General features: G+C 43.4%; 2 protein-coding genes across 2 annotated transcripts; one reads left to right on the forward strand and one right to left on the reverse strand.

The window, feature by feature from the left end:
• Positions 1–17,891: 17,891 nt before the first annotated feature.
• dph1 (diphthamide biosynthesis 1) lies at positions 17,892–97,698 on the reverse strand. Its single transcript, XM_030108490.1, has 12 exons — positions 97,636–97,698; positions 91,404–91,553; positions 81,374–81,437; positions 51,976–52,097; positions 47,273–47,427; positions 42,115–42,236; positions 38,964–39,032; positions 38,083–38,239; positions 34,006–34,106; positions 23,489–23,567; positions 19,647–19,781; positions 17,892–19,277 (listed from the first exon to the last, which is right to left on the reverse strand). Exons 1-12 carry the CDS (start codon positions 97,685–97,687, stop codon positions 19,197–19,199), a joined length of 1,287 nt encoding a protein of 428 aa, XP_029964350.1. The 5' UTR covers positions 97,688–97,698; the 3' UTR covers positions 17,892–19,196.
• LOC115400539 (zinc finger BED domain-containing protein 4-like) lies at positions 28,914–31,438 on the forward strand. The gene is made up of 2 exons (XM_030108489.1): positions 28,914–30,237; positions 30,552–31,438. Exons 1-2 carry the CDS (start codon positions 29,057–29,059, stop codon positions 31,036–31,038), a joined length of 1,668 nt encoding a protein of 555 aa, XP_029964349.1. The 5' UTR covers positions 28,914–29,056; the 3' UTR covers positions 31,039–31,438.
• Positions 97,699–144,179: the final 46,481 nt, after the last annotated feature.

Consider the following 144,179-nt stretch of genomic DNA (forward strand, 5'->3'; position numbering starts at 1 on the left):
CAGGAGGGTGAGGAACCCGTGTGTGTGTGTGTGTGTGTGTGTGTGTGTGTGTGTGTGTTCTTGTATTTCTATCCTTGTTGGGGCCAAATGTCCCCACAAGGATAGCAAAACGTGGAACGACGTGCCTTGTGGGGACCTTTTTCCGGTCCTAAGTAGGAGAAACAGTGTTTTCTTGACCATGTTGTTGTTACTGAAAAAAGTAAAAGTGCAAAAACATTTCTTTAGGGTTAGGCTTTGTTGTGGTGTGGGTTAGGGTTAGGGTAAGGGTCAGGGTTAGGGGCTAGACATGAATGGGAGTCAATGGACGGTCCCCACAAGGATAGAAATACAAGACTGTGTGTGTGTGTGTGTGTGTGTGTGTGTGTGTGTGTGTGTGTGTGTGTGTGTGTGTGTTCATATTACAGTATGCCATACTTTGATGGATGGAAGTTACTTCATGTGTGAATAAAAATAATTACAATTTCCTTGGTAGTGTGAGAGCAATGTGTGAAGTCAAAACTTGAAGGTTTTCCTAAAAATGTTTTTTTCTTCTTCAGTTCCATAAACAAAATTTTCTGTTAGAAGAAATAGTAATAGTAGTTTTGACTCCTGAGTGAACTGAAGGAAGAGGAAGAGATCTGATCTTTTCAGGTGAACCGTGGTCCTGAGCTGAAAACAGGTGGCTTTTGACAAAAGGACCCGAGAGTGTTGAGAACGTCTGGTCTGTTTGGAGAAATGAGCCAAAGCTGTTGAGAAGGATCCTTGCATTTTGGTGGCACTGACTATTTATGTTTATGGAAAAGAAAATCAGATTTGAAACATGAGTGACCAGTTTTGAGAGAGATATGAGCTTTTGTGAGAGAACTATGGTGTTGTGCTGAACTGTAAGTGTAACTGTACGATTTAGAATTTTGAAAATGTAATTTCTGTTTGAAGAAATGAGCCAAACCAATGGAGGAAAACTGTAACAGTAATAGAATATCAACACCTGATCGAATACATGATTACAATATAAAATAGATTAATAACACAACTTAGTTTTAAGAAAAAAGATGTTTATAAAGTGGTGGTATCTTTTTCATACATGCAGGTTAAAAGTACCGAAATTATCTTTGAGATAAAATGCGACTATTGAACAGAGATGCGAATAGACTACACCAGCAGGCAATGAACCAGTGAACCGATCACCATTTGGAACAACTGACACCCGGTAATGACTCTTAATTCTACTCTGTTGCAGTGATTGCAGTTTGAGCAAAAAAACACAGCTATTAAAGGTCTGAATCATTTTACTGAAAGGTTAGATTTTCGAGGAATCATTTCGATAATGAGGACTTTAATGCACGCAAGCACGCACGCACACACGCACGCAGTGCTATCTTTGTGAAACCCACCCGTTGCAGTTCTGTATTTCCTCACCAAGTCTTCCGGCATAGCAACACTGAATGCCTAAAACTAACCTCAACATAAGTGTCACTTAAGCCACAAATACACTGAAACCATTGTAGGACCACACACACACACACACACACACACATACACACACACACACACACATCCATCTTCCACACCACTTGATTCAACTCAGGGTCGCTCGGGCCTGAAGCCAATCAAATCTGACATCTGGGGGAAGGCAGGGTGCATCCTGGACAGGGTGTCTCTTCATCACAGGTCAAGCACAGACTGACAGACGGCCACACACTCAAACTAGCTTCTATGTTATTGTGAATTTGGAAACACCAGTTCACATAATATACATGGCAATGGACCCCAATCCCCCACGAAAAGACCTCCAAATCTCAAGGATCAAGAGGGAACCGATCACTACGCTACACCAATATGAGATAGATAGATAGATAGATAGATAGATAGATAGATAGATAGATAGATAGATAGCCTTGAGTCAGAATCTGTCAACATATTGCCTTAATAGAATGATTCACACACTGTCTTATGGTCGCAAAGTATATTTGACGGTATAAGTTATTTTTGAGAGGGTGAGCCTTGCAAATACATTTATAAAAATGCTAATATTTTTGGGCCTGGTCCACAGGGCACTTATGTAAAACACGGAGGTGGCATAAAGCTGCAGATCTCAGATACGTCTCACAATACCAGTACCTTTCTGTGCTCTTCTGTCAAGGTTAGCTAGGGGAGATAATACAAAGATATGTGAGCATGTGCATGTGGGGGAGGGGGGGTGGGGGGGTGAGTCATCCGGATGAGTCATGTGCAGTGTGTGTGGACAGCTCAGGGAGAGGGATGGATTGAGAGCGGAGGACTGGGGTGTGGAGGCCAGAGCAGGATAGCTAAGGTGTCACGGTGCTTCATGTGACTAAAGTGAAGCGGTTAAAGTGCAGATGTTTCCCTGTCTGACGCCGCTCCATCACGACAAATGAGCACGCTGTATGTGTAAAACCGGCTGCTACTGTACGCTCCGTCTCATGCATTTTTCATGTATTCCTGAGAGACAGCATGACAAACACAGTTTAATATCATTCATATGAGCTCACGCTTGCGGTATGTGTTCACAGCCAGCAGGGGGCTTCTCAATATGCAGATTCAGGGCAACATCTCAAAGGAAGCTATAAGGTACTGAACTGTGGGGGAGCAGATGGAGTATGGGGGCTGTGGGAAAGTTTCACAAGAAATGACAGCCATTCAAGAAAAAACAAGGTTTGATCTTCAGCACATGGGAATTTTTTGTGGGGGCATTTCATTGAGCTCCATCATCTAGGGTTTCAACATTTCATTCAGAGCTCATCCTCATGCTCTCGTCTTTTCTCACCTCCTTTCTTTCCCATAGAGGATAGCTTCACATCAAACGCAGCTCTGCCGTCGCTCCTGTCACATCATTTTATCCTTCCAACCTTCAGTGTGAAATGTCACTCTGTCACCATTTCACAGAAAACATAAAACATGTACATTAATGGAAGAGGGAAGTGGGATGACGGGTGTGAAAGTAAGGAAGGCAAAATGTCAATTGTTCGCCAGTGTGTTGCGGCGGGCTCGTCTCTTTGGCGGGAGGAATCGTGATAAGCTGAGTCAGACTGATGATTTCGTCCAAATTTGTCGAATTTATCCTGAGTGAGTCAGTGTAAGACTCCAGGTCTATACCTCAAGCAGACAGCCCTCTGCCTTAAAACAGCCTGTGACGAACATACTGTATCCATGCGCACCAGGCAGGACGGCGTCAACTTTACACGATTCATCTGACTTGAAAGAGAAATGACTGGAGGGATGGCGCAGTGGGACGAGCTACAAGGATGATTTCTCTCTCTTCCTCAGAGCCCACACCTGCGAACGACCAGTCACGTCTGGTGAAATCAAACTACCTTCGGGTGATCTTGTTTAATTAATTCTCTCCTACTAACACGAGCTTTCCAATGAGGGGAGGTGAGGGAGAGCTGTGGAGGAGGGAGAAAAGGTTGTGGGGGTGATGAAAGATTCATGAGTCGTGGTGGTGTTCGAATAAAGATAGGGGTTTTATATCAATCTAAGTGTAAAGGATGCTGTAACCAAGTGAGCCCACCAAATAAATATGCATGAGGACCAAACGCATGTGCAACAGAATGCATATAGCATAACTCAGAAGAATGAATCTGTGAACAGACAGGCGGGAAGAATACCCTTGTTGGTTTTTCTTTATTGTTGCTCTGAGCTGAGGGTGATTCCAGATTTTAACAATGCGCTGTAGCACCACTGTTGACATGACTCCAGGCCCTCAGTTCTAACAAGCTGCAGATTGGAAACCAGGCTGAATCATTGTCAGCGTTGCGCCTCGGTGCATGTAAAACTATGCAGCTGGGTTAGAATGACGGACTCAGATGAGGCAAGAACGAGAGAAGAGAGAGAGAGAGAGAGAGAGAGACTGGGCGGGAAAGACAGGAAGAAAAAGACAGAGATGGTGGTGGTGGATGGTTGTGGGGGGTGTTGAGCAGGGGGGGGGTGAGCAGGAAGAGGAAGAGTGGTAAAGCAGAATACTGATTAGTGGTGTGTGAGAGGGAGGGAGGGGTGTCAGAGGGGAGGTGTGGCAGGAGCAGCACTCTGCAGGTGAATTCTGAGCCCAGTGGGGTCTTTCTCCCTCCTTTCCTCTCTGGTCGTGATACACAGAACAAGGAAAGCACATGCTGAGATTCAAAACATAAAACCCAAAAAAGAGTGCAAAGGACACAGAAGTAATGAAGCAGGGGGTCGTTTGCCCAGTTGAAAATGGCGCTCTGATTCAGAATGTGGGAAGACAGGTTCTCCCCAAAAGCATCAAAGTGGAATTCCACAACCCCTCCCTCCTGCAAGCATGGCCAGCTCTCACTCTTTATCTTTTCTCTTTCAGAGATATGCAATTACTGCAATGGACAGCTGACTTTTTTCTTTTTTTTTTTTTTTTTTTTTGTCTTAGGAAGAATTTGAGGCAGCTGGGTCGAGGTAGGAGAGCCAGAGAAGATGCTCCTGTACAACACCGCCAGAGAAGAGCGAAAAGAGGGAAAGGGTTGTGAAATACAGCCTGAGGGTGAAAATGGAAGTGAAATAAGCATAAGAAAATAAGGTGCACTGAGAGTTTTCACTCCCAGTGACGTATTACTCTTTCATACTTAATTCATGACACCCTAGTGAGAAAACTGATGGCTGGTTCTGGCATTTGTGTGAGTAAGAGCACTGACCAAAGCTACCTTTGATTCTGTATGACTTATTAATGTTTGCCTCATTAGTTTGTATAACTCATCCTCTCTTAAGGTCTCTTCTGGACACGATTTTCTGTACCTAGAGAGAGCTGGGATTTAATGAATACACAGAGAGGGGGGTGAAGGTGAAGCAATGGATTACACAAAGCTACAACTTAATTATTAATACCATTAAATAATTAGTACGATCTTTAAAATCACGACACAACACTAGTTTGAAGTAAACTGTATATATGCTGTGATGCGTCTGTATCTTCTTGAAATATTGATTTAAAGTAAGAAACCGTAAAGCAGCCAGACATGTCTCTGGTGGATAACTGCATCTGTACCAGGACAGGTATTTATTGATTAATGAGGAGTCACAGAACGCACATCCGCTACAAACATGACTTTTTAATCAGAGACATAAGTTAATTGAAGTAACAAGTTGAACAGGACAAAACGTGTAATCAGTATCTTGTTCAATATTTTCGTCTGTGAAATACCTGCTTTGTCGGCATTCCAAAATATGATTTTGTATTTTGTTTTGATTTTATATACATATGCCATTTTGTAAGACAGTGTGTTTTAAATGCATTTTTCTGTTGTATAATCTAAATATGCAAAGTGTGCTGCATATCCAGTACGATATGTTTGAGTCTGTTACAGTTTCTTCCAAAGTGGTAATTTACTTGTGTGGAAACACGCACTGACAGTAAAGGCATTTAACAGAATTTAATTTACAAGAGTTGATAATGTGTACCTGAGTCATTAAGAAATAAATTAACAAATCTTGTGCTTGTGGAGCAGCAGCATTCACAGACATTCCTTTGTCTCTAATAGAAATCATGTTTGTGCTGAATACTGGCACTCGTAAAGAAGTTGCTCCCAACTTTTTTTCTTAAAATTGTTCCAGATTGTCTCTGAAAAGAAGCGGGCCCTCCATCTGATCTTTGATTTTCCAAAACATGACAGAGAAGCCAAACGCTGGCAGACGCTCACAAAACCAGGAGCCTTTAAGCTAAAATCAATGTGCAGTTGCCCACGTCAGAGCTACATTCTGCAAATGGTTTCATGATGGTTTTCTTTCTCACAAGTAAATCTAATTTGAAGGACCTCGCACCAGGCAAAGCAATGGGCCCCCCATGATTTCAGCTACAGGTTGGCAGACTTGTTGTTTCTCGTCCTTTGACAGCCTGAACGCAGAGCAGTGCATTCCAGTCGGGTTATCTGCCAGTCAGCCTGAAAACACCCAATTAACTGCATGTTTATGATCACCTCCTGAGCCACAGCCGCTCGCCTGGCGAGCTGAGCGCCCTGTGTCATTTCTCTCCCCGTTGCCTCTTCATCAGCCCATTCTATGAAAGTCTTGTTCTAAAATTTTGCAGATGTTTACCTCCCCCTTGTCGCTTTCGTGCTTACACTTAACCAGTGAATCATCGCTTGTCGCTCCCCCCCCCCTCCTCTTTTAACTGCAGTTGTCTGGCTTGTACACGCGCACATGCAAAATTAGCCATCAGACACCGATGGGAGAAGTAGATAGATGTGAGAGGCGAGGAAAAGGGACGCTGTGGCACAGACAAACATATTTTCCAGAGATCATTATGTAATTGCATACTGTTAACACCTTTTTCTCCTTTAAAGATTTTTTTTATGGAGATGGATGCTTACCTTGCCGCTCCTAATACCTCCTGTTCACCTCCTACACACATCTGCAGTGAAGCATGTTGGTCTGGTGAAGGTGTGATAAGGCGCTGGTAATAATGAGATGAAAAACGTCTTACCACTGCTCTAATATGAGCTGGTTGGAGTTAATGGCTTGGAAAAGTAATCGGTGACCCAACAGTGAGGATTTTATTGGAGGTGGTAATAGTTGCTAACGAGTTCAAATTGGAAAACCAAAGCTGAGAGAGTCAAATCAATGGAATATTGACAAAAATGTCAATGGACTTTTACTTGCATAGCCATTTTACATATTCAGCAGTCTCACTGTGCCTTCTACTGTTCAGAGTCAGTCACATTCACCCACATAATCATTCACACATACAGCAGTGGCAGCAGCTGTGAAGAAAAGTGCTTTCAGGCCACTGGGAGCAACCTGAGGCTCAGTGTCGTACCCAAAGAAACTTGGCCGTATGGATAGAGAGAGGCAGGGACGCTGAACCTTCAGCAATAGAATTGGGAGAAGACTTTCTGCTCCCAGAGTTAAGCAGGGTTACATGTGACAAAGGGATAATTTATGTGTTTTAATTTTGCTGAATAATTTATAAAAGCTGAAGCTGGAGGCGGAAAACGAGCGAACTACTACTACTACTACTGTGTTCTGACTTAACCGTGTGATTCCCTCAAACAAATCTGTATCATCCAAAAGAGAGACATGAACTTTGGGTGACTGTGGAGCAGTTAAGCATGAAGAAAGAAATCACGTTATATTAGCATTCATTGCTGTAACTTTTTGAAATATGAACAATGTGCACAGTGTGGATATATGCTCTGCATTGTGTGAATGTGATAGATAGATCGATAGATCAATAGATCGATCGATAGATCGATAGATCGATAGATAGATAGATATTACAGCTGACAAACTCAAGTTGCAGATTTATGCATCCATCCAGTCATCCAAAGCCAAAACAAAGAGATGGTCACACTAAACCAAATCATGGACAACAAGGAGAACATACCAGGTCCGTAGAGAAAGCCCCCCAGGAGGGATTCAAACAGGAAACATTCTCATGCTAACCACTTCACCATCATGCAGCCTAGAAAAGACATGATAAATATGAATAATAAATCAGTGAAAGCATATTCACTTTGAAAATTTTATTTGAATATCTAAGACAAGAGCGATTAGTTTATTCAAATATAAGCATGGCTGATTTGGAACAGAAAAGATTCATTTTAGATAAAACAGAAATTAGGTTAAATAATGAAGATGGACATGTAGAACACACATGGTCTAATGCATGGCAGTAAAGTTTTGAAATAGTTTAATCATCCAGGTGACTAATCTCTCCAACTTTTTGTTGTTGTGTCCTCCTCTGAGATTTCTTAATCATCCGTCTCTCTTGTTACACCCCCAAGTCAATTTACCGGGGGGGATTAATCCGCCAGTCTAACATGTGTTTGACAAGGGTGTAGAATTACAGGACCCAGTAAAAAAGCAAATGTAATGTTGCCCACTCCCTTCGCCTTCCTTTCCTTCTTTCTTTCTTCTTCCCTCCCAAACTCCCTTCCATCCTTCCATCCTTCCATCCTTCCTTCCTTCCTCGCGGAACCCTGCGCGTCCTCCTGTTGACTAAATTTCCTCGATGACGTCAGAGTCCACGTACATGGTCCATGTAGGTGATGCTTGTGAATGAATGAGTGTCCCCTCCCATCTCCATTACTAGTACTACGGGATGTCTATAAGAGCAGATCACCGGGACAGCCCGCTGAATTTCATGAGATACCGAGGTGCGGGAGCGAGACGCCAGATCGAAAAGAAATCCAGTGGGGCTTTTTTTCTTTTTTTTTTTTTAAATCTGAAAATTACTCAGCACTACAGAAGACGGGGTAGATTAGACACATCTGTCACTTCAGAATATATCAGTAAGAATTAAGTTACATTTGCGAGGGGGGAAAGGTACAATCTGTGCTCTCTTTACAGTTTGATGAAGTCCTAAGCTGAAGAATTCTCTGCTGAAGACCAGAAAGGTAAGTTTTTCTTTATACTATTCCCCTTATTTCCTCTAAAAACGTTCTGTCATTCCAGTCTGTGTCTTGATTCGCGTGTAGAAATACATTTTCTCCGCTAATGAGCTTGTTAAATCAGTGTAAACTCACTCTGTTTTTCATCTGCGTGTCATTTCGTGAGTGTACGGTATATTACAGAGGCTGGAAGTTACTGCAGTGTGAGTCACTTTGGCGCACATGGGCAGTGACAACTGTGAAAAAAGAGGAGAATGTCTTGGAGGGTGTAGAAAGGGTGTAGGCTACGCCGATTGCATGTTAACCAGGCTGCATCCCCGCATCACGACACGCGGAGGATTTCTTTCTCCTCCGCGGTTTTAAAGGTTATCCGTCTCGTGTGAGAGCTGTCCGAACCGGCTCCAACCGAACGCGAAACGCAGCCAGCACCGGCATATAAAGCCGGGATGCTCTGGGACAGCATGTAGGCTCGTGTGCGCGCACGGAAAGACGTGCCAAATTATAAGGAACATTAAGGTTTAAAGGTTGTACTCATCTGCATCGTAGCGACACTTGTTTTTTTTTATCAGTTATTATTATTATTATTATTATTATTATTATTATTATTATTATTATTATTATTGTAACGTGACTTATTGTTAAAGAAGAGATCCTCTCCACTGTCCGTTTTTTCCTTTTTTTAAATGTTGAAATGACATCGTGACGCGCTCTTGAGATGAAGTCAATTTTGCGTCATTCCTGCGCACATGCAGACGACTTCCAATCATCCAGCACAGGGCTTTAAAGGCACAGAGCAGGCGCCTATAGACAGCCCCAGCCTGCAATGCGAATGTGTCTCCGTATACGAGGTGGAAGGGAAGAGGAGGGAGATGAGGGGGAGGGAAGGCCCGGGGGTCTGATGAAAACTCCCCAAGGTAACTCCTGAAAGGGGCAAGGACTGGAATGACAATGAGTTGCGTTCAAGAGCCTCTCCCACTGCTTTTAGCTCAGATGTCCTGCTGCTTCAGGCATCCATGCTGACTTTTAATCCGGCAGGATGCTGGAAACACCGTGACCCATAAAGGAAAGCAGGACTCTTCCCGCTGAGTGCTCATACAGTAGAACCTGCGGCTGTGATCCGTGTCGCTGTCCGTGGTGCTGAAGCTGCTTATAGTCTCACACGAAACCCGGCGAGGCACTGCGAAGCCGCATCTCTCTCATAAACAGGTCAAACTCGGGCGATCTGTATCCTGCGAGTCAATGATCAATCAGAGATGTGATATTAAAGGCAATACTACGACTTCTTAAAACGTGTTGTTGAACATGTCCTCTGCGTGGCTTTGCCCGCCTTTTTTTTTTCTTCACTCCCAGTGTGTATGGATAGTAAACTCTCTGACCTCTTCGCTCAGTTTTGGGGCTCCTCTTTTGAGATATTTACGGCTTCACGTAGCTGCAGAAAGTCGGCCAGTGGTGTCTGCCTGTGAGAGACTGAGTTTCAGCACCATGGACAGAGACAAACACTCACGCTCTCTAAACAGATCGGACCTTTTTTCTCTCTATTTTTTTTTTTTAATTAGGGTCCATAACTATAACTGGAGTACCTGTTAATATTAGTGTTGCTAATGATGAACTCACAGTAGATACAATTAAACTTGACATAGAAAGAAGAGGCTACTTCAGACAACCCTCACTCTCACAGCACTCCTTCCGTCTGCTTCTTCAGCTGTATAGATTCCTTTAAAGAATAATTTTTTGGGGGGGAAATACACAAACAGACACAACCGGGCACTTTACACAGCTCCAAAGAGCCTGTATATAAACATCAGATGAGTGCTTGAGTGGACTCAAATTTCCGGACCGCTGACGTCAGTTCCAGAGTTACTCAGTTGAGCTTGCATAAGCCAACCAATTCACCCTGTGCTCCTGTCCATTTCTATCTGGTGGCTGACTCATAGACAATCGGCATGGAAATCAATACAACAAACACAACAACTTTGCTATGTAACCACCTCTCAGTCGGAGGCCTGTGACAGGAAGAGGCCATGCTGTGGGTGACTGTGAGGGCGAGCTGTCATACATGAGCTGATTTGAGCACGTCTTATTCTCAGCAGCTCCTTTTATTGTTTTGCACCTCACATGACGATTTGTTTATGTAATACAATCATGGATGACATTTCTCTCCGAACAAAGGGCAGCGTCATGGTGTCTTTCTCTCACTCTGAACCCCCCCCCCCCCCCCACTCCGCATGTTGTTGCCTGCTCGTGTTCTCTCGCTGCAGCCGGATTTAGGTCTGTGCTGCAGCTCAGCTCTGTCAGTCAGCGCATCAATACCTTGGCTCTAGACTGCTTACTGCTAAAACTCCTCCAAAGTACAGTAACAGTCTACAGTCATGGCTACTGATGTCTGGCAAACCTCTGCCGTGTGTGACGAAGTTCATCTCTGTGACTGTAAAAGGTTGGATGAGTGGGACGAGGCTGCCGTACTGTATGAAGTTCCTTGTGGAGCCCAGCACTACTGAAGCCTGCATCACCGACATCATAAAACCACTGAGGACGTCAGCGCTTACCACAGCCAATCGTATTTCTCCTGCTGTCTCCATGGTGACCGTGGCATTAGATTGTTACTGTAGCAACAGCACCACTGGTAACAGTCTACAGCCATGGTCGCTAGGGGGCAAACACGCACATCTGATCCAGAGTGGTGCAGAAGAGCAAGTGGGTGACGGGAACGTCAAGACATCCAGCAGAAAAATTTCCAAGTATCTAAAGTTTTGTTCACAGAAACAGCATGCCTGACCACAGTGCCTTCATTAGTGGATATATGAACTCTATAAGTTAAGACAAAATATTAAAATAAAAATGTTGTGTTTAGAAATTGCATCAAGAGGACAGAAGCTCTGTGACAAGTCCAGAAGAAACATACTGAAATGTCTGTGAATCCTGATAATTACTGGTTTAAGCTGTTGTAATCGTCTGTCTGCTGTGTGAACTGTTAATTTCTTAGCACAATGTGACAGCTTTAATGCTTCATGTTTTCCATTTCAAAGGCATGCGTGTATGAATTATGCCCATTTTATGTCTGATTTGTGATGATTAAATCAATTAAACCTGAACACACAAGACTTTTTATCTTTGTCAGTTGGAATGATGTAAACAATCAAGTGGACACAACGTGACATGAATGCGGTTCCTTAAGACTTCTGGTCAATTTTTAAGATGCATCAGAATATTAAGTTTCAGGTATGATATGACTGGTATATCTCACCACACTGTCGAGTTCACATGCAGAGATGCGCTCCTGCAGCATAGTAAATTCCTGCTGATCTGACTTTAATGTCTGCAACACAGTGAAAAAAGTTCCAGATGAGAAGAGGCTGACTGTTGAAACATCTTGGAAGAAGTTTACCTTGAGTCATGATGAGTATTTTTGTACAGTTTGTTTTTCAGTTCCTTGTACAAAACCTATTGCTTTATTTTTCAACCACTTTGTTTTCCTGCTTAATATTCTTTAATTCAACCAAGTTAATGTCATGCTTATAACATTGCTTTTGCTATTTTTATTTCACAAATTCTTCATCTTATTTTTATTATCATCATCATTATTATTCAAAAGACAAACAAAGCAACAAGACTTAAATGTTACTCTAACGAAGTCGCCTAAAGCTGAAGCGCCACACAGAAAACTGAACTATGTTCTGTGAAGCCGCAGGCTGAGGAGACTCCAGCTCGAGTACATCAACGCATCATGAATATGGTTCAACTAGTTCAAAGCTGTTGGCTTTTTTTTTTAATGCCAAAGGAACGTTGTACATGAACACTTATGCACAGCTATATTGTGTATAAGCACTGCATGAACTCTACTTTAATAAAAGATTAAAAATAAAATGATAAATGGCACCTATAAGGTCTGTCGTCTCTCTTTTACCTGAGAACACATTAAGAACACTAATGATCACGCTGGATCACACTGCTTCAAAACCATGGTGTAACTGGACCTGTTTGTTATTTACTAATCATTTTTTTGGCAGAATTTCTATGGGAGTTGTTGATATGTTTGAATTACCAGATCTATGGATAAGTCAATAAGCACACACCGTCTGTTAGATTGAGTGAATGAAAGCAGCATTAGGTTTATTGCAGTACTGAGTTCCACTCGGTTCTTTTGTTTTAAACATTTGCTTCTGCTCATTTCCAATATTGAAAAGCACACAAAAATAAAAGAATTGAACATTTATTACTACCCCAGTACTGAATAAAATGGTGGTACTTTATTTGAGTGAGTCATCACTGCGTTGCACATCTTCTCTTTGATTAAATCTTAATCAGATGGAGATGTTGCGTTACAGAAGAAGTTTTTAATCAGGAAATTATCAACAGCTTAAGAACGATACCAGAAATCATATAGTGATGGCTGTGTCTGAAAAATTAAGTTTAAACCAATGATGTTCAATAAGTGAAACGCATTTGAAGAGTCGTGCAAATATGTGTGGTCAGCGATGAGTCTATCACAGACAGATGACTCACTTCCTTCCTTTTACCAGTTTCTAACAGGTTTTCATCGCAGGCGGCTGCTCCCTATTTATCACAGCGGTGCTATTAAATGTAGCCATTTAGAAAGAGATCAACAGATCACCAGGAGCTCGTCGGCAGATATGGGCATGTTACTATGGCAAAGGCTGTGACAAGACACTTGTTTCTTTGTAGTCGCTCGCATTAATTACAAACTTCAATTTTTAAATGAAACTGAGAACAAAACACATTGGAAAGCTCGAATAGGTTAGAGTGCCTGGTCTGCGGAGAAATCTGAGTCACCAAGCAGACTGCTCCTGCTCATTAGAAAACTTGCTTTGCCACAATGGAATTATGCTCAAATTCTAACAGTACTGCTAATCAGAAAAAATATAATTATACATCGACAAAATTGACTTTTCAATAGTATTTTAATGGCGTGAACCACGCAACTTTAGAAAGACAAACAGACATTCGGTTTTTCAGCCTTCCCACTTCGCTCTCTCCCAACAGAATGGCTGAGATAAGAGTAAATTAATTACTTCGTTTAATTGAAATAAAAAAGGGGAGAGCAGAGAATGAAAACAGTGCGACTCGGCGGCAGGACGTGGTGTGTTGACGAAGAAGGTGACACAGTGACAGCCCTGTGCCGGGGTGGCTCTTGGCCGGATGATCAGGGACAGGCTGACCTCCCACGCAGAATTAGTCATCGCTTTACACCACTTATTTTTCTTCCACTAAAGACTCTTATTCAACCTTCCAGCAACCTTCCTTCACATTGCTGTTTGGCCGCCCAGGCTTCTTCTCTCCCACACACGCACGCACGCACACGCACAGTGTCAGCAGCCCCGAGACATAATCATTTATTGTTCAAATTTCCACTGGGATGGTGATAAAGGGATTTCACATACATAGAGATTAATTTACATCAATATTAAAATGAATCAAAAGCTGCTCAACCACAGCCGTTGGAACAAGCGCACACGCAGCATCGCGCCAAATTTCACTTTCACACAAACTGCTAAGGAAAAAATCAACCTTGTTTTGTGATAATGCTGTCGAAGAATTTGATTTCTTCAGCATAGGAAAAAAGGCAAAGTCTGAGAGATGGGTGTTAATAGTATCAGTCTTGTGAACTCGGCAACATGCTACCTTTTGTTTCAGGCTGTGAAGGAACAGAAAAGAAAGGCTGCTAATCATTTCCAAGCGGCCGCCTTCAGAGGACATCCACTGAAATGTCCATTATCAGTCCTCTTCTACACTCGCAGCAAGCAAATCCTCATCCCTACATGTGAAGCAGCACACGCTCTGTCATATCAGGCTTCCATTATTATTGCGGAAGCACACCGAAAGAAATCCATCAAACAGTATTCCTCTGCAGCCAACTTCTTATTTCTCTCTTTCAACAGTTTCTCACCCACCTACAGAGTTTCTTGACAGATGTGAATATAGGCGAGTTAAGTAAAACCAGCCATCTACCTGCTGTTGTCATTTCTCTTACGATATCATGTAATCCAGAAGGAATAGAGCAATCGGGAAAGAAGGAGAGAAGATGAAACATCAGATTTGAGAAGGGCTGAGTTTGGATCTTATATACATGTCTTGTGATGCCACACCTTCCCCTGCATCACTCCAGGAGCAAGAAACAGTCTGAAGCCACAGCGTCTCGCAGCAAAAGACCAAATAATGTGCAAACAAACACTTGTAAAACAGACCATCTAGTGTTTTTACTCATCTACCGTCATGACTCATTCTCCTCTGCCTGCTCTCTGTTCGTCCCTGATTTCTCCTGAGGACATAAAAGTTAGCCGTGATAAGAAACACGGGGTAACAAAAGGCTGGGCTAATGCATTTCATTACTCAAAGAGCAAATAGAAACTTTCCTGTCACGAAGGGACGCTCGGCGTGAAATGCTAGAGATTGCCGTGACTCAGCTTCTCCCAGACTACATCACAGGCGCAGACATTTTCTTCTTCTTCTCTCATCAGGTAAACCAGAGGAAACCACATAACAGCATGAACCCAGCCATACAGTTCATACAGGGACTGAAGATGTGTTATTTTAATCAAACTCTCTCCCTCCGAGTAGCTCTTCAGTGTACATTAATGGACGACTTCTGACTCATATTGCGGCTCACTGCTGTTGGCTGCACAAACATTTGCAGCCATGCAACCCGAGGGCATCAATATTACAGCGCACAGTGTCCAAACTGACCTGAACCTGGTCAATCAGAAAGACTAAATCTGATGGCTATTGTTAAACTGAAATATTTCTCAAGAGGGATTTCTCAGAACGGACTTATTACATAGCATAGACATGACTTGCAAATGACAATCTAATATAAAAAAGAAACGGTTGTGATTCATTTTTACTTATTTTAATAATTAAAAAAAACAAACTTTTATTCAACTCAGAGCTGAAGTCACATTTCAGCTCAAGAAAAACCACACACGCTATTTAAAGACACTAAATCACCTCAAATGGCTGTTTTGTAGACAGTGACAGATGTTTTCCTGTGAAGGCTGAGGGAGAACATGCAAACTGTGCATAGAATGGGCTCTCCAAGCTTGGATCCGAACGACGGATCTATTTACTGTGAAGCAAGAGCGCTTCCCACTACACCAGCGTCTGTCTCAACTTCTCTGAATCAAAATAAGTGAAAATACTACGAGGAAATTCTCCAGGTCATAATAATAATATTTACGGAAATAAATAAAATACAACAGACAGTCCAGAAGAAAGGGAGAACAACAGTAAATGAAAATGGTATCCACTCTGACAGTCAACAGATATTGATTTTAAGTTGCACGAAAAGAAATGAAGGCTTCCATAGAGATGCTGTACAGTTTTTAAAATACATCACTTAATGTGTATGATTAACTCTCATGTCTTTTGATTTTTAGAGTATACACTTAAAATAGTCTTTTAAAGAGATAAACTGATGCAATAATGTGTTTTTCGGATACACACGGACTGCAGACCTTCGTCCACCCTGTGATTGCCACATCTCATCTGCAAAACCGTTACATATATAAGAATGTCAGAGATCATCTTTATGAAGCTTTGGCCTTGATGGAAAACCCGGGTTTTGATGGAAAACAAGTACGTTGAGGGGTGAAGTACACAGGGTACCAGGACTCTGCTCAGCCTCTCCACACTGGAAGGTGTGACTGGAATGCCTCACCAGGCTGCAGATGAGCTGAACAGACACTGCCACCCAGTGGTGCATCGCAGGAAGGTCAGCCTGCTGAATTTTCCACCTCTAAGGTCAACAGTCCGCATGAGGGAGAATTAAAAGAGACCGTGGACAGCGGCTCGTCAAACATTAAGCACCTTTTTCCTCACAAAATCAAGAGAATCATTTAACTTCAACAAGTTTTTCTCAAGATCACCTAATTTCTTTGGGCAATATCAGGTTCAAGGGTAATAAAAACATTACTGTAATCATCTGTTTGCAAAAACTATAATAAATTAGTATTGTTTGGAATGAGCAAGTTTTTTTTAAAACTTGGAAATTACTTTATCTGACGCGATGGACACCTCTCACCTCCACTTAGGCTTTAAATTATTTTACAGAACATTCACCTTTTTTCACCAACTGCACCTTAAGATCAGAGCGCCAACCTTTTTGTGTTGGATGTGAAGACTGGATGTCATATTTTGATCAAAGTAGCATTTGTTGATTTCATTTAAACGTTTTCAAATGAATGGGAGAGAAAGACACACAGTAGTGTAAAGTAAGCATCTTGTGGGTCATTGTGGGAAAGTTGTTGGTTTGAGTCCGGACCGGCCCTTTCTGTGAGGAGCCTCCATGTTCTGGTCGGGACTGGTCGTTATTGAGACAAACAATCCATCAAATTCAAGCATTCACACATTTGTAATGACATCCCAGAAGAGAAAAATAAATAAAATAGATGTTACAGATAAATCCTGCATTATTTTCTTTCCACTGATCTAGCTACACTGGGTTTACCAGCAGGTCTAACTGTGACTGGACAGTTTTTTAAAAGGTACTGACCACCCAACATTTTCACAGGCGACAACTTTTTTGCTGAGAAATATAATTACCTTGATAAAGTTGATAACCATATTAGCTTTCCGCACAAAAACAAGATTTACAACCCATTTAAATGTAGCCTGAAATCAGCCGACAAGAGGCTCCAATCCAGTCCAGGAACTAAACAAGCAAATAGAAAAAAAAGGCCGAGCATTGAATTGAAAAACAGGTTTCTTAAGAGGGGTGGATCCCAGGAAACACTGAGACCAGAGCTAAGAGTCTGTGATGGGAAAGCGAGCTACTGTACCTTCCTGCTGACAGACCAGCGTTAACCTCAAAGCCATGCTGCCAGGGTGGGTTTGTAGCATTTTGCAGCTTTTTGCAAGTATATTTTGGAAATATTCCTGCAAAAAGCTGCAAAATGTAAAAGTCATAGATGCTTTTTTACATTTCACTGTTTTTTGCATCATTAAAATTGGTTTAAAGTTGAGATTGCAGTAATTTTTTGGTGCTAATTGTTGAGGTTTGGAATATAGACTTTTTTTAAACCGCATATTCTGAACCACAACTCTGAAGTGAAATGAGTTTGACATCTCTGAATCTTTCCCAGATCCAACTTCCCATCGGTCCACAGAGCCTGGAGTCTGGAGGCGGGGCCAAAGTTCATCAACAAGGCCAATGAGCAGCCATGTGTGCTGCTTGTGCTCACGGTTACTGCTGCACTGGGTCGAGGCTGTGCAGGGCTGTTACTGTGCAAAAAAAAAAAAAAAAAAAAAAAAAAAACCTAAGCAAGAGTGAGAGAAGTGTATCGATGCCGAGTCCTGCCTGCCAGCACTCGCTGTTGTTCTGGTGTAAAGTTGCACTGAGATCACCAGATCCATGATCCATGCAGTTTCTCAGCAAGGAACTGAATGTTTGATCTAATAAGCAGAATGTCAAGATAATTCGGAATGAGCTGCGCAGATCAATACGATGATCATGTGCGTTAACGAATTCAGGCATGCATTGGAGAAAAAAGTCACATAAAGAAAAAAAACCCACCAAGGTGAACCTCATCACAACGCTGATTACTGGCTTTCTGCTAAACTCACACAAGACAGGAAGATGTGCTGATCGTCACCTGTTCCAAGAAGGGTTCAGAAAAAAATCAGACTGATGAGAAACGTGAAGGCCTTCAGTATGAAATAATGATTTATTAAATATTTCCTCTACTGAGAGGGAGAAAGAGGGAGGGGGAGAGAGCGAGCTCTGCTGGCCACAGATCGATTCCTGACCACCTTGCATCACACACTGCGCCGTTTCAAACACCGAGCTCCACAATAACAGCTGCTAGTGAGAAAAATGAATATCTGGCAGGACGGGCTGCATCACACTGGCCTGTTACCAGGGAGATGCCACCGAGGAAAACACCTGACTGGAGGAGCCTGGTAGTTGTAGGCGAATAACGAAACTCACAAAAGATCATGAGACTCCGTGCGTCCGCCTGGGAAGAGCTGTGAGGATCAGCCGAGGCCGCAGCGAGCGTCTGTCAATCAGGGTTTTCTGTAGCAGCCGAACTGCAATGGTGTGCTTATTTATTTATTTATTGACAGACTCCAGCATCAATAAATAATGAGGATGGAGAGCAGTCGTGACTAGCACTCAGCACTGCTCAGATTTAAAAAAAAAAAAAAAAATAGCAGGCTCGTCTCTTCAGCATGGCGCCGCGTTTAAGCCAAACACTCACACGAGGTCCCATTTTATTACATTTACTGCTCAGAGTTTAACTAAAGAAGCAAGAAAACGACAGAGAGTCAGGTTACGTCGCATCACATCATGTCAGAATTCACACACTGCTGTGTCTGTCTGGCTAACATGGAATAAAGGGAAGCTCGTTTGAAGTGTCAGAATATTTACAGTGCTTTATCCAAGGACGGCAGGGCGGCGTTCGACAGAGGCCACCCACTTTACCACACTCTTAATTCCATACAGCACGCTCAAGGTCATCTCGCTCGCTTCCTCAAAGAATCACGAAGCTGTGTCTGCAGGAGAGAAAGGCCGCCATACTACCTCTGCACAGTGGAAAGCCACTCACAGGAGCATTTGTGAATTTTGAAAACACAACCTCTTCGCTGGGTTCTGTGCATTGTGGGCTTAAAAATCCATGCAAAAAAAAAAAAAAAGTGAATAGAGCATTGAATTTGGTTTGATCTGCTGTGCTGTAAGATGAGGGATTTTACACGGCTGGTAATCCGTTTGAGGGGCTGAAAACTCCTCAGGCTTTAGCTGGGCTCGCTGACAGACGCTCTTGGAGAGGAGGACCCGCTCCTCTCCTCCGGTCTGACCTCCCTGCAGCTGGTGGAGGCAGGGGAAGGGTCAGGGACACAGCCGGCCGCCGTGCGTCATTCGCCTTGACATCCACAGGGGGCGCACTGCTTCTGCTCGCACGCCTTGGTGGGAGGGGCTGGCTCTGAGCCTTGTTTCTGCAGGGGAGGCAGTAGGACAGAGTTACACACCTGGAATAGTGACAAAAATACCGCCTCACACAGCCTGCTGGGTAACGCTGGGCAACATGGCGGCTGGAGCGCGTCCTCAAAGAGCAGCAATTAATTCAATAGACCAGTCAATCAATGAATTAAATGGGAACATTCAAGAGGCAAGGTCAAGGTCACAGCCACGCCTTTGAGGAAGCTGCTCAGCAAGCTGCTCTGCTGTGCCTCGGCCACTGGGTGTCAGCGTGGTGCCACGCTGCGGCTGAACACGGCGGGATTTCACTCTGCAGCAGCAGCAGCAGCAGCTCTTCCGCCGCTCCTCTCTGTCAGTCGGCCATTTATCTCCCCTCGCCCGTTCACCTGAGTCTGCCTGCGAGCGGGCCGCGCGGGCTGGTTGTCGGGGTGGTTGGGCGCCCACGGGCCCAGGCTCTGATTGGAGTAGAAGTCCATGGGGTAGACTTCCTTCCAGCCGACCTCCTGCAGAGCTACAGCCGCCTGAGGCGCACAAAGAAAGAGAAATAAAGATGGACAGACAGTCACAAATCAAATGGCGGTAAATAAAACAGCACAGACAAGCTGAAAGTGCAATAAAAGCAACCTCCGGAGCTCCCCGGCACATTATTCCCCCCACTGTCTCCCACTGTGTTCACAGTTTCCAGTTTTTGGGTAGACGAGCCGCGGGGAACCACGAAGTGATGAGACGACACAACAACAGCAACACGCTGCAGACGACACAGACCAGACAGGTGTCACAACATTAAGCTTGAATAACCGGCAGGGTTGTCATGTTATCCCCATGCAGCTGCACCGCGTGACACAGCAGCTGTTTGAGCAGAGCAGCGGCGCTGGCATGACGGAGCCGTGACACCGGCTCGGCCCGCTCCATATGGGCGAGGCGCGCTGCTGAATATTGATCGTGAATGAAAGAGCAGAGGAAAGATTGAACAGATGAATAAACAAGCGCCTTGAATGAAAGAACAAATCTCTACATTGTTCATTTATTAATCTTTCAAATGGTTTACGTGTCAAAACCAAACTAACGTTCAATAAACTGAGATGAATGATGGACGTATGACAAAAAAAAGAGAGTCCAGTTCTGTGTTAGCTTGCGGTGTTACAGAACTAGTTAACATAAAAAAATAAAAACATTTTCACTAGAACAAGGCTTTTAGCTGTTAAGGAGAACAGAGGGACTTCCTGAAGTACGCCATCTGTCTCTTGTGGCTACTATTGTGTACAGACTATTACCAACATCAGTTTCCTCACTTTTTTGTAAATACAGAGTAAAAAGTCTGAGGTGTGAAAAATGCTGCTTCGCCGAGTGGCTCTGAATTCATTGAACAACAAAAGCAAACGATGCCAAACATGCCGTCACTGCTGAGGAGGATTGTCTTCTGCGTGAGGAGAACATGACGTGCAGGATGTGAGGGCCTGACCGCCACGGAGGCTGGATCTCAACGCCACGCAGTCCAGAGGCGTCACTATAGTTTGAACTCATACTTGATTCATAACTCAAGTATTTATCACACTTTTTTCAAAATCTATGCTTCTAGTTTCTTTTCAGATGTTTGCACTCTGCAACATAGATGTTTCTGCAAAGTCAACCTCTTTGGTAGGATGTATGGAGACGCATTACCGATACTCAGCTGCCATCTGCTGCCTCGACTGAAACACTTAGATCCTGAAGACGGGAATTAGGAACAGCAGCCACTCCTTGAAAAACTGCATGACTGTTTCATGGTTATTACTACAGATCGAACCCTCTTGTGGGCCACTTAAGGCCTGCGGGCTGCATGTTGGACACCTTTGATGTCGCCAGTTTTCGATTACACGGAGAGACAGAAGGATTTAAGCCAGCCGCCACTGATATAAGACGAAGCTTAGGTCTTCAAGATGTTCGCAAATACCTCCCAGCACAGTTCCTTAAAAATCTGTGTGCTGAGGCTGTTTTCGATGCAAATGCAGTTTGATAGATTCCTTTTCTTTCTATAAGATTTCACTGTGGTGCTGTTGCTTTTACACATGCCATCTATATATTATCACTCTTTGCCTTTTATTGAGAAGTTTCAACCTCCTGTTCTGGGTACAGACCCCAGCACGTGGTCGAGTGGATCGCACTCCCTCCTCTCGCTGAGGTGGAGCCCTCTGCGCCCACAGGTGTGAACGTGAGTGCGAGTTCCAGTCAGCTGGGATCGGTTCCAGCACCGAGTGACCCCGAAATGGACAGAGCAGTGTAGAAGACGGACGGTCTGCACACTGCTCCGTGCGTGTCAATGACAGCTTTTGTTCATGAGTGTTTTTCTGAGTGTACTTTCATGCATCTGCACATATACATATTGATGCTGAGCGCTGAAAAGATTTTTCTCTTCTGTGTTTGTGAAAAGCGCCTCGAAAGTGACAAAATCTGTAACACAACACTTCATGTTTATCAGCTTTTCATTCCATGCCTACAGAGCCATCAGGAACACATAAGATGTATGGTAACACATATAATACGAGATAGCTCAAATTCACCTTCATGTAAGCTTTGTTCGTAGCAGAGAAGCTTAAAATAATGACTGCTTATCTGTTTATCAACCAACGGCACGATTCTCAAAGTGGTCGTCTTCCATAGGAATCATCGTTTTTCAGTGTCCTTCATCTCCTCCATCCTCCCTCCTCACACGTCCTCCGTGACCCTCCTCACTGACCCTCCTCTTCTCCTCCTGCATCACAGTTTCACTATAAATCTATCGTCTCTCCTGCGCTTGTGACCAAACTGCCAAACTGTCCAACATGAGGTGTTCCATTAATGTACTCATTCCTCCACCCACAGGTCTGCCCCCTTCACGAAAATGAATGTTTGCTTTTGTCTTTCCTTTATCCAGCATCCCATTAGGCCTCCTTGTTCTCCTCCCCTGTCCTCTGTCCATCCTCCTCTCATTTCTCCGGCGTCTTGCTCTCTTCCTCTCACACCAGCTGCCTCCCTCTGTGGAAGCTAGCTTCTCTTGCTAATCCCTGCTCTGACAGGAGAGCCAAGTGTGTCTTATTGACTATAAATATAACATGAGACGCACTGAAAATAAATGCTGCTGCTGCTGCTGCCGCTGCCCGCCCTTCTTGCTCGCTGCACCCTCCCATCTCCTTCTTCTTCATCTTCTGCCTAAACGCCACAGTAAAAGAAGCACAGAGCACTAAGTCGTAGAAGCATCCGTAGGTATGAGACGGAGGTGAATTAAGACTTCTCCCGGCCGTGCGCAGCTGAAAATTATTTGAATGCACACACACTGTTCCCAAATAGCTGGAGGGGGAGAGCAAAGCGAGCTGCAACACAAAAGACTTGAAGAAAACAGATAGCTGCTTTTCTCATTACAGCGGGGCAAAACCCAGACTTCATGAGCACTTATAGAACTCAGCCAAAAAACAATATAAAATAATCATCACTCTTTCCTTACAGGTGAAAGCTATTATTACTCCTAATGGCCTCGTTCTCAAAGTGCTCCATGAGCTGAGCACACAGGATTTGCATCCAGAGCAAGACAGCACCCATTTCAAACAGCAGGCCGATGCTGAAGGCAGGAATTCCCCTCGCAGCCATTTCGCAAGGAATCAAATCAGAGAAGAATCATTAAAGGAATTAACAGCTGACATCAATTACTAAGCCGGCGAGGTCACCAAACAGCCTGACCAGGCGCAAAGCGAGCTTGCTGGTTTTCTTGTCTAACGACAGCTGCGGCGGCGGCGGCACACAGACACACACTCGCTCTGAAAAGGATCTTTATGGGCTGCTGCACGACCGCTCTCTCTCTCTCCCGCTAGAAAAACAAGACAGCTGCAGGGGGTGGAGACTGTGTGGTCCTGCAGCCAGCAGGGGGGGCTGGCCTGCAGCGGATGGTGCTTCTTTATGTGTGCTGTGGGGGGGTGGAGGGGGCGGTGTGTGTGTGTGTGTGTGTGTGTGTGTGTGTGTGTGTGTGTGTGTGTGTGTGTGTGTGTGGGGGGGGGGGGGGGGTCACGATGCTGCGGGCCTGGATCGGTCCTACACAAAACCACGATTCTATCATATAGATCTAACGTACCGTCTGTACTATAATGAAGGGTTCAGTGAGACATACGTCAAGGGGTCGATACTCAGGCAGTAAGGCGTGTGTGTGTGTGTGTGTGTGTGTGTGTGTGTCAGAAAATTGAGTGGCAGCTTGTTGAGAGACTGTCAGGCGAGTGTTTACCTCGTACGGAGACAGCAGGGGTCTGGAGAAGGCCGTGCCCCAGTCGATGGAGAGGCGTGGACACGCGATCTGCACCCACCTGCGATAAACACAAAGGTACACATTTGGGAGCTCGGACGCACGCCTCTGAGCGAGAGTAAATATGTGCGAGTGCAGCCGAGAAGCAGCGAGAGAAGGCGAGGGGCTGGGATCTTATTAGGCAGGCAGGGCACATCTGCGGCTGCACGCTGCATGTGGATCCGCGATGCAGAGGGCTGAGCGGGGGGAGCCTCCCTCCACCTGATCTCCAGCATCTGCTCCAGAGATATGTCCTGATCTGCAACATTTCTAAAGACTGTCATGCGGTCTGAATGCACAGCCGGGCGGCTTGAAAGAAGGATGCCGCGGAGAGAGGGAGCGCGGGGTCCGGCGGGGTGGACTGATTGCAGGAGGCAGAAACAACAACAACAACAACAACATCAACAAAAACAGGAGAAGTGAGCAGAGGTGAAAGGAGAGAAGGAAAAAAAAAACAGAGAAAGAAAAGAAGGAGAGGTTAGGTGAGTGTGGAAAAAAAAAATAAAAAAGCTGCACCAGCCGGTCTCCACGGAGGTAGCCTACATAGCTCGCAGACAGGGTGGTGGAGAGACGGGGTGGGAGAGGCTGAAGTGGTGGTGGTGGGGGGGGGGGGGGGGGGTATTAGCAAGCTGGGGGTGGGAAAAAAAAAGAGAGGGGACACAGATATTAGGAGAAAGAGTGATGAAGATGAGAAGAGGAGAGGAGGGCTGAAGAGGTACAAGAAAGAAGAGAAGAAGACGGAGGAGACTGGCAGGGAGAAAAGTGTTTGCTCTGGAAAACGCGTGCGAGAGGGATGAGGACGTAAACAGCTGCAGGGAAGAATGAACAATGGGAAAATGGAGACAGAGTGCGGCTGGGGCGACGGGGGTTAGCTTTCACAGATCAATGCTATCCACAACTCCATCTGCTCCGAGGAAGCGTGCCCTCCCGCGTCCCTAATCCTAATGATGCAGCTCCATCAGAAATATTGACCAATATCAATTGAGCTGCAGTGCAGACGAGGACTAATGCCAAGTGTCAATACGAACGCGCAGGTGGAGTTTATTCAGGGGAACACAGGGAAGACCCCATGCATGAGTGGAAAACACACACAAAACGGGGGGAAATGTTCACTGTAATTGGTTTAATACTTTCAAGAGCCAAATTCTACTTCTGTCTATTCTTCATTTTCCAACTTTTACAGTTTCTCAGCTGCAGAAGTGATTACACTGCTGACTCTCACTCCACTCTGCTTTCTGTCACAGAAATATTCCTCCCCCTCTGGGCAAGCGCATGGCGTTTTCTCATTTTCAAATAACACTTTTTTTCTTTTTTTTTTTTTTAACGTCTCTTCGCAAGGAGTGAATTCTTATTCATCCTGCTAATTTGAGAGGCGGCTGAGTCACACACACACACACACACACGGGCACAGAGCGCCGACCTCCCCAGACCCCAGTTCACCCAGTCTGGATGGAAGCAGAGGCTCAAACGTGACTTTTAAGTCTATCAACCGAGAGGCATAAACAGAGTTCTCTATAGAGCAGCGCACTTCACATGCATCACAACAACCTTGGCTCCTGCTCTCGGGAGGGAGGAACTCTAAACGCGCCTGAATGTGACGGTCCGTGCACATGTATGTAAATCAACCTGCAGTCCGTGTCTTCACATCTCTGCACGTGTAATGTCAGATGTAGGAAAAAAAGAACACTGGGAGTGGTTAAAAGAAGGAGCGCGATTAATAAGCAAAGGCGCCTTCCGAGTAAATCCTGGGGGATAACTCTCCAGAGCGGAGTCTGAGAGAAAAATAAGACAAAAAGCATGAAAGGAAAGTCAGAGAGGACCGCTTCTGGGGAGCGCACGGCTGATTGGCGCATCCAGGAAGAAGGGACTTAATAAGGAGATTGACTGAAGAGTGGAGGTCAGGAGGGGCACGACGGTGCAGTGTTTAGCACTCCTGCCTCACTGTGGGAGGAACCCTGGTTTGAATCTGGGGAGGTTTATCTATTCCAATGATAATGGTTGAGAAAAAAAGTCGAAATGTTAAAGAACAAGCTACTGAGGGGTACTGGAAAGAGGAGCGCATCACTTGGTGAATATCTGGATTGTGAATAATTAAGAGAATTAGAAATGTCGCTTGCAAGAATCGAGAATATGGTATGTTAGTTAACGCTTTTCAAATATCAAACGTATAAAAGACAAAAATTATTTCTTTATCAACCAAGAAAAAAAAAATAACAATGAAACAAAGACATACAGTGACTGCATGTCTAAAGAAGTGCAAAGAAGTACAGCGTTTCCAAACCTAATCGAATCAGTATTTATCTTCCACACTGCAACAATAAAGGGTCAAATATAAGATTTGCACAAAAAAAGAAGGTGACGAAATTGGCTGGAAGACAGTAAGACTGACCTCCACTTAGCAAATGTTGCTTCTCGTAATTAATTAATTCAATCATATTCTTTCCAGGATACCATCAAGTCAGCGAGATAGAACAATAAAACAAATAAACTTATAATTATGCTCATCATACTTTGTTAATCCCCTTGGGAAGAATCCTGAGGTGGATTAAAGAGATGGAGGGGAATCAGGAGACTTTTGTTTCAGCCTTTCTTCATAACAAATGGAGATCAATAAATATATTACAGAGTATTTATGCGCCATTTCTGTCTTACATTTGTACAACATTACGTCTTCAGTGCTCCTCTAAAGGATCTATTTATTTCGACCTTTCAACACAAGAATAAAGAGGAGCAGGATGAAGGTCTAAAGCGTATGCTGTGATATATAAAGGTAAAAACGGCATGACATTTAGTGCTGCCATGCAACGTGCGCTCCAGTCTGGCCTCAGCGCATTACCTGCTGTGGACCATTACACCCTGACACCGTTCGCAGGGCCGCCGCCTGCTTGGCTCCGCTTCAGCTACACGCCGAGTCCCGACCCGCCAGAAGCAACCACAATTAACCTTTCTGAAGTGTGGCAGAAACAATGTCTTCACCTTTAATGGCTGACTTAATTGAATTAAAACCAACAATTCCATTTCAATGGAGCTCAAAAAAAAAAAAAAAAAAAAAAAAAAATTTAAATTCAAACTGAAAGATAAAAGGCTGAAATTCAGCGGCTGGCATTTGCTGTCTCGCTGAGATAAGTGTGTGTGTGGTGCGCAGATATCCGTACAATAGTTTAAAACCTGCTTGGGGACAGCCTAATTACACACTTAAGAGCGTATGCTAATGGTGCCTCTCTCTTTATATGAGTGAGTGAGTGAGCGTGTGTGTGTGTGTGTGTGTGTGTGTGTGAGTCTAATGACACAGAGAGCCCCGGGGTGGACTTGGTACAGTGTGCTGTGTCGGCTGGAGCTGAGCAGCGGCGTGCGTCCTCCATCTCCCCACTGACTATCGCTCAATCTTCCTCTCTCCCCGCTTCCTTCGCTTCCTGCTTCAGCGCAGCCGGAGCGGTCCGCATCGAACACCCGGCGGTTCGTCCTGCCTGCTGAAGCCCGGGCGAAGCGCGCCTGCGTTCTTACAAACTATCCTGAGCAGCCAAGGGAGGAAAAATACCAGAGAAACTACAAAACAGGGTTTGATCAGTAAAACAACAAAGTACTGGCAGAGGAGATGGACTTGATGCTTTTCCAGCGTTAATCCACAATAAAGATTTCAGGTTGAGAGGTGAACAGTGCTGGAAGCGATTTCCAGGAATCCCGAAACTTTTTCAAGCAATACATTTTAAATACTGTGCTTAATTTTTCATCTCATTCTTTAAAACTTGATATACTTTAAAAGTGTGATAGATTCTAACTTGGCAATGCACACAGCACATTTTACACCCATAAAATCTAAAGAGATGCAAGACTTCCACACCAAAAAGGTGCCTGAAATAGTTCTCAGTTAATTATTTGGCAAACTGTAGAATTAGAGTTCTAAGAACATATAAAAATGAAAGAAAAAAAAAAATTATTCAAATCAATGAATGCATTCGTGGTGAATTCTCTCACGGAGGCAGCAGGAAGTGCATCTGGTGGAAAGTGGGAAGTTTAGGGAGAGAGCTGCTGTGGCGACCTGCTGTTAAAAGAGGAGAGCCATCAATCATCATCACTGGAAAACCGAGTTTATTTATGCTGCACCGTTCAGGAAGGCAGCAATTCAAAGTTCTTTCAGTTATCATTACCGTGAGGAACCTGTTCTTATAAAAGGAAAAGGGAGGAACCTTAAAATCTGCCCAGCATCGCTGCTTCTAATGAAAACACATTTTAGAGCAGCGAGAAAAGAAAATATTGTGATGAGACGATCTGATTTACACCAAAAGAGCTCTTTGAATAAACTGTCAGTGGGCAAAAACTGGCATTAAATGAATAGAAAATGTTTGATTAAATCATAATTTTGCCTTAAGATCATTCGATCCCACACTTGAGCTTAGGTCGGTGTTGCATCTGTCTACCATACTCTTCCTGTATAAAGCTTATTTATCAGTATCTTGACAGATTGTGGAACAATGACAGATGCTACAATTATACCGGATTATTACTTCTTTTTCCAAACAAGACAAATTATAAGTATAAAGTGTAAAGAGCCTTGTAGACTGGTCAGTAATAGTAAAAGACATTATACATGCATTATATACAAAATAATCTGTGGAGAAACCAAAGAGCGTATGCTCCTTTTAAAAAGAAATCATGAAAGAAGTGTAATAAAAAGAACCTGGATGTAATGTAAAAGTGAAGAACGCCAATTAAAAATTATACTAGTATCTATTAGCACTTGAGACAATGGCAGGCCAACAGGTAACAGGGAAGGTTATACCCAGCTGACTGAATGTACTGTTAAGATCGGCTAATTGTGAAACGTCTGACAGCCGTGCTCGAAACCCAACCTTTCAGCATGAATTTTCTTCCAAAATCAACAAAAATCTGCTCGTCTGCATGAGATTATAGGTGCTCTGTGTGATGTTAGACTTTATAGCATTCGCTGTGCTCTTGATGTACAAGAGCTGTCAGCACAGCTTTACTCGGATTTGAAAAGATTCTCATTGAAGTGTCAACCAGAGGGGAGGAAGAGCCTTTCCATTCCCCTTATACTAGGCTTTACACCGATCATATCGGCTATATCGGATCGGCCGATATTTGGCATTTTTTGTAATGATCAGAATCAGGCGTCATGTCATAAATCACCGATCGATTAATGACGTCATGGTCGTGTTGAATTTTTTTTAATCTGTCTCATTTACCCCTAACTAGTTCACAGCATCGACTTTTTAATTTGCTTGTATCCGAGAACTAATCATTCATGATTTAAAAAAAATCATTTTCGTCTTCGTGCCTCTTCCTGTTTTGAGAGCTGTCGCTATGTGACGGACAATAAAGTTTCTTTCAATCTTCAGCAACATCAAGATGTCGGAGGTGTGGAAGTTTTTCACAGTGAGGGAAACAGACATAGCACAAGCTATCTGCAATATTTGCAACGCTACAGTACCTCGCGGGGGAACATCGGCAAAAAATTTCAACACGACAAATTTAATCAGGCACTTGGAAAAGATGCATCCGGAGGAGCACGTCGAGTTCAAGAAACGCAGCGCGGAGAAAGAAAAAGAAAAGCAAACTCCGAAGCGGATGCTAAAGCAAACAACTTTGGACAGTGCTGCTCGTCCGTACAGTCGGGACAGTGAGAAGGCAAGGGGTGGCACAAGGAGGGTGCTGGAGTTTATTGTGATGTCTGACCTGCCGTTTAACATTGTGGAGAACCCTGCATTTCAACGGCTGCTAACTTACTTTGATCCACGCTACCGCCTCCCAGGGCACACATATTGCGGTGAGACAGGTCTGAGTGAGCTACACCGGGATGTTCGTTCACGTGTAGAGAGCCTTCTGATGGAAAGCAGTTCTTCTATCAGTTTAACTACAGACATTTGGTCCTCAGACGTCAGCCCAATGTCACTACTGAGTTTAACGGCCCAGTGGATTGACCCAAACTTTAAACTCCGAGCTGCGGTCCTACACGCACAGGAATTTCGCGAGTCACATTCTGCTGCAGCGTTGGTGACAAAATACGAGAACATGCTCCAGACATGGCAGATTCCCAGAGAGAGAGTCCACGTCGTACTACGGGATAATGCTGCAAACATGGCAAAAGCCATGCGTGAAGGAGGATTGCCGACTTTGCCATGCATGGCGCACACGCTTCAACTAGCGATCCACGACGGATTATTGGCACAACGCATGATAACGGACATCCTTGCGACGGGGAGACGCATCATCGGGCACTTTAAACGCTCTCCTCAAGCATATTGTGCATTTCATGATGTGCAACAACAGCTGGGCCAGAATGTTAAAAAGTTCCAGCAAGACGTCACCACCCGGTGGAACAGCAGCTTTTATATGCTCCAAAGCCTGCTGGAGCAAAAACGCGCATTGGCTGCTTATGGAGCTGAGCATGAAGTTCCTGCTTCCTTCAGTGCCAACCAGTGGGGTCTGATCGAACACATCATAACAATTCTGGAACCATTCGAGGAGCTCACAAGAGCAATAAGCTCATCCACTGCATCAGCTGCAGACGTGATTCCATCAGTGTTGGCGTTAAAACGGTTCCTGAGCAGAGATGCCCCTTCAGATCGTGGTGTGATGACTGCGAAAGCTGAGCTACTGAGAGCTGTAACCAGGAGATTCGATGGGATTGAAGATGAACCCCTCTACAGTTTGGCAACTCTGTTAGACCCAAGGTGAGGAAAAAAACATTAAAAACTAAGATAATCTGCAAAATATAATTAAAATTAATATGCAGTAATAAAATTGTCATTGAGAATAGCCTTACAACCTGATTCAGAATATCAAACGTTCTGTTAATTGGATAAAATTTATTTTATCTAGCTTATATATTTGCTTTTACACAAATGCCTCAGTGTCAACTTAACTGAAGTGTACAAGTGAAATCAAACAGACCTTTTAGTTACAGTCAGTCTGATTCAAAGTTGCTCTAAAAGAACAAATGCTAAGTTAAATTAATGCAATGTCTTTTTGTTATGTTTTACCAAAGGTACAAGGATCGATGCTATTCTGCAGAGCTCAAGGCACACACACGGGAGCAGCTTTTGGAGCTGCTGGATGCACAGAGTGTCGCCGATGAAGTACAAAGACCTGAAGCCAGCAACGCAGATGAGCCAGCTGAGAAGAAAGCACGACTCGGTTCCTTGTCATCGATGTTGGGTGAGATCATGCAAGAAGAACGGCCACAGAAAGCCACTACAGCAATGTCACAGCTGAATCTCTACCTGTCAGAGCCTGTCATCCTTCAGGATGCTGACCCCCTGGCTTACTGGAGAGCCAATCAGGATCGCTTTTCTGCCCTCACCACTGCTGCAAGAGCTTACCTGTCTGCACCCTGCACTAGTGTGGACAGTGAGCGCCTATTCAGCACTGCATCCAACATCCTGGATGCTCAAAGAAGCAGGCTTTCGGCCAGGAAAGTTGAGATGCTCCTCTTTGTTAGGAAGAATCTGCCATTGATGCTTGAAAAGGCATAAGCATTTGGCCTAAGTAATGGCAAGTTTACAATCCCCCATCCCCTTTTGAATTTTATTTTACTTGTACTGTGAATTTAATTTTACTTGTACTACCTGGCTGCTATTTATTTTATTTATTGGAAATACAGGTGGCCTGGGTGCCATATTTTCTGTTGACCTGGGTGTCATTATTTATTATTTATTTTTTAGTTAAAATGGGAGCCAGTAGCCAGTGTTCTGGGGCAGCATTACTAATACTGCCCTTGTGCCCTTTATTTGCACAAGTGTGACTGTTAATGTTTTGAGAAATCATTACTGCCTTTTATTTGCACAAGTGTGTAAGTGTTAATTTCGTGGATGTATGTGAATATTTTGAGGCAGCCTTCGTTCCATTTGCACCAGAGTTACAGTCTGTGACTGTTAATTTCATTAATATGCTGCAGTAAGTTTGAGGCAGGATTACTGTCCTTAATTTGCAGCATTTACTTGTTACAGGAAAGTAATTAATTACAATAAAGTAATTTAATGACAATGAGTTGTGCTGATTATTTTGTCTTGGGTTATATTATTGATTGTTCAGACTGAACTTAACTGAACTTGTCAATCCTTTAATGCCCCCTAGAGGTCATTGATGTTTAACCCTTGTATCTCAGTCAGATTGGGGCATGGCAAGATTGATACTCAGGAAACAGCACATACGGTAAGTATGTAAGTACATAAACAAGTAGTTTAACTATTGCTCCTCACATGATCGGATCGGTGATCGGTTATCGGTTTATTTAAACTCACTGATCGGTGATCGGCGATCGGCCCAAAAATCGTGATCGTGTAAAGCCTACCTTATACACACATGTACGCAGCGAGCCAGACTTCTCCGTTCAAACACTTTGTTTTTGACACGGACACCATGACGGCTCCTGGAACAGACCTTTCTGAAAAGCGTTTTGTCTGTAATGAGGACTTGTTTTGCGTTGAGTGAATCGTGGCTGAATTACATAATTTCAGAGTTGCGCTCATACGTCAGTCTTAAGAGGAGAGCCAAAAAAAACAAACGGGAAAAAAAAAAAGAAAAAAAAAAAAGATCAGTTTCACCATCATCGCTCGCTTTCCAAACACAGCCCCCTCATCTACCTCTGCACCTCTCTCTCTCTCTCTCTCTCTCTCGGACCTTCTGTGCCTCTCTCTCCCACTTCCTCCCTCACACATCACACCTCTCATTACTCCACAGTGAGAAGCCAATCTGAGGGAGTGTGAGCGCCTGTGCCAGTGCGACTCGAGCTGCTGCACATCAGTATCTCACCAACCGCCCTGTCCGTCTTCGACTCCCATTTTTGTGCCTGAAAGTCGGGCAGATAAATCAGAAAAATTGAACCTTGAAGCCCGAGCACTTAATATTTCAATGGAGAAACTTGAGGATGTAATTTGTAACGGCAGCGGCGGATGTTGCCGGGCTGGATACCGGCGCTAAGCAGCAGAGAATATTCCTGCACACACAAGTCTGTGATTATCAGAGGCATGCATTAATGATAACATACATGTTTACATTAAACATCACACTTAGGCAATAAATTAGCATGTGAGAAGAGAGGAAATGAGCGCATTATATGTTTTCACCTTAACTTTGGCTTCAGGTTAGCCAGCATATTTAAGATGATTATGCAGAAAAGCCTAAAGGTAGAAAAAAAGAGGATAAAAAAAAAGTCGTGCTGAGCAAGGGCAAGGCTAATGTATTTTTATATTTTTAATATAGTCTGACCTTATTGCAAAAGCAGTGTGAAAAGCAAAGCAGCTTAATAGACTATTCATGGACAAACTCCTCTTACTCCATGCTCGGATTTAAAGGTGAAGAAACTGTGTGAAGCACACTCGAGTGGAGGGAACAGACTTCACTCCAGTCACGCCAGTCACATTCACCCATTAATGCACACATTCACACACAGTGGAGGAAAAGAGGTGAGAAGAGCGAGCAGCTTCCTATCCCCAAACCAGGAAGAGACTCAAGTGAGATTTAAGTTAAATCAAGGCCCTTAAACCCTCAACTCGTCCTCCATCGCTGCACTGTGGCAGAACTCTGCCCCTGATGTCTGTTAACGAGGAAAAGCAAGGGTTCAAAGTGGAGGATCAATCACGTCAGTCAAACTGAACACTGGTTGCGATTGAGCTGCTTGTCACAGATGGGAGGAACTCTTGAGCAGGCGGAAGTGGGAATCAAACGAGCAACCTTGAACAACCTGACGTACAAATGCATTCAAGCTCATGACAGCAGACGGCTTGGAAGCTCACCAAGGCCCGCATGCCAGTTTTGTTTATGAAGCTATAAACTTCTGTTTGTCAGCGCTCTGGAATATTGTGCACTTTCAAATTATGCTGACGCTCCCATTATGTGTGCAATGATGCTTACAGAATACATTTCAGATGTTGTTGATTGCAACTTTTGGCGAGTACAAACTGATAATAATAGCTTTCCCAGACTACATGATATGAAAGATGAATTAATTTTTTTGAATCAAAATTACATAAGAGAGCTTCAGTGAAGACGGAAGGATGAATCACAAACTAATCACCAGCTGCATTGTTTGGTAGGTCTATACACTGAATAAAATAAAATGGAAACCCTTCCACTGAGCAGGAAAGGATTTCATCCGTGCACAAAATGGTTTCTTGCATTGTAATACGTGTCAAAAAGCATCGGGGGGTTATTTGAGGAAATACAGAAGAATTATTTTTCAAACGACAGCATCAGCCTCAAAGCAGCTGCAGCCCCAGCCCAAAAAAAGGAAATAAATAAAAAAAAGCACTCAATTTGTTTTCAACAGTCACGTTCTGCAGCAAAAAAAGGGAGTGTAAAATATGGAATGCTTGTGGAGGGATAAAAAATAGAGTGGATGGTAACTTATTCTGCTTTCGCTAAGCAGTTCTGACTTAATGAATCGCTTGTCCTAATTTGGGGGATCATTAGTGTATGAGTGTGTGCGTCCTCATACTCACGCGTCTACATCTGGCATCAGATCCAGCTTACTGGGGAAAATCTCAGAGAGCAACACTCGCGTGAAGGTCTTTCCCAGCGACTGCAGCCTGGACTCCAGGTGCTAGAGAGAGGCGGAAAAAGGCACAGGAAATGACTGAGGTGAAGACGAGCAGTACACACATTTCACTTCTCTCCCGAGAAACTCCAATTCATAAGTTTCACATCAAACTCAGCATGAGATTTTATCCACGCTGCAAACCTGGAATCTCTCCAGTCAGGAGTTGTTCAGAAGCTTTGCTTTATTGCCAGAAATCTCAAAAAAAAAGACTATTTTATTCAGATCTCTGTCTTTAAAGCCTTATTTATCCATCCATTCATTTTCAACTGCTTGCCAGAGTCAAAAGAATGAAAGAAAGTTGAGCAAGATTACAGTAAAATTGCTCCTAAGCCATGTGCGGGTTGTTTTCAGTCCAAGAGCGAAAGCAACACCAACTTTCATATAAACGTTAACTCCCTTTACCCTGTCATTCACAATAACCATGTCTGAAGCCATCCATCTGTCAATCTGATCTCCATCCTGAAAAGGTTCAGGCACTAAACCATCACCAACCCGCTGTTTTCGTACCCTCACACGCTGACGAGTCGACTGCCACAACTCCTTTACACTCAGGAGTAAACTGCAAGAAATCACAACCTGGTGCAGTATGACATTATGACATTATGACATTATGAGAAAATGACAAAACTGAGCTTTCAAAGCTGTGAGTGGAATTTGCATGATCTATGAATGTGCTTTCTCTGGAAACTCCAGCTTGATTCTGAAATGGTTGGAGATCTGCACGAGTGTAGCTGGTTATGTGATCTCGTGTCAAACCAGCAGGCAGTGCAGGGAGCACCCTGTCTGGTGCCCAGCGCTGGGAAGGACATCCTCCATCGAACCCGCCACCCTCGTCTGAATTACTTGGACGGTTACAGAACAGATGCTTTCGAAGACAACTCTGTGGCAGAATTTGGTGCACTCTGTAGAATGGAGCCCAATTAAATTAGATCTGATTAGTACCTTTTCACAAGCTGTTACCACAACAGAAACCTGCAGCAGAGCATGAACAGCCGAGGTTTTGGAGCAGGATCTGAAGGCACTGCGCCCCTCGGTGTTAGTTCTTGTTTCAAGATCATCAAACCACCCTGAAGGGCGGTGGGCCCACATGGAGCTGGCCTCACTTCACTTCCTCAGCTTCAGATGAGCTGGATCGGGTCCTTTGGGCGAAGGCCCAGAGTCCAGAACACATCTAATGTATCAATAAACCAAACTAGTCAGTTTAAAGAACTGTGTTTTCTTCCAGCCTTTGATCTTATGGGCAGTGGACTGAGGTGTTATTCAGGGATGCAGGAGGCAGCAGAGAATCCCACAAACGATCCTTTTAGTGAGATAAAGGTGAGAGCGCCGCTGATATCCACTGTCCTTGGAAGTACCGTGTGACATTTCTATGGCTGTGTTCTTATCAGAGGTAGTTCTGTCCCTTCGCTGGAGAGGTTATCTGACAGTACACTTCTGAATCTTGACAGATCACTAAGGGGGAGCTGGTGAGTTTTTATTCAGATCCCCCCGTTTAAAGCCTCCGTCTCCCGAATCACTAGAACCGAGCTTTTGGTCTCTCAGTGACATTTTTTCATCAAAGCCTGGCAAATCTTTCAAGTGGATATTTACAAATAAAAGTGCACCGATACAAGCCCAGGAGTGCACGCTGGCTGACGAAACCTCGGTGTGCTGCGGCTTGTTACGTTTTACATCAGACATCAAGTGGCGGCTTCAGCCTTCCAACGTGTGCACAGCACAGTGAAGTAAGAAAAAATAAGAAAGCAGCACCGCAGAAAGCAAAGAAAGGAATAAACACAGCCGGGCAGGGAATGCAAAAAGAGCACAAGTAGCAGTAGGTGAGGAGTGAACAGAGCGACGTGGGTCGTAGATCAACTGGTATCAGCAGACACACCAATGCACACGCTAACACATAACACTGGGGACATGCAGAGACTTTCAATGTTTTTCCAGACATTGTTTCACCTTGTGGATCACGGAGTGTGTGTGCACACTGCATCCATGAAGTCCCAAAGCATGAGGTTAATGTGAGTGACTGTAGAGACTGAACTCCAACTAAATGTTGATACTTTCAGTAAAAGAGCAGCTCTGCTGGTCATCTGCAGCCAGTCCCAGTGGAGAGTGAACAAACCCTGCACTGGCTGACAATATATCACCGGCTTCATAAAGAAAAAGAAAAAAAAAAAAAAAACCTGACCATGAAATAACTCCAAACTGCATGTTTTTGGTCTGTGGGAGGACACTTGAAAATATTCAGTACAATATTCACCCACACACAGAGAAACATCCCCTAATCACAAACTGGAACTGCGGTTATTCTCACTTTGAGGCAAGGGTTCGGACTACTACACCTCCGTGACGCCCTTGAACCATTTACTACTGAGCACTGTAAAGTCTTTTCGATACATGTGTTTTGGAAAATGTACCTTTGGTACATTGGTGCTACAGAACCATAAAGGCAGTGCATGTCAGCGTCACTTCATGTTCTAACGTCACAGCCTGTGTCGTTTCCAGAGCCTACTGCCCGTGCTTCCAGGTTCCATCTTTTCAGTATCTGTTAACCTCATTTCCACTGCCCATTAAAATGTCTAACTAATCACACAAAAACTGTTGGACACCACATGAGAAAAAGGTTCTGGTGTATCTGATGAAGAAAGAGCCCAGAGAACTCCCAAACTACAGCTGCAGCCTTGAGCGGGAGAACCAGATTCTCTGTTTTTTCACAGAACTGATGGTTCATGAGTAACTGCCGACCCCTGATAAAGAGTAATGATTGTGTCTTTTTGAAACTTTTGTAGACACACTACGACTTTTTTCTTCTACCCATTAGACGGCTGTCACCAGCGCTGCTGCTGCTCAGTAGAGTTTTGACCTCATGTTTTCATATTGTGTTTGGAACTACAGAGGATCTCTCTTTGTCTGCTGGTAGGACGGAGACGTCAGGGAAGCGTCTCTCTTTTGTGACAGTTTGAAGGATTTACAGTCTTGAAGGTCTGAACATTGACCAGCGCTGTTGAGATCTCTAGTGTTCAGTCTCGGCCTCATTTAAATGCTTTTTTTCCTAAAACTGGTTCAGTCTAGTCCTTTGGCAACTATCTTTTTCACGGAGAACTGCTCACTGAATTAAACTCATGACAGCGAAAGTAAATTTTTTCCACCACACAAATGTGCAGCGTGCGAATAAAAATAATATCTTCAGTATGGATGACACCAGGTTTATTTATGGGCAGATATCTGTGAGGCTTCTGCTAGCTGTGTTCTTGTTTTCATGTGATTGTTTCCAGTTTGGAAATTGAAATTCAACAGCTGATAACTGTTTCACAACAGGTTTCATTTGGTCTGCTGCTGGACGTGTTCTTCATGGTGAAATCCCGTCCTCTCCTCTGTTCCCGTTCTGTTGTCATAGCTGTTTCCCTCTGCGTGATTACATGCTTGTTAACTGGTATTGCTTTTGCTCAGTTTTATTTTCAGTCTTGTTCCACTCTTTAGTTCCACTTTGAACGGTGGTTATGTTCCAGTGTTCTTCCATTTTCTGTTCGCCTGTCTGCATCTGGGTCGTCCTTGCTTTCAATTTTGATGTGTTGAAGGGCCAACTATTCGGCAGAAATAACAAAAAAGCCAAGTATTTGAATGTATTCATCTAATTTACCTGAAAACAAAACTTCTGTTTTCATGATGTGGAAATCTGAGATTACAGAAAATCATTTTTATGCAGTTTGAATACTTATTTACATTGCTTTAGGTTTGTACAGACAAACTGCATAAATACATTTCCTTATAAATCATATTATCTCAGTAACATCTAGGTACACAGAATATCAGCACCATCCGAACACCCTAAATGTAAAATAACAAGCTCCCGATGTGAACACGGCCTGTCTTATTAGCACTACATGCCACTGAGTCAGTCGTCACGGAAACCTGCACAGAGGCTCATTTCCAGCCGTTGCACGGGTGGCCTCCGGGCATGTAGACTGCTGAAATGATGACTGAGGCTCACCTCCAGGACTTTGGGGCTGCCCTGCCGACCCAGCGTGCCCAGGATCAGACCCCATCGCTGCGCCTGTCGAGCCTCGTCAATAGCTTGAAGCCTCAGCGCGCGCATGGCTTCGTGGTCGTAGTGCTCCCTGGTGAAGACCTTACTGTAAGGGTCGTATCTGCAACGGAAACAGACGCGCGCAAAGAGGAAACCCGATACACACACGTGAGTAGGCTGTGCGCTTAAAACCCCAAACCATATTATCCATTAAAACCTGTTGTTAAGGTTTCCATCATGACGGATGAAGTGTCGGTAAAGATGAGAAATCCAATCATCAAAAGCCATCAAGTATGACAGGAGTTAGTGTATCTCCGGGAAAATGGAGGTATTTCTGAACATCTAATCGCCTTTTCTTCGGTACAAGGGGCGCACCTGAGATTAGATCTTGTTTATGAGAGAGACCTGTGATCTGAGCGGCTGTGCATACTGTCTACAACAACTCCTCACTCTGCATGCTGACAAGGACTCATCCAATGCCTGCTTTATCCCCCACAATGCTGTGGTGCCACAGCGATGCAACGGATGATCAATACAGCAACCTTCTTCTACAGAATAGCATTAGAAATGCACATTTTTTTTTGACTGAATAACATTATCTGAGGGCCTTATAATGTTATTACATGTTGTCGAGGTCTGTATCTGCTTCCCTTTCCACCACTAAATCAACTGCAAGCTTATTTCATATCACTTGAATGTATTCGGCTGCTCTCAAATCATATGAGTAACGTCAGAGCAGCAGTGCTAATCTGCTTCAATGAACAATCAGCGGATGGTGCTAGAATATAAATAGCAGTGATATGACAATATGAGGTGACAAATGACAGCTTTCTGTCTCACACTACCTGTACGCAGGGGTATCTGGGTTTGCAATCATGATTGACTCCAGGTGAAATCTTCCATCTCCGAGATAGCTGCAAAAGAAAAAAAAAAAAAATACACAAACAGACGTTACAGGTAAACAATATGAGAGAAACTACAATTACCGCACAGAAAATCCCCTCCAGACTCTAAAAATGCAACGAGCATTCACTACAGATACTGACCTAATATTGACCCATCCTCTCCATCATCTTGCTCTCCCTCTCTCGCTCTCTTTTTTTAATCTATTCATCTCTGCAGCCTTTTAACAGAGACCAAAGTGTTCCCGGGCAGAAGGCCTTACGGCTGGGGCGGAGAGTGGAGGGCTTGCCCGTCTCTCTGTCTGGGAACACGACCCTAACGATCGGAGCATGCTGTTTATAGAGGATGCAAGCTCTTCCAATTAACCTGAGGTCTGGTGCTTCGGATCCACCAGGGCCCGAGCGGGCGGAGTTCGCAAGCCGTAAATACACAGTGGCATGTAGGTGCCTGCAAGCACAAGGTCTGTTACATAAAGCCCAACCCCCCTCCGAGTGAGACTGGAGTCCCGCCGTGAGTGTGAGGGGGCTCGGGTCGGTACCGCCACTCATTACGGCGAGGTCTCAGTCGGCCCACAGACTGCAGACACAATTAAAGCTGCTAATCGGTCAGTGTTTAGAGCAGCTGGAAACACTGGCGGCTCCGAGCTGTGGGTGGCTCGCCATCTGAGCTACCCCAGAGACACACTGAGCCAGGATTTCGTTTGTGACTGCTGATGTGAGGAGACACGCGTGTGCATGTAATCGCATTCAGCACAGCACAATATACATGCGTGGCGCCGCTCTCCCTGTTTGTTTGGAAAATTCCAAGGTTATCGAACAATTATAACGCCAACACCAGGCCTGCTGCACTCCAACCAGGGATGCTCTCAATAGCCTATGACACCATACATCATGTGAAGACCTCACATAATCTGGAAGGTATTTATCTCATTACCTAAAGTGCCCCGAGATGACTTCTTCAGCTACACTGAAAAGAGATGGAACGGTAGCTTTAAAAGGCTGCCGTTTGCCACTCCAGCTCCCGCTCTCCGAGCGACCACAGTTCTCCCATCCATATTCAATTGTGCTCTGCGAAAGTGCCCTCGCTGTAACGGTAAATGCTACACCGTCTCTGTGTTATGCAACACCCTATCTTCACATTCACATCTTCATATTGTTCTGCAATGAGTGAGAGCCAGAGTCGAGGCAGCACGTGGAGACGGTCCACTGATCATTTCTTACAGCTCTCTTTTCAACAGACTCTCTGATTTTTTGAAGGAACATTTCATTATAAAGAAACCAGGGACTGGGAAATCTGAATAGCTTCAATATGGGCCTCAAAGGCTAATATACCATGATTCAGTCGACGCGACACGAACCCAAGACAGTAGAAAACCTGAGCATACACCACTTTTCAAGGATTTTAATTAATTCTAGGTAATTAAAAGGTGAATATTAATTCAGTGCTTTATTGAAGGAGATTAACAAAACCATGCACTCTTCACAAAAAGAACAGATGTTAAAAAACAAGTCTGCTTTTTAAAGATATAACGCTTCATTTAGTTGAAAAGCAGAGGAATACAGACGAATCAGAGGAAAACTATGACTCTGATTTGCACTGCATTATAAAACACCTTTCACACTTTGGTTTGTGACAAAAATGAGTGTGTTACATAAGTATCGGCTGCACTCTGTCGCTGCTGGTGACTTTCATCCCATTATGAGAATATTAGCAGTTGGTATTCGGGCTCGGTGCACGGTCTGTTTTCATGTTCTGTGTGTGTGTGTGTGTGTGTGTGTTCTCTAGCTCGGTGGTCTCCTGCCACAGTGAAAACAACATGTGTTGAAGGGTAATTGGTGATTCTGAAGTTGTCGGAGAGCGTGAGTGGTTGTCTGTCTCCGTGTTTGTCCAGAGCACTTCCTGCCTTTCACCACTTGTCAGCTGGGATCGGCTCCAGCGCCACGCAGCCTTCAGCTGGACAAAGCCACACGGAAGATTGATCGACGACTGGAAGCCGGTACTTTAATCAGAGAAAGAGATTTTAAGCTGTGTCCAGGGAATTCAAGTCATTTTAAAATTTGCGTTTCTCACGCGCACGACATGAGCACGTCTGGAATGTCCACACGAGAAACAGAAAGACACGCCATCTCTCCTGCAGGCTGATCGATTCCCTCTCCCAACGCGCCACGGCTGACATCAAAGACAGCGCACATCAGATTAGCAGGTGAAACACACTCTCAGCCCCTCACGCCTTCCACGTGTACAAAGACGCTCACGCCAACGCTGCCGTTGTCTCCGCTTGTGCATGCTCGAAAAGCTGTTTTCTTCACACGCACACAAACACTCAATACGTGCGGATCAGATGCAAGACGTGAAGTTCCCAGGTGTAATTATGACTGTGGGGGGAGGGTCTGACATTATCTCACCACGCCGCGCATGGCGCTGGATTTCTCTGCTGTGGAATGTCAGCAGATGCGGGGACACAAAGTGGCTTCGGAGGTGTTGTTTGTCACTTGGCCCTGTTACTTTGTGAGTGCACTCTCTTCCCCTGAGAGCAGGGAGAATAAGCACGACTGTGACAACCGCAAATGCACACAGTTGTATGGTGAAAACACACAATAACTGGCCTTTTCGGCAGCATCTCCCCCTCACTTAGATGAAATTAAAGAAAGAATGTGGATTTAAAACAGGAATCAGGACAAATTTACAAAATCCTCAGTCATTTCTCATCACACATTCCGTTTTTCTGAAAGAAAGATGATCATGTGGATGTGCTGCAGTTCATTTGAAGTCACAATGTGTCAGTCTGCATACAATTCAATAGTTTTCACAGACCCGAGGGTATTTTTAGCACTGAAATTCAGGTTCAGCATGTGGCTGTCTCCAGCTGCATGTTGCACACAGGTAGTGATCGTCACCACAGCCAATTGTGTGTCTGGTGTGACTGGTGTAATGTCATACTGATTATTCCTCCAGTGACATGGGTGGGCATGGCAATGTACCGACACCGTGTGAGTCACTGCTGGATTTCGGGATAATTCCTGCTAACTGATGAGAGGAACCCGGTTCGGGGTTGTGACGGTGAGTTGGAGGACAGCTGCGACGTTTTCGTACATTATGGCGTTGACGTGACGATCCAAGCGAGGGGAGGTGCAGCCCAGAATTTCTCCCGGTGACAAAGGGCGACACTGTGGGACGAGCACATCGTACTCTGGCTTCAGGGCCGAGCTCACAGCCTGCAAGAGGAAGGAAGGGACAGGGAACCAAACGTTATGGTGGAAAAAAAATGAGGGCAACAGACACAGAATACAGAACATGATCCATTTGGTTTGCACAGGAATAATGTTTATCACAGCCACACAAGTTTTAGTAGGTCTAAATCCATAACCACCGCAGGAATTAACCTGAAAACCCAGAAATATGTAAGCGCAGGGTCTGCATGCTTCTACATTTTTTTAGGCTAATAAAAAAGCAGTCCACAGAGGCTGTTAGCAGATTATCTGTCCTCACTGGACCGAGAAGAAGAAATGCATTGGCAAATTGTAAAAGATTGTTTTTGAAACGCAGGAAATTAATGTTTCAGTAAGTTTTAATAACTGTCAGAGGCAAAACGTTAAAACCAAGGTGCAGGTCAGTTTTCAAAGTATTTTTTTTTTTTTTTGTTTTTTTTTGGGGGGGGGGGGTAGCCCACTTATAACACATATGACTTCATCACACTTCGACCTTTGTAAAAGTTGATTGTACAATCAAAATGGGAAAATCTGTGTGTGAGGAGTTTGTTAAATTCCAGTAGCTTTATTCTCCTGCTGACTGGAATCTATAAAGAACAGTGCCGCAGAGCACTGCTCCTTTTGACCATAGACCTATGTTGCTCCACAGAGGAAAGGCAATGTTAATTCTGAAAGACACACAGCTGGATAAATAAACCACGAGTCGCTCGAGAATATAGGTTGTGAGCGCCATGGTACTTCTCCACGCTTGTATCGCCTTCAGTAAACATGTTCATAACATCTGATCTGACAGCTCTTCACTTCAGCTCATCAGCTTTCTTTACAGAACTCACAGCTATTCACGGCAAAATGTAGAATGTTATTAGATGGTGATAACAAGATGTCTGACCTTTTCAACGTGCCCCATTCAAAAGTGATGGTCCAAGATGTCTCACAACAGGCTGTTGTTACAGGAAGAGACACCAAACACTGTAAACATGCAGCTTTTTTCACACTTTCTTACCACTGAAGAGCAGATGTCAGTTTACTTTTTCTTCGGTTTGTATATTGTTATTTCTCTGCTGCCTATTCTTCTAACCTTTTTGGACATTATGTAATATTTGGGAGGTGTAGTAGTTTATTGAAAAGATAAACCCAAAGTCAAACAAAGTTTCACCTCCGAGCGTCCCGCTACATTTGGAGGTGTTGACATAAAACCTTTTTTAAATTTAAGCTGGGACCTGGAGCTTTAATGCTGTGTCCATCACTTCTTTTTCAAACTCAAGGTGCGCAGAGCCCGAGCAGGAAAATATCGCAGCTGTCTAAATATATGCACTCTGAACCGAGTGTACACAGAACGGAGGGAGGAATAGCCAAAAGATGAAGAGTGGACTGAGGCGAAGCGTCCCATCCTGCCTACAACACTGCACTGGAACTATACATGCATAAATAAAAGATGTAAATCTGAAGAGTGACAAATTGATTAAAGAAACATATTCTCTGAAAAGATAAGTTCAATATTCGGGGGGGGGGGGAAATAAAGTCTTGTAAATACCCTCATTCATTTAGAATGTGAGACGATAAGAGAACAAACAATTACTGCTGAAATGAAGCAAAGCGGTTCCCCTGCTCTGAGGTGCAGAGATAAATTGTACGTTTTGAGGCTAATTTAAGGCCGTCCGCAGGGAACTCGGGTGAACTCCAGCGCCTCCCGCCCATACCGCCCGACCTCAGCGAGCCTCCATGCATAAGAGGGCGTGAGACGGAGTCACACATGCACACAGTGCACGAGTGCACGGAGACATGTGCACGTGCATGTTCTCAAACGTCCCCAACATATAATACGGCCTGCAAGAGCGGGCCGCCGTTTAAAAATAGCTGTGGTTGCATTAGCGGAGGCTCAGAGCAGAGCTGGTTCAACTGGGCCAGCGAAGCCGCAGAAAGCATTATGGGAGCAGGAGGCAGCCAGTTGAAAGAAGGTTGTTCCGAGTTTAATACTATAGCTGCTGCAAACGCTTATGTAAAGAGCAGCGCCGAGCATGACGCTGAACTGAAAGGCCTCCCAGAGTTCATTTCACTTTTCAAATCCAAAATAACCGCTGCTGGACTCGTCAAACCCACACTTGAACCGAGCTTAAGTGAGGAGTGTGAGCTTGTTCGAAAAAAGAGGCCCGGAGAAAAAAAAAGTAAATATGTGTGAGCTCTCCTGCACAGTGTTTACAGACATTGGTGTGACCGCATTTTGTTTTTGTTGAACTAGTCGAACTTATAATTACTAATCATTATACGACTGAACACATGGAGTTAAAGTCCAGGAGGGTGGCTGAAACTTCCAGCTCATTATTATCACAGTGTAAAACACTTGTGTTTACTGCAGCGTTCTGTACCTCACTGTTAGGATCATCTGTAGGTATGGCTTTCAAATTTGTCTGCTGTTGCTTTACATTTGCTTTTCGAAAGCAAATTCAGTAATGTGTTGAGCCTTTCTCCTCTCCTGCTTTTAGCACAGACTCTCATACCAGCTGAGTAAATGCACATGTGAAAGTAATGAGTGGATTTGTCAGAAGTTTTTCAAAACATGACCCAGAGAAACCTGAGGTCATTGTTTTTGAAAAGAGTAAAGGTTAGAGGTCAGCGGCCATCTTGACCCCATGTCACTCAGGAGATCAAATCAAGCAGAAATCTGGATGTAATTATGGTTTCAATCCAAAAATTCAGCAACCACGTTAAGGAAATAACAAAAGCAGCTTAACAACACCTGTAAAATTAAAAGAAACTTCCTGAACACCTGAGAACTGCTGACACTCTCACTTCTTTAAATCAGGATCTAAGACGTGATTATGGCGTTCAAATAAACAACAGACTTGAAATTAATCTGGGATTAATTTTTGAAGTGATGCAGTGAAGCGCTTCCTCTGCTCATGTAGAAATCCCTTGTTAATGCTATGTTGGATGCGTGGAGCGAGTGTGTTGTTTGTGAAAGTACCTGGAACAGCGTGACGTGCGCGGTTCTTTGGCCAGAGGAAGCAATATCTATGGATGATATGGGATGCCAAACACCAATACGGGGAGAGCAAAATACTTTTTGTGAAATGCATTTTTATTAGTTTCATTTTTAATTCCTTAAAGGTGAATTAAGAAGTTTTTCAGCTTAAAAAATACTTATTTTCCACCATAAATATGTTCCAAATATTCAATAATGTATACAATGTGCCCTGACATATTCATTGTAAGTACCTCTAACAGCGCTAAAGTGAAAGTTGCAGTGCCGGTCCGGCAACAGAATTTTTTTGGGGAGAATTTGACATGATGTGACGTAATGCACGCTCCCGCTGACCTGATATCCTTAACACTACTCCGCCAGATGCTTAGCAGCAACAACTGAGCAGTAGTGAGGATGGAGCTTGCAGAAAGTAAGAAAAGACCGGCTTCTAGCACTGCCACAGCTCCACACAGACCCCACCAGGCAAAAGAAACTCAAATTTTACTCGAGCGCTACTTAAAGAGCGAGGAAGGAGTCCCCCTCTTCCGTGCACGTACATGGATGGAAGCCACAGGCACGAGTGTTTCACTAAGCTGCAGTTACGCCCAAGGCCTGCAGGGGGCGCTGTTTCGCATAAAACGTGCAAACTCCTTAATGCACCTTTAAAGCTAGGGTCGGCGATCTTGGAAAACTAGCATGTATTCGAATGTAGCGTCTCCCCAAGGCTCCGCCCAGCTCCCACCCCATTGGAGGAGCTCCCGTTGGGAGCGAACGCACTGGACGCGGAGGCGCCGCGCGCACGGAGTTTGCGATCGCCTCCAATGTTATTAACCTTTCTGACTGCCCGCACACAACGCGCCCGCTCCGCTTCCTTCTATTTTTCACGCGAGCCGCGAGCGCCGAGAGCGCCTTGGCAACGCGCGCGCGCACTGAACCAGGGCCAGTGCACGCCATTGAAATGAACCCGCAGGGGGCTGGTAGAACGGCGAAGGGATTTGATTGGTACCTGAAGAGCGGTCCGCGCCATACGATTGGTCGGAGTGTTTACTGTCCTGTGGCCGCTACAATGGTCAGATTTTTTTACGCACCTTTTTCCGTCCACATAATGTATTGACTTCTCCCAGGGGGCAAGGAGCATTTCACTCAGTATGACTAAAAGTGCTTTTGGACAACATCGTCTAGCCTAGCTTTAAGTACTTTTTCTCCTATTTTAATTGTCTTTTGTCTTTCAGATGTTCTTTTGTTTTCTTGTTTTGTCCTTAAAGCCTTAATGTAAAGTCTGTTTTCCTTTTCTTTGTGAAGCACTTTACTTCATTTTACTTTACAGGATTACGTTTGCAACAACGCTTCATCAGTAGGGTAAAACTAACCTGTCTCATGACGGCCTTGTGTCTGAATGGTGATTTCTAAGTAAACTTGTATTATACAAATCTTGAATGATAATGGTTAAAAAGACTGTTATGACATATTTCTGTTCAGTTGTGTGCCTGGGGCCTTGGGGTCTTGTACTGTCTGTATGGAGCCTTCTCCCTGGCCCTCCGGCTTCCTCCAATAGGTCAAAAGCATGCTCGGTGGTTTAACTGTATGGATATGTGCATGTGAATCAGCCATGTCACATGTTCATGGTGTAATCTGCTTCTTGCCCATCTGAGACTGGCATCGGCTTCCCACAATCCACTGCTGGATGAACCTGATTAATCACATTGTTATTAGCTCCAACAACATTTTGTTGAAACAGGAAGATTTGGTTAAAAAGTGCAACGGCACAATCTCGCCTTGTGTTTGATTTGTAAAAATAAATAAGCCGAGGGGAAAACAACCAGCCCTGCCACTGTAGTGGTTTGATTTAGCTGCTTAACAAGGAGCAAAGCGCTGTTAAGGAGGCACAGTCAGAGAGAAGTTGAAACAGTGTGCCACCACAAATACACTCGTGTGTACCGAACAATACACAGAGGCGACAACAACTGGCTCAGTGAAGACATAGAATCCAGCCGCCTCAGCTCTCTTTGTGCAGCCGAATCTTTGTATCACTCACACACACACACACACACACACACAATCAGACACGCAGCTTAATTACCTGCAGAGCTGCCACAAACTGAATAGTGCTGACGAGCGCCAGAGATTGTCCGGGAGGGAAGTTGAACTTGACCGTGTCCAGGAAGTGTGCATTGTCCATCTGGATGTCCACAAACACGTACAGCATCTTGATGCCGGCCGTGGAGTCTATGGGGACTGCAGGGAGACACAGACAAAAGAAAGACAGATGAATAATTCACAGTATTATGTCAGCTAAGCTTGAGTTATATACACTATTGATGCGCCCACATACATTAATGTGCTGCACATGTTTGCCAACACAGCTATACGAGAACACAGCACATGCACACGTGTATGTGGCGTGGGCGCCTGTGCGATATGACTCCTAGACTCCTGCAGAGCAATTCACTGAACTGATGCAAAGACCTCAATTATTTAGGGAAGGAGAGGGACACATGCGATTACTATTAATGCCATTAATTTCACAGGCCATTTACTGCGCGCCCGAGCCTGGGAGACGTAGCCCGAGACGCGCCAAGTTACATTTTGATGAACAAAGTAGGCGAGAATCCAAGGAAGAGAGAACAAAAGGGCACGGAAAAGAAAGATGAATTATTGTTTACGTTGGCGATTCTAATTATTCGTCCTTTGGTATTTTATCTAAATTGCAGATTAGGAGCAAGGGGACGTTTTTCTTTTATAATCAAGCAAGTGATCCATCCTAGTGTAAATGTTATACTGCTCACTTGATGGCCTCTATCACCGAGCTCCGACCGTCACTTCCTGAATGTAAATGTGTCACAAGGGGTGTGAAGAGATGCTCGATACTATCATGTGTTTAAAGGCAAGGACAACCTGGACACATGCTGTTTAGTGGCCCTCCAGGACCAAGACTGGACATCTGTCCAAGAAGCCAGTCTTTTTTCAAGTTATGCTATCAGGGAGATGTATAGCTAGAGATGTACAGATATTCTGTTCCTTCAACAATCAAAACACACGGCGTGTGTGTACATGTGTGTGTCTGTGAGGAATGACAGTCAATAATGTGAAAGGGCTCAAAACTGGAACGGCCTTCCTGTGAGGAACCACTGCATCACCTTACCTCCCCAGGCTGGACAGCACTGAACTAAATTGAGGCCAGTTTGACAATTGAAAGAGAGACAGACCCACTAATCCCTAAATACACACCGAACAGCTTCAAGGTGAGTAATCCAGTGAGGTCCTGTCATGCACACCGCCATGCCCAGGCTCCAGCAGCTCCGTCCTTAGAGCATGGCTGCCCAGCTTGTTCCGTCGTTATTATTTCATTTATTTTTCATTTATGCATGGATATTGCTCATATGCACGAAGTGCCCTTTGCAGTTTATGGAGTTTGTGTCATGTCAGTGATGCTGTGCCTCTGGGGCGTTGTCTGAATTTTGTTATGCTGTTGTTTGTCAATGGAGCAGGGGCTCGGAGAACCAACGACTGACCAGAGCGAAGACGAGCGACTCCTATGAAGCTGCGCTGGAAATTTAAAACACCGCAATTTAATTTAGTGGTCGGGGTGGGGGGTTTCATAATCATCTATATGAAGTCCAAACTGTTTGGTGGGGTGAATCAGAACGGAAAGAGAAACAGGATACCAAGGGTGTGGATGTAGTGAGAGGTGGGCTGACAATTAACCGGGGGGAAGAAGTGATGAATGGGCCGATGTTTGAGCGAGCAGGGAGGGGAAAGGGGATGGAAAGCTCTTTAAAAAGGCTGACTTGACTGCAGCCCACATGTTGAGCAAAGAAAGCTGGGAGTTAAATATATCATGAGACTAAAAAGGTCTGGAGGAGAGAAGTAAAAAAAAAAAAAAAACTGTAGACTGAGACTCACAGCTGTCTGTTGCTTGTTTATATGCACTCCAGAACATAAAGGGCAGAGGAAAGTGACATCGATCTGTGTTCACATTAGCATGGTAGCCTGAGAGCACTTCGGTGCTGCAATTAGAGGCCCTGCCAGTGAGACAGACAGGACTCACTCGCCCCATCACGCCTCATTCTTATGTGTCACAGCAATAAGGTCACTTAGCACTGCCGCTTAACAACAACAATGCTCATGTAAACAAATACCAGAGGCAATCAAAGCAAGCACAACCAAGAAATGGAGGAACATCAGGGTGTGCTAACGGTTCCTTACAAATCAATACGTACAAAGAGGATCGATTCCATATTCAGCTTGGGCTCAATATGATAAATAATGCAGCTCCTTCTATATGTAGTCCTGAACTTATCACGGTCTCACAGGAACACCTTCATCGTACCGTGAATTAGCTTTCATGCCAATCTGACGTCATATCTGCTAAAAGTCTGACCTGCTTCTGAGTGGGAGAGAACAGCGCGCATGAAAACAAGACTCTGGTCTCCATAATTATTTGTAATGTTTGTTACGTCTGCAGTTTTTTAAGAGAGTGAAACTGGGCCACGCGAGAAAAGTTTTCACATAGAGTGCTGGAATAATTGTTTTCGCCCTTATTTCTTTAACTGGACAATGATGAAGTAAGAGCATGGCTATTAAGTGAAAGTCTGGAAACTTTTTATTTCAGGGCAGCAAACATTTCATCCTCACCTTACATAGAATTTCTATAAGGTTTTATACAACGCAATAAAAGCAAGCTACAGGCACACAAACATGTTTTGGAAGTCCATTCTAGAGGTTTTAAGCAGCCCTGTTTGCTGGGACTGCATGAGCTCAGTGGTTTAAATTCATATCGGAGGGTCCAGATTAAGAGTAAATATTTCCAGTGATATGGTATCTTATTTAACGTCTGGCTTTGCATCCCTCTTTCACATGTACAGTGACATTTTACCAATAAGTGTGAAAGGCTGTGGACGCCTCAGAGGCTGATGAGGCTTTTAAAATGATCTGCAAGCAGAAGTATCACTGTATGGAGAATTAGACGGCGCCGAGTTCAATCAGCTGTTGAAGACTGGCCACCTCAGCTCAGAAATTAAACATAAAAATCCCCAAAATATCATGAAATTGAGTAGTCCCAGGAAGAGGTGCTGTTGAATAAAAATGGACTAATGATGCATAATTTTGCAAATGAATACAGAAAGTTGATTTAGGTGTCATTTGTTTGACAACGTTAATCTAACAACACCTGTTTTCCTGAGACAATCAAATAATAAAAGGTCAAAATAGACTAAAAATATGAATGGGGTTTGCACATTTGCATGGTCTTAATGTTTTTGATCATAGCTTAACACTACATGGTACAGTGAGAGGAGCTACAGGGCGAACACCGCTGACACAATGAGCAGAGGAACACTGGTATTCTTCCATGCTAAAGTATTTAATCTCTTCACATTCAAACTTACCATTCTATTCAAGTTAGACAGGAAGAACCTTGTAAGAGAAAAGCCTATTTTGACAGTGCTAAACAGTAAATACTTAGGTGGCTTTTCATGATAAGACACATTTCTGCGTTAGCTCAGTCCAGTGGTAATGAAGCTGTAATGTAAAGACTGGAGCACGTCGGGGAGCCGTGACACTTTGAGAAAAGCATAGATGTCGAACCAACAACCTTGGAGTGTGAGACGGTCCAGTCCTGGTCCAGTCATTTTTGTTTTTCTGGCAGTCAAGCTTTCATTATCTGAGCAAGGCTGCTACAACCGACCCTTGTTTTCTGGAGGCACACAACCATAACATAAAAAGTTTTATTTCCTCTTTTTTTCTGCGTTGCCCTCCTGCCAAGCTCTTTTTCTTGTTGTATTTTGTAGTTTTTTTATCTTTGGCTTTTTTGCTGTGACCATTCTGATGCCTATTAATGAAATGTCAGCAAGGTTAAAAAAAAAAAAAGACAGAAATGCCTCTCACTCAGTGATCTGCAAACCTCATTAAAACTTACAAACATGCTTTTTGTGGTGTTTCCCATATTGTGTGAGTCGAAATAGAGGTGCTTCCCAGTTCCAAAATACTGCATGAGAGGACAATAAAACTAAGACGCTGATGCCTCAAAGGAAATGGAAGAGAAGTGCGGGAACACAGGAGAGTCAGTGTCTCTGCTTGAATGCTGTGTCTTTTATCTCCCACAGGTGGCTGTCATCAGCGGGGAAATGCTGCCGACGATGCCGTCGTGACTGAGAGCTGGAGGTCAGAGGCACACACACTCACACTCTGGCTTGCTATTCTCTGAAAGTCTTTCGCTCGTTTGATTTCTCTGAAACTCCCGGAGATCGATTCCTATCTGCATCAACTTCGTGCCAGTTGGACTCTTGTAAACACACGTCCGCGTTCCCATGCACGATTAGCAAACACAAACAAACAGTCATAGAGTTGTATTATGATTCTGTTGGTCAGCTGTGGTATTTGGAAGAGGTGAGCTTGTTCTGCCGAGATGTATCAGAAGTATTGATTTAACATTTCCTCCCATGTTGCGCAGGAGACAGACAGCGGGGGTGAAGGTGAAGGTCCTCCACAACTGCTGGAGTCTGGGAAAGGACGGCTGTAATGCATGTTCCCCATTGATCTGCTGAAGAAACGTGACGTCCAGGCTCCAAAGGTCTGATACACTTTCCATACTGGAGTGAGCAGACTGCACTAACTAGTTAAGTTTTCCATTGATCAATATCCTCTCTTCTGTTCTGGTGCTTCTTTGACTCTCAACGGTGGGAGTCCTCGATGAGGCTTTTACTTCCTGTTCCTATGAGATGTGCAGTCGGCCTGCAGACTGACAGACGCAGAGAGGAAAAGTGGACGGTAAAAGAGACTCACTGAGACAGCTGTGGCCGTAGTGCACCATGAAATCGGCTCCCAGGGCTCGGGCGGTGAAGTCGTCCACACAGCAGGCCCCGTACGTCACGTCTCCCATCACGATGGTGTCTGCCTCTGTAAACCTGGGATGAAGCCACACAGCAGTCAGCACAGTTACGCACCATATGCACCGCTCGCAGTTTGTTACCATTGACGATCAATAGACATAGCATGCCAGACAAGACGGGATTATGGGAGCGCTGAACAGGATCAATCTCCGTCCACCTGCTGCGGATACGATGTCTATACAGTGTCTGACTACACTGCCTGTCAATGGCTGACTCACAGCGCATCAGGGTGACGCACGACTATTCTTTCGGCTCTCGATGACTGGCAGCCCATGGCCAAAGTACAGAACGAGCTGTCTGCTGGCGAAAGCCCTGCCAGACGGGGGTTAATAGGTCATCAGCGAGAGGAGGCTACACGAAGGAATACAAGGAAAGCTATGGATAGTACAAATAAGGAGATTGCAGTTTGCAGTGGCCTTTGTCGGTGCATCCATGGCCTAGATTTATTGCACATCTGCCTGGAAACAGGGGGAACAGCCTCAGTAACAGGCTGTGTTTACTGCAAGAAAATAAACTATTCAGACGAGATGCTTTTTTGCCACAAGTAGCTTGTGAAAGTCTAGCGCAGACCGTGTGCTCCTAATGTTCCACTCTGCAGCTGTAACAGAAGAAAAATAAAATCCCAGCCTTCTTGAGAGGAAAACTCACAAATTAACCAGGCATCTGTGGACCCAGATCTGTTGAAAAGATTTGCAGATCGCGCTACAAGAAAACAAGCTTTTTCTTTTATCGCCCTTTATAGGCAAATAAAATGCTAAGTAAACCCATAAAGGCTAAGTAAAATGAATAAAACCTGAGAGTGAAAGTGAGAAGAAGCGAATGAACAGAATCTTGAGGCGTCGTAGGGGAGGATAGATGGGAAGAGGAGAGGCTGGTTGTAAAAGGCGGTTGTTGCCAGGTATTTGTGGCTGTATTCTGACAGATTTAGGCTAGACGGAAGGGGCAGAATAGAGATGGGATGGAGGGCCTGGGCAGAGAGGAAGTAAGCGATAAACAGACATGGCTGCACGTGGTACAAACCAAGCCTCTGAGTAATGTGTCTCCTGCTGCCCAATCTTTCAACCCACATTCACTTTAACTTTACGCCTTGCTTTGCTCCTTGGTCGCGAGGGGGCTTCAGACAAAGTCTCTATTTAGCTTTTCCTCCCTCGGTTTTTCTGATGCAATCTTTAGTTTGTGCTCGCTGCGCTCCTCAACACAGTCCCCTCGTTTTCTGTGCTTTCCCTGTACATGCTCCTCTAATGGCTGCTCTCGAGTGAAGGGCAGCACGGGCCAGCTGAGCCCGGGAACACAGACACCGAGCTGCTCGGCTGCTAAATAAATATTTGCCTTTGCGGGCTTGAATCAATTATCCTCCACGCCGTCAAGGTTCTGATTTCATCTGAATGTACTGCTTACATATGTGCACAAATTAACAGGATCAAGGCAATTGCAGGTATTTTCTATATATATTCATTTAAGGGATCATACTCATGCACAAGTTTCCTCACTGACTGCAGCCCATTGTTCTTCAATTGCAGTTTGCTGACTTTGATTGGAGTTGTGTGAATGTGCATCCACCTTTCAGCTAAAAATACACAGCCTGCCCACAAGTTAGAAAAATAAAAAAAAACAAAAACAAAACACTGCTCCTCGCAATCCACTGCAGACCCTGCAGAACCATCTACAATGCAAAACACAGCACTACAGAAGATTACTGTATCTAATCAGCCATCTATCTGCCAGAAATATCATTATCACACCATCTCCACTGGAAGTGCGAGGCACATCTAGTTATTTCCAGAGTGAGTACACTGAAATTTCATGGTAATAAGTGCTGAGAATCCGATTAAGAGGCCGATATGAGACGTGTGATGCTACTGGGAGACGAGCAGAGTAATTACCGGGCGACGTACAGTCCCCTCTCCCACTGGGACAGAGGAAAAGAGGCAAGGACGATGATGGAGTGAATGAGTGCTGGAGAGGGGATGACAGAATGAAAAGTTTATCAGTGTTAATCAAATCCTATTCCTGGCACACTATCTCAAACCAGGACATACTACATGACTGCTGGGTACGTATGAAGCAACACGATCCTCCAGTCCCTCCTCATTTACATTTATCCTGCTCTCAAGCTCCATACATATCGCGCCTTCTTTCCATTCCTTCTTGCACTTATCCTTCGTGTCTGTCATCTTGCCGGTTTCTGTCAGTGTATCAGCACTGGTTTCTGCCTCATCTCAGGGTACTCAGTTCAGCCATTCCAGCTGAAATGTCATTAAGATCTAATTAAGATGTCAGAGGAGCTTGTGAACTCCATAACAGCCCTGGTTAATTAGCTCTTTAGCATACGGCTCAATATATGTGAGAAATTGCCAACTGATTTGAATCTTTGTTATAAAAAGTATTGTGCTGCAAACACAACCTTGAGTTTACAATCCAATGAGAATATACAACACACACACAGTGCGCACAGTGAAGTGTGACAGCATGTGCCCACCAACGTACAGGCCATAAATTAATTGCCAACTAATTGTACTGCTCAGAAACAGGTTAAGGAGATGATATGTTTTACATAAATAATATCTTGCTCTGTGACATTATTCTCCTCATGCTGCAGGAGACGCATGAAAGCAAATTAATCTTCCTGCAGCATCCTCGGGAGATGATATTCTTTTTCTTAGTCTGACAGGAATTTCTTCTGATGCCACCATGAAAAAAGAAACTGGCAGCTCGCAGCTCAGAGATGCTGCAGAAGACAAAGAGAATGAAAAACTTCCCCTGTCTCTGAAACATCCCATTAGCCCGCACAAAGCCATTCTGTGGCAAACGGTACTTATCTGTTGATGGAAATGACTGGACTGAATTTAACTAACAGGGTTCCACCATCTGTCTGAATAACTATTGATTACAGGTTTGTGGTCATTGGTGAGATGGGAAGTTGCAGGTATTTTTCATTTTCTATTGGTGCTATTAGCGTGAGAACAATTTAAAAAAAAAATGTGGCGTGGGCATTTTTCCAGTATACAATGCATCGAAAAACTGCACTTCTCTTTCCTAGAAATGTCAATATTCTACAAACAACACCTATTTTTTTCTTGTCACTACACAACAAGATCAGATGATTGCATTTATTGCACGTTGCTGCACAAATGTGTCTGAAAGGTACAATACAAATGAGTTTGGATTGATTAGCTGACTGATAATTATGCTGTCTTGTGACTAATTGAACATGCCATTTTCCATCTGTGTGACTGAAGGGGCAATTTATGTACAGTAGTGTTTCACTGCTTTAAGCTCCAGTACTTTACATTCAAGCATTTTTGAGCAACCATGCTTGGAGAGTGTCAATTAGAATTTCATTTTCAGCTCTGACAAAGCACGGTGTCACGCAGCGACAGACGTACATTCATCAAGTATGTCCTTTATAATTCCCAGTCTAGATATTTTTGAGTTTTAATGCTAAGATAATTTTGCATCGCCTACTGGTACCAAAAGAAAATAACGGATCAAACCAAACTCCCATCAACATGTTAGTAATTGTATGAGCTCACGTTTAGTTATCTGTACTGTCACTTAAGGTTTTATCACAAATAAAATGAGACCTGGTGTGACCGCTGCATCAGTACAGTCCACTTCTTCATGTGCAACTGCTGCAATCAAAACACAGCTGCACGCCAAAACAAGCAGATTGGCAGTTTATGAAGCAGCTCTCAAGCTTTCTACCAATCTGTGCTAGCATCCACCACAGCGTGGCAGTAATGAGCCGCCTGTGGCAGGAATCTACCAACACAGCAGGAGAAGCAGCCAACAGCCGATAGGTGTTCCTGCTCTGGGTTACATGCACCAAGGCACAGTCAGTACTGTCTTGGACCTGGCAGAGGCGGCTGGAAGGTCCAAGAAACGCCATCAAAATGTAGGAATACTTCATATTAAATCCACACACACAAAAAAAAAAAAGACATGTGAGCTGCAAACTGCATTTACAGACTGGCCTAGCATGACAGTGTAAATATGTTTTCTTAGAAAAAAGGGCAACAAAAACAGATTAAAGGAATACATGTAAAGGTGTAATATACAGTTAAAAACAAATGATGGCTTAATTATAGAAAAATAAATGTAGTTCAAGCAGTATTTTAGACAGAGCAATTTGAACTCATCTATGACACTTAAAAAAAATCCAAAGACTTTCCTGACAGTGTAAGCTAAGCTTTCATATCTTTTGATCTATTTCAACAGAACCAAAGATAAGGCTCAAAGATAAAGCAGAATATAGACAAAACCCTAAATGTGGCTTCTCTGATGGCCTGCTAATGTAAAAACAAGCGCCTGTGACTCTTGAGATGCTTCCATTTGCTGATGTGACGAGTGATATTAAGCCATATGAGTGGAATGACAAGCTCTCATAATCTGCATTAGAGCTGCTTTTCCATGAATTTATGCATCTTCCCAGCAAGCGTGTGGCTGGTCAACAGGGTTATCGGATTAAAGAAAGCTGCCTTTGACAGGTGGGCTGACCCAGTTTGTAAATTGGCATGCCTCCTTATTTCCACACTGATTTGATCTCAGATGTTCAGCAGGAGCTTTACATAGAAAGGGCTAAATTAGTTTTTGGAGAACGCTCTCTTGCCATCTCAAGATGTGAATAATTTAAAAATCCCTATCCTTATGATTCTGTGGTAAACAGCAGTGTTTTTATGTTCGCTATTGCTTCAGTTTTGTGATATCTGAAGACTATTTGTCATCAGGTTCTGTAATTAAAAAGATATCAAGCTATGCCATGAATACCAAATATCTACCACATGTTACCTTGGCAGCAGAGCAGCTTGGTAGTTAGCACTGTCCTCTCAAAAAGAGGCTTCTGTTTTTAATCTTCAGCCAAAGCCCTCGCTATAATAAGTTTGCATGTTCTCCCAGAGGCTGAGTGGCTTTTCCCCCCAGAGGCTCTGCATTCTCTCTCATGCTACAAACACATGCAAATGGGTTTGTGATTTTAAACTGCCAAGCAGACTAGAGAATACTTTGACGATAACTGACTGGATATCTGACCAGACTGTGTCACTGCTGGGATAGACTTCAAACGAACAGATTCCTTCACTCGGACAACGCACAGTGTTACTGTGTTCTCTTCTTCAGGTCACTGTACAGGCTATGTGAGCCCTGATTCCAATTTGATTTCATTATGCAACACGCTTTCTTATAGCGCTTTACTGGATTGATTTATATACAGATGGACTTTAATAGACCTCACATTAAATCAGATTTAATTGACACGCACCTTGACTGTGCCCCCGGATGCATATGGTTAGATAAGCAGTTGAATATAAAAGCGCCTTCTAACCGGCCACAGCATTATGACCACTGATAGGTGACATGAATAACACTAATTATCTTTTTAACATGGCGCCTGTTAGTTGGTGGATAATATTCGACAGCTAGAAAATACTACAATTGATATGTTAAAAGCAGAAGTAAATGAAAGACTTTGAGTTTGGAGATCTGAGTCAGGGCATCTCCACAATGGCAGCTCCTGTGGGCTCGTCCCACTCTCAGTCAGTATCTATTAAGTATGGTCCGAGGAGGGCGAGCAGTGAACTGGAGACGGGGTCACGGATGGACGGGGTTCACATGATCCCATGAAGGCACCGCCTCACATCTTTCTAGGACTTAAAAGATTTGCTGCTGAAATCTTGTTAGCAGAATCAACTACACACCTGAAGAGATCCGGTGGAGAGAACATTGGTTATAATGTTACGGCTGACTGGTAGAGGCACAGGGCAGATGTGGTGTGACGTTTGCCTGCACCGACAGTGTCGTTTCCTCCTCATACTGCTTCCATACAGCGGTCTCTTGGACGGACTTGCTGTTGGGGAAACACTCGAGCATCTCAGCGCACTTCGCTTTTTTCTTTCCGCCTCACCTTGGTACGAAGATGTGATGTCCTCGAATGAAGAGAATCTGAAGCGCCAAGCTTGTGTGGGCACAGCAGACTATTCCTTTCACTGCTGCTGTATTTATTTACAATATAACGATCTGCGTCAGAAGTTTCCGAAGGATTCACAGATTTATTATTCACATTCAGTTGGCACATCAGACACTTTCATCTTATTTTTCCTAACATGTCTCAAAAAAATCTCTTTTAACTATGTGATAGGTCAATGGTGCATAGAGTTCATTGAGTCTCCTATGAGGCCTTTGATTCTGTGCCAGGATGAGTTTTAGAGGAAAGGAATTGCACTGATCACACATCACATTATGGGATGTGAAGTGAAGTTTTTTTTTCTATGACACCTGTTAGTAGAGAAGAGAAGTGAAGTGAACTTTTTGTCCTCAACTGGGAAAACAGAAGGACCGAAGTAACTTTTACAGGAGCAAAACTATGATGGCTGGATGACCAGAAAAGCAGTGAACCAGCATCAAGGTCTTAGGAGGCTGAGGCTCAGTGATGCATGAGGTCCCCTGGGTCCCAGCAGACAGATGAGCTGCTGCAGCTAAAACTGCTGCAGAAATTAATGCTGCTTCTCATTAAAAGGTGTGAGAATACACAAGGCTTCCCAGTCTGTCACATACAGGGGGAAAAAGGAGGACTTCCATCTTGCTAGGCAGATGGTCATAATGTTATGGTTGATTTTTGCATTTCAGGTAGCAAGTTTGGGATTTCGTGATTTTATTTGCTGCTTTAAATTTCGCCTTTAGCTGTCAATAGTTCATGTCCTCATATAACTATGGGATTCAACAAAAAGAGGAAGTTAAACATATTTTAAACATGTTGGTTTATGGAGAACAGGAGTGTACCTGTAAGCTGTGACGCCCCGGTGTGATTTACCTTTGCAAATGTTTGTGTGGACTCACTTGAAAGGCAAAGATGACTCACTGTGCAGCAGGCTGGATCCTGGTGTGTATTAACAAGGGCAAGGCAGCACTTTTTATTCGTTCTTGAGATTTTCATAGAGCACTTACATGTCTTTAAATTGGAAATGAAGGCTTCAAGTAAGTCGGTCTCCATTGGCACACCTTGACCAACACAGCTGAAAGTATGAATATGAAAAGGACGGATTAGGCTTGACCAGAGGTGCTGCTCTGATTCCACACAGGAAGGTCTTTATTATCACCGTCTCTCCCAGCAGTGAGACCCAGGCTTAACTCTCCTCCTCGGTGAGTATGTCCATATGACTGAGCTGCCCGCCAGATTTTTTTCACATCTGAAAATCTAATAATAGCAGCAGTAGCCGACGGGCCCTCAGAGGAAGCAAAGTGACAAGCAGGTCAGCGAGGTGAGTGCAGGTGCAACAGCGCAGCGGCCGCTGTGGGCCTCCAGCTCAAAAGAGCATATGTGGCCTGTTTGCATCTCGCACGAACATATGCACACAAGCTCACCTTTCCCTGAACACAAAACACATGTGTGATTTATGCTGTACATCTGGCAGGGGCTCATATTTTATTCCATTACACTCCAGACAGCAGCTCCCGTCATCCCCCCATTGTGTGGAAGCCAGTGGGCTTTGGCGTAAGGGGGACAAGCAGATTGGCCCAGGAAGAGAGGCTTCTCCCAAAGGTAGCAGCACAGCTCAGCGGAGATGAACCATCATTATTTCTAAAAATGAGTTCACTTTAGGTAAATGAGGAAGGGGGAAAAAAACCCCCAAAAAAACGATTAAATTCAAGTGAAAGAAACAAAGTTAAAATGTGGTGGAAGAACTAATAGAGTGGGGGACGATACAAAGAGATAGATACAAGCTGACAAACAGAAGGAAGTGGGAGTGTTTCTGCCAAGACAGATGAAGCCAGAGAGGGAGAGAAATGTCAAAAATGAGGACGACGCTGAAGAGCAGAGGCCAGACCGCATGAGGGAGATGAGCTATTTGGTGCCGGGCTTGTTATATTAGCAAATCTGATATCTATAATCTGCTTTCTGCACATAACATAGGAAATATCCTGACAAAGTAGTGCCATCTAAAAATGATTTTGGCAAGGAACACTGGGCTGGAGGATTAAATAATCTCTTCTCCATTCCTTGCTGTGTGTATCTTCCACTTGAGGTCTCTCTTCTAATACTACACTTAATTACAACCTGATATTGATACATGGATCCTGTCTTTGAGAAGTTTTAAACCCTCCCTCCCCTCGTATAAAATATGACAAACCGCCGTCACTGAACATCTGCCACCAGCAAGTAAACAAAACCGAGACTGAACGAGAGCGGGATGATGCTCAGACAGATGTTTTCAGTAATGCCATTAGATAATCCGTTAACTCCCTGAAAAAACAAGATCATTACAGCTATTTCTGTGAGTGTATCTCATCTATTTGTCACGGCATTCATTCAAAAGCCTGATCCATGGGTCATTACGGGAAAGCCTACAGCTTTATCAAGATAGAGCCCGAAACTATACAGCAGAGCGGCACACACTTAAGGAGAGTGACAATCCCATTTACCAAACAAGAGGGAAACGGTGATATGGCAGCTGGTATTTTAGGTGATAACTGTGGTGCTGCTCCTGCTGGAGGAGGTGAAAACCCGGAGCCCGGCCTACAATCACAGACACATCTAATCTCTCCGCATCTCTGGAAAAATAATAGACAAGACTAAATGTAGTTTGACACAGTAGTTATCAGATCGGCGAGGGCATTAAGACAGGGATGAGTATACGAAAGAGGACCGATAATGGGGGTATTAACTGTGCTGTGACAGTAAACTGCTGTTACTGGCTCTTATGCTTTATTCACATCTTGTTGACCTTATTGATTGCAATCAAATTACATAGCCATGCTTGAAAATCCTGCATCTTAAAGCATTTTCAGACCCCATGTGAAAAGATCCTGCATGTTTCTCAAGTCAGCTGCTGAAATATTAGGACTTGAAAAAAAAACATAGAATATCAACAACTAAATAACCTGAAATTTTCCCATTCTGAATACATTTATTACAAGTGGAGGCTGGGATTGGGGTCATTACTCTGAGGAGTTTGAATGTTCTTCCTGTGGATGAGTGACTTTCCTCCACGTACCCCAGTTTTTAACATTAGATAGCTGGTTGTGTAACTCTGGCTATGCGGCACCTGTTGGTGTGAATGAGAGTGTATTTGAAAATATCTCCCCTCTGTCTGTTTGACCTGTGAGGAACTGGAGACCTGAAGGTGTAGCCTGCCTTCACCCTCTGTCAGCTCCATCAGTTCAGCACATAAGTTGAATCAAGCGGTGGAGAAAATGAAGGGAGATTATACATTTTTTTCTCTCTTTTGGTCATTTTCTGGCCTGAAGATTTGGCTTGTTTTCACCGAGCTGTTTTTGGACAAAGCTCATAGATGCTGTCAGTCAAAACAAATATGCCTGAGTCAAAGACACCACTGGCAGCTCTTAAGAGAATATTTATGAAATAGGGTTTGTTGGATATCATTTTTTTTAAAAAAAGAAGTAGATGTCAAGCTGTTCTGTTGGTATTGGTATCCATTTGAGCATCACAAGCTTTGAAAGTCAAGCCGCTGAGAAATATTTTATTTCAATTGATCCCAGGGACACAAATCTCTCTTCAGTCTAAGCTGAGAAGTTCCAGCTCTGATTTTTACAGCCACTTTTCTTCATTCCATTGTATACACTCATTCATTTCACTGGCATTTTTATCGACGTGAATAAAACAGCCTGTTGTACTTTTGAGCATGTGAACAACTCCCGTTGATTTGAATATCAACACATGGAAATCAGCATTGACGGACGCCAGTAGACGCCAATAGATGTGATTATAGCTGCAATCCTATTTTCTTCCTTCATATCTGGACTTTGCCTGCCTCCGCCGCTGTGATAGACATCTGGCTGTCACTCCAGCAGCACTTCCTTCTTCTCAGAAGTCTTGATTTAATCTGATACATTTTCATATAACAGTAGCTCGGCCGTGACTTTCGCAGGCCGGAAAAGTGTCTGGAAACTTTGCTTTATTTAAAATAGATGCCAGTGATAGTTTTTTGTGTATACCTGATAAAATACGTTTTTACCGCAAAGTTTCGAAGCAAATCTTTTAAGCACAAATCAATCCTACAAAAGAAACTATGGGAATAAGAGGATTGATCCAAACTTCCCATTAAAGTAGCGAGATAAGCGGAGACAAAAACATGACACCCTCGATGGAATAATACAAAGTAGTATAACTCTGAAACAGCAATGTGTTTGCAGCAAAGTAGCTCAAAGATATCTGAAAAAGTCTCAATAGGCTTTTGATGCATTTCTTCTATCCAATAAATTACATCTGTGGAGATCATCAGAATATTCAGAGATCCTCTCACGTAGATAAACCAGGTATGCAAGATGTATGGATTCTGAGGTTCCACTGCCACAGTAATGAAAGCTAAAGGGGATTACTGTGTTTAGTGGCAAAAGTGTCATGAAACTCTGCTTTTGGAGCATACACATTTACAATCAAAGTCACAATACAAACCAGCAAGAATTTGACACTATTAACAATTCATTTATGCACAACATGAAGAAAAACTAAGAATTTTGTGATAAAAAAGAAGGAAAACAAGAAATCAAACAAAACCTGAGCTGTGATGCTTAACTTGCAGTGAAGCTGTACGAATGTACGACTCGCACATTAGAAAGGAGTGTCTCAAACTATTTACCACCTCACCAAACCCCACTGGACACAGCCTACAAGCTGCTTCGGTAAATTGCAATGTGGACCAGAAGATTCATCAAAAACACCATTTCTACCAACAATCCTTATGACATAAGTCAACTGGGAAAAGTGACATTTTAAAAAACCTTTTCTTGTCGGGATTTATGAGGTCACATCTATCTAATCTCTCTCTCATTTGCCCATCAGGCATCCCTCCATCATCTGTCACTTAGTTCCCTTAAGTCATTTCACAGTCCTCTTTTCATTTCATGAGGCTGTTTGACTCTTTTACTCCTTCCTTATGCTACTTGCCACAACTTCTCCTGAGCGGCAGTCTATCAGCACATCAAATCTCATTATTCTATATATACTTACATGAATCTGACTGAGTTGACATTTACATATCCCTTAAGACATAATGAGTTCATATTATAGTCATTTGTTTCTTGTCTATATTGTCTTGATAGGTCAATTTAAAAAATGGATATAGCTGCAGTGAATAGTGAAACAACTGAATAAAAATGGGGAAGCCCTTCACTTATGAAGTGTGATTTACTGCTTAAACAATCTTAAAGTGTTTTACAAAATTGTCGATAGTAACCCCAAGGCAATGCAATGTGAAGCGGGTTATGAGACCGCCATTCAGCACACAGGAATTTAATATACGCTGCATGAACGAGTGAGTTGTGGCACCTCCGTCCCTCCCTGACCTCCTCCATACTGTCACGGCGGCAGCGATCCTCGGGAGCGGGTCGACTTTACATCCCCCACACCAGACTGCAGCTCTGTGGGGACAGGGCTTTCGCTGGTGGGGAGGGTTTGGCCTCCAGGCTGGAGAAGCAGATTTTTCTGGTTTGAATCCCACTGCTGACGGGTTACTACTGCGGTTTCCTCGACCCGTTGACCCCCCCCTGCTCCCCAGTTACCGCTATGTGGCAACCGACTGCTCCTGGTAAGTGTAGTTAAGGTTATCTATAAATAGGGAGGGTCAAATGCAAAAAGGTAAGCTCCACAAGGGGATTAATAAAGTATGCTTCTCTAACTTTCCTTTTGGTGTGGCTGCCCCAAACCATCTCCCAGCAGAGCCCCTTTAAAAAAACTCTTTATCCAGGCCTCCAGCCTCCAGCTTCTGCCAAGTAAGCCGGATGTGTTTGTTCTTGTCTGTGTTTATCTGTTTGTGTGAAGCTGCCTTGGGTTTCCTTAAAGGTGCTCCATAAATTTAAAGTTTTTTTTATAACATTAAAGGAACATTATAAAGATCCAGAAACACATCATTCTTTGAGTTGAGTGCTTTGTCCACTGACACTTTGGCACATGAACAAACAGCCTGCTTTATTGCAGAACTATCCAGTGCAAGGTACATCCTCTTTTATGTTACGCCATTATGTTCACTTCAGTGCTGGGGTTTGTTTGGGGTTGTTTTTATCCACCCATTCCTCTAAAGCCACGTTATTCATCTTAGGCCTCGTTTCTAGCGGACATTAAACTGCGTCTCGGGTGATCGGGCGATTCCACCAATCACTGATTAACAATCTAAATGAATGACATGAAATAAAACCAACCAGCGCCGTTTGATGGCCGGTGCTGCTGGGGGGGATTTTATAAAGCCAATCGCTATCTGGTTTATAAATGCACTGCAAGTTAAAGGTGCATTAAGGAGTTTTACAACCTTAAAAATACTTATTTTCCACCATAAATATGTTACACATTTTTAATGATGTGTACAATGTGCCCTGACATATTCATTACAAGTACCTCTAACGGCGCTAAATTGTCACTTGAAAGTTGCAGTGCCGGTCCGGCACCAGCATTTTTTTGGGGAGAATTTGAAAGGAATGACGTAATGCGCGCTCCGGCTGGTTAGGTTTCATTTTGTCCGCCGTTACTCCGCCAGATGCTTAGTGAGCAACAACTGAGCAGGATCTTCCAGAAAGTAAGAAAAGACCGGCTTCTAGCACTGCCACGGCTCCAGCACAGACTCCACCAGGTAAAAGAAACTTAAATCTTACTTGAGCGCTTCAAACGAGCGAAGACGGAGTCCCACTCTTCTGTGCACGCGAGCCACAGGGACGAGTTTTTCACTAAGCTGCATTACGCCCAAGGCCTGCTGGGGGCACTGTTTCGCATGAAACGTGCAAACTCCTTAAAGCGATACTTCAACATTTTGGCAAATTGGCCCATTTAGGGCAATTCCCTCGTCATTCAGAACAGCCTACTAACTTTTTTTGTGAGGGCGAGCTGTTGTTTATTCAGCGGTGGGTCTGAGGAGAGCTTCACGGCGGACATAATGGAAGTGGATGGTACATTTGCTTCCCTCGTCAAACTCATCAAATACACAATCCAACAACCCCAAAACACTTTGGTGGACACGTTATAATCCGCACATTCACTACGCTGTGAAATATTAATGCAAAATTACAAGATTGAGTGGTTTATGCGAAGATTGCTAAGACTTACTTACTTACTTACTAAACATGGCGTCTGGGCCTAGTGATTTCAAAAGAAAAAGTAGTTCCCAGTATTTGCTTCAATGTCGTAAAGCTACAATATTATTTGTAGGTGTTTCACAGCGTAGTGAATGTGCGGATTATAACGTGTCCACCCGAGTGTTTTGGGGTTGTTGGATTGTGTATTTGATGAGTTTGACAAGGGAAGCAAATGTACCGTCCACTTCCATTATGTCCGCCGTGAAGCTCTCCTGAGACCCACCGCTGAATAAACAACAGCTCGCCCTCACAAAAAAAGTAAGTAGGCTGTTCTGAATGACTAGGGAATTGCCCTAAATGGGCCAATTTGCCAAAATGTTGAAGTATCGCTTTAAGGCACCTTTAACACTCAGAATTTTGGCTGAAATTGAAGAATGATGAAGTGCCTCACCTACAAAATTCACCACCAGCTGCCAGTGCGTATATTTCCGGCTACGCTGCTGTCACGAGCACGTTCATGACACATGATTTCCACTACCAAACATATGTGATCATGTGCATGCCAGATCACCTCGTGAAGTGGTTTAAGAGAAGACGCATGAATACGTATTTGTGCCTGTTCCCCCTCGTCTTTAGGGCTCGTCACTTGTGGCTGGATCACTCGAGACGCGTTTTAATGCCAGGTGGAAACGGGGCCTCAGTCTCACGGCGGCTGGAGCTGATCCCAGGTGACAATCTAGAAAATGGCAGGCTGCAGTATGGACAGTTCAACTTCACCTAACAGGTGCATCTTTTGGTTCTGCAATGAGACGGCTTTAGCAGAGAAAACACAAGGAAGGACAATCTCTCATACTCTTATCATCAAATATTTAGAGATTGAAAAATGGAAATTCAAAAAAAAAAAAAGACACTGAAATGTGAACTATTTAATAAACACTTCTCATGTTTTCATTAAAGAAAAACAGGGTTTTTAGCACTATTGCTTTGTACCCAAATACTGGCTGGTTTTACAATACTAAATGTTTACCGTAAGAATGTAAAACACTAAATTGCAGATCTCGATGTCAAATTATGCTTTCATGCATTTGTTGATGTTGTTTGTATTCCTTCCACTTTGCAGATTGTGTAACCCGACAAATCTGTGTCCTTCAACTGCCATAGCAACAACAGCTGAATCACTGTGAAAGGACATTTTAAGAGCATATGTAATATTCATTCAATGCAATTTTTTCCAGGCGGTGCATAGCTTCGCACGGGTTTCTACGAGTGTAATTACATGGGAATGTGACTGTGACTGTGCCATCTGAAATGAAAACCATTACGGCTTGTCTCAGAGGTTACGTTGGAAAGAAAACGGGGGGGAAGAGAGGCTGAAACCCTCACCACCAAACACAACTTATCTCTGTCTGACACAGCTGAGAAGACGCTTAAATTAAGCTTAAATAGTCACTTAAGAAATAAGCAGAATCTAGGTAAACACAGGACAAGTGATCTGCTCACTACTGCCTTCACAATCTTCACATTTCATTCAGAAGTCAAAGGACAGATGTTAAGAATAAACACTTCCTCCTCCGCTTGGTTTGCCTACTCGTGTCCAAGTTACAGTCGGAGTGCTCATTCTTTTTCTCCCCCGTGTCTCTGGAGGGAATCAATTGTTCTTTTCGCTACAGCTGGGGCAATTTCCAAGGTGCCATCTTTCAAGATATCATATTACACAGTGTCAGCACCTATCAGGATTTCCAGACTGCCAGGGCAGGATGACCCCGCCCCACCAGATTAGACGCGATCAATTTCAGTCAAGAGAACTGGTGGGCATTTCAGCGGTCCTCCGGGCCTTTGACTGTGATGTGCACCGGGACTTAAGTGTGGCTGATTCACTTTACACCCATCTGAACCACTATGTGACACCATGGGAAAATTCACTGCGATGATCTCTGTAGTACATCATCACTGTGTGGTGAAGCACATGCTAAAACAACAACAATAATAAAGTACCTGGAGCCTGATCATTTTCTTTTGCTTGTTATATTGAGGTCTAGTATGAAGAACTTTAGCATTTATTATGACGATTGACGACCCTGCATGATACATGAGATAAATTAAAAAGTACCTGAAGGCAATGCCAAGTAAAAAAATGTCTTTCTTGCAGATAGGTATTTTGCAGATAATAATAGGTAGGGGCTTCGTACAGCCATGTACATCTTTGCAGGAAGTGTCACAAAAGGAACAGAAACACCAGACTGAGACTCATTTCCACCTGGTTTGCAGGTGGGAATTTGAACTGTCGCCAGCCGGAGTGGGCGGGTAGTCACTGATGGGAATAAGGGCATTAAAATAAACCGAGTTTTTTCAGTAACAGGTAATCTAACTAATCACTATTTCCATCACTACAACCCTGTTTCCATTACAGGTGATTAAATGTGGTGCATTACCGCTATACTGTCACTGTTATAGTGTGGTGTGAAGCAAAGCACTGAAGCTGTCATCTGGCTTGTCTCTCAGACGGACATCTGGCAGCCACAAGAGCTGCAAAGGTGTTTGTTTGTTTGTTTGTTTGTTTGTTTGTTTTCCCCCTTTCAGTGAAAAGACAGGACAACCGCATAAGTGATGATGATCGGCTCAGGTAGAGTCAGATTTCACGGTAAGCCGAGCAGAGGCGGAGTTCAGCTGAACAGGTGTGTTTTACACTGTGCGCTGCACAGCAAACTCACTCAGAAAAAAAATTAAATTCTTTGAAATGTTTAAAAAAAAAAAAAGTTTTTTAAAGTAATGCAATCGGATGAAGTAACTCACTAATTACATTTTAAAAGTAACACTGGCTGCAGTGGTACAGCCGGGAAAGAGATGACCAGACAACACACACCTTTCTGGGTTTACTGGGAGCTCTAACAGAGACAGGCTGTCATACGACACAGAGAAGCAACCATGTGTCATGTAGAAGCATAAATGCATACCGTACATATGCGTAAACGAACATGCTGCCTCTCAAGCGCATTTGCTCACCCAAACACATTCGCTCACTCACTTACACCCAAAACTGTTGCTACAGCTGAGCTGTGGGCGCTGTGAAGACTGTGATGATGTGAGGGCAGGGAGGCGTCGGCGGCTCCAACCAGGCTCCTTCGTAATGCTAGATTTGACATTTACCCCGAGAGGCTGTGGGCTGTGGCTGCTGCTCCCACAGAAATGATTCAGGCTGCCATGCAGAATACACAGAGATCTGCTCTGATGGATGGAGACAGCCATGGTGGAGGACCTGAGGATGTCTGGGGGCTGTGTGTGAATACTGTACCTTGATTTACCAACACATTGCATCTGACAAGCACTACTTGAGCCGCCTATGCCCTGCGCTGGCAGTTGTCTGGGGTATTACATGATGAAGAGAGACAGGAAACGGGTACAGTATGTCAGTGGAATCACCAAGTGAATGTCTTCCATCACACGTCTTTTTGAATCATACATACAGGAGCTCAACTCCTCCAGATCGCTCAGCGACTGTCTGCGCACCAGCTTCCCTTACTGGTCCGGTCTGGCCGAGTCCTCCTCGTCTGCTGACAGTCCTGTTCACGCTGAGCAAACACTTTCAGACATTTGTCTTTTTTATTATTTCAGAGATCCACACTGTGTTACAAACCACCGCGCTCACAAAAAGTCTGCTGGTGAGGATCAACTGCCAAAACTATCACACTGCTTGAAAAAAACTCAACTGACAGCAAATCATCCCTGTAATCCATCAAAATTCAACACACACTTTATCAGACTCGGGGCCAAGAGGTGCGAGAGCCCGTCCTAACCACTGGTTCATACATGCATCAATTCATGTAACATTAGGGAGCAGAGTACCTTTAGAAAATCAAACATGCAAGGAGAAAACAGGGCAGCTTGACAGAGGAAGTGTGTGTGGTCCGGACTGGTAAAACTGAGCCATAATGACCTTTTAATGTAAACGTCAAAGAGACCTTTTGAAAATTATCTACATTTTTTTTCCAATACTAACAATTGCAAAGGAAAATGACAACAACGTGGTGCCAAATAAAGTGAAATGATCAGAAAATTTCTCCTGTTTTGCATGTTTTTAAAAACTCAGCCTGACATAAAGCTCTGAGGCAGGTTCACGCTTCAGAGATTTGCTAAAAAAAAAAATTTAAAAAAAAGATGTTTTCACTTAAATTTTTTCGATTTGTTTGGGGGTGTGGTGGACTGGATTGGAGCCTTTTGCGAGTCGATTTTGGCTCACAGGCCTGAAATTTGAATCGTCTGCTTCAACCAGGAGTATCCTGGATGTGAGGGGAAACAGCAAACCACCACACACACGCGTGACATTTCCAATATTTATCAACAACTTCATCTAAATCTGAAGAATGTGAATATTGGTCCATATGTTTCCTCTGAAAAAAGCAAATATCCAGAATTAGAGACCGCAGCTCTGTGAGCCATGGCAGGACAAGCTGAGGAATCATCGCTGTCTGCGCCAAACGTTGAATGAAATCACTCCACAGCAGTGGAGTTGAGGAGCCGAAGCTTCACGGTGACTCTGCACAACAGCTCAGGCAGGGGAACATGTGGCGTCCTCACAGGAAATCTAAAACCTACCTGTTCAGCTCTGCTTTTCATTTTATAAAAATCAAACGTTTATTGTTTCATTCCTCTCAACACTTTTTTATGGTTTTATTTTTATTCTCTTATTTTCCATTTTTGTTGGAAATGAAGTTTAATCTAGATTTCAACGTCAGTTTCACATTTCCTGTGTTGCTTTCTCATTTTGTCTTGTCTGGATCGCAGTTTCATTTACATTCTGTCTTCCTCAAGGTATTGTCATTCCAGTTCTCATCAAATTCAATTTAATAACCAGCGCAGTGTGTCTGTTAATGGTTTTTCCAATTATTGGTCTGTTGTTTTTGCTGTCTTTTCCTCACTCGCGCTGTCTAAACAATCATCCGTAAAACACTTCCAGTGGCACTAAACTGCATGAAAGGAGCATTTACAGTCGAAGGCTGATTGATTCATTCATCCAGATCAAAGGTAAAAGGTCAAGCAGATCTTTATGTTGCCCTCAGGGAAATTAGTCTGCAGCCATTAAAAGCACAGAGACACACATAACAAGAGCTTCACGCAGAGATCCTCGGACCAGAACAGAGACAGGGAGTCTTTGTCACAGAAATAATGGGCATCTCAAGCGTGTGCACACGCAGCGCTACACGCCACAGAGATCTTAGAATACCTCCCAGCTCAAATACATGCATCTACCATGAAGTCATGTGGCCGAGAATACAAGAAAGAGCACTGTAAGTATCAGTTGAAAGAAAAGAGGCTGGGAGCTTCATTATCTCTTCCAAGCTTTAACACAAACCAAAACCCTGACTGCAAGGTAATGTTAAGACACTCAGCTATCAAAGCAATGACTGGACGGAACAGGAAAACCGGAGCACCCTGCCAGCAGTGGGTGCTGAGCATGCTTCTGAGACATAAGAAATGTTGAGGGCCACTGCGATGGTCGGCAGTGAGTTCACAGCAGCTCGCCTGATAATGGGCAAAACGATTCACTCAGCGTCCAGCTGACAGGCCGCCACCACATTAAAATGATGTTCTCTCAAATGGCGAGCATTTCTAAACGCGCCTCCTGAGCGATCATATCAAAGAAAGAAAGAGAAGACGTACCGTCATACATCTGAAAATTATTTAAAAAAACAGCTTTGATTTATTGAAGTCTCTGATCACTTCGAGTTATAAGGGTAATTTGTTGCGAGCGCGTCAGCTCTGCTGTTTTCATCGTTATTTCCTGAATCTGAGTCACTTTCTACGTCAGTGTGCAGGACAGCACTCTGCCACCCTGTGACCAAAACAGCCATTTGTGTTGCTTTCCAGCTAATTTAATTTAACTAAAGTCACAAAACACAGATGAGGAGAACATCGCTGATGAAGTTTCATGTTTAGAAATGATCAGCGCCCAAACTGGATCATTTGTTGCATTCATGAAGTTTCATTTAAGGATCTTAAAGGGGCTGTATCATGCTTTTTTAGCTCGTCCAAACCCCATTATTGGCATTAACATGGTAATAGTTTATTTTTGGCGCTAAGGAAAAGTCATTTTGTGTGAAATAAAAGACTTTCTGGGGCTAATTCTGAAACCCGGAAGAGAAAACGCTCTGTTTCACTGAAAATCCCGCCTCTCCCCCTGTGGACTTTGACTGACAGCGAACTTCAACCAATCGGAGCTTCAAAACAAATACGTCATGCGTTAGCTTCTCTAAGGGTTAGCTTTAGCTCTTTAGCTCGAGCTTCTCTACACGCAAAGACACACGAAAATGTCATTTTCCTGTTAGAAACTCACCAAGCGCAGACCCTTCAGACTCTTGCTCTTGCTTGATTGTTGCTTTCAGACGATGGTTAAAGTTTATCTCCGTAATCGGAGATACAAAAAGCGGCAACGCTGATTACCGAGGGCCTGGGGGGGGGGGGGGGGGGCTCAGGGGAGCCATCTTCACCGTGTGACGTCAACGTGGGAAAAAAAACGGGAGGGGCTGCCTCTCTGAGCAGCAGAAAAACGAGGAAAGCTCAAACACACAGGCACGAAGGAAAAAAAAACGCTTTGGGGTGTTTTTTGAAGAGTACATAACTATATAACAAGTTTAAAACTTACAAAAAGCGAATTTTGCATGATACAGCCCCTTTAAAGATTTCAGCTGTTTTTGTTCCTCATTTTAACTGTTTCACCCTTCATTTTCAACAGTTTGTAAATAATTCCAACATTTTAGCTGCTTAAACCACTCTGGCTCATTTTTAAGCAGCATGGAATGTTTGTTTTTTTTTTACCTTCATTTTCAAGCCTTTCAGTTTTTCATTTTTCCCATTTCTTCTGGCTTTAGCTTGTGTTCCCCTCTTGTGTCTTTTTTCAAAGCTCTTTTTATTCAAGAGATAAGAGTCCTTTTGAAAATAACTGGTTGTGTAAATACAATAAAAAATGCTGTGATTATGTCCGGATATTTTTCTGAAAGCTTCGGGGAGCCGCAGGTTGGAGACATTTCGTGTCGGCTAGGTCATTGCTCCATCTTCATTTATAAGGCCGTATTTGGCAACACTTCCGTTCTCCAGCAGCTTCTATATTAATCAGAAATGTTGGGCTCATTATAAAATGGTTTCTGGACCTGTTGGGAGCTTTTTTTGCTGAGTGCCGTGATGCAGAAAACAACTTGAACTAAAAAAAACAATAGGTGTAAAATGGGTTCAGGGCCTCGTTTTGTTAGCTGTGAAGGCTTTTTGTGGGATATTCATCATATTTTAATTGACCACTTTTTACCACCTCCACTTTTCTCTTACTTAAGGTACTTCTTCTTTTCTTCCATCGGTGTAATTACCATTGTTAAGGTCACAGTTTTGAAAACGGGGATAAAACAGTTAACACACACCCCAGGGCAATTTCACCTGTAGCTTAATTGCCAGCGTCACACGCATTTGTTCGGGCATTTTGGCCTTGCTCTGAAATTACCCAGAGCATTAGCGACCATTCTGAGCTGATATAACTCACTCCGCACTATGATGTAAAACTGGGTGACACTTCGTAGTTTCACATATCCACGGTTTTAAACTGTATTCAATTTGCCCAATTATGTGAGGGAATAATCTACGTGTCGATACTGTTTCTCAACAGAGAGCACAGAAAATCAGACAATGTGCTCAAACCTTCTTGTTATCTGTCACTCCGGCTGACAGAGTCACTGAGGAAGATTTGCCTACAGTAATCTAATCTGCCAAAATGACAGGCAGCCTTCCAGTTTTGAATCTTTGGCAGAAAATATTCAGTTAGTGCACCCTCTGTTGCAGCCATGCATGAAACCGAGCGTCTGTGCGTTATCAGATGGGCGGCACACAAATAACTCGTTTGGTATGCAACAGGAGCTCAAGGGCGAAGAGCTGCGTTCTTTGCATCATATGCGGCGCATCCTGTTAGTGGAAAATGCAACGGTTCAGTCATTGTGCTCTGCAGACAGCAGAGACTCTGTCGTCACACTGCAGGACGTACTGATGCAGTTTCGGGGTTCAGCAGCTCAGAGACCAACGGCTCGATCTGGATCTGCAGGGACCTCACTGTCTGCACTGCCAGGAAGACAAGCCCGTCAATGTTTCAATACAGCTTCACTCACTCACTCACTTGCTGGTGGTGTGTTGTTTCTACCTAAACGACCTGAAACTGTCTGAAATAAGCAGAAGAGGCGCGCATCCCGCCAGACGCACGCCATTCAACTGTTCAGTCAGTCTGTTCTCTGCCAGTCACTGCTGAGCCTGAAATGTTGTCGGCTGTGTTTTACAGCGATTACCGGCGGGAGAATCGGAGGGACTACACAACACAAGCTGACCCCAGGAAAAGAAAAAAAACTTTTGTGTAGCGACCAATCAATCAAAGCTTTAAGCAAAAATAAATTATCAAAGACTCAAAGAAAGGAAGAAAAGGACAGACAAAAAAAAAGAAAAAACATCCAAATAACAATACAGAAGAGGCACAATCTGTGCTGATGTTGAAGGGGAGAGGAAGAAGTGAATCCTGATTCAATCCTTCTCTTTTGCCTCTTTGCCATTACCTTAATTTTGTAAGTCAATGTATTTCCATAATTTAACTGGAATTTCAGTGCATTAATGCACTGGCTTTGTTTTTGTTTTGTTTTTTTTAAATAAATTTGGATATGTATTTCTCCATACATCCATACAGTAAGTTAAATAGGATAAAATCAGTGAATTGTCAGGAATGTAAAAGGATTTCTTTTCTAGCATGTCCTTAGCTTTGGCCAGGACTGAGGCGCTCCAAGATCATGTTTTTTTAGACATGTTTTCTGTGAGGTTTCCAGAAAAAAATTGTCATCAATTACTGCTCTAGGAAAATATGTGTGTGTGTGTGACAGCAGCATCAGTGTGTGTCCTTATGAGCTGACATGCCTGGTATTTTGTGTTTTGTGATCTATGAACGTTTCCTATCCACATGTGGTCAGGAGTGTTTTATTGTTTGCCGTTGTTTTCTGACTGAACAACATAAACCCTTTCGGTCTTGAGTGCTCTGCAAATTTATCGTCTGTACTCGGAGCAGCAGAACGCAGGACCTTAAATTGGGCAGCGCAACAACCTCTCGCCGTGGAGCAGAGACAGACCCTGCTTTCTGCCGGTCTCTTTATTTTCCTCCACTGTCACAAAGGCGGCGGCAGTAAATACTGCTGTAAGTTCATAAAAGTATCTTCCAAACGGCGAGGCAGGCAGCTGGCATGCCATCAAAGACTATAAAACATACGGTCTTCTGACAGCACATACATCAACGCCTGCCTGCACACAATCTCTGCTCTGAAAGCTTCTCTCTATTGTTTGCTTGGGAAAGCAGAGTTCACGAGTCTTTAAATACACACGACAATGTCAACACTGGCAGAGTGAGAAAACGGTGAAAAGGAGGAGAATCTGAAAAAGGCTGATAGTGCTGGTTGTATCGTGGTTGGCAGAACAGGAAACTAACGATCGCCAGAGTATTTTTAAGTAGTAAATGATGTCTTGAATCTAAAATTTGCACAAGTTCATTAGATAAAGTGATATTTTGTTCACCTTGTTGGAATGACTTCAGCTATGACCTTTTATTTTGAAGGCCTTATGCGTAAAGAAAAAAAAAAACACCATTATATGCAGAGACTACACTAACTACAAAATCCCAGAGTATAAATTCCAGGTGTTTTTATAATTATTCACTGGTGCGACATTCTCCAGCACAGAAGAATACGTGGAGTTTGCCATTTTTTTTGCCTGCAGCCTTGTGGAAATGAAATCCCTGGGCATTCACAGTTCAAAAATAATGTGATCGTGTGAGGTTAATTGCTGAGCGCAAAGTGATCCTGAACATGACTCAAATCTGTTGCAATCATATTTTTAGCAGCTGCACTGAAGAAGGGTAATTCCAAAGCGAACCAAAACTGACGACAGATTCACTGAAAAAGCATTCATTTGAGTCGAAGGGCACGCGCACTGTAACTTTAAATGCTGCATATGCAAAGTGGCTGCATTTTGGCTGAAGTGTACCGACTGCAGCGGGCCATAATTCAGGGCAGCTTGTCCTCATTAGGACTTAGCAGTCCATCCCGCCGAAGCTTCTTACTCTCAGGGCAGCTTAGCCCTTTCATCCCCATTTTGATATGGACCTCGGCCCCGTCTCTCGAGTGCAGCTGTGGCAGTGATGGCGGTGGCGGAGCGGTCCAACTCCTGGGACCTGTGGTGGGACTTCGTGTAAGCTGGGTGACACAAGGTCAGGCTGCAGGCCGCGGGAACTTCTAAAGGTTACTGCATTTCATTTTCTCCACATGCCTCCTGCCAATCCCCCCTGGGGGATGGATCGCATCTTTCCTATCAATGCCACATCTATACTAGCTGTTGTTTTAAAGTTTTTCTCTCTTGTTGCTTACTTGTCATTGCTAAGCTTTATAAGAGAGGCTTTAAATTTCATGAAGTGCTGGCAGGCTGCGGAAAATGCTGGCTTTTCTCAAGCAAGCAACTGTATCTAGGGTGGGTCAGATTAAACGGCCGGAGACAGACAGCCTTCACCTGCAGGTTAAGCCTTTGAAGGGATCAGCCAAATTTTGATCCCCATGTTGCGATTGTTGTCAGGACTATTCTGACTTCCAAGGCGATGCCTATCCGGTTACAGCATCAAGGTGAAACGGATTTGAACCAAGATCTTAAGACCTTCAGGTTCTCCTTACAAATGGAGCAATCCTGACCTCACATCAGGATCAAATATCTCGTCTTAAGAAGCCACCAGACAGTGTTGACTCAGAATTCACTGTTTGTCTCCAGAAGTCCAGAAGCAGACGTGATATATGTAAATAATATGGTCATCAATATGGTCGCATACAGAAAGCACAGCCTACATTTTTGGCCAGTTGGGAGAGGCTATCTGTAAAAAACTAGAAGTTTCTTAGGAACCAGTAAAAGACTCGTGGGTCACATCACGTACCAAAGCCTGCCTCCTTCTTTATAATGATTCACAGTGTGTCCATTTGGGTGAATTATCCTCTTCCAAACACTGCCTCACCACCGTCTTTTCACCTGTAATAAATTAAATCCTAATTTTAATAGCGGTGAATTGGAAGCACCAAAAAAATACATGCCTGATTCCTTTTAATGCATTATTCAAGATTTATTTTAATGAAACTTGCTGTGACTGTCAAATCAAACTGATCTGTTACTCATGGAGGGAAAAAAAAAAGGCTGGAGTGGACTGCAGCTTGAAAGGAACACCTGTGTGATTCCTCATGTGGGCCCTTCCAAAATAACGCACACCCTCAGTGCACGTCTCATTTCAAATGGGGAGAATGCACATGACTTAGAAATGTGGCAGTGGAAAAACCGGCTGTCTCTGCTTTTGATGATGTCTTTAGGCTTCACACGTCCAAAAACAGCGTGAAAAAAACAGCGCCTGCTTGTCCTCTGTGGCGCTCTCTTGCAGCTGCATTGCCAGACCTGTACTGAGGGTGTGTGTCACTTCTGAAAGGCCCGGCCAAACACACGCACGGGCAATGACACAGGTTTACATCTTTAATTATCCCATGTTGTTGCAGTGCAGTCCAATCCAAACTTATTTCTTCCCTCCAAAAGCAACGGATCAGTTTCACTTGACAAAAAAATTTGACTAAAATTACACAGACATTCACCACTTAAAAAAAGGGTCTGCATCATGCAAAATTCACTTTTTGTATGTTTTAACCTTGCTATATAGTTATGTACTCACCTAAAACACCCCCAAAGCGTTTTTTTCCTCCGTGCCTGCGTGTTTAAGCTTTCCCAGTGTTTGTGCTGCTCAGAGAGGCAGCCCCTCCCGCACCCGTGAAAACGCTCTGTTTTCCCACGTTCACGTCACACGGTGAAGACGGCTCCCCTGAGCCCCCCTCCCGCAGGCCCTCGGCAATCAGCGTTGCTGCTTTTTGTAACTCCGATTTCAAGGATAAACTTTGACCATCGTCTGAAAGCAACAGTCAAGCAAGAGCAAGAGTCTGAAGGGTGTGAAGGGTCTGAAGGGTCTGCGCTTGGTGAGTTTCTCACAGGAAAAGACGTTTTTGCGTGTGGAGAAGCTAGAGCTAAAGAGCTAAAGCCAGCTAGCGTATTTGTTTTGAAGCGCTGATTGGTTGAAGTAGCTGTCAGTCAAAGTCCACAGGGGGAGAGGCGGGATTTTCAGTGAAACGGAGCGTTTTCTCTTCCGGGTTTCAGAATTAGCCCCAGAAAATCTTTTATTTCACACAAAATTACTTTTCCTTAGCGCCAAAAATAAACTATTACCATGTTAGTGCCATTTCTAGGGTTTGGACTAGCTAAAAAAAGCATGATGCAGCCCCTTTAAAAAAAAAAAAAAGCTTAAAAAAGCACATATCCCAAATTCAGAAAAAAAAACCCCATCGAAATCATTCCATTTATTTTGTACACCCACTTTGCAAGTTAGATGAGTTACGCTGGCTCCAGCGCGACCCTGACGCCGGGCCACAGAGTGCACGTTTGACACGTAGCAGCCGAACAAAGGGCTCAGAGTTGGATGATCACCCACAGGCTAATAATTTAAAGACACCAACGGGTCTAATAAGTGAGTCTTTTCTCAGTGGAGGGATGCCGGAGTTCACAGAGAAAATCCACACTGGCAGATGAGTGTAGCAGAGCGGACCACCGCCCCACCAGAGTCTCCTCCAAAGCAAATTATGGTCAAAACTTCAATCGTATCTTTTAAAAATCTGAAATCATGGCCTAAACTGTGAAAATACCCTTAGAGCAGAAACCTTAACACTGGCTGAGCGGCCCTGCGTGATCAGCTGTCCGTCACTGAGCTGCTTAGAGGTTTGTTATTTTCCAGGGAGACGTCGCTCAAACTCGGCTGGTGTCATTTCACAGATTCAAACAACCTGTCAAGTCTGAGCGCAGGATGGATGATAACTCAGGAGTTTGCACATCCTGTGATGTTCATGCAGCTATCAGAGGATTTATCCTTTGAGTCTGTAAAGTGTGGAACTGCAAGTCTTACTTAGCTCGGCGGTACAAGTGAAGCACAAACGCGTGAAGGGAGAGAAACCGTACAGCGGGAGCTAATGAAGGGAAACCGTTAGGGCCATCTTCTCTGCTGCTCTCTGCGAGAGAAACCGTGCGGATGGCGAGGAGAGGCTGTAAAACACATTGACAAGTGATATAGAACGAGGTATGAAGGCAGTGAGAAAAGCAATTAGTGTCTGCTAATTGCTCTCATTAGATGAGATGGGGCCAATTTGGCAGAATTCATGACGGACGTTCGGAATTCACACACACAAATGTGGACGGCGTAAATGTCTGGTGTGAAAGCTGTGCTGCACACGGCGGTAGCTCTCAGTCTGACAGCAGCGAGACTGATAAGACCGGACCTTATCGTCAAAAGTTCACTACATCATCTGTCTTCTGATAAAAAAAACGAAACGGTAGAAATGACTGTAAAGAGAATGAAAGATTGATGCAGGGATACAGGAAGTTTGCAGTGGAGATGAAAAGACGGATAGCCTCGCAAACATACACAAAGAAGGTGAGTTTGATAGAAAACCTATTTTGCAATACCGTGTTGAACAGGAAGCTCCCATATGTGTGTTCTGAGTGTGCACAGGCCGGGAGATATAGAGCGCATGCAATCAGAACGACCACAATAATGTACCCAAACTGATGTAATCCAAGTTTCCTGCATGAAATCAAATATCCGCTCAGCCTGAAAAGTTTATGGAAGCTCCCGGCCCTGCGCGCTTCATCCCCTCCATCTCGTAATCAGGTTGCTATTGACTAACCACATGTGAAAGAAGTCTGGTTGGTTAATGAGAGCAGGCATTTGCTTTGAGAAACCACTTAGCAGACAGTGCTCTAAGAAAAAGAAGAAGAGGCCAACTGAAGGTGAAATGAATGGGAGAGTTAAAAAAAAAAAAAAAAGGGAATTTTACTTCTTATTTAGTTCATAGTCACACTTAGAAGATTTTTCTTTTAATATCCCTCAAGCATTGCAGTAAAATTTTACAGAGAACAGAGCAGCCCAAACCAAAGTGTAGCATAAAAGACACTTAGGTCGCATTAATGCTTCTCACAACTTCTTCACTACAGGATTAGAAAAGAAAAAAAAAAAAAACTCCTGGGTGTTGGTATAATGGAGAGCTGGTGTGCAACACGGCAGCATATGCAGAATGAAATGGGATGTAATTTACAAGAATAATGTATCTTCCCTCTTCCGAAATGGAAAGGGAACCTCTGATATCTGCTCTGTCCAAACGCGGCGTAATCACGTCTCATTTTCAGCTGAATCCTCGATTGAGTCGAATTATGATAAAGCTGAGCTAATGAGCAGAGAGCGGCTTCGCTGGTGAAACTGTGTGAGCTGCCGGCTCCACTTCGACACCTGCAGCGACAGTCTGCAACTTCTAGGACTAAATGGGTCCATTTGGGCCCCCCTCCCTTCACATTAATGTGTCTGCAGCCTTCAAAATAAAGATAACAGCTTTCATGCAGGTGCAGCATAAACAATTTCAATGAGAATGGAAAGGCTATCAATCTATGAAGAAATACATTTTAATGCCACCATTCTTAAATTAAAATTCCTCAGCCATTTGGCTTGTAAGTCATGAAAGATACAGCATCTCAAAGCACTGCAATAATTGCTCTGTTGTATTTCTTTTAACTAAATAATACTATAAATATTAACTAAAATGAAGGAGGAAAGTGCTTAAAGCTTGAGTGTAGGAATAATACCAACACAATTAACTTCTTAATGACTTCTTGGAGTGCAGAAGTGTATATATGAAGCACTGTGTGTATATGTCTGGTGTAGAAATATTCATGTGCTCCGTCTTTTATCAGCTTGATTTTAGTTGTTTTCTTATACAAGCTCACCATTTTACCGACTAATGAAAGGTTTATTTTGTTTAATGGTTTCAGGCGTATATTAGAATCTCCATTTAAGTTTCATTGCTCTATACACTGTGTGTGTGTGTGTGTGTGTGTGTGTGTGTGTGTGTGTGTGTTCTTGTATTTCTATCCTTGTCGGGGCCAAATGTCCCCACAAGGATAGCAAAACCTGGAACGACGTGCCTTGTGGGGACCTTTTTCCGGTCCTAAGTAGGAGAAACAGTGTTTTCTTGACCATGTTGTTGTTACTGAAAAAAGTAAAAGTGCAAAAACATTTCTTTAGGGTTAGGCTTTGTTGTGGTGTGGGTTAGGGTTAGGGTAAGGGTCAGGGTTAGGGGCTAGACATGAATGGGAGTCAATGGAAGGTCCCCACAAGGATAGAAATACGAGACTGTGTGTGTGCGCGTGTGTGTGCGCGCGCGTGCCAAAGTATGAACATGGACTGATACCATCCATCTGCAAACACGTCTGTTTGCTAGTATTTCTCCTTTTAACATCGATAACAATTATCTGTGAAGCACTTTGAGTCATATTTTACTATTTTACTATTTTTAAATGAAGACTGACTGATGTTTTGATGTTTCACTCCTCGAATGGAAAACAAATTTAAATAAAGAACCAAAAACAGAGGTTTTCGGTTGTCTTACGTTTTTCAGTAAGGCTTTTTGCTGTGTTTGATCATTTTAATCAAATTATCAAACAAGGAGTTAAAAAGCAAACGAATAAGATTACATGGAATTACAATGAATGTCCAAGAACCTTATCTTTTTTTGTGTATCTGTGTAAAGCTTTACAAGGTTCGGTGTTTTGCATGATGTATATTTTAACTGACCATTAATGGTCAGTTAAAGGTGTTAAGGTGCTGTAGGCAGGATTCGGCATCTCCGCCATCTTGTTTAGGTTTACCTAAGCAAGATGGCGATTTGACCCATCTAAGATGGCGATTTGAAACCCAGCACAGCCAATACTGTCCTGTTTTCTCTGACATCACGCCCTTACGCAAGTTAGGCCCCTCCCACAAGAACGTGCGACGAACGCCCCTCGACCAATCACGGTTAGAGCCTCAGGGGCTCTTCTGATTGGTCAAAGATACCTGGAGCTGTCGAGATTCCTTTTCAGCTCAGAACAGAGACAGATGGAAACGCTGCGCCCTCGCGGTAGTGCAATTATGCTACACTCCTTAAGGATTATCAATGGGTACTCTAACATTTAATCCAAAGAAAACACAGAAAAATTTGCATTGACTAGCAAAATCCTGCCCACAGCACCTTTAAGTCTAAATATATGCACAAGCGTCACTCAACAAGAGGCAGAAAAGAGTAATAAATGGCCGTCAACATGTGGTTGTGTCGTAGTTCACCCCTCCTTACCTTTCAATGATGTCTGCGATGACACAGGCGAACATCTGCAGGCCTTCAGGAAGCTGCAGAGCAACTGGAGAGAGAGGGAGAGGGAGAGAGAGGGAGAGAGGAGAGAGAGAGAGGGGGGGGGTGTTAAGGGTGATGGCAACATGTTATTTAATAAATCCTCGACAGCACGGCTATACATAGCTGCTGCCACTGGTTCAGAGAACTCCCCTGACAGCAACAGTGACATTTCAGGGCAATTTTTCCCTCATCCACACCGCCGCTGCGGTTTTCTTTTAGCAGGTGACGGGCTGTTGGAAATGTAGTCCAAACCCATCGCCACAGATCTGCTTCTGCAGCTGCCGGCCTGCAGCAGCATGGCACACTTTCACGGTTCCAGCTCCCGTTCCCACTCAAAGGCTCAATTTTAATGTGGACAAATTGGTGGAACCGAAATCAAGCGGCCGGTACGGACGCACGGGGGTCGCTGATGCGCCGCCGCCGACGGGACGGCCACCAATTCACTGAAATGCAACGCCGCCTCCTGAGATGAACCAATGGAAAGAAAAGACATGGCTGAGGGTAGGACGCACTGAGTACTGTCTATCCCATGTCACAGTCCCAGAGCATTGAAAGACATTTTTCTAACGAAGCAGGCAGACCTGGAAGCAGACGGCAGTGCCCCTCAGCACCAGTGCACGCCAAATGCATATTCATTCTGCCTTGCTCCAGATGTAAACGCATGCATGAAACTGCACGAATGATTGTAAAGGACGGGGAGACAGGGAAATCTGAATCAGCTGGGCGGCTCCAGTCCTGAGACCGATAAAGCGGTAGAACAGATGGAAAGAATAAATATTCAAAAGAGATTTCTTTTGATATAAATCTTGTGCACGGTTTCTGTGACTGACTACATCTAGAAGCCCGGAATGCTTCAGTATACATCAATTCTCCCATCTCACCATGAAATAAACATAATGACATCTTTGTACCAAAGACTGAGGTATTGATGGTGTCAAGAAGAACCCTCTAAGGAATAAAGGAGGAATCAGAGCATGAAGTATGAGAAGGAAAAGCCCAGAGTGGCATAGATTAGTAGAACCAGCAAATATGGCGCACTGGGACAGCATATCCTCTTTTGATTAGTGTCGATAAGGCTGTTTTCCCCACATGGACGATTGACATTTCAAACATGTTTATTCCTTTTTTTTTTCATCTATTCAAGAAAGGTTCATTGATAATATTATTAGATTCAAGTCCAGAAACGTGTGAAAAAAATTACAATATCAATATCGCCAGCATGACATGTATAAGTTATCTGCTCACAGACGATGTTCACTCCACAACTCAAAGAGAACCTTCAGTTCCATAATACAACAGGCATTAGTCACATTCACTCTGCTGCTAAAGACGATTTGCTGGATGAATAATCTATTTGATCAGTTCTAGAAAACATAAAAGGAAATCATGTACTACTACTTTGTGGGTTTAAGATCAGGATGTCACTGAGTCCGTGCAAAAACCAGCTGATTTGCTTTTACAGAAAAAGAGTTTTCGTGTGAAATGCTCGAGTGTGTGATTGTCTCACTCTGTGTTGACAAGGCGGTGGACTGACAACCTGTCTTCTTCTTCTGTGGTAGCGGTGTTGGATCGATGGACGAATGGTTGGTGGTGATGTGGCATCGCAGCAAAACGGTTCAAGTCTGCTGGTGAAAGATGATGACTGTGCATGCTTTCCCTGATCTTTTGTTCATACTTTTAGGGAATTCTCACTTCTTTCCACAGTTCGAGACTGTGTGGTGACTGTTAAACTGAACTGTTCCTCGTGGAATCAATCAGTTTTTTGTCATTTATTATTAAGCGTCTATGTGGAAACCCTGCAATAAAGGAGTGACCTTTCCTTTCTCTGCAATTCTTCATATATTAGCCTCATCCCCAAGTGACTCCAAGCGAAGATGGATCAACGCAGGATTGAAACATAAAGAGTTGTCTGAAAGCAAATCGAATCAGGTCAGGCGGACTTGCTCACGAGTCTTTGGAAGACGTTCTGACCCTTCATGATGTTCCAGTCAGGAAGTGATGAAAGCCGTCATCAGTTCATCTTCTAAGACAAAACGATCAAGTCCAGCTGACCTGATCAATGTGCTTCGACACTCCGTCCACCTCGACAAACGACAACATGCATGGACAAACTTTAATCTGAGATATAGTGAATTACGGAAAGCTGCACGACACAAGGAGAGGTGACGGCATTTACTATGAAGACTAAATTCAAATTTGGTCTCTTTATTTTTCATTCTATAACTGTTCATCGCCTTTAAATCCACAAACAGAGCGAGCGAGAGCGAAGTTTGCGGTCCAAATCGTGTCGTCGCCCGCCCCGTGAGTGAGTGGATACCCGGGGACAACGGCTTTGTTTCAATCAACCATGACATTTTCTCTCAGTCAAAGTCTGTCACACCGCACTTCAATAAATCCATCAATGTCTCTGCGGACACATGAAGACTGGAAGACACCGAGTTCACCACGCCGGCGTTTTCACATGACTAGGCCTGAAACAATTTGAAGGCTTCGGCGCTCGACAGCATTAAACAATAAAAGGCTGGGACGGACAAAAGGCCAAGGAGGCTGACGGAGGACGGTCACAGGACGGAGTGAAAGATGGAGCGGCGCCGAGAGGAGGAGCGAGAACACTTCTTATTGATGAAAGGTTAAAGGATCGCCGAGCGCTCATGCAGACAGTGAGAGACAGGTCATTACCTGGAAAAGGGCAAGTTTATTAACAGAGAAAGGCTTCACGGCACACCTCTGCCTCCACTGACAGAAGCAAAAAGCTTTCTCTATCTGCGGCTCGCACTGAAAGGTGAGTCAGATGCTGGAGGCAGGCCCGGCTGTGGAAATGCATGTTTGAATTTGCACTGAGGCACAGGAGGCTGTTTCTGCCTTTGAAAATGCATCTCTGTGCAAACAAACAGGCCACACTGAATGTTTTGAATGGATTAACTTCAGTTGATGTTGTATTTATGCGAAAAACTCCAATATATACACAAACATTTTCCTGCTTATAAATTCATAACCCACTGAGGCTCAAATAAAATAAAAATGCCATGAAAAAACAACAACCTTGGTTTCCATCTGAACTGCCGATCATTTGACTGATGGCTGCACAGATACAAAGACAAAACAGAACTTTTCTACAACATTGATTTCTTTTGGCAAACTGTCCACAGGATAAGTCTCTCAGTTGAAAGATATCAGAGACTTTTCTTGCATGTCATGCCAGTTTCTTAAATGCCCAAAATATTTTAATGGTATTCAAATGTGGCCTTTGGGCCTCGGGTACCCAATAACCCTCCATTACCTCTGTCTTGGCGGATTTGCTAGTGTGCTTTGGATCATTATACAGTGGAAAGGTCTGCCTCTCACCATTAACGCTCAGATCTATGGTCTGCGATCACCTTCAAAGATTCTTTGATACAATGCAGAATTCATAGTTAGATCATCGATTACAAGCAGTGACGTCTCAAACCTTGAGGTTGCCGGATCCTCCCTTCATCTTTTTCTCATTAACTCTCACAAAAATGCAAATCATGTGTATTTACTACAAAGACTTCTTCGTTCCTCGGGGATCTGCAGGGCTGGTCGGTCAGCAGTGTTTTCAACCTGCAAACTTCCAATCCCAGGTCCATACTTTTAACCTGTAGACCAGTATCATCCCACTACAATCCAAATGTATTAATAAGCAACTGATTTGGAATTCTCACCACCTGTAAATGATTCCTCTCACAGTGGAAGAATTTATTACAAATCACTTCTTTTGAGATTCCCTTCCCGACTCTAAGGCACCTACTTTTTTTTTTTTTTTTCTGAAGGCCTTAGGAGAGCTCTTTAGATGTGAACTCTTCTTGTATTTTCCCACATCCCTCGCTTTCATGAAAGTAACTTTACCATAGAGCAAGCTGCAGAAGCTAAAAGGTAAAAAAGAAAAAAAAGGAGCTAAATGCTCCATATGGTGCTTATTGTCTTGAAGCTCAAGGTAACATCTAAGGGAAAGTGTCAACTGTGCTAATCTTTTGATTATCTCTGCTTTAGTTGAAAGAAGACCTTGGAAAACAGAACAACTCCCTGGGAAGTGCTACAGTACCCCAGGGAAAGGCATTCACAGACTCAAGGTCCCTCAAGACACTCAAGGCCGCGCTGTGTTTTTGGCTCCGTCTTTATTTTGCCTCGTCTCAAAGTTTCTCTAAAATAGGATTAAGATGACATCTCCAAAGTCGAACAACTGTTGTAAGGCAACGCTGAAATTAGCCGTGCTTCAAAAACTATTAACTTCAAATTTAACGACGCTCAAGCCAAAACACTGCAACCTGAAGACGCACGGCGGCGACTGAACAGCTGATTTCACTTCAAACGGCTGTAATGTCAAACAGAGCATATAAATAAATACATAAAGGAGCAGCTCCGCAGTGCGAAAAATACTTTTCTAACATGAAAAGGCTGAAATACTATTCAGCGCCACTTTTCATTCACTGTTTAATCAATTTGTTTCATCGCACTAAGGTAGACATAACAAATTAGGGAAGAAAAACATGAATTTTTATAAACTGGTCCTTTGTCTGTCCCAAGTGCTATTACAGTAACGAATCAAGGTAAAACCAACAGTGTCTGCTAGATGAACATGTTCAAATGACTCTCCTGTCTGTGCTGCAGCAGACTAATGAGATTGGAATTTGATTTTTTTTTTTTTAATAAGTCTGACGTTTTTGTGCATTTCAGTATTTTTCTCAATAACTGCCACATGTCGGTATCCTACTATTTCTATATTCTATCAGCATAAAAACTTTTTTTTTCACACGATATTACGACAGGATTTCCATCTCTGTCAAATCTCAATATTAGTGCTGTCAGTCTTAATCGCATTGATTGCAATTTAATCGCATTGATCGCAATTAATCGTGATTAATTCATGGAGAACTGTCAACAATTAACTTTTTTAAAGTTGAGATTAATTGCAACGAAGAATCTAATCCTCATAAATCAGTCCCAATGTCAGGAAAAAAGTTCTTTTCTTTGACCCAATTGGCAGACCTTAATGGATTAATCGCGATTAAAATTGACAGCACTACTCAATATTAGGGCTGCAGCTATCGATTATTTTAGTAATCGATTAATCTATCGATTCATTTGGTCGATTAATCGATTAATCAGATAATATATATATTTTTTTTTTTTTTTTTTTTTAACATTTCCTTTTATTTTGGCAAGCATAAAACTCACCACGGACAAAAAAATGAACTACTATTAATGCTTGCAGTAACATTTATTAAACTGCACAAGAACATTTATTGCTAGGATGAACATTGCACTTTAAATTCACAAATTATTTGAATAAAAAATAAATAAAATACCTGAGAGAGGGCTAAGGCCTTACCTTCATTACAAAAAAAATGCACATGAAAGCTGATTATTAAAGAACACTTCAAGTACGGCAGGCAATATTCTGTATTATCAAACAATTCCTATTGATATTAATTTGCCATCTGTCTTGTGCAAAAAACAAAAATAAGAATACTCAGGCTGAGTCCAAAACAGCACATTCACCTTTTTAAACTGACATCTGCCCTAAAATTTTAAAGTGCATTCAAAGGAGTGCAAACAACAATTTCAGAATACAGTCACTTTTTTTTTTTTTTTTTTAGCATCGACGTGGTTCTTTTATAATCCGCCAGCTCTGCTTGGCAGTGCAAACTTTGCACCGAGCTCTTCCTTTTTTTCCGTAAAAAGTTGTCCCAAACTTTTGACATTTTCTGGCGTTTTCTTTGTCGTCCGTCCTCCTTTTCGTCAGCATTTTTTTTTCTTTCATTCTGCTCTTCAACGCCCCGACGCGCCGTGAGAACGCGTCGGATGCGTCGCGATATCGCACCGCGTCCAACGCGTCCGCGTCTCGTCGCTGGTGGAACGTGCGTTCTCATTTGTTTTCAATTGTATTTTGACGCAGCTCCATTTCTCGCGTCGTTTCACCGCACTGTGCTCCATCTGCTTGTTCCGACATGTCCGTGCGGCTTACACTCTCGTGCAGAAACATGCTGCGCTTTAGTTCCGGGCGCTACACGCTAGCGGTTTCACGGTAGTTTCACTGTACACAATTAATAAACGAATCCTCGAAGCAACAGAATTTAATTCGAAGCTTTTTTATAATCGAATTATTCGATTTATTCGATGAATCGTTTCAGCCCTACTCAATATATAACTGAGAATATATTGTACCTTCTTACATCGTGTGCATGAAGACATACACATATATCTGCAGCTTTAAATTCCCTATGATCACACAAACAATCCAGCGTCTTGCTCCTTGGTATTGATTTACCTTTATCTTGCTTCAAAATTTAGAGAAATGCGACATCACAAACTATCTGATAAGTTGCACTGCGGTAATGAAGAATTAGTGAGTCTAGTGAGTTACCACTGGGTTATCACTCTTGGATTAAAAGCATTTTTACTCACTTTGAAAGAGCAGCAACACTGTTGAAACATGATCATAGTTGTGTCTCAGACAAAAATCTCTGTCTTCTTTGGTTTTTATTCTAAGAAAATATGTGATTTCACCAGGACAGCAGGAAGCCAACAGACACCGCGAGACAAAAATATGAAATACTGTATGGGATATGCCCGACGGAAACCAACACGACTCACAATTAGATTGAGATGACAAATTCAGGCAAAGCAACAAACCACTTCTGACTATTTATAAAATCAGAGAAGAGATGCTGGACAGCCAATAAATAAAATTCCACTGTATGTTTCTGAGTGCTCACTTTCAAAAGAACTGTACGAGACGAGGAGGAGTTCAAAGGCTGGCAGAGAAACAGATGGGCACAAAGAGGACCAGAGACAGACGGGGTGAGGAGGTGAGCTGTGCACTCCGAGTTCAGAGAGAGGGAGAAAGAGACAGCGAGGACGAGCTCTGATTAAAAAATAAAAAAGTGTCACACACACGCACACACACACACACACACACACACACACACACACAAAGGAAGGCAAAGCCAGCAGGCTGCGGTAAACCGCATGCTCTCCACAGGGACGGCTGAAAAAAAAAAAAGAAAAAGAAAAAGAAAAGATTCAATTCTCTTGGCATGCCATCTGCATATTTCCACCCAAGGCGGGAAGGGATCGAAAGACGACACGTTTTGACGGTTCTATTAGGAAAGGAGGATTTTTTTTATTTTTCTCAGTCCGGAGGCTGCCGCTGAAACGTTACCCTCCGACCCGTTTCACAGGAGAAAAGCAAACATCAGGAGAAGCCAAAATATACAAGCAGTGAAGCATGAGAGCAGAAAGTGAAGCTCGCAGGATATCAGGAGAAAAGACGACTGAAATATCTGACTCGCAATCTGGTGCCGGACTTCAAATTAATATCCACACTCAGTTAGTCCTGAGGCTGAGATCACCATGCAGAAATTGGTACTCAATTTAGATCTTTTCTTAGATCTTATTATTCTGTTTGACTGAACTGGCTTCATAGTAAAACTTTGTTTAAATGGCTTCCATCCAAAAATAAAACTAATGAACAGAAAACTGAAAGATGTGACATTTGCACAGTCTGTCAGGCTGCTAAATTATTCTGATCTCAAGTTGAGCTGCTCTCCAAATGAGTCAAAGAAACATTTTTGGAAAAGCCGATTTATTTTGAAAAACAAATGCTGAGGAAAAGTTTGGACACTGCAGCTCTCCAAATCTGTCAATAACACACAAGTGCAGCTCCTGGGGGGAACTGACACCCCGGCAGAGATCAAAGAAGGCCAGCACATCCCTCCACAGAGTCAGCGCCGACTGCCTCCAGAACAGGGTGGGAGACAGGAGCCGGCGAAAAGCAGCCTCGCTTCTGAGAGTCCATGATGAAACGCAGGTAACAACACAGAATGCCCAAATTAACCACGTTTCTCAGTTCTCATTTACTTAAATAAGACGAGAGGAATGATAATATTTAAAACAAGAGGCAAAATGCAACCTTTTTTTTTGTTTCTTTTGCTAAACTATGACAGAATAGCAACACTTCAGTCTTCTATATGAGGAACATAGCCAAACTGAGGCCCATTGTGTCTCAAGCTGAGATGGAGATCCTTATCCATGCGTTCGTATCCTCACGCCTGGATTACTGCAACTCGCTGTTTACCTGTGTCAGCAGAACATCTTTGGATCGCCTGCAAGTGGTCCAAAACGCCGCTGCCAGACTGCTGACCAGGACCCCCAGGAGGTCCCACATAACTCCAATCTCATCTGCTCTTCACTGGCTCCCCATTAAGTCTCGAATACAATATAAAATCCTTGTGGTCACGTACAGAGCTCTGCACGGCCAGGCACCGCTCTGCATCACAGATCTGTTACAGCCTTATGTTACCAGCAGGTCCCTGAGGTCCTCCGATCAGGGCCTGCTGGGAGTCCCTCGCTCAAGACTAAAAACTAAAGGTGACCGCGCGTTTGAGGTAGTGGCTCCCACTCTCTGGAACTCCCTCCCAGTTAATCTAAGATCAGCGGACACTGTCGACTCCTTTAAAAAGCAGCTCAAGACGCATCTCTATAGTCTTGCTTTTCTGTGATTCTGTTGTTTCTTTTCCCGTTTTGTGTTGTTTTTGTTCTGTTTTTTATCCTTGTTGTTTATGATGTGTAAAGCACTTTGTGACTCAATGATCTTGAAAGGTGCTATACAAATAAAGTTTATTATTATTATTATTATTATTACTATAGCATCATTATTTTGTTCGCAGTTACCTTCAGTTCAGATGTAGAACATCAATACACTGACATTTCTGGGCACACTATCATGTTTGTGACACTTCTTTGAGAGAGATGCATGTTGTCCCTGTGCGGGCCTTCCTCCGAGTCCTCTTGCTTTTCCCCACAATCCAACAAGATAAATGTTACTTTAATTGAAGACTCCAATTAGTGAATGAAAGTAAACGTTTGTGCAGTGTGCATTTAAATAATACTGAATTTCATTTCGATAATTATATAGTCATTTGTTGTGGGCTATAAACCACCTTAAACTGGCGGATTAAAGGTGGATTGACGTCCTCATATTGTTTCAAATGACAGAATAAGTAAAGAGGAGAACAACCCATCACGATACATTTGGTTAAAATACATTCAGGCAGAACCTCCTCTGCCACCCCGCTCTATCTGAATATGAGGCGGGTTTGCCGTCGGTGCACTTTTCGCACCTTCTGAATGCAGATTTTCTGAGAAACACAGAGACTGCAGGATGACCCCAGTGCCCTTCTGAGAATTGGGTCTATTTTGTGATTTATTGCATCAGTGAATAAATCTGAGAATGTGTGACTTCGAGAAGGAAAGCTTTTACTCACTGTCTTCTTCACGTGATTCTTATTGCTACACAAACCTGGAAAGCAAGTGTTGATGCAGCAGCACAGAGCTGTGTGGCTTGACTGCACGGTTTTCAAGCTTCCAGCTACTATTAGATATATCTGGCATTAATTCTGACAATAATAGGCTTGAAATAAATATTTGCAATATGACTGACATGATGAAGGTCTGGGTGCTGCAGTGTCCTGACTGCTGCTCCCGTTACTTGATTTGATTGTAAATTGGAAGCGTTCCTCTTGTGTAAATACAGGCTGTGTAACAGACTGATGCAGATCCTTTACCTCAGAGTCGCTTCATCCAGCCTCTGATCCAATTCAGCTGATGTAAGTTAATCCAGCAGCCGGTGGTGCCATTAAAACCCCCACAGCACAGACAGTTCACATTTCCGAGCACCTCACAGTGAACATGTCCATATTTAGGCTGACTGGGAGCATTGCGACATTGTGGTTGGATCAGGCTTTACTCTGTCTGCGCCGCGCTAAAGCTCCAGTTTTCGTGAGTGATGCCGACCCCAACTGCAGCTCACCTTGGCTATAAAGTGCCTCGTGCACCTGCTCCTCTGTCATTTGAAATCTGGCAACACTCCCACGGCGACTGCAGCGGCTGTCTCCGAGCCCATCATCCCGAGCAAAATAAATGAAGTGTATTAGGGAAGAATAGCACTCACCTCTGCTGGCTTCGGCTTGTCTCACTCTCCAAACTGTCTTGTGGATCTCAAAGTTGTAATTTGCAGGCAGGGCTTTGATTGCCTCCTGTAACTCCGGGTCTTGGAGGATTTCATCTGGGATTTGATTGGCAACCCGCCGAGGTCCTCGGGCTGGAGGGAAAGTTAAATTATGGGGCTGTTAGCAATGTGCTGAACACACCCTGAAGCATGCATGAAGCGCCTAGCTCCTCAGGTAAAACACGCAATATTCATTTATGCAAATCCAAACTTTACAAATAAGCCACATGTCACGAGAGAAGGAGCATCAGGGTCATTTACCATGTTTTCAAATCAGTTTTATTCAAGTTACTTGGCCAAAACATGAGCTGAATGCTAAGAGAGAATTCTCAATGGAGCTATGAAGGCGGCAGTGAGGCGCCCTCAGCGCACCACTGGTCAGATGCTATCAGGAACGGTAACCAATGTAAAACTTGCCCAGTCACATGATCCACTGCGGTGACCCTCGGATTGAGCAGCCGAGATGCGCTTGTTTCAGCTCCCTGCTAAACCCCCCCTTCAGATACAGCCAGGGTTTCAATAAAGATCATGATGCATAATGTAATGCAGTGATTCTCAGTCTTGACCCTGGCAACCCTCATGCTTTATGCATTTCACAGGCGGTATGCTCCAATGTGCGACATGGATCTGATGAATGTGGAAGCAGCGTCCAGATTTATATGTGGAGACTGCAGAATGTCAACCTCCACCGAACCGAGGTGAGATCCACAACAGCGCACGTAAACGTGCAAGCATAAAATCTTCCTGCTTGTCAGTGGTTTCCAATATGAAGGCCAGGACCTCCGAGGAGGCAGAGCCAGAGATCGCACGCCATAAATATCATATGTGCATTTGGAGAGATTTGGTGTGGGAATTGTTTGGCTTCACTGTAATGCTCTGCTAAAGCAGAGACTGAACAATTGGTGCAAAGATTTATTAAAAATAAAGGGAAAAGACAAAAAAAAAAAAAAAAAAAAAATCAAGCCCTTTGGCTGGACGGTAATCTCAAAATCTTTGTTTTGGTGTGGTGACAGAATCTTTCTCATCATTTCTATTAGTAAGTATTCGTAGAGAGCAGCAGTCGCCGCACTGGGAGTGAATCCTGAACACCGGCAGTAAGAGATGATTGTCTTCGTCTGTTTTTGGTCAGAGAGACTGAGATGACTGCAGCGACCTCTCCTTCTCCACACATTCAGATGACAAGCTGACTCTGAGAGGCTGCCTTGCAATCTTGCTCCCTCCTCTCATGTTCGAGGATGTCAGTAAAGATCACTTTAAAACCCTGAACCTGCTTCCAGCAGGACCATAAACACCATATCTGCTGCTGCAGCATTTATTTGTCTTGGTTATGTGAGGAGAGTGATGGATATCCTCACTGATCAGCTTCCACTGATGTGATTTACTGTTTTTCACTTCATCAATACACCGTTTCCACGTCTTCATGAGGATCTCACTGAACAAAAAGAAACGACCTGCACAGTACACCTCACAGCAAACCACAAGCCGCTCATTATCGGGTTTTGCTCTTATTCCCCTCACTCTATTTGAACCTATCTGCTTCTGATTGGCACTTTTTGATAAGTCTGCAAACCGACTGATGAAGATGCCACAGCGAACTGCATCGCTTTGACTCAAACGAATGATTAGAAGTTGACTTTAATAAAGAACACAGACAAAATTAAGTTGTTTGTGATTTTTTTTTTTTGCAAATATGTAAATGTTAAATCTATTATACAGTCAAAAGACTGCAGTTGTTCAAATTTATGTAGCAGCTTTCTGTATAAATCTTTGCCAGAACAAACTAATGATAATGTTTATCTACTGGCAGTGCAAATGAGGAAAAGCTCAGTTTACTTGCACTATTTTAACAGCACCAAGTAAATTACATGTTTGAGTCATCGACTAAAATATTTTGAGAAATATGGTTTTAAAGAATAGAGGAAAATCTATGACGAGCTTGCAAGGAAAACAATTCAGAGAAGCACGTGAGATGTGGACCCCCACCTGATGACGGAGCCATGACTGCTTCACACACATTACACACTGTGCAAGTCTGTTTTCAAAGACACTCTTATTTTTACATTTTTCTATATATATATAAATAAGCTACAGCTTAACAGATCAAGTCTCTGTGGGTCAACAAAGTATTTCTATCACTCTCATAAGTGTGCTAAAATAACAAGAAAGCAACAAGCAAGGGAAAAAAGCATCGTTATATACTGGAATTTGTTGAAATACTGAACTGATGTGCAATTAAGCACAAATGAACCCAGGTGGGCCCCAATTAAATAGTAATTCATTGAAGGATTAGGGGAAATTTTTAACCATCTAAAACATAAACACAGCATGTTTGAGTTATGAGCCATCTATCTCAGTACAGTACCGGTAAACCTCAATAAAAGTCTGGACTTCCTCATGGGGAACTTCTCCTTGAAGGGCTTCCCTCAATCAAAAGATGCTTGTATCTTTCGTGGTCTGTCTTCACACCATAAAAACACACTCTGCAGGAAGGACTTCATGTTACTTACGGTGACCTGAGGGTCACTGTTCACAGACATGAAGGTTGAAAAATATTACAAAATGTAGATGCGGTTGACAGCTTCTGCCACCTTTTGCATCAAACACTGCCCTCCTGTGACTTCTGGGTGTTCAGTGCCGTGCATTGTAAAAATCTGACTTCAGTCTTTTGACAAGCTGTTATATAAAAATGTAGAAACGAACAGATGCGTTGTTCTTACTGAACTGTAAAAAACTACACAGTGAGATGTTGAGTTCACGGGGTTTTCATTTTCACAGTCAGGATAGTTTTCCCCACTGTCTGTATGGATTTTTTTATGACATCCAGGAACTCATTTCACATTTAACCAGTTTCTACATCACACACACACACACACACTGAATTTCCTAAAAACTTACACTACATGTGCAGCTGACTGAAGACCAGGAGACTAATGTATTAAATTTTCACCTCATTTTGTAACTAGAATTTTGGCACTCAGAGAGCGCAGACCTCCGCCACAGCTCAAATCAGTCAGCAACAACAATAAGAACAGCATATATAATAAAAAAAACATTTTATTTCTCCCCAACACAAACAATGTCTGGGAGAAAGCTGTTTGTTGCATGTTCATATCTCAATGTGTTTCCTCACAGTGACTGACACTCCGGAATCCCCCTGTTTTTGTCTGTTCTGGATTCTGGTATCCGGAATACTTCCGTGATCTGGATCAGCAGCTGATATCTGTTAGAATCATTGAAGAACTTACACTGTAATTTTTTGCCAGGCCCCCTTGTCATTTATTGTTGAGTTATGCCCAACTATGTCAAAGACTGCCCTGTCTCTCAATGATAAAGAATCCTTTAAAACATTCCTGGATCCAGACAGTGATCCGGATCATCACCAAAATTTAATGGATTCTAAGTTAGCCCAAGACCCTTCTTTCCATAAAGTTTCATTGCAATCTGTCCATAACGTTTTCCATAATGTTGCTAACAGACCAACCGACCAACCAATAAACCGAAGTGATTGCATAACCTCCTCGGCAGAGGTAATAATCTGCCACATTTTGTAGTAAAACTCTAACACATTTTGTGAGTACTTCTGTGCTTTTTTGTGGAAGAAAATGTAATGATTTGGTGCAATGTGTAATAAATAATCAGAATCTATGTCTTAATTAAAAAACACAAAATTCCAGCTTAATTAGAATAATTTTGTGCATTATGTATTAAATTGTGCTGTTTCATCCATATACATGAGTCCATGTTTAATGATTAGGAGACATTAAAATTACCCAGTGTCCAACTGGGCAACTTTAATGTCAACTGGCATTATGTGCCACGTGTTGCTTCTGTTGCTGTCCTGCCAACATAGCAGTGGTAGAACGCAGGGCTCTACGTCATGCTTAACCTTTTGGATCAGCTGACAGTTTTCCTGGTAGATTATTAAAGTTACAAGCCAATCAGAATTCCCACCAACCGTTTCTTTTTTCTTGAGGAATGAAACCAGACCGCAGGCGCCACAGAGTGCATTTAATCATACATGTTTCTTAATGTTTCCGTATGACAATGCAAAGAACTGTGTAAATCAATTCCTATGAGAGAGAATGTCTTGTATTGGCCACTTGAAAGTGCAAAAAGTGTAAATAATTTATTCTATATATAAAAAAAAAAACTTTGCTTATTATTCACCTTTGGAAATAGAATTGCGAAACACCAACAGGGCCGCTGTGTGTGTGTGTGTGTGTGTGTGTGTGTGCGTGCGTGCGGGGGGGTTAGAATTCTCAACCTATTGATTCCCAGACCAGTAATTATCTTGCCAACTTTGAAGACTGGAGAGCTTCTGCCACAATTTCCATAGCAACTAACACCATGCACACATGCAAGCAAACACAAAGTCTACAGCTAAGAGAAATGTAGGAATAGTATTGATGGGACAAATAACCTTCAGTCATCGTCAGAAAAACTACGAGGGAGAGTCAAATTGATACATACCAAAGTAACTCTTAACCTGCATTTGGCATTTTGACAGGAGTTGTAATTTTGACGATGCCTTTCTAGTATATGATGATAGAAATTGTGACATGTCCAACCTGCCAACAGAACTGCTGTCATATTTTATTCAGTTGGCACTGGATGCTGACTTGTCAATGTTCAGTGTGCTCAAGAGAGTTTCTCAACTTTATCAGGACCTTACTTCACCATTTCTTCCTCAGATCTTTATCAAGTAATCTTCAGCTGAAAGCCTGTAACTGGAATATGACAGTCACAGTGTTATAAGTCTTTTTTAATCAGCTGGACATGTGAGTGATTTTTCACTGAGACAGAAACAGCGACTTGGAAGAAAGAGGGCTTGACTCTTGTTGAAGCACATCGGCTATATGGACACTTCAAATTAAGAACATTTTGGGAGACATAATACATTACTGTATGCTTTGTGGCCTGACGGAGAGAAAGAAGGAAAGACGGAAGCAAAGAAAGAAAGAAATGCTGTGGATGTAAAAACAGAAAAGATGAACTGTTTGTTGCACCTTAGTCAATCATTTTCTCAGTGGTGTTTTAAGAATTACATCAGTTCTTAAGAGAAAAGTTTACATTGAAGGAAAAGTTTTTTGTTACCAAAGAAGTCGTTTAATCACATTTCGAGCTTTTTGTGTACTGTAAATACGCCAAATATTTTCCTTAATATACAATTTAATGTTCATTTACACTTATCACCTGTTATTACATGTACGTTATATTATTTATAAGGTTATTGAAACACACACACACACACACACACACACACACACACACACACACACACACAGGTGAGCAAAGTCAAAGTCTGGTCTGCCTGGGATTATATAGCCCATCAATTTCTACACACATGAAACAAACTGCTCCCTCATGTAGCTGACATCTGCTGTTATTCTCTCAATCCTTCAAACGTCCATCCACATATTCAGAGCTGGGTTCTCCAGTGAAAGCCAAATTTATATAAAGACCATTAATCCTGCCACCAATAGATTACAAAAAGAAAAACACGATATCTTTGGCCATCTTTCAAACATGAGTCTTAAAATATAAATATTACTTTTCAGAGGTGGGTCACTTGAAAAAATAATAATAGTATTTAGAACGATCTCGGCTTTAATATTATGTATTTAACCATTAGCCCACATGCAAAGAACAGTACTGGGGGTCATGGCTGGAGCTCAGGCCCTGTGGCTCAGAAACTGTAAGGTGAGAATCGAACCAGCAAATCGTATGAACACATGTCTGGGAATGCTCTCCACCAGGACTGGCCTTTCTTTTCTAAATGTTTAAGCTATTATCAGGGTAGATATCAAATTCAGACAATTCTGTATTTCCTTTTGATACTTTTGCTTGAGAGTGGATGCAAATTAGCATTAGAAAATGCATGTAAAATATGTTTCACCAGCTCAAATGACTCTACATCACCTGTCTGTTGAAATCGACCAGTGTGAACACTATACACATCAATCCCGTTAGTGAAATGGAATGTTTTGTCGTGTTAATTCACCAGAATAAACACAGCTGTGAATATTTCCAACATGTTGTATGACGGTGGGGCTCAACTGGACACGATGAACCGCACCTCGTCAACACGACACACTTAAATATCTTTAAAATACACACGGAAGGTGTAGCGACAAGGCTGCTGGAAAGGAGGTCGATATAAGAAGTCAATATTTACCTTTTGGCTTTCTGGAAGGCACGATCTGCACGTCGGTGACGGGCGCCGCCATGTTGAAGTAAGGGGAAACTAATCGAGTGGAGGGAAGACAAGCTGAGCACAGATCTAATCGATGTGAAGGAATGGGACTGGAGGGGAAGATCGACAGTAGGGTTTATTTATTTATTTCTGAAAAAAGTATGTTTGTATATATATATATATATGTAGAGAGAGAGAGAGAGAGAGAGAGAGAGAGAGAGAGAAAGAGAGAGAGAGAGGAGGGAGAGAGGAGAGAGATTTGTAGATGCAAGGAAAATTAAAAGGAACAAAGAATATATATTAAAAAAAAATGACATTTTAAAAATCTGTTTTGTTTTGACTTGACATTAGAAGCAAACTTTAAAAATTAAAAAGATATATAGATTATTTGATATGTGCAAATGTGCTAATGGAAACTTAAACAATAAAACAGAAACATTTAATTATTAAGGTATGTAGTGTAATTGTAAAATTCATAGTATGCATATTATAATTACTGCACTTATTTTGATGCAAGCTACAAAACAACCTGCATATTTTAAAAGGCGTTAGTGCTCAAGTGAATGCGCTGCATTATTATCTCCAATGATGCACTGGTCTGTTATCCATAGGTAATTGGTGTGGATGGAGGCTGTTTGCTTTACAGTTCTGTTTCTTTATTTATTTAGTTATTTATTTATTTATTTATTTATTTATTTATTTATTGAACAATTTTTTTTTAACAGATGAGCCGCTTGAAGCTTGAGAATTATCCAAGAAATGATCTGTGGTTTGTGAATGCATGTATGTTTTTTATTATTATTATTATTATTATTATTATTTAATGAACGTGATCGTCGTGAGGAGCTGTGGAGTCGGGGAGGCTGCTGCAGCAGGATCAGTGTGAGAGGGATGGAGCAGCCTGCTGCCCGGTGGAGAGGCTCACACACAAACTGACTTTCTCCCTCCTCCAGCCTATCAGCGGGCTCTCATCCATAGGTGGAAAGCAGAGAGATCTCCACAGACAAGATCACAGAAAATGTAACAATTACGACTGGAGAGGGGAGCTGAAAAGAGGGATTTTAAGGAACCCGACGCATCAAAGTCTACATTATTAAGGAGGATTTGAGGAGTCTGCGTGCATAATCCCACATCAGAGGCGGAATTTGAATCCAAATAACTTATGGTAATTAGAGATTTTAACGAATATGATGCGATTTTACCGGCTGTGGAGCACGGAGAGGGGAATTTAAGATTGGACACTTGAATTTCAAAGCCTGATGGTTTCTGGAGTCTGCCTGCGCGCATCGTGCACAGAAGTGGTTTGAAAGCCGCACGGTCATTTAGGTCTGAGAGGAGTTGTCTGTTTGTGCCGGACTACTGCGCGTTTGTGCTCATCACACACACTCTCACACACACGGAGAGAGAGACGGACTGGAGTTACCATCATCTGGGACGGATGTTTTCGGTGCGGCTGTTTGACAGCGATCACCGCCCCGCGTCCCGCGGGTCCCTCTGAGGTCCGCCGCGCTGTCCGTGGAGGGGGAAAAAAAAAAAAAACAGGATATAACTGTTTGTTTGTCATTGTTAACGAAAGTATCAGGCAGTCTGCGGCGCAACTCAACTCGGAGGATCGGCAGGAAATCCAAGAGGAGTGACAGCCGACCGTCGAGCAACGGAAGCAGCGGATCAAGTCCCAAACTGAAGCGCACAAGTTTCAAGTCTGGAATATAAGAATAGATGATTCTCAGAGGACACAAGACCAAGCACGCCTAGGCCTTCAAAATGTTCAAAAGGGGTGAGTGAGGCTCAACTTTTGTCCGGCGGATTAATTCAATCCGCCTTTTCGCTTGAATCCTGTCGCATATTGAAGCGCCGAGGCGCTCCTCTTATTTATCTCGTTTGTTAAACACCATCATGCGCCACGCCGCTCCGCACATGGGTTACAGGGAGGATCTCTTCATTTTGCAGCACATGCACCCAAGGTTTCTGCGAATTAAATATTCATCTGTGTAGGGAAACAGAGGGACTGCTGTGTGATATTAATACAGCTGATGCCGCACTGCAGTTTATGAGTTGTACCTGGGTCACAGGGCTGTCTCTCCCTCTCTGCGCCCAGGCTTTATTATTTGGCGCGTGTCGCTACATTCAGATGTGATGGATCAAATCGCAGTTCACAAGGTTATTCTCCGCCGGCTATACACTATATGAGCACTGGGGACCTTCAGCAACCTCATATAACGAGGAGCTCCTCCAAGTGCTCATATCAAGATCTCCCAGAAAGGCAGACATCAGATCAGCCTTAACTTGATCATCTCTTTCACTCCAGGCATTAATTGGTATACAGCTGTCTGTCTGCATTGGGAGTCTGATAACAGTGGAGGGAGAGAGCAAAACCTCTAATGAGAATGGATTACAGCACTGCATGGTCCCACTGTGCTATTAGTGAGGGGGTGAAAAAATAGCGAAATTAAACACTTTCTCAATTTGCCGTGCCCCCAAGAGACCCTTCAGGGACTCCTGCAGATCCCTGGATCCCACTTTAGAAACTGCTGCATTAGTCTTAACTGTGCTCACCACTTTGCCAGCCTCCTCTGCTGTCGTTTCAATTTCTATTAGACAAAAGACTGGGAGCATTTTTCAAACAGCACATGAGATACATGCTTGGTGGGGGTCGCCCCGCAATGCTTGTGTTTGTATTCATTTAGTTTATCTTGTGAAAAACCATCTGTTTAGGGTGTGTTTGCTCCTGCTGTGTGCCTCAGGGGCAGAGAAAAACAACATGTTGTTCTTGCTGCCATCAGATCGATTATGGCTGTTCCAACAGTGGAGATGAAACATGCCACGGCGATGACTGCTTATAGCTGCAACAGCTCTGGGGGACGGTTTAATGCCGAAACCTGCATCCTGATGGTTTCTCATAACTGGTCTGGCTCGACAAGAAATGTATTCTCATCTTTTATGAGAAGTGCTATGTCTGGATGTTTTTGGGAGAACCGGTATGAGTCATTATGTACTTCCAGAAGAGGCTCTTTAGAGTTTAATGCATGAGCAAATATGTCTGTCTGAGTTTTGTGTCAAACTAATGGCCATGCTGGTAAAGGCCTAAGCGATAATATATTGTTATCATCAACAGAACATTTCCCACAGCACACATTCGTTTTCCATTAAAGCTGAGGGTTAAATGCAGGACTGAAAGGTGCAGAGGTGATTGACGTCCGAGGACTTTGTAATCCAAACACACACCACGCTCAAGTCATGCCCCCTGCTTCGCCTGAGGTTTTTGTATGCGAATCAGCTGTCTAACCATTGCACAGAGCTGGACAGAAAATCACTTAATTCAAGACAAATGACTTCAAAGTACAGATTTCACCAGTCTGCCAAAACTGCTCAGTGTGCCAACATGTCTGGGTCTACAATAGTGGAGCCGCGATGCGTCATCTTTGGCAGAAACGGTGGAGAAGTTCTCTGGCGAATTTGAATTTTTTTGCACCTGAAATAACACATTCCAGGGAGCCTTGCTGATGCATCAGTCGGCGCATTTGCTGTGATCGAGTCACCATTCACAAACACAGGGATGGAAAATATATGAGATGACACAAGCTGGCGGCACCTCTCAGGTTGACTTCACAGTGTATCCGATTACTATGGTAATGGAGTGGATATGTAGATTCTAGGATGGTTTATTGGCTCGCGCTTTTGTCTCCGGAAGCTGAACTCTTCGTTGTTGGTCCGTTGCCTGATCAGCTTGGTCATTACTGCAGCGACGCAGACTCATGTCTGCACAATCCACAAATGTTCCTCAACATGTTGGGCGCGGCGCGTGCGTCCATCTGCAGGTGAGCCGGCACGGCCCTCCTATCTCTGTTTGAACAGTCACACTGGCGTCCTGGTTGTGTGTAAGTCGTTTCTGTGGCTTATGGAACATGTGGGAGTGCGTTCCTATCCGAGTGCATGTGTACATTTATCCGCCGGCGCACGCACACACGTCACTCCATCTTTATCTTGACTTTACTGGCTGTCTCGCTTTCCCTATCTCTCTTTTTCTCGAAACCAGTCAGCCATAGAGTGGGCACAAGGGATGATCTGTCAGAACCGCTCTGAGACGGAAAGGACAGGATGTCCACTGAATATACCGCGCTGTGGTGTGCTGTAATTGCTGTTACATGTGATTCAAGATTATTGGAAGGGACTCAGCAGTGCTGTTTTTATTTAGACACATGCAGTCATTCACTGACAGCTATTCAGCTCAAAACGTGGACAGTCGCTGCATTTATGTGTATTTCAGAGCAGTACAAGAATTAATTTGCAGAAACTTGATGCATGCTGGAGAATATTACTCACTGTCATTGTTGTTGAAACTAATTCATGTCAGTTTTCGGTTGTGTTGAAGATGAGTTTCACTGCTCAAAAGGCATCCCAGTAGTGGAGAGTTGCAGTCTATGAATGGAGCTATGTTTGCCCACATTGTCGTGCAGTCTGTTTTTTTTTTAATGCTGCTCCATAAGTCAGCACCATTAGACAAGCCTGACCCTGACTGTTTTGAAGTGAGACTGCAAAATACAAAGGAGTGAAGTGTATGGTTTGAGGTGGTGCTTTGACAGGTGGCTGAACTGAAAGATCTCAGCACAGGTGACATAAAAGGAGGAAATGCATACATCTTATAGATATATGTAACATTTTGAGTGTTGGAAGTCAGTAAATAAAATTCTAAATTCAGAATTTATTGAGTATTTATCAAGGTTTTTAAATACAAAAGATAGTAGTGCTTTGTATCTATCTCACAACACAGTGAGAGTGCAAGCATGTAATAAAACGGTGACTTGGTCTCTGTTTCTAAATCTTTACACTGTGCTGCCGTAAAACAAACTGGATGGCTGCCCGATTCATTCAGCTCACGCCATGCTCGGGAAACCGCTACGCTTTGGCTGTAATGTAGCATAAACATAATTTGTACTTTACAGGCAAAAATGTGCAAAGCTACTGATAAGCAGCTGTCGGCGTCGATGCTACATGAGTTACCTCAGCCCTTATGGGTGAACTTTAAGATAATCCATCATGAACCACAAATCCAACTTCTGAATCCAAACTAGCACTCTGAAGGCACCGTAAGAACTGTACTGTACACACACACACACACACACACACACACACACACACACACACACACACTAAGGTTGTCAGGCTTGCAAGATAAGGCTAATTAGGAAATGCATTTGCACTGACTTCATTTAATGTAACAAGCGTTTTTAATAGATTTTACCTCAAAAGGCAACAAAGGGGATTGTGGGAAGGCTACAGATCGTGCAAGCTTTACGTTGGCACATGCATCAACAATTTCCACAAATATTAATTAAATACAGTTTTGAACATTCGTGTCATAAACTTATTATCTAATGCAGAACAAAACAACGCAGTCTGCTCTGTAATCTTCCAACTGCAGTGACTGACAATATGCAGAGATAATTACTTGTAGCGATTACGACAAGCTGTAGCATCTAGTAATCATAATTTGTAAATCAGCCGCAATTACAAGCATTGACTTTAAAGCAGTATATTGCTGGTGTGTGTGTGTGTGTGTGTGTGTCTTGATCACAAGCAGAGCTAGTTGGCGAGGATTTTCCATTAATGAGCTCTGCAGAATGAATGCAGCGTGAGGACAACACCTGTGGCCTCTGCTCTCCTGTTCTCCCTGTGCAGCCTGTGGACTCCTGGAGGATTCAGAGCAGCTCCAGTCCTCCTCTCCACATTACATAACCACCGCAGGAGTCAAGGAGACCCTCTCTGCTGTAAGAGAGATGTTGTTGATTTTTAAAAATGGTATGACTCAAACACATCAAGCGCAACTTTGATCATTACTGAACAGAGTTTTTTTTTTTTTAAGTTCTGCCTTTGTTTCACATTACACAGAGAATAGTCCGAAGTAAGATCGTTTCTCATGAGCAAAACCAGCGCTTTCCACTTCAAATATTGATGCAGATTTACAAAAACGCAATAACTGCTCATCTGTCAGTTTGTGCGGCGAGCTCTCAGTCATCGTCAAGGCCCAAAGAGAGTTTTATTTAAAGAGAATAGATTCCTTGCTCGCATTATCACCTTCCTAATCCTCTCACTGTGTCAGCCTTCTGCTATCACTCCTTGTCAGCTCGGCATTGTTGTACTTTCCGGCGTGACTTGTGTTTCCGTGCGGGGTGAGAGGCAGCCTGGACTGATGGCTGAGGGTTCGGCGGAAAGGGGGCTGAGAGAGAAGTGAAGAGGATAATGTGGAGAGGAGCAAAAATATAAACCTCAAACTGATCCCTTAAATCTTTCTAAGCTGCCTGAAAAATAGAAAGCAAATCTGAGCGGGGAACGACAGTCCTGCTCCAGCTCTGACAGTTGTTTTCAGAATGTAAATTCGAAGACCTTCTGCACTTCTGTTGGGAACGGTGGAGCTGGTTAATCAAAACATCAAGTTGACGCTTGTAAATGGGATGCATTAGCGATGCAGTGATAGGATGAGAAAAACAAAATATTCCAGCAAACTGACCCATTGGTAGTCTGTGACTCTACTCCAGCAAAGCACAGTGTCTCAGGTAATTGACAGGAGAACATTACCAATTATTGGAAAACTGAGTCACATTCATTATACGGCCACACAGCACACCTCTGGCTCTGTCAGTGCATTCCAAGTATCTGATTTAGCCAAAGGAGGTTATTCAAACCCAAAAGCCATTTATTCAGTGCCCAGTGCTCTGGACTGTTCAGGCTGAACATTCAGACGTCACGTAACGGCTAACAGAAGTTGACAAATCATTAACAAGAGTACGCATGTTTTTAAGATGACAGCAGTGACTGCTCTGCATGTCACTTATTTGCCATGAACTTTATTTTTTTTTTTTTCTCTCTCTGGGAGCCATTTCACACTTCCCTGTCAACCATTTCACACTGAATTAGGTCACGAGGGCTCTGAGTTCGGAAGTGGATGCGGCTGCTCTTACGCAGCTGAGAACTCTTTTATTAATGCAGTCTGAAGAGACATCTAAAAGATTCAGACTACGCAACATTTCGAGTCGTAACACGAGTCAGAGGTGGAAATCACTGCACTAATGCAGGGACGCACACAAAAAGAAAGAAGCCCCTCTCCGTTTGCCCTTTTGGAAAAAAAAAAAAAATCATCAGATTCCTGTGCAAACGCCATTTTCTCAGCCTTTGGTGTGGAAATGAGATGCAAGGATGGTCATTAGTGGATGATAATGAGGTGAAAGAGACAAACAACCTAAGCCCTGTTGGTTTTTCTAATATTAATAATTAATTTGTGATTAAGTGGCTAATTGGAGTTTAAAGGTCAATGTCAATGAGACTGCCATGGATCTGAGGAGACGGGCGGTGGGGGAGGAGGGCGCTCGTCCACACTCGTCGACTGTTGACAGTAATCCCAGGTGCTCCTCTGTTATCGTGACAGCTCTCCCCCTTCCCGAGCCATTTTCCCTGGGCGACAGTGCCTTTGTGTGCTGAGGACAGCAATTCAGTTGCACCGGCACCTGGGCATGTGCCCTTTTGGCATTGAGAGTTAGCCGGACCTCAAGGCGCAGTGGCATATCATCAAGATGGAGCAGCGATTGTGAAAATGGAAGCAGTGGATGTCTCTCACAGGCACGCCGCTCTACCTTTGCTTCGTTAATAAAAGGAGAGATTTGGTTGTTGCGTGAGCACACAATCAAATGTATGTAATCGGAATGCTCTGACTAACAGGCTTCGTCTCCTGTGGACCATAAAATCTCTCTTCTGTCCTCTACAGTCCCAGCACAACTATCTCAACTGATCTGATTCCTGGCATTAATTCATCTTGTTTTATGATGCTTCAGATTGCTCTCACACTCCGTCCATATCGCGGTCAGAACTCATTTATTTCAAGATGTCTGACGTGAAAACGACGGGCGATTCGGCCTCCAGAGTCGCCAGGTTTAAAGATGCTTCCCAAAAAAAAAAAAAGAAAACATGCTTCAGTTGTTCAGCAAAATTAAAATGGTCGGTGGAATGAGATGAGCAAAAGAACCAACAATCGTCTCTCCATTTCCCAGTGTGCCCTTGTCTGGCGCCGTGGCTCCATTCACCTCCTGCTCCTCCGCTCCATGAGATCTGGCCTCTCCATCCCCGGCGTTAATGAGACAGGCTACTGTCACAGTCACATCTGAGCTCAGTGCTTGTAATATCTGCCGTGTCTGTGTTCTGGCTAATGTTTCCTGTGCTCAGATGTCTGTCAGAGCTCAGGCTGACTTTTTAGGAACAGTCAGGGTGCAGGTAATTGGCGCAACCTGTTGGAATTAATTCTGCCCTGTGATGTGAATACATGACGCGTCTGTGATAGTGGAACTTTAAAGTCATTCTCCCTGTAACCCAGAGCAGACTGAGTGGGCTAATGGCGGCTGATTCTTTGAGAAAATCACCTTGTGTTTCACCTTTCATTCATTTACATTGTCAGCATTGCTGTGCAGACAACTTCCCTTTGAAGCACCACGGCTCCGTTGTTTGATTAAAGTGAAATATTTCAAGAGTAAATTGATTAGATATACAGTCTGGTACCAGATGCTGTTTTGTGTAATAGCTAGAGGAGGACAAGAGGATTTACTTCAGAATCCAAAAGATAGTTGAAGTGAGAATTGGATGAGTATTATTTGAAAGGCAGGACTGGGAGACAGCTGGAGTTGTAGCAATTACAATATGTAGGCCAAGGTCTTCTCCACAATCACACATCTTTTTATATGCAAATCCCCTACAATTGTGTTAGAATGGTCTTAAATTCAGTCATTTACAGCAGCTGAGCCAAGTTTTGACCTTATTAAGACTCACATAGAGGGGATGAGAATACGTTGGAATTACCCATTTCAATTTGCCCTTTTTTTCTGTATCAATCTAAATCTGTGGGAAAAGTGTCCTGCTGTGTTTACTGCCACCTTCATCAAATTGAAATCTATTTCTGGCGCAAAGAAAACCTCTTTCATCCTCTCTTTTCATGTGTTTTCGTACTCTGAATAAGACTGTAGTCCTTGACATTTGTCTGTTTTCCCTCTCGATCAAACATTGCTCTTCAGCATTGGATCTCACTCACAGAAGCCATTCAACACACTAAGACCTTGCATCATAAGCACGAGGCCTCAAACTCACAATGGAGGTGCAAGGTGCTGTTTTGTGTGGCAGCGATAAGCGTTTTAATTATTCCAGTATTTGGTAAAGAGTAAAGAGCCCAGACTGGATTCAGGTGACATTCTGCGGTGGATTGTGACACGCCGTGCATGCAGGGACTGTTTAAACTGTGCGCTCCCAAACTGATCCTCCAGTGCTGCTTTCTGGGGTGTTGCAGGGAGAGCCCCTCTCTCCCGCCGTGGAAATAGTCGCGAGGTTTAGTGAAATCAGGAGCAAGTTATTTTACATTCCAATCACCTTGATCCTGCAGGATTTCGGTTGTGCATCTTAATGAAGCCTTTTGCCTTTTGCTCGTTGCTCCGGTTAAAATCCAGGGCCACGTCTGTTCAGACTGAAACTGTGTGGAAAAAAAAAAGGAAAGTCTCCTCAGAACTCCTCGTTGCAGCCATCATTTTGGCAAAACAAAGAGACAGATGTCACAATACGACGCTCTGAAGCTGGACTAACACTGTCAGATATAGTCTTACTGCTCTTGGCAGTGCTGGAGTAGTCATTTGTTGGGATTTTAATGGTAAGCAAAAGGGGGAAGCTCAGAGCTGCTTTTTGAGACTTCCACCCATCTGCTGTGGTTGGCAAGGGACCTTGAAGAGAGAGCCGCATCCTGCTTTGCCTGCAGTCAAAAAGGAGAAAAGAGGCAAGAAAAAAAAAACTGCCTGGCTAATAGATAGTCTCTGCCATGTATGCTGTGTCTTGTAGCTGCTGCTCCAAGTCAAGGCCTCCATCACACACTGCTCAATTCCCATGAGGGAGCGGGGGGAACACAGAAGCCACAGTCTGAGAGAGAACAGTGCACGGCTCTGCCCCAGCACCCCCAGTGAAAGATCACTGTCTGAGCCATGCGTGCACCTCTGACAGCTCCGACTCCCACTAAAACTACAAGTCTCTTTATTTCCTAGATGGCGGGGAACAGGCTACAGTTTGCCCTCAGCAATCACGTTAATATGTCCCCAGACCCAGAGCGGAGACCTGGCTGATGTGAAAGTGTTTTTTTTTTTTTTTTTGTTTCTTTTTTGCTTTCTGTTTTTTCTTAGAAACGGAGTGCAATCTAGAGGGTAAATATAGCAGATGTCGTCCGCTGCCAGGTCTCCGGTGGAACAATAAACAGAACATGCTTCTGGAATACGGACTTGTTATATTGCTGAGCTGGGGTTACATAAGATTTATGAACTGCCATGGCAGTAACAATTCTATGTAGGGGGCGATTGATAGTGTTTGCTACTAAAACTCCTCTGGCTGGGACATTAACTCAACAGATTTGTCCCTGTCTTCACAAGCACAGCCTTGTCAATTATTCAAAGGAGCAAAACAACAGCCCAGAAAAGACAGCACTTGGTGTGTGGAGCTCATTTACACATCTCTATTCCCAGAAGTGTGTTCATGTGTTTAGGCCATAATAAGAATTGGTCTTTCATCCCTACGTGTCTGTCTTCTAATTCACACCATTGCCATTGTAAGTTTCCTCTTCCCTCAAAGACAAGGACATCAAGGGAAAACAAAGAGGAGAAGGTAACGGAAAAGTCTTATTAAGGAGGACTGCTTTAGTTCACAGAAGTTATGAGGCGGAAAACTTCATTATTAAAACTGAGCGATACAGGACCAAAGAGAGCCAGTGCACAGACTGGCGTCGGACGCCGTTGGCGTTTTAACGGAAGAAGCAAGTTTCACCGCTGCGCTCTGCAGTGATGGATGGGGAAGCTACCAGTCGCTATGAGTTAGCATGGCACAGCATCCTCCAGAGCCTTCCCCAACACAAAACTCTCCTTTAGCCAAACAAATCTGACGGTTATTTCTTTCACCAGTTTTGATGGCAAACTGTCCCCCGGTCATTTTGTCCGGACAGCTTGTTGGGATAAGGTTTCATGTGGCGGTATTTGGCAGGCTGCCTTGTTTATTGTACTTATATTGCTTTACATGTGAATTTCATACTCGCTGAGGGATTTGAGGCATTCTGTTTGAGACACCACAATGTGCCAAAGACTCATAAACTAGACGTCGGCGTGTGTGTCAGGGCTATTAAAATAGATGATACCCAACTTCTGCTGTAGGAGAAGTAATGTAAGACTCACTTACGCTGTGGAAAAAGAGGCTGAGTGTACTCTGTTCCTTTAATGGAGAGGCAGCAGCAAATGAAGAGCGTGAAAGGAGAGAAGGGGGGAATGGATGAAGGCGAAAGGAGACGGTCTGTAATAACACCTGGGAGAATTTATGTGAGCCTAAGACAGTGTCATTGACCCCGAATGGTCACATCCACTTCCACGGCGAGGGGCAAACGAGGCTATTCTCGCTATGACTGCGCTCTTATATGTGTTTCAGCTTTGTTGAACAAGGACAGAAAATGCACATTCTCTGTTACACACAACCAAAGCTCACGCAGAAAAAGGTGTTAAAGTCATGTGACACGTAATCCTGTTAGGACACGTCTGCATTGGGATGCAGAAATAGGACACATTTTTGGTACTGCTGGCGTTCTGGTTTCAGTCTGTAGTCTGTAATCTGAGCTGTATTGACTAATCACGTTTGAGGGGACTGTTCGCTGCATTCAGGTCCACACGAAACCCCGAGGAGCCAGAATAGAACGGCACAGATGCAGAATTAGAAGCCACTTTCTCTCAGGTAATAACACTCTTGAAGAACGTCTGCTTTCATAATAATTTAGGTCTGGTTATTGAGATTACTGAATTGTTGTCAGACTCTTCACTTATGAGTTCTGGGAATGATGGGATTTGGATTGATCAGATTATGAACCCTGACTGGAGCGCAGACGTTTCTTTTAGGGATTCAGTGACAAGATTTTAGAGGAAAATTCTCTGTTCTCTATTCTGACATACTCTCTTGAATCATAACCACCTGTGTGTCTGTCCTCTCTCACAAGTTATGTTTCTGTCTTTTGAGAGAGAAAACTCAAAATATAAATTCTACTTTGTCCTTTTTGAAGTTACACTGAGAAATAACCACTATGTTGAGAGTATATTAATACGGGTTTAATCTCTCTACTTTAATCTGCCTAAAAATACTGCACAGGCTTCCAAAACGCAGCATTTTAACCATACGAAACCATGTTGAACTGCTTAAGAGATAAAACATCTGAGAAACCAAGTAGTTTAAAGGGTTTAACTGCTGACTGAAACGATAATTATATATACAGAGAGAGAAGAACAGAATAGTGTTTGATGCACATTTGCTAGACTGCCCTGAATGTCAGCTATTTAGAGCTGCGACATTTATTATATAGGCAGGGAAAACAATGCAGAAAAATGGAGCAGAAAAAAAAAGAAAAACAACTAAAATAATAATAATTTATTCAAAAAAATCTCAAGCAATAGATCAGAACAAGGAGAGCATCTGAGCTAACAGTGTTTAATTTGTGTCTCTTTGTTTATTTTTTAACTCCTTGAGTGTGATGGGAGCATCGTCCTCGTCCCAAAGTCTCGACACGCAGCACAAACTACATGACGTGGCGGTGGGGAGGAGGCGCTCAGGGCCCCTTCACAGCTTTGTTAGAGTGTGTGTTTTCAGACTGTAGCAGGCTCTGCAGTCTGTTAGAATGCATGCATTTAGTCAGTTTCTCAGCTCTGCATGGAGGGCCTGGACTCACGAAACTATGCAATGATGGCGCCATTATCCTACTGATCAGAATAGCTCTTGGTGCTGTGTGGGAGCAGCTGGGGCGATCTGGCTGCAGGTGTGCGCACACACACACACACACACACACACACACACACACACACGAACATATTGACACACTGCATTTCCCTCTCCCTCTGTTTCTAGATTCACACTATTGTACATCTGTGTTGGTATGAGTCCTCTTCAGCGTTCTGCCTCCTACCTAGCAGGTGCAAGCACTTCTACAGAGCTAAAGGGCTTCAGTTTTCTCTCCACGTACGCCACTCAGCTACTCATTGTGGCTCACATAATCCTCCTGAAGAATGTGATATTAACATGTATGTGGGGAACATAACAGCTCAGACTCTAAAGTCCTTTAAAAAATGTTTTATGATTGAGGATCGTCCATATAAATAAAACTATTGACTTTAATATTCAATATTTTCATTTGTGTTTTTGCACATTTCGACAATATAACACAAAGGTCATTCTCTGAGTAGAAATTGTGCTGACAGCAATAACAATCCTGCTTTGCTACTACAGTTTGCATCACCATGGTGCGATGTGCAAGTTTGCAGAATGAATCTATATGGAAATAGCTACGGTGAACAGTGTGCCGAGTTTTGTTACTCCTGTCCTCAAAAGTAATTCAGTGCCAAAATAAAACAAGCTGAGGTTGAGTTGGCGCAAAACAGAGACATGGCAGATGACAAGGTCTTAAAAAGCAGCTCCAAATACCAAACTAAGCCAACAGAGCATTCACAGCAGCATATTAGAAAACGTGTCAAATTCAACTTGCGAAAGAGCCGCTGACGAGTGCAGTAGCAGGCTTTAAGAAACGGGAAGATTAAAAAACCTTTTTTGTTATTTCAGGATGAATTTAAATTTTGTCTCTGATGTAACTCCGTGCTCATTTTACTAAATGGATGCCGGACTATATTTGCCAATTAAAATAAAATAGATATATAAATAAATAAATAAATAAATAACAACAAGTCCTCATGTCACTGTCATTAAAGTTCACTCTCCGATAAATATAATATAACAGTCAACTTTTACATTTAGTTTTGTTTATAGAGCTGTTTGCATATTTCAATGAAAGTACGTGATGGACTTTATCCATCCTGATTTGTGCTAATTAGTCTCCTGTCTCAAGAAGCAACAAGTGTGCAACATCTGCCTGGGTGGAGGTAGAGGGGGGGTGGGGTGGTGGGGGGAATTTGGGGGGGGGGGGGGGGGTAGTAGTGGGGGAAATTCAGCGCCAGGTCTGCAGCAGCTCAGTCCCACTGTGTGTTTTCCCTTCTCCGTCTTCAGCTCATGATTAATAAGACCCCTCTGAGAAGTGTGCTCGTGTGTTAGCATTTTTGTTTCTGCTTTCGGTGGGGAAAAGAAAACGGCGTTCCCTGAAGAGCTTGTCTGAACATAAAGGCCGCGACCTCCCTCCGCCAGACCCGTGACCCTGCAGCTCGGCGTGCTCGGCCCCTGCAGCCCTGTAAACACTCACACAGCTCCAGCTTATCTCCAGCCACAACAATAAACAAGGCCGTTTTTAAAAAGAAGATAGAAGCATGAACAATGAGACGAGGTGTTTTCTGTCAGCCTCTGGACTGCAGGACGGCTTCATTTTGAAGACAGACGTATAAGGACAGACTAAACGTTGGAAATTGTCATCCCATCCTGCCTTCGCTCGCTGTATGCAGATATTCTGCGCTCAGCCCGTCAACACATATCAAAGAATTTGTTTGTTTTCCTTCACTGTGAATATATTTCATTCCTTCTGTTTTTTAGACAACATGTAATATATTTCAGCCACCTGCCGTTACCCACACACGGTTGGCCGTCTCAAAGACGGGACAGCAGACATGCGAAGCAGTGGTATTTGAACCAGGACAGCGTCAACAAAAACGATTAGATCTCACCGCAGCACTTCCTCTCGCCTCCTGGCACAAACTGTTTGTTTGGCCTCAAAATGAATAATTAATGTAAATTGGAATTGTTAGCAGGAGTGGCAAAATCACATGGGCTCAGGCTGATTGGAAAATGTTTTCTTTCTTTTTTTTTCTTTTTTTTTTTTAACACTGCACCTTATTGCCAGTGGTGAGAAATGAAGAATAGTGGAACATAATGAGACGGGCCAAGGTCAGGTGAAGTTGAACAAGCAAATCGCTGATTCGCTTCAGACAAAATTCAATTACTATCTATCTGTTTGCTAAATGGAAAGCTATTGTCTGAGAAACTCTGCAGACACCTTGACAAGTTAAAAACTGCACTAACTCTGAAAACTCTCATTCATTTGTTGCCTGAAATGAGTCCTCAGGTGTGGATCATGTGTCTGAAAAAGTCCTCTCCTCACGAACCGGATGTGTTGGAAACGTGAAACTGTTGGTAAATCTTTCATTCTTGAAGTCAGCTCGACAATTCCCTCATTTTTATATCGCGGCTGTATCGGCTGTTGCTCGAGAATGAATGAGTGAGCCCAGACCGTAAATAACACTTAAAGAGTCCTCTATATTCTGACATGCAGCCAGCACAATGACACTGCTGCAGACACTGTGTGTCCAGACCGGCAGATTGTGCACGGAGACGTTGTTGGACTCTTCTCCTCCATGTCATTTCCTTGGCTTCCTTGCTTGCTGCAGAAAATTTCTCCTCTATTCATCGTGAATTATTAAAAAGTGTTGTGATTCCCAGTATGATTGTGAATCTGGGGCTGCGGCTCTCTACTGCGCAGTCACATTTGCTTGTTTTTCCTCTCTGCTGGTTGTGTTTTCCCTGTCTTTTTCTCCTGCTCTCTGGCTTGGCTCACTAGCCAGAGCATGATGCTGCAGTCCTCACGCCCCAAATCTCACCTTGAACGGGATTTTAGATGATGAATACTCAAAAAGTCGTGTCTGCCCTCGTCGACAGGGCAAGTGTTATTCGTCTGAATCTGTATTCAGGTCAGGGTGCTTTTCACAGGGGAGGGAGGGAAAGAGGAGGGAGGGATATTTTTCTTACCCATCATGCACCACCAGCAGGACCCAAATTGGCACAGAGGTTTGGACAGTTTCTCCAGGGATCAGCGTCCTGTCTCTTGCCTGACTCTCTCTGAGGGAAACCTGCCAGGGACCTCCATTCACCATGACGCACGCCTGCCTGTTGTATCCTCAAACATAACCGAAGACCCAGGAGACCCGCAGGAACAGCTCCCCGCAGCTGACCTGCCACAATAGCCGATGACCCCACCTCCTCGGGCTTTTGCTCTCCCTCAGATTCCAGTCGCTGCCAAACTTGATGTGCCAGCGACTCCCTGGCACTGCGGAAACCACAGTCGCTGCCCTGAGAAAAGGTTATGAAAACAGCTGCTGGCAGATGAAAAATTCATGCAGTGTTACCATATATTTGAGTATCCCCGCCTCATCCTCCCTCCCTCTCTGTCTCGCTCTCTCTCCCCTCTCTTTCTGCATGATGCACAGATGACACACCAGTCAGTACAGCACATGGGTCTGCGGCTCTTTTGTCTCTGATCTGTGGGAGAATATTAATGTTGTCTGTGCTGTCTGCGATGGATCCAACTATTCAGTAAAAAAAAAGGGGAATCTTTATCTGAGTCCACAAGCACCGGGTTGTAGGGATTTTAATGTGGTACTGGCTGGATGTACACTCTAATAGACCAGTGCAGAAAACATGAGAAAGTTCCTTAGAGAGTTCAACAGAGGAAGATATGGAGTGAGGGAGAAGACAGAGAGAGAGAGAGAGACAGACGGCTAGAGAAGCTCTCTCTATAGCTTACAGCACTTCTAGCTAGACTGCTGTGTTTGCAGTGGTGTTTATTTACAGCCTCAGCTTGCCAAGTTGCTTCCAATGCACACGTGTCTCTTCAGAAATGTCCATCTTTAAGTCCACGACAGTCTTACGTCATGCAGGATGTTTCCTCTTTAATGAGCTGAAGAACTTGTGTCTGGACAAAACTTTAAATAGCAACTCATCGCTCAAATAACTCTCATACTTTGCAACACAACCATCAGAAGCAAATTAATTATGTTATTAAAATACTCAGCGAGTCCGCAAGGAGAGCTGGAATGCCAAGTTTCAATTATAATGGAGTTGCATTCCTCTATAAGTCTGGGATGTTTTAATGCATACTCTTCAGGAAGATGCTTAAACTTCAATCTTGTCTCAGTTCGGTCCTTGAAAAAGTATCACTTCTTCCAGTTACATACCAAAATTTTGGGTTAGAGGTTGTTTGATTCTGTGCACTTTCTTGTCTTACTTGTCTTTCAGTTAAAAGGAAAAAAAAAAAAGCCTTAAGGCATTTCGAGCAACATGTCATTTATGGTTGATTGCAAGGTCCTCGACAAGCTGCTGTCATTTGGAGCGAGTCAAGCGACAGTAACAGAGTGACAAAATTCACACATGGAAGCAGTGCATGGTCAGATGGAGAGGAGAAGCAACACGCCTGGCTTTTATATGGATGACTGGTGTTTTCTTAGTGGCACTTTGCTGCAGTGGTTAGCACCTTTGTTTCAGAGCAGGACGTCTGATGCATCCTTTCTGCTGGCGTGCCGGCTTCCTCCCACTATCCGAACACTGGCTGGTTAGGATAACAAGCGAACCGGTAATAGTTGGACTGGTTAGTTAGTTAGACTGGTAACCTGTTCTGACTGGACCCTACCAATGGTTCAAAGGCAAATATTCCGCAGTGGCCCTGATTTGGATAACATAATTATGGATAATGGCTACATGTTTCTTCTTCCTGATTTTTAATGTTCATGGGTGTCTAAGATTAAGAACATCTTTTGCCGTTCGGGTTGGTTTCACTTGAAAATTAGCAGTTCACATCATGATTTCACATGACATCACATTAAATGTTCTCATAGTTTGGATATACTCCAGAACGATTAAAACATCCATGTATTTATGTGTTAGGAAAATGTGAAACAAGCAGAGGCACTTCAGAACGATTTTTACACCATGCAGCCTTTTTTTCTATTTGAAGGCATTTTGACCGTAATTGGTGTTCTTTTTGGTTTCAGAACATCACAGTTTAATCCTTCAGTGCTGTATGTGCCACAAACTGCAGGCCAAAGGAAACGGTATCATTAAATCCCTGAATGTACCAGGAATCAAATTTGCTTCAAGTATCAGCTTGTTCAAGAGCTCAGTAATGGGCGAAATTTAAAAACACACACACACACACACACACACACAGAGGGGATGAATTTAACATTAAAGGCCACAGGGATTTCGAATTGTAGCTTAATGAGGCAGCAGGTGTATGTCATTGGACTGTGCAGCCCAGAGCGTCTCAGTGCGTCCCTTTATTCCGGTCAATGTATGGTAATGAGGGAGAAGCAGAGGTTGACCAGGAGGAAGGGTGAGAGGGAAAAAAAATAGGGCTACAGGTTGTTAAAGAAGCAGCGAGCGATAAAGAAGTTACCAACAAAATGATAATATGCACAAATCCACCTCTGCCATTGTACACGATGTGGTAATAGGGGATTTGCAGTGTGAAATGACGCCAGGCAGTGTTTTTAGACGTGACCTGTCATCAAGCAGTATATTCTAGCTCTAAGAATTGCCCGTGGCTCCACTAATCTGAAGGATAATCAACAGGCTCCTCGGACACGGCCATGCATCGCCGTAGTCCGTCACAGCAATATTAGGGAGCATCCATCCACGCGGGCTGCCGACGAAATGTTAATGTGAAAACATTCTGCCTGTGTGCACCTAATCACACCCCAAGAGAAACAGAGTCTGCTGAGCTCCGTCATCAGAGGACCAACTAAACCCGAGTTCTGCAGTGGTCTCTTTCCCCCAGAGCATGCCTCCAGGGCTGGATGTGTCCACAGCGAGACGGTCTCTGATCAGCAGTGGTTCACAGAGGACAGAGGCCATCATGTGGCGGCTGAAGTAGAGGTGGTTTCAGATGTATATGGCGTCGGGGACGATAGTCTTGAAAGTCAACAGCAAGAAGACACAAAGGTACCCTTTTTTTTCTCAGAACTAAAAAGTTTCTTTACAATGCTACTCTGTCAGAAGGTTTGAAATGGGTTTCGTCTTTCTTTTCTCTCGGTTTAGTTATCATTCAAGCTCCTTTCTGAAGATTGCCTCTCTGGGCTCAACTTAGCTCCCTATTCTCCGCATGGCTCCCCCTCCTCCGTTTCCCTCTTGTTTGTCTCCCACAATATCACCTACTGCGCTTTGCAGAGTGGGAAAAACACTTGTTTTGACAGCTATGATAACTGACTAAATGTCATCTGTCTGGAAGAAAGGGATCTGTGTGGTATTGGAATTCATTGCTTTCACTTTCTTCCTCCCTCTCTGTGCTTTACTATGTTTTTCTGTGTGCGTGAGTGAAAAAAACAAGAGGGTGGGCCCACTGCTGCATTGGTAAGCTTTTTGTGCAAGATTCCCCCTGAATATTTGCATGTGTGTGTTTCTCAGGGCAATCATGAGTGTGTTTGAACTTGTAGTTGGATGCATATCCTGAGCCCAGCTACAGATAAGATAGAAAAAGATATTATGATTGCAAAGATAACTGGACTCCTGTGCTGTAACTTCTGTCTGTGTTGTTGCTTCACTGATTTTCATTTCTTACTCATATGCAAATGTAAGCCTCCCTATGCAATCAATATCCATTCTATAATAAGTGTCAAAAACCCACGCTTGATATGATTATAATGACTGTTTGAAATTTGAATTATTTAATGGGAAAGATCCAGATAGAACACAATGTTTGACTTGCATAGAATCACAAATAGAAATATTCTCCCTACTATTAAAACCACCATCAGTGTAGCGACTTTTTTTTTTTTTTTTTTACTGTTTTATGTATTTTGGATATCAATCTGTTTATCTATGAATCCATGAAACAGCATTAGTCTTTTCAAATAAAATGCATCCAGTTCTATACTAGTTGTAGTTTTGCAGTTTTAATTCAGAGTCATTGAAGTACTTGCTTAAATGTTAAAGCTATCGATCTAAGACTGCACAGACACTTCTAATTGTCTTCATGCAGATCTTCTGTGTGTACAAAACCTTTACAACCCTGCAAATGTTTTGTATTTGGTGCTTTCTCCCTATAGCCTAACAGTGCTTCTTAGCAATATATTTTACAACATTGAAAAGTCAGTTCATTTCCCTTTGAATTGGCGCCACGTTAGTGAAGAAGGTGTGATCATCATAGACGAGCATATGGGCTGTTCTAAAGAAAACAAAAGCAGTCTGGAAACGATGGAGTCAGCATGAATAAAAGTCATATTGGCAGTGGAGATCTGGTGTTGTACCAGGCCGGTACCTGCTCCTCATGGTTCTCACACAGTGCTCGATGAAGTGGTGGTTGTGTTGGTCGCTCCGGCACAAACACCACGCACAAGCTGCTCCCTCGACTGTTCAATCAGGCGGAGGTCAGGACTGCTGGCAGGTCATTTCTTCCTCTGTTCTATCAAATTGTGGAGGTCGTCTCTGATAAACCCCATTCTGGACGCCAGCGCTGTCATCTTGGAGGACACAGTTTGTTCCCAGCCCCTGGAAACATGGGATTGCCACTGGGTGCAGAATCTCTGTGTTGAGAGGCGCCAATCTGACGCCTTGCAGTTAAAGAAGCACAGATGCATGTGGAAATAGTCAGACTTCACTTTTATTGCAACAAAACATTGGTGAAATGAAGAAATAGCCTATCAAACACCAAATTACCTTGTTTTGTGCCTGTTTTAGTTACCATAAATTATATTAATCGTAGTTAACTGTACTGAAAGTTTAGCATTGTATTTCTGTCTCTAAATAGGAGTGGAGTCACCAAAAATCACTTTCCAGGAAAAGTTTTGAGCGTCAACACTAATGAAGTGTGACATGATAACCTTATTATAGCCTTGTCTGACAACTTTACCTCGTCAACTCTTGTCAGAGTCTTTTATCACTGTGTGCACAGGGTTGAACAGTTGATATTAAGAATCCAACAAGGTGCCAGTGAGCAAAAACACCTCTGTCTTGGAAATGAGAAACGTCTTTTCTTAAAATGTGTCTCTTCACAAAAAGGGATAAAAAAGAAGGTGCTGTGAAAACAGACAAAGCAAAGTGAAGCGTTCCCATCCTTTTCAGTGCAGCACTGGGTGTGGACACGGAAAGTATTAAGCTTTGAGAAAAGTGGGATTCGACCTCAACAGTTCCACGTAGACGGCTGCAATAGGAGTCAGATTTTCTACTCGTTTCATGGCTCTCTGGAGGCTAAGGTTGAATCCGCTTTGTGGTCGTAGCGTTGCTTTCTGAATGAAGCGATTGATTACGCCTCTCTCCTATTTTTTGGCTGGACTCAGAGTGTGACATAGCAATTTCCAATGCAACACTTGAGGATCTTGTGAGAGAATTACCCTGCTGCGATCTTGATGCCAGACAGCCTATGGCTGCAAATTGAACCAGACAACGAGGAAGTGCGATCCAAAGCTGTGGACGGTTTGTGAAAAACAATTGGAGGCTCCCCCAGACGGAGCGGTCAGTTGTGGGATATGTGAGATCAAGTGTTCATTCACAGCCAAATTTCTCACACTGCAGGACCAAACATGAGCAACGAGGAAGCAAAGGGATGAATGGAGGAGGTCTCGCTCCGGCCTGTTACCATGACGACTGCCGTCAAGCTCAATGTCAGCCGCATGTCTCCGAAGTGAAATGCTGTGAATTCAAAGCTCGCTGTCCTAAGATTTCCAATTGACAGCATCAAGGCCTTTAAGTTTGCGGATCGAGTTTTTTTTTCTTCCTCTTCTTTCAGTTCAACATTTTCCTCCACAATATTCCTGCTTTATCAGAGCTGCTGCAAATCTCACCCAAATCACTATAAATACTGACATATTACACTCTCCCACTATGAATAACAGCTCTGCACATTTCAACTGTCTGAACGCAGCTTTGCCTTTATGCTTTGCTTTAGTCGTAGCTTTTGTCCAACATAATGTTGACACGTTTGAATTCTACATTGCATTTCCTGCAGTACAGTTGGTCTTTATTTTACGTGTTTCATCGCATTTTGGTATTTGGTTTGTTTGATTGATGCTATGTTTTATGATTGTAGTTTCACTGTTTCAGCCAAAGACTGATTGGACAAATACTGAATCTGTCTGATAGCTTCTTTCAAATAGCCCCATGAAAAAAATACATCTTTGAACTCTTAATTCTATTCTTATAGCAATTGGATCAATAATGAAATAATTTGTTTTCCTTTATTTACTAGTTAATATACTAGTGTGATTTTCACTGCTCCCGTTGCAATGTTTCTGAGTAGAATTTGCATTGTTTCCATGTTCCACCTCTATGTGTGTATGAGTTTGCTCAAGGCTCCCTGATTTGCTTTCACAGTCAAAAATCTAAATCTGGGCACAGAGACTGTGATGGATTGGTGACCTGTGCACAGTATAGAGTATAGAGGCACTGAAGTTGCTTTGGTCTCTACATTCTTGACAGGCTTATCCTTCTTATGAAGGCCAGTATTTTAGGGGATTCTTGGAAAAGGCCAAAGATGTCAACAGTATCAAATCATCCTGTCTCCCCGGACGCCCCAAGATCCACAATGTGAAGCTAGTTTCTCAGTTTATGCTCCACAATCCAGAGAGTGTGTTAAAGTTTAACATGTGCAAATTTTTAGCTTTCCTGTCCCTCATGAACCCGTCGCCCGTCAGGGGAGTGCAGCGCCAGGCAGCAGGACAATAGCCCATCATCGTTTTACTCCGGGAGATCTACACACCTCTGCAATCTGTTTTTCAATGAACCTTCATCTGCATGTTTTAGTCAGGAATGAAACGGCTCCTTCAGGGTTTTCCAAGTCAACATCTGAAGTGTTGTGGTGCTTGTAATTCCACCAGGTCATTGCCTGTGCAAGCAAGCTCCATTGTCTGAGGATAAATACTTTATCAGCCACTCTAAATTCATAACTAGCACTGAAGCACAGTGTCTCTGTTATCTCCAGACGTCTTGGCCATCTGTGAAATATTATTTATTCATACAGATTTATTCCACTGAAATAATGCTGGTAATTTGTAAAAGTAAAATAATAATCCAAGGATTATTTTCCATTGCATGTTTTTCAATCTGTTAAATAAAAAATGAGAATTTTGAGGCGTGAGTCCATTTCCTATAGCCAACATGCTGCTGCACCTGCTTGTAAAATGGGAAATGTGCATAAGAATAAGTAATAATGCTTCCCTGCCAGCTGAAATGACTTGGCTCCACTGGACTACCTAGTTGACCCTGACAAGAAAGGCACTCTGCAGACGAACGGCACCAGATGGCAAATGTGGTTGGCCGGGTTTGAGTCTGGCTGCAACACCGTGGGGGAGAAAGTGACGAAGATACCAGGAAGGCGAGGAGCGAGGTGTCCAAATTCAGGCATGTGCCGAGAAAAGCGATGAGAGGTGTGTATGAAACATGACAGCTGTGTTAATAGACAAACAGGGGCTTAATAAAACCCAGATGACAGATCGCTGCATCCAGCTGAGCTGAGAGTGTCTCTCTGTCTTTGTCATATTTCTTTACACTTGTAACAAATACACGGTAAGAGGTCAAAGATGTATTTGGGGTTACAGAGAAAACGTCTAGTGATGTGGAGATAGATTTTTCTGTGCTGAGGTGAAGATAGATGCTACAGCTGAGAGGTACAGTGGATTTGCGTTGCAGACGTTGCATTGCTCTTCAGGCTGGTATTATTGTTGCTACTGCTCAGTTTATTTGTGCTTGAAAAAGTAATGCAGTGAAGATTGGTTTTATTTTGAGATTTCTATGGAAAACTTAAATTCACAGAAGTAAATGAATGGTCACAATATAAGCTGAATGGGGCATTTTCAACTCACGGTCAGAGAGTTTTCTGGGGTTATTTTGTCTCCTCGACCTGGATGATGCATGGACCAACAGCATAAACACCAGTGAATCTGCAGATTTCATCAAACTGAGTTCCGTCGGGCTCGCCCTTTTCTTATAAAGCGTCTAAACCAAAATAAATAGCAGACGGTCTCTCCAGAGTGTGTGTTTGGTTTTGTCTGTTCGTAGCTGCTTCAGAAACATGGAAGCACAACATGACGCGCTCTGCGGAGGACAGGCCTCTCATATGAAGAGAGAGATCATTCCGAGGTACGCAGCACAGCTCTGATTACTGCACTCCAGTGTCAGTAGATCTCCCTTAATCACCGTGGCTTTTCAGAACTTTACTGAACTGAGCCGGTCGAGCTCGTGTAAAGTTACAGCAATGGCATGAATTCATCTGCAACAGCATTTCTCCTGAAATTACAGACATTATAAGATTTGAAACAATCTGTTTCTGAATTAGAAATTAGAAAAGGAAGAAAACTCTGCTGGTCACATCCAGACTGTGTTGAGACAATATAAACTCTCTGGTTACACCATTCATCAGAAGAAACTGGGGAAAAATTCCGTTGTTAATCTACTTGAATGTTGCAGAAGCAGGATACCTGTGGCCTTCCTAAAAGTCGTTTGTTTTTGGGAGTCAATAAATATCTATAATTAGTGACTTGTGCGCTGCCGACTGTGACAGTACAGTTTGTTATTGATACTGAACGAGGAAGTAATGAGGAGGAGCTGAAACATGAAGCCACAAAGTGTTGCTGCTCCGTTGTCTAATCAGGCATGCTCGTGCGCGGATACACATCAAACGCTGCCTCTCGCTCTCTCCTCTTCCTCGCTGCTTCCTCTCCTCCCATCTTGACTCAGCGCAGAAACAAAGAGAGACGCAACTGTGCGAGAGAGTTGGACTTGTTTACCTCTCCGTCCTCGAGGACGCCCCTACAGAGACCGGAGGATTTCTGCTGATGGATAGTTACATCCAAGTCATTCACTGTGGAAATATTGCCACTGCTCATGAAAGAAGTGTGGGCGATAAGAGACCCACAACAGCTTGTGTGAAAAGGCCATGCCAGAGAGGGTGATACATTGCAGCTTTATATCATTTTCCCTCCTGGAGTTTTTTATTTTTTTCTTGGATGTGTGTCTGCTCTCATGTGTTTTCCTCGCATCTGTGAGCGGGCAGTCGAAGAAGGAGGACCGGACTTTGCCACACAGACCCTCAATAAGCCTGTGATCGTAAATCCAGCCCATAGTGGAGAATGCGTGGCCTCTTTTGACTCTCAGCTGACTAATAGGTTTTGAAGTATAAACAGAGTAAGGTTGTGCAGTCCTATGAGTGGTGGGACATCAGGACAGAGACGGTGGAGAGGAGGGGGGGGGGGAAAGCAATCATGACTGGCATCAAGGCAGCATTGCAACAACAACGAAAGAAATGGAGAAGTCTAACAACAATGGAAGTGTGTATCAGCAGGATCAGGGAGGGAAAACATAAACAGACAAAAAAGTGTTTGTCAGAGCAAACCGGTTGGCAAACATAAAACTCTGGGTTTGCAGATGTAAGAAAAGCATGAAAGTATTGTAGAATCTGACACTTTATGACACTCGCCTGCGTTTGTAAATGGATTGTCATGCATTTTTCAAATCAAACAAGGAGGTTATAATTTACATGTATTACTGGAAATGTTCCTTATTTAATGTTCTTTTAGGGTTCTTTCACTATATCTCACCATGTTTCTGAACATGTTCCCACACATAATTCACATCTCTGTCAGACAGCGTGACACATGTGCTCTGACTGAGAAAGCGTTTCGTTGACGGCATGGCCTTTGCACAGTAATTTTCCTGCAATTGCAGAACATCTGATGGGTTGAATCCAAAGAACAGCCCACTGTCATGTTTGCACTTGACCCACACTCCCACATGACATCCTTACACATCTTTACATCTTCTCTCTTGTTCCACAACCTTTAGAAATGATCCTGCTTGAGAAACTTTGCTGACCCACCGGCTCCTCTTAACACAAACCTCTTACAGCAGCCACTCAGAGGAATACTTCAGCTTTCAGTTCTCATTCAGATAGTATATATCATTTCAGTTGTTCCCTCACATCTTTGCTCAGTTGTTTCATAGTTTTCCTGCCATCCACAGAGCCACCGGACATTTAGTGAAGCTTTATTAGGAGGTGCAATCACATTTCTTTTTTCAGTTTCCACACCTGCTGTGCATGTTTGACTCCAAAACCTATTCATTAAAGAGTCTTCTGCTACTAGAGATAGTTTAACTGAAGCTTTACATAACCACGTTAATCTTTCATTCACAATATTAAACATGACCTTCCACATACTTTCAATGTCAATAACACAAACTTGAGCTTCGCGTCATTGTTGGAGTAACGTTTAAAACGCTATCATGAAATTTGTCACTGATTTTAGCTTATGCATGTTAGAGATTAAGGAAAAAACAGATATTTAACTGAGTTCACTTAGACAGCTGTTTGCATTCATCCACATGGCTGGAACTTTCCCTCCTGACAGCAACATGAGAGATGTGTGTCAAGTATGTTCCACATGAGAATTCAGCTGCAGTGTGATGCATTGTAATTCAGTATCACCTGTCTAATTAGTGTATAGGCTGCTGTCTGCATGTTGCTGTTATTAGTCCCCAAATCTACTCATTTGAGGAATTGATCACTCTGAGGTTATAGTGAGTCTGTCACTGATCAGGATAATCGACAGCTCAGTGTGTCACAGCAACACTAACATGATAACTAACTGAAGTGATGTAAAATTAACCTTTTATCCACATTATGTTCGTGTTAAAGTGGTAAAAGACTCATTTCTGCTTTACTATTGCTCACATATCAATATTTCTAATTAATTGGCTCAAACAAAACAAAACTAAAAAGAAAACAATCATATAGCTAGCCCATTAAACTGATGGCTCACAGTTTGGTCAGAGTCATGCGGATCATGATGAAAACAATAATTATGTTGCAGTAAACTGTCAAGTTTGTAGCAGACAGATCTGGCAGTAAACATAAAACCGGCTGGAGGAAAATACTGAGAGTTAGTAACATTCGACCACTTGTTTATTACACAGTAGCCTACCTGATTAATGGCAGTGGGGTGAAATTGTGCTGTGCTGCCACTGGTTCTGCTGACATACAAGCTGTCATCTGTGCACATGTGAGCTCAGGCCGTCACACACGCACCGTATACCGGGCATGTTCAGAAAAACACAAGTTTGCAGTGTGGTGCAATCACAGACTCAGCCTCAGTTTGCAGAATCATTTTCTTGCCATCTTATCATGATAAATATGCCATTCAGTGATGCCTCCAGCTTTGCAGTTCTGTGATTGCAATCTCAGATAGACGGCTCTTTATTTCCCAGTTCCTGTTTCTTCTCTGTCTTCCACTAATACGCCTTTTCTTCTTCTTTTATAACCTGACATTGTTCTCTTCCAGCCCAGTACCTGCCACGACTGTAAATGGAAGAATGATGAACTCTTCCCGCTCTTCCTTGCCCCTCATATTCAGGCTTTTCTACTGCCTTTCATTTGCTTTTTTCACCCGTTTTTTTCTGAGAAATGAAAAAGAAAACCAATTAATTTTAATGCGAGAGACACAGGGTCTCACACTCCTAAAGTGTGTCCAAGTGATTGAATGAGTGTGTGCCCCGGCTGAGCTGACCTCCAGACACAGTCTCTCCTCATAGCTCTACTATCTCACGTGCTCTCTGCTCTTTATATGGCTCCTTTATTATAACCAAACACTCGCCTGGGATAAATGCACTCAGTCTGTCTTGGTGAGATAAAGTCCGAGTGAAGTAAACATTTCCTGCTCTTGCAATGATTGAACAATAGTTATGTATGCTTTGGTGCCAATAATGACTTACTTTAGAATATTAAGGTTTGTTTTTTTTTATCCCTGGAAGGTTTTAAATGTAGAGTTTCTCCACATTTATTCTCTCTTATTGCTCTTGATGAGCATTATATAACAAAAAAGACAAATCTGAGCCCGTGGCTTGAATTTAAAGGACGACCAATGTGAGCTGTTGCTGTCAGTGAATCACAGTGTCCAGAGGGAAAGCCTGGATTTTAAACCCCATTGTGCACATTGTTAAACCCACACAGGTTCGTTAAAATAGGACTGCCATGGTGCAGACTGCCTTTAGGGGTGCAGGGTGTGGGATGCAGCTCAGCTCTTTGTAATAGTGAGATCTGTTGTATGCAGACCGCAGATGGCTGCTTGCACTGCAACAGGCATCGCTGTCGTCGTCTCAGAAATGAAGATATGTGGCGCAATCTTCCTTTTTTTTCCCCCTTGTCCTCTGTGCATTTCCTCCTTTGTCCCTCTTTTCTCCCGGTCCCTCTCTCTTCTTACACTGCTACGCTATTAATAGAGAATCCAGCCTCTAGAGGATGCAAACTGGGGAGCAGGGGATGGGAAGAATGACAGCATATGAGGGTGGAAGTGAAGTGGATGGAGAGACCACAGTGACGAGAGATGGATGAACTGAGGGCAGAGAACTGCAATGAAGAGGAATAGTTGAGCTGCACAGAAAACAGAGTTGGAAAAAAAAAATGTCATGTCGGGAAAACAAAGAAAGTGAAGATAAAGAGTTCCAAATGGAAAAGCCTCAGCATTAGACAGCGTTAGAGAGGGAGGGGCCAGCTTTTACATTCTCCAAAAGAGTCCCACCTAGCTATAAAACACACCACAGCTCCACCGCGGGAGGGATCGGGTACAGTAGTCAGAGTGATAAACTCTCCAATGCTGCTGGACAAGTTGGGCTTCCACTAATATGTTGTGTAATGCAAATGTAACGTCTGGTGGGACATCAGTTGAATGAATGTGCATGCATCCATTATCAGTATGAAGTGGCAGTAAGAAAGCCTCTCTTTGTTTGTCTGCTGGAGTGGAAGCAGATATAAAGTGTGAACATCACATCGAAGCTTTGTTTACAACTGATAAAACAGGAGCCAAGTATAGAAGCATCAGACTGCATTAAGAGAGGAAAAACATCTTCCTGTCTGACTTTACTGCATCATTTGTTTTTATTGCTGGATTTTTATGTCTTCAAAACCTTTTGCTATTTAATCTACATTCCGAATTGAATTCCAGTGGTTGCACATTGGGTTATGTTTTATCTCCACTGTGGGAGTGCAGGGGTTTGATCACAACACGGAGGAAAGAAAGTCAAATCCTAAAAGAAGGATCTGCTTAATGCACTCTTCTTCATTTGTGCACCAAACTGACATAACTTGAATGACCAGGATGGACGGGATTATAAGTTAAAAGTTCAGCTCAGAGGAGAGATTTAGAAATAGACCTATAGAGAGTTTGTGACTATACTGGACCAAAGCTGGAGCCTCCAGACAGGAGGAGATGCCTGGATGTGGAGGAGGACGTGGACACGGAGGAGAGTGATCAGGAGACATGGAGGCTGTGGTGATCTCTGAAGACAGCAACCGCAAGATAAAAGACCAAGATATTATACTGAAGTTTACATAAACAACAGATGAAAACTGGCTGTAATCATTATCATCTGTCTGGTTTTCTGCTGTGATTGTCGAGTCATTAGCGGTGGAAGTCCATTAGCCAAATGAACAGATTGAAGCACATCAGCTCGCTTTGTCTTGAAAAGAGGAGGAAAAAAACTTTCTCTCCTCCTCAATTTCATGGCTTTTGAACACTTGGGTCTGCAGGTAATTGAAAATAGCCTGTTATTTGAATAGCTATAAAGCCATTCACAGCCATTACCTAGCCAATGAAAAGCATGTTTCCCCAATTAGGCCTCAGATAATAAAGTCACCTGGCTGGAAGCTCGGATTTCTCCGTGGTGCCGAGGAAGACGGGCAGGCCACATGTGACGGCGGGGATTGTAGCGTGACCTCGGAGACCTTGCTTCCCTCCGGGGCCACTGTTCCCACTGAGCCTTAATTACAACCGCATGCCGCCCTCAAACACGGCCATATCTGATTCGAGATTAAACCACTTTGACACACTTAATTGAAATGAGAATTTTCTCTGAAAATGAGCCTGGCGGAAGCTTACTTGGAGCAAGGGATGGTGCCAGAGTCTCGCGGTGGGTGTGTGGACTGAAGTGATGATTGTCTGCGTGATAGGATGCTTATTCTCGCTGCCACAGTAGCTTAACCAATTACCTGCTAAATACAGGACGGCCCACAGCAGGATTAAAGACAAAGCACAGGAACGCTTGCAGGTAGGAGGAGAGGGAGGGAGATGGGCCGAGTTACTGCCCCATTTTCCTTGTTAGGAAGCAGACGCCATGTGTGGACACTTCTGAGACCAGTGCTGCTGTGCTGAAATCATTTTACCCCTGAGCCTTTTTTATTTAAACTTCCCTCCATCTTTTACTTTTTGTTCCACAACAGCGAGACGCGACTCAGCCGTGTTGCAGTCGGATCAGTTGGAAAGATCCTGAGCTGAATAAAACAAGACAGAGAGAGTTAGTATGCGACAGGGTACAAATTGCTTGACTACCACAATCTTGGCGCCGCTACAGGTGCTGTGATACAAACACGTGTTGCACCTTGTGGTTACTGTGAGCCGCAGTTCACCCCTGCACTCAATTTCCCTTGATAATAACTGCCGCTCATATTATGTGGTTAGGTTTTTTTTATTGCGCTGATGAGATAATATATTCTACCTCTTATAGTCTTACTTTCCTCTTCTATGGCGCTTTAAGTCCTTGTCTTTTAAATGACCTTGGAAGGCTTTCTGGCCCTGGAACGGCGTGTAGCCTGTCCTGCTTCCAGCTTACTTTACATGCAAGACAACGTCATAAATATGAGAGATTTATTCAGATTGTAAAGACTGGCCTTCGTGGTGAAAAAATGCAGATGCTGCAGCTGAATGTAGGGCACGACAATAGCAGCAGATCCTATGCTCGCGTTCCATGATCCCACCTGGCATAACTACACCGGGTTGGATCATACGCTATATAATAAATCCTAATGAGGACTGCTGGTGTGACTGTCGACATGACAAAGATAGCCGTAGGAGGAAATGGAATCTGTTAGCTTCTTGCTATTTGTTGTGCCAGTTTCCCATCATTATTACAATTTTGAATTAAAATTAAAACCAAAATTGGCAGTTAAATGCAACACAAATCATTCACCTAAAAATTGAATACCACAGTCCCAGAGGAGTTTGCAATCAGTTTCATACGTGAAGTTCAGCTCATTTGTATGCAGTTTGCTCCACATAAACTCATACTCATCCAAATTCAGTTTTACAGGTAAAATGTGCATGTTGCACATTATATCCTTGCAGAAAGGTCTGCTTGATATGCTCCCGAATCTTTTACATTTGAGGCCTTATTAAAAATCTCGAGTGGCCCATATTAGTGTGCAGGAGTAATTTTCCAAATTGATATTAGCGCTCCTCTTTTTTCTGATTTCGCCTGTAGCGATTCAGCTCTGCTCTCCCCCCTGCTCCTCTCCCAGCATTCCTGCAGCTCTCACGGTGTCATGGTGGCTCCTGAATGAGCATGCTCGCTGTGAAAACAGATGAGGAATTAAGAAATGCAAGGAATTCCTAGATGCAAATCATCCAATATTTTCAGCCTTGCACTCTGAAATGTCTCGCTACGCTGGTGGCGGATTTGCACAGATCCATGATTTAAGTAATAAGAAGTCTCATAAATCCAAGATACCTAGAACGGGACAGAAGTTGTAGGGAGGGATAAGTAATGATGCCGACACGGATTAAGAAAGAGCGTAACAATGAGACACACGGAAGAACGAGGTGGAAGCAGACGGGCCTTGTAGCAAATGGAATGTGTGAAAGAGGAGGAAGGTAAATACTGGAAACACAAAGACATGAGGCTGAATGGTTGTAACATAACATGTGCAATTAAAATAGAACTAGATCCCTGGCAGGGAAATCCCCACAGTACATATGTGCACTTATATATCTGACTCATTATAGTATCATACTTCTTTATGTATTTCGTATCCAGAATATGATCTGGAAGGTTCCCAAAACTCAGTCTCTTCCTCCTCGGCAGAAAGCCAATCAGGTTTTTACATTTGATAAAAATTTAACTTCTCAATTTTAATCTTATATCCAAACCTGAAGCTTTCTTTCAGATGCTATAAATTAAAGAATTTCTTCCGTTGCATGATATCTGTTATTCTGCGAAATGTGTATTAAAATCCATCAAACACGCTTTTCAGCTCTGTTATTAAAGGAGAAAGAAACATTCCTGGCAGAAGGTTTAAAAAAGGCAATAGAAAGAGAGAAAACTCGAGACAGGTGGAGAACAGGTAACATGAGCAGCAGGGACGGTGGAAAAAACTTAAGAAGATGCAAACAGAGTAAAGAATCAAACATGGCAAGATGAATGGAAATTAAGAAAAGCCAGTTTTTTCTGAACCAAACCCATTAACCTTGGAGTCCGTGTGATCGGTCACTGACTTGACGTGAGGTTGGCCTGAATGGTTATTTTGTGCTTCTGGAGAGGCAAACACAGAACATTAAAAAAATAAAAGGAAACTGTTTAGGATAAAGTTTCATATAAAGGCAGAGAATAAAGAATGGTTTTGTGTTGCAGGAAACACAGCAGTGGGTGGGTTTTTGCTTGAAATTCCCATCTGTCTTCTATGTGTTTGTGGAAAAAAAAAACAAAAAAGTAAAATAAAGTGGCCTGCCCTTTCTAATGGTGCGCTGGATGCTGATTCAGAGTCGGAGGGAGAAAAGCACTGAGGAGAGCGAGAGGCGAGCATTACTGAGGCCGGATTTGAATTCTGGAAACAAACACACACTGCAGAAAAAGGGGGCGAAAACCCCAACAAAGTGAATGAAATAGTCACTTCTCAAATCAGCGCACGCACAGCCTGACAGTAATTAATCTCCTTTTGGGTTGCAAATAGCTGGCCTGCTCCTGCATTAACCTCCGTCAGGGTTGACACTGTACTAATCTCTTCCCCTCTTTGACATTCACGCTGCTGCTGATGAATACCGGCGGACACCGGGTTTGGAGTTGGGAGGAGACTGAGAGCCCGTCTTGGTGCCTTCACTCTTTCACCCCCGTGCCATTGCCTCTTTACTGCCGGCGTAATTGAACAGCTGAGGCTGTTTCGTTTGTAGCGGGGCGAGCAGGCAGAGAGGAGCTGTCGGCAGACCTCGCCGGATTGACCTAAATGCTGGGTAGCAGCAAATTAAGCAGTCCGGTAACTCGGCTGTGCATGTCTAAAGGTTTGTTCAGACAGAGAGCAAAGTACATTTCTACCTCTAGCCAATCAAATGAATTAGAAAACTTTGCCTGTGTGTAAAAAAAAACCCACTTACTTCTGTCAGCAGGTGTTACACTTCACGTTCAAAACAATCAAATGATTTTGAGTGGCAGCTCGCTCAAACTTACCAAGATTTCTTGTTATTTTCTATATTTTCTGAAACATTATTTCCCCCCGCTTGTCATTTTTATGCATTTCCATTGTACTGCCTCGGTTACCTGCCAGCTCTTTACCTCCGTTTGACCTACGAGGCTGAATTCACTTCCGTGCTTTTGAAACGACGGTATTTTTCTGAACCGCTCGGCACATTCCGGCTCTTCCCACATTCTGCTGCTGCTCCGGTTCATCCTTGAATCACTGTATCATTCTATGCCAGAGCATGGGCTTTAAGCCATAACCATATCACACAACGCACAGTTCTAATGGTCTCTATATAGGTTGTTTTTTTATCTCTCTCTTTGGTTGTTTTTTTGTTATTTGTTAATGCCTATTCCAGGGTAACCTTTTCCTTACCTTAGACTGCAGAGAAAAATAGTGAGCGTCTCTTTGAAGGTTGGGCTGGGCGGTTGATGGGTTGCTTATGGATGTGGGGAGCTGGAAGTAGAGGTAAAAGATTAACTCTGTGTTTATGTGTGTAAAAGAAGGCTTCTTCTCTTCATGCCTGCTCTGAAGAGCAATCCATCCATTCACAGACCCCCCGGGACCTTCAGCATGGCAAAAGTGCTTCAGGACTCACTTCCGCAAAATCCATTTTCCTTTAAAGAAGAAAGTGTTGCGGCCTATGCATGTCAATACAACAATGTGCGCGGATCGGAGAGGGGGGAGCGCGAGAGGGCTCGGCACGTCATTGGATTAGAAGGTAGAGAGGGGTAACAGGGAGGCTGAGCGTCAGCCAGAGCGAGCCTTTCATCTCCTCCTGACGTCTTCAAAGACAATGAGCCTCACCCACTGCACTCTGCGCAGACATTAACGCACGCACAGGCCAGCACACACCCGGCCGAACATCAGAGAGGCGCACACACACACACACACACATGCGTCTCTCCTCACATGCCAGCTACCTGAGCACACACCCGGCACGCAAGCCAATGTCAGAGAGGAGGACACTATTAGCAGCCCAAACCATAATAACGCCATTACTCCTGCTTACTGGTAATTGAGCCTGTACAAGATTGATCACATGTTTGTCAGAGTGTGTCTTCTCTGTCTGCGTCACTCCGCTGGGAGAGAACATCAGAAGAGGAAATGTTTTGAAGGAAAAGCTGGATGTGGGCGGGACGCAACGCGGAGCCCTGCTTGAGGATCGTTTGACAGACGGAAAAAGAATTCTATCTGTGCTTCATTGTTGTTTCCATTGTTTCAGTTTGCCGCATGACTTTGGTGGCAGAGACAGTTGTTCATACTTGATGCAGCCGTGCACCGCCAATTAAACACAGCCCTGCATCCCGCCGTCTCTGTTTGTGTTGAACAGGCCTCCTGCGGAGAAACTGGCTCTTACATGGTAACAGTGGAGCAATACGTCTGTTTATGCATTTATTCCATTATTTCGCCACTTCTGGGGAAGTTTTAGAGCAAAACTAATTCCATGAACCTGTATGTGTGTGTGTGTGTGTGTGTGTGTGTGTGTGTGTGTGTGTGTGTGTGTGTGTGTGTGTGTGTGTGTGTGTGGGAACATACTCACCAAGTGCAGGTGAAGGACGGCTCGGTGTGTTACTGACTAACCATATTTCCAGGTGGAAATATTCTCTTTTCTAGAGTTTTACAGTCAAAGCTCTGGACAGTCATGGCTCAATGCAGCAGTGACTGAATTGCAACTTAACATGCGCCGGCTGCCCATGTGAGACAGAGGAGAATTCGGATTTGGGAAAAATATGAGAACCAAAAATGAATTTATTCAAGAAAAAAATATTACTGTTTCAAATAAATAAACGAAATGTTTTAAGGAAGAACGCCTTCACTTAAAACGTTTTAAAAAATAAGCATTGGTGCATATGGATTTTTTTTTTCTTCAGTATAAATCCTTCTCTTGACCAGTTTTGAAATTCAGATTTTCAGTTTCCATATTGATTCATGCGAAGCCGTGAGGGGAAGTTTAGCCCTCTCAATAGGTAACGACGCAGTTTCCTCTTCTAAAGTGGATATGAAATAGTTCAGATAAATACTGTTTTCAGCCTTTTTTGACTGAGAGGGACTCTGTCAGATTGTAATAATTCCATTTCATGACTTTAACCAGTTAGCGCTAGAAGCACAATTCAGTCGAGATGATTGTGTGAAACCTAAACAATGAGCTGAAAGACACTGAAATAGACGGCGAAGGATCTGAGAGCTGCACAGTAGCCGACCATTTTCATTCATCACTGTGAGTCACGGGGATCACAGGCATAGTTAGTTGTTTCAGAGACATTAATTGAAGGAGGTTTAAAGGCTACTCACCCATCTGTGGGTAGTGAAAGTCGTGATTCAGAGCCTGCAGGTATTGTTTTTAGTGCAGTCCACAGGTGCAGTGTGTGTATTTTCAACACACGTTGTCAGATTTATTTTTGACTCTGTGAGACAGCCCTGAAGCAAACACACCAATAGTAGTTCAACACAATCATCCTCTTCTCATCTTGTAGGTGAACAGATAAACATTCATTTCTGTACATCTGCATTGTAAAGCTGAAGGAAAACTAAAGAAGAATGAACTATACTGGCATTAAATAATAAATGCAACTGAATTTCCTCAACATTCAAACAGAATTCTTCACAGAGGGTTTTTTCCTTCTTTCTGGTGGCTGCATATGCATATTTAGAATTATATTTTCTGATGATCTGTGCTTGAGGCTCGGCGCAGCTAGCACTCCTCTACGGTTGTTATTGTGAGGAAAGCATCTTCCAGCTATGCGTCTCACTCTTTTGTCCTGTTTTTTTTTTTTTTTTTTTTTTTTTTTTTTCTGTCTCACTGTGTTGAGATGAAAATGCTGCAGGATCCAGGATTGGTATGCATGTGTGTGTCCATTTGTTCCACTGTTTCTTCTGGGGACGTTATTGCATTGCGTCTGACAGGTTTAAAAGGAAGAAGTATTACGATGGCAAAAAGAGACAAAGAGTGCTGTATCGGCTCAGATCATAGAAAGAATCAACTGCTTCTGTCAACATACACATTTACCTCGCGAGCCATGCACACACACACACACACACACACACACACATATATTTATATATATACATATATATATATATATATATATATATATATATATATATATATATATATATATATATACATATACTATATATATATATATATATATATATATATATATATATATATATATATATATATATACATATATGTATATGTAAAATCAAGAACCCAAAGTTCAACATGTTTTTCATGCATTTTTTTCATGTCATGTGGAAACAAATCACCAGTTTTACAAAGTGCATATCAGTCTACCGGCAACACTGCGAGCTGACGTCCCTCTGTAATCGCGGTGCCGGTTGATGTTGCATCTTTTACAGGAGGCTCTTTGGATTACGATGCAGTTACGAGTCAAGCATTTAAAGCCCATCATAAAAGTGCAGTATATTGTGAGTCACTGAGTCTAGGAGCCATAAAGTGTGGGAACACATGTGCCTAAAGTATATGAGGAGCAATATCTTCCCACTCAAGCACAAACATATTTGCAGATTGTACATTTAATTGAGTGATCAGTGATGAATGTGAGGTGTTTGTTTAACTCATTTGGAGCTCTATATTCACACCGAGGCCGTCATGAGAGTGTTCCCAGAACCTCCGGGGCTGGAGTTTCCCCAGCTGCACTGAGCTGTGCTCTGGGCTGCTGGGCACAGGCCAGCTTTTAGCCCTGTCACTTGGCGATGTGACTGGTGTGTGTGAGCTGGAGGTAACAAGGTGACGGCGATGGTACCTGGGTGAGCAATGAGCAGCGAGGCGCACGCAGGCCATCTGCAGCGAACGCTCCAGCACTGCTCAGAGGTCAAAAGCAGAGAGGAATGCAAAGCACAGAGCTGCTTTTATTCCTTTGAACAAAGCGACCTGCAGTATTTCCTCTCATCGAGAGCCCATTTCCGAATCAAGGGCAGACCCAGATCTGCACGTGCTGTTGCCTCTTTATCGGCGTCTTCGGATCCACAGAGACTGACTTAATTCAATCTCTGAGAATAGACTCGGAGAGAGTTTCAGCTTACATTCAAAGATCTCCGGCTTACTTAAAGCGGCCAGTGCGAAGAAATAAGGTTCTGTTTCCCCGGTCTTCCCTTCTCAGACAGAAAATAATTTCTGCTGTGGTCCGAGGCAATTCTGATCGCAAACAACACAAATTAATTTACAGCAGACGATATTTAGTCTGCAGTCCATAATGTTGATACACGGACACACAACATGAGGCTGATAAATGACTGTGATCACCAGCAGCCAGTTATTCTCCAGTTTCACCGGCATTGTAATCAATGCCCCGCCTTCTCTTCAGTCCATCTCCACTGCAATAATCTCAGATATCTGTAATTGCTGACGGTAATGAACACTGATGCTTAATATGTGGAGAGTGGAAGGAACTTGATACAGACCTTAAAAAGTGTGGAAATAACAGAGGTAGCGGGTTTGAGGGATGGATAGAGATGGTGATTATCTCCTCGGCGGGAATGCCAGGAGGTTAGGAGGACGGGGCAGGTGCCGAAAACAGGGTGCCACCATCAAAGCCAGGATCTGTAGCTGCTGTTGTCGGAAGCGGGGTACCGAAACCTTTCATCTGTCCGTTCCCAAGTCTGATCTCCCGCAAGCGGACGTGAACCAGGGGCGTCTGTTTGCTGGACGACCCACCTGGACATGCGATGTCAGAGAAGAGAAACTGCAAAAAAAAATTAGGACCCAACACACGTTTGGCTGCTGTGAAATCTCCAGCCTAAAGTTTACTGCGTGACCGGCAGAGTAACAAGAAGAAACAGCAGAAACTTACAGCTGACAAGTTTGTGCAGTAAATCAAAATGAAGGGAAACAATGTAAGAGAACAATAGATGTAATGATAGCTCCAGGTCAGCTCCGGCACCCATGTGTCGTGGGCCTTGCAGCAGCCGCAGGCGCAACAAACACCTCTCCTGGATCAAATGGGATATTTGGCTTGAGTGCAATTTTCATTCCTCGCTTTGTGTGTCTGAGTGTGACATATATTTTCCATTACTTCTTTGAATCATGTAATTATTTTCAGGGTCTGATGAGAAGCTGGCACGGAACTATGTGCGCCCAGCAGCCCCACTCGAGCGCCGCTTCCCTCGCCTCCCCTCTTTGGCATGCAATATTGTTCCTATAGCCCGTGGAGAAGTGGAGTATCTGAGTGCCACATGACTGTTAATCTGGAATGGCCAGAGCCAGTCTGCTAAGGCTGACAGTGGTGTGGAGAAAATCTTATTATAACTTGTGATAGTAAGAAGCCAGGTAATCCTCAGACAGCCATTCAGCCGGCTGTGAGTTTCAAATGTTCGGCTCAGGAATCGCACCTCGGATTGCAAGTTCCCCCGCAGGATAATATTGTTGGTTTTAATTTAAGCACGGTCTCCTACCGTGCCATATGTTTATTCTGATAGAGCAGATACAAAATTCGCCCTCTTGAAAAGGAGTAGATCCCCTATCCGCACTCATCTAATGGAATAGCAGCTTTAGCACACCCAAAGGCAGGCGAGCCCCACGGTGGCCGCTTTTCAACTAAGCGGAGCCCAGGCGCTCCACTATCTTGCATTACGCTCCATATGGCTCAGTTTGAAGCCTAGTTTGTCCTGAAGGAGGGTAAGCGGAGCGGAACTGACCCCAAAATGGACTCATCATAGGTGTGATGGCAACAGATGAAGGAGTTTAGTCCACATGGCTTCCCTTTGCTCATTAAACACAGCCGCACCTGTGTTCCTGCTGCACAGCACATCTGCCAGCCCGGGCCTGGCTCCTCCTTTACTGCTCCCCATGCAGCCCTCTCAAGGGGTGACGCACCCCATTCATGAATATTGACAGACATATATCTCACGCTTAATCCTCCCAGCCAGACCTGGAGTGCACCGGCTCCTCATTAGCATTTGGTCATGAGTTTAGCACAGATTAAATGATATTAAGCAGACTGCATCCAAGCATGCTGAAGGTTAGAGGGTTCATGAAATGTTTCATATATCAGCCACACTTCTCCCTGCATTGCGAATTTACCGTCTACACGCTGGTATGTGGTGCCATTAAGCACATTCTAAGTAGAATGCGGTGGGATCGATATATCCCCGAACAACAGCCTGAAGGGTGTTGTTTAAAGGGGGATTCTCACTTAAATTGTGGGCTTCACACAGTCAATGCTGTAATAATCGTGATCCTTTTTTCAGATTCCACAATTACAGTAATTTTACCTGACTGGTTGCGACATTAGCTCTTCATGTGTGAAGTGTCTGACCTGGTGCACTAAATGAAAACAGCCAATCTGTCTGACCTGTGGCAGCTATTTGTTTGGAGGATGATTACCTGACACAGCTGCCGCTGTGAGTGACAAACAATTCACTTCATGAACAATGTGAAGGTTTTCACCGACATGTTGTGGAGGAACTTTTAATGAACAATTCAGATGATTTCAGGATCTGATCATCTTAGCAGTGACGCTGCAGCTTCATTTTAACTGTGGCTCCGACCACATCGTGTCTTTACTATTCATGCTTTTAATATTAGGTAAATCGTTTCATAACTTTTCCTCTTGGAGACTTTCTCTGTTTGATGTATTCATATAATTAGGTGGTGTGAACATATCCAAAAGTAATATTCCCCATTATTCAATCAGCCGTTATTGTTTAGAGGCTCTTTGGTCCACTGCGCTCCAGCCACTCATCTCTTCGCCTTTCTGAACTTATTCTCTGTACTCGAGGAGGAAAGTCAAGCCGAGCTTCAGAACTTAAATTAAATTGCATGTCCAAAAGTTTTTATTTTTTTCAAAGAACGGCACAGCAGTAGCCCAGTAAGATATTCGCATTAACTGCTGCTCTGCATGCATGAGAGTGCTGTCTGCAGCAGCCATGTCCTTGTTGGGCACTGAAGTTTTTTTGTTTTGTTTTTGTTTTTTTAACAGTGATCTTCCTTTTCTTAACAAAGAGGCATACCGACTGTAATCATAAAAAAGCTGCACTCATCTGATCCAAGCAATGCCAATTTACCAGCGCCGAACAACAGTGAGGAGATAGAAAATCCTTCACTCGTTGTGTTTGTTTCGAGGTTTTTCACTGTCGGCTTCATCTTGCATAAGATTTCCAAACAATTCTGATTTGTTTCCCGACTGTCTGCAGGTTTTCCTCCAGTATGGAAGCAGAGCCTGTCTTTCACCTGTATTTGTGTGGAGCTCAGCGGCATTTGTTGAGTATCTTCTGCCTTTGTGAGGCAGACAAAGACGGTGTTGTCGAACCAGACCTGATCTGCACGCAGCTGCTTCTCATGCTGTTCTCCAGAAACAACGATTTACTGTTTAATTGCAACAATCATGTCAAGATGAGCTAATATTTGTTTACTCCATCTTTCTCTCCCACATACTTCATGTCATAACTGCATTCTGAAAACCCAGACATACATGTTTGCTCTTCATTTATGATGGTAACCCTCATCAAGGGCAACACACACAGCTCAGACTGCATTCTTCTTTTCTTTCTCTCGCTTGGGAAGAGGACGGGAAATACTAATGAGGTGAGAAGAATGCTACACTAGATGGTAGTTTGGCCTATTAAAACTGTGCCTTTCCCAACATCATTAAGAGAGAAATGCCGTAGATGCGTATGCACGTGGATGTCTGGGTATCTGCAGAGACTTGAGCTGTGTGTGTGTGTTCATATGTGTCTGGACGCTGAGAGGGCTGCAGAAGACATACGAATGAGAGAAAAGACGGAACAGTGGCACTGCCAAGGAAAAGAGAGAGCCATTCTACAAACATAGATTGTGATGCAAGCTGTTGAACAATGCAAAGTAATGCAAAAACATGCAACCTAAAGCAGGGAAATGGCCATATTTATTCATATTTGTGGAGATGTGAACAAATATGAAACAAGACTTTATTTGCTCCAAGGAGGAAACGTGATTCTACTTTCAATACGGGAATAAAATAACTATAAATGTGACAGTGAGGATAATAGTTGCAAGGCATGCCGCAAGAGTGTCAAGTCAATATTTATTTACCCGAGCGCTTTTCTGTGTGTTCCAGCTGACATTTTCTAATAGCTCTGAAATGTGTGTTTAGGCAGCTGAAGGGTTGAGGAGAAAACGAGGCAGATAGAAACAGGAAAGTGTTATAACAGTCTGAGACGACATGGTGTACGTATCTGCCTCTCAGACTCCATTAAGGCTGATGGCGCCCCCATAAAGCTTCTCTGTGCCGCTGTGCTTATGCTCTTTTCCTCATTCAGTACACAAAGTGACGTTTGAACCTGACACATTCAGGCCATAGCTGGTTTAGGCTTTGATACACACATTTCTGTTGTGAACATGCTTTTTTTTTTTTTTTCAACACAGACTCAAATCGATCACCGTTGTCAATCAGGAGGGAGCTTCCACTTGATAAACTGTCCATGACACAACAAATCCTTCACATTATGTCTCCAAGCCTGAAAATTGTTTTTTTTTTTTTTTTTTTTTTTTTGTTTTGTTTTGTTTTTTGCTCCTCTGCAGCTGCTGGTATGCCATGTGTTCGAAGCCTGCCTTGTCCGAGACAACATCCAAGTAGCCGGTTGTCGCGTGAAGCGTTGCCCTGATCGTTAATGTTTCTCCTTCTGTCCGTTTCACTACCTGTCACAGTTAGCAGAGGCTGCCAAAGCCTTCTGGCACAGTTTGCATAAAACACATTGCCACACTTAACATTCTGACAGGAGGTCAATGGGCCTTCAGCATCACTTTTGCTTAAGTATGTACACAGTCTACAGCAGCAAGATGGACTGACTGTACACACACACACACACACACACACGTAGTCAAGTAGACATCATGAATGAACATGAGGACGGGAATCAATGGGAGTTAATCAACTGTGGAATTCGGGGGACAAAACATTGGACTTGAACGAGGGAGACTACAGCTTATTTCCTGTTTCAAACCACTTCCCAGCTCTTCATTTAACCACACCTGTCAATGCACCCAGCCTAAATGTGTTAATAAAAGACTGGTAATGATGCTATTCCATCACATTTTCTCACTTAGTCCAAAGTTTGGTTGTGTATATTTAAACAGATGTTTTTTTTTTACCTGAGCTAAAACTAAAGAGAGGCTTAAAGCATCTCAGCGAAATTATTCTGTAATGCTTTACAAGGTCAGGACAAATGACTTAGGTCAGCGGCCCTAGTGCAATTTTCTGGCTGTTTTACAGCTCAGGACAAAGCAGTAAATAGAAAAGTCACTTTACAACGAGACTGGCATCTTTAATAACAGCAGGCCGGTAGATGTGACTGGACAGCAGATAGAAGGCTTGTTTTGACATGCGGGACTTTAGAAAGCTTCACTTGAGAGTACACGATGTCTAAGACAATCAAAGCTGATCAGAATTTCTATATTACACACAGCCATACACAAGACAAAGTGCAGTTTGTTTAGGATTTGTCTGTGATCAGACTCTATTTGAGTACTTGTTCACACGGGAACAAAGATCTATTTCTCAAAGAGTTTTGCTTTTCTGATTTAGTGCACTTGAGGATTAGAGTAACAGGAGTGTTTCTACGAGGCCAACCCTCACAACTGTGAACATATCCTTCACCTGTGTGTGTGTGGAGTCATGCACCTTGATGCTTTACATGTCCGCTTTCTTAAATAATCCCTATTCAGCTGTTGGGTCACCATCAAGCTGTGCAGAGTATCTCTGCAGATAACAAACCAATCACGCTGTTCAATCTTGTCGGGACAGAAAGACGACTGAAACATGCAAGACACTCACTCCCACAGTCCACAGTTTGAAAAGAATAAACTGAACTGATTCAGCAAATGTAAGAATACCTCACGAAACTCTATTCGATTCAGACAAAAGTATTTCTCCTCTTCTGATAAAGAAAATGTGACAATCAACGAAGGCCACACGGAACAATACTATATTTTCTGTGTGAAAGCAGGCTGCTCTGCAGTACAATGGAAAAAAAGCAAGAAACACACGGATATAAATATCCATCGCCCTGGAGGACAATGACAAGGAAGAAAAAAAATGACAGATGGACAAGAAATTTCTTATCAAGGTATTAGGAAGGGACACAGGCATGCCGTAAGTAAATGTCAGGGAGGAGAGGAGTAGGGAAGATGAGCAGTGGTCCAGAGGGATGTGTACCACATGGCTGGTGGCTCTTACTACTGGGAACAGTCCTCCATCACGACTGCAGTCATCCGACGTTTCATACGCTTGCAGGTCTACAGGTCTGGCTGGGTGGTGGCAACTGAGACCAACCTGATTCACACAGCAGCTGTTTATTTTGAGGTATAACAATGCAGGCAGTACAAAAAGAAAAGACTTTTTTTGTGGAAAAAAAAAAAGTCATATTGCGTAGAAACAATGGGCTTTGTTAAACAGGTAGGTAATTAATTTTCTACTCCCAGGAAGCTATAATTCCTGTCACCAGAAACACAATCACAGCAGTCTGTCTGAACCTCCATGACTGAATGAAACAAAGCGCAGTCCTGCACTATGTGGGGTAACATGAGAGTGGAAAGAGAAGGACGGAAACATGCATCAAGTCCCCAGGAGTTGGTTCTCAGTGTGAGGCTATGGACCATAGAGTGGGGTTGGTAACACTGACATTTCTAGCACACTGTGAACGAGGCAACAGGGGCGAGGTGCAGGGTGATGATGAAGCGACCCCGGTCTTTCTCCCCGCTGCCCCTTTGCCACCCGCTGTAGCCTGGATTGATGAGCCCGGAGCGGCCGGGAGACACTGGGCCAGATTACAAACGCACTACTTTGTCTTGTGTGCAGCGGTTCTTCATAGGACAGCACTGCTTCCTTTAACTGGTCACAATCCTTCCACAGCTGCCCTGTCTGTTTGACCAGCATCTGTTCCTTTGTGTCATGAGAGAGAGAAGTTTGAAGATGGCAAAGAGAAGCAGAAGGAATGTGAAGGTAGAAAGGAATTCTGAGACATGGTTTAAAGACTAATAGCTGCACAAGCTGGGTGAGCGTCTTCACATTCTTCATTTCATTCCCACTGCTGAGTGTGACAGAGGATGTATGTTTACAGAGTATGAAGCACTGAGACTCTGCCTGGCCGAGACTCCGTCCACAAACATGAAAGGTTCAGAGAAACAGTTTAAAGGCAGCTTGTTTGGTACCAATGAGATTTATTGGACTATTTTTGTTCTTGGAGGACGGAAAAAAGTGTGTGTGTCAGTGTGTGTGTGTTTTTTTTTTTGAAACTATTTGAATAACTCCAAAGACTAACCAGTTCTCATCGAATGAGTATGAATAGGAAGGGAACTGGATTAGATTGTATTAATTCCTCCTTTCGAGTAGCAGGTGCAGTTCATACACAGGTGCTCACTTTTATTAGATCTGGGCGTTGTATCCTAGCAACCGGGCTGTGGGAATAAGCAGGTGCCCCGCCCATGCTCCGGGGGCTTCTGGGATTGAGATTCTGATGAAGGCTTCGGGCCCGTCGGAAAGGGGATTGCAAATCATCAGATCAGCTCTTAAGAGTTGTGGGAACCTGGCAGCTCTCAAGCCTCGAGGGTCCAAAACCCAAACCCAGTGATGATTCTGGAGAAACCTTGATGACTCAGCGGGCTGCGTCCTCGCTGCCTCGTGGCCTGATGATCACGCATTCTGAAACGGGAAAAAAATCAGAGAGCTACGAATGACATGTCAGGGCTGGTTCTGGGCTTAATTGTATAAAGTCCACCAACCTGAATGCTTGTTGAAAAGCCTTAAAGCTCAGGACTGTGTTTGTATTTGAGCATATTAGCATGAGGCTGTGCGTGGCAGTGTGTACTCTCTTGTGAGCAGTGCGCATTTATTATTTTTAATGTGATTCCTGAATCACAGTAGAGGGCTGCTAATGAAGCTCGTTGGGTGTCTGGGTTGCAGTAATCTACTCCCGCTGTTTACTGGCTACTTCCACCCATTTCCTACTCTCTCCCCCTCAGTTTCTCAAGCAGACTATTTGGGGAACACATATGCGTGCAGAGATGAGGGACAGTCAGGAGGGTGGGGATTAAAGTAGTAACGAAATAGAATAAATTAGCATGATGCAAGATCCACACAGTTAAATGATACAAAAAGAAGAAACACAAAAAAACTGAGAAAGATGGTGAAACAATGTCAGTGTGTGAGTGTCTGTGAAAGGGCTGCATGATGAGGAATTTCACTGAGGGAAGGCGCAATGAAGGGAGGTAGATAATATGTTGACCCACTTTGCAGACGCCACGCTGAGATCTTAACCAGCGCTGCAATAAATAACACACAGCAGGCCAGCAGAGCTTAACAGCCTGCTGGCAGACTGTCCCTGCACTGTCCCCTCGTCCCCTGCCTGCGCCTGCCCTGCAGTCTCCACCCGTAACCCCAGCACTCTGCCCATCACTTCCTCCACTCACACGCCCATATACCCAGATACCGGGTGGCTTCGTGCGCTTGTGTGTGCACAATCCCAACATGGCCTCAGGCGTGTGAGTGGATGTGGGTTAAGTAGACAATGGGATCTCGAGGATCGCTTTGTGATACGTGGCGGCTGAGCCGCGCAGACTGATGGAGATGTTTATAGGAGCAAAACAGGAACGAAAATGGACGTATCGAGGAAAGCTGTGGAGAAAAGAAAAAGGCGACAAGGAAAGTAAAGCCATGGAATATCTACACACAAATAGAACTCAGGGTTTTTCTGTTAACGTGACGATGTCTCTGCACACACGTAATCTTCCAGCAGCTCGATCATTACCGTCAGATCACAGTGCACTATGAAAAACATGCTGTGTTGACTTTCTCATCAGAAATAATGTCAGTTGTTATCAATAGGTCAGCATTTCTGCAGAGACTGTAAGTCTTTGGGTCCAGTGATGTATACATTGGGTTCAATTAGATTTCTTTTGGGAGCCATTGATCTCCGAAGTTTTTGTGCACTTAAGTCATGTTCTCTGTGAAGCACATTCATCCGGATTCAAGACAGGAAAACCTGGTGGCTGAGGCTTTTCTTTTTTCTTTTTAATGTTATTCGAAGCCTGTGGTGAAAAACCATGAAAAAGCAAAGCTATATACAACTTCACTTGGAAAAAACTTGATCAAACTATGTAGAGTTTAAAACTTTGCGACCAAGGTCGGCGCTCAATCGTTATATCAGAAAGTAGATATCTTTGCAAGCTGTAGCCTTAAGATTTTTATTCATTGAACCAAAGCCCAGATAATAAATACAAGCCCCACTAAATGTTGTATAAATGCCGTTTCTCACTGTTCCGGGTAATTCGTGCATTTACTTTTAAACAACCCTACCACATGTGTCCTGCAGCGGTGGACTGACTCTGTCAGAAAAAGAGGCGTTGGGTGAACACAGGGTAGAGAGAAGCTCGGTGTTTGCAGCTGCTCCTGCACTGAATTTGTCATCAAACACAAAGGGGAGCCTGGCGCACTTTGGAGATGTGTTCAAAGCAAAAGCTGGAGGGACTTGTGCTTGTGCACGTGTGTTTGCGTAGGCACTGGACGGGCATGTGAAGCCACTTGTCCTT

This window comes from Salarias fasciatus, chromosome 14 (assembly GCF_902148845.1).
Source record: "Salarias fasciatus chromosome 14, fSalaFa1.1, whole genome shotgun sequence".
Taxonomy (NCBI): Eukaryota; Metazoa; Chordata; class Actinopteri; order Blenniiformes; family Blenniidae; genus Salarias; species Salarias fasciatus.

Excerpts from the sequence above, each read along its gene's own strand:
- LOC115400539 (XM_030108489.1), top strand. The coding sequence starts at position 29,057 with ATGCATCCGGAGGAGCACGTCGAGTTCAAGAAACGCAGCGCGGAGAAA. Across the intron at positions 30,238-30,551 it reads GCAACTCTGTTAGACCCAAG|GTACAAGGATCGATGCTATT; the intron begins GTGAGGAAAAAA and ends GTTTTACCAAAG.
- dph1 (XM_030108490.1), bottom strand. The coding sequence starts at position 97,687 with ATGGCGGCGCCCGTCACCGACGTGCAGATCGTGCCTTCCAGAAAGCCA. Across the intron at positions 47,428-51,975 it reads CTACGGCCACAGCTGTCTCA|TCCCCATAGACTCCACGGCC; the intron begins GTGAGTCTCTTT and ends GTCTCCCTGCAG. Across the intron at positions 23,568-34,005 it reads CTGATGCCAGATGTAGACGC|GTGGGTGCAGATCGCGTGTC; the intron begins GTGAGTATGAGG and ends TGTTTATCGCAG.